Source organism: Lissotriton helveticus, chromosome 12, assembly GCF_964261635.1.
Source record: "Lissotriton helveticus chromosome 12, aLisHel1.1, whole genome shotgun sequence".
Lineage (NCBI taxonomy): Eukaryota > Metazoa > Chordata > Amphibia > Caudata > Salamandridae > Lissotriton > Lissotriton helveticus.
In genome coordinates this window covers 166,690,373-166,834,551 of record NC_136073.1, presented here as the reverse complement: position 1 = coordinate 166,834,551, position 144,179 = coordinate 166,690,373, and the positions used below count along the sequence as shown (strand labels likewise).

The following is a 144,179-nucleotide window of genomic DNA, read 5'->3' as shown; positions in this document are numbered from 1 at the left end:
TAGTACAAAATTACCCCCAATATCGAAGTGCTACCATTTTTCTAGTGTGCCCGCACACTATAGTTACTCACGCTTCTGCTGTGTGTTACTTCCAATATGTCTCCAAAAGGATTTTGTCATGGATTACCTCTGGTTTGCTAGAGTCTGCGTTTGCCACGGGCACCCACCTCAAATACTCATGTGTCAAGAACTACCTCCATTATGTTGGAAACTGTAGTTTACCAATGATGCCCACCCAATGCAATGGAATCTATAGCCTATGACCCTAGAATAATCTAAAGTATGCCAAACCAAGGAGCACACTCACAAGCATAACGCATTCACAAACTCCCCATGCACTCACATATTCACAAGCACACTCTCTCACACACTTACACTCGCTTGAATGTTTGCTCTCACACTCACTGTCACGCAAACACTCTGTCACCCACATTTCCAATTTTGCAATTTCCAATACTATCTTCCTATTTGGTGATTCTAAAATCATTAAAACATTTCCTCTACACCGTTTACAAAGGTCAAAATAAAAGGGACTGTCAATGCTTGTTGTCATGTTTGATTTGAATGAAGTAGTGTACTTTCTCAACAATATGCAATTTACAGGTAGAGCCCAGATTTGTCATGTTTCCTCCCAGTGTTTTTGGAAACTAAAAGCTCTGCGAAGATTCCTTCATTTCCTCCCAATGGATTGTAGGAAAACGGAAGTCCACGCACTGGTCACATTACAAATGGACTATGCTAATAGTTTGTACTTGGGTCTTCCTGACTACCTGATCAGGAAACTGCAGATTATCCAAGATGAGGCAGGTAGGCTAAACAGAAATGTGCCGCTTCGTTATCACATCTCCCCCCATCTTCGGAGCCTTCATTGGCTCCCGGTAAGGAAAATAATAGAATTTAAGGCACTGACTTTAGCCTACAGAGCGATGGAAGAGAATGGCCCAAAATACTTGAAAAAGAGACTACAGAAATATTCCCAGAAAGGGGCCTAAGATCTAACCAACAGGAACTGCTGGTGATTCCACGATTCAAAAAGGCTAGAATCAGTGGGCGTTTGTTATCAGTAAAAACTGCTTTTTTATGGAATTCTATGCCTGTACATATCAGGAAGGCCAAGTCGGAATGACTATTTAGAAAAACACTGAAAACTTGGCTCTTCAGCCTCCCCTGAATCCCTTCACTAGGCCTTGAATCCTGGCTGTTGTTACCATTGCTAGCGCCAGGACGCCCACGTTGGAGGTAGCCGTGCGCTCTATAAATTGTAACAATAATAATAATATGAACCGAGTAACATATTTGATTGTATGTATTGATCAAGCAGTAACATGGACTACTACACTTTGTGAAATATAAAAAACATAGAGTTCAAGTGATGTATGTAGTTATGTACTATACAGGGTCAAAGACAAGCATAAAGTCAACAAGGGATTGGAGAGGTAGCTGGGTTGTGGACAGTTAATACATTGTGATGTCCCTTTCATTAAACAGGTAAGGCTTCAACTCTTTCCTAAATTGGAGAAGAATTGTGGCAGTCCTGATGTATACATGAATGCTGTTCCAGGTCCTAGGTGCATTGATGGAAAAGTCCCTCCACCTTTTCTTTAATTTTTACACTCTTTATGTATCCTGACTGCAGATGAATGAGAACCACCAAGATGGTGAGCTTGTCTGCAAAATAAGCTGGGATTCTGGTTATGATGGCTTTGTAAATGATGCAGCTGGTTTTGCAATTGGTGTGGGCCAGCAAGACGAGCCAGTGGAGTTCCATCAGGATGGGTGAGAAGTGAGCATATTTGCTCATGTCCTGGATGAGACATGCTGTGGCATGCAAGATGCCCTTAAGGGGTTTTAGCGTGAATTCTGGGAGGTCCTGCATCAGGGTGTTACCACCATCCAGATGCAAGAGTACGAGGGCTGAAACAGCAGTTCTGAAGTTGCTTTCCGGAAGAAAGATTTTCAGTTTCTTTAGGAGAGAGAGCTGGTACCAGGCAATCTTAGTTGTTTGGCAATGTGTTTGGTGAAAGTTGGGGTTCGAAGCTGCCAAAGTTCATGTCACTTAGTCAGGTTTCTACTATTTCTTGGTTGTTGCTTTTTAGTATATAATAAGAATAAAGTCTTGGTTTGGCTGACCTTCAGACAGGCACGAGAAATCCAGGTCTGGATGATGTGCAGGAAGTGTTTGAGGCTTTTGATGTCTGAAACAGAGAAGACTTTCAACTAGAGTGTTGTATCATTGGCAGAATAGCAAATCTTGATGCTGCAATATGATCTCATCTTATGTCAAGCTTGCTGCTTTAAAATCAGAAACACCTGGATCAAGACCCTCTGGTTGTAGGGGCTCCACATTGCTGGCCCTGTTCTTTACACCCGCTAGGGTGCGGTGAGTGGGTTAATGTTCATCCATTAAATGACTGCCATCCTTGCCTCCCCACCCTGTACCTGATAATGCCATCCCCTCTTTATGAAGTTCCGTCTAGAACATTGGATTTAGTAATTTTCGCACTGGTCTCCCCTCAGTGCTCCGCTCAACTATCAGTGTAGTTACGACGCATAGCTCCATGGGTATTCAGCAATTCTAGCCAATCCCATGCTCGTTGTGGTTCCATCAAAGATGTGACCATGCAGTATCTTTACCGGCAATGGGAAAAATATCATATATTTCAGATTTAGGTCTCTGCACCTTTTTCTCATGCTCTCAAAGGCGAAACATTCTTTTTGCATCTATATCATTTAGTAGGGGGAACTACACCACTGGAGCATTGCCAAAGCATATGTCTTTGCTGTGTCATGCTTCCAGCAAAAGGACATCCCACGCTCTTTAGTTGAGAAGCCTAAGTATGAAGTTCCTAGGTGGTGCTCCCGCAGGTGGCCGCGTCACCAGCAGCCTCTGCACCTGTTTAGTTGAAAAAAATCTGGATAGTCCCAAAAGTTTCAGTTCTGTAGTAATCCATTGCTCCAGGTAGAGCTCCAGGCACCCTCCTTCTGCCCTCTCCAGCAGACCCATCAGGCATATATTGTTCCTGCATAAACCCACTTTGGAATCTTCTGCTCAAGCCTCCGGTGCTTCCGTCCATCAGAGTAGTTATTCCACATCCTTGCTCAGGTATATCACCTCTTGATTCATCTCCTCTGCTTGTCCATTACCTATTGTAAATCTGCGCGTACCAGGCTTAGATTCACCGCCACTCTGCCCACCTTAGATTCCAGTGAATTCCATGTCTCCTGAATTGCCCTCATAATATCCTGCAGTGTCAGCACCTGGGGTTGTGAGCCCGCTGCTTGTGCATCCATCGCTGATAATGCCACCACTCTGGCATATATGTCCACACTGGTTTGTGTAGCGATCAAATTGGAAGGTTTTACCATTGTGAGGGTTATGATGTTAAATGTTTCTTTGCTGCTAAACTTGTACTCTTATATATATGAGCACACCACTCTCCCCACTGATGAATGCTAGTGCTCCCAGTGTGGCTCCCAATCACCTCTTTATTGCGGGGATGTGCTGTGCTCCTCTCGTTTCCCTGCATAAGGGCAGCCAGTCCGTCGGCCCCGCCCGTTCTCACCCGCTGTTGTGAAGGGCCGCTCGGGAGGGCTGTCTCTCCTCACCCCTTTATACGTGTTACATCAGCTTTCCGCTATCTGAGCCGCTGGGCGTGGACCCACAGCACCCCCTCCAGGGTTGGGCTGCATCCTGCCTCAGTCCCCGCCCTCCTCTGCCCTACTGCAGAGCCCTGCTTATCCTCCCCAGCACACACCGACCCTGACCTGGCGGTAGGAGAGGCCCGCCAGGCTTGGATTGGTAAGGCGGGCATGGCCGGGGGGCCGGTACCTGAGTTCCAGCTGTGGCCTGCTTTTTTGGGCAGCCTGGGGGCTGATTTGGGTGGTGTCTGTGTTGTTCGTATGCTGCCAGCAGCCCAGTGGGTGCCTGAGTGGCCTTTTTGGAGGCAGATGGGCGTCCATTACCTCCCTTTTATCAACGGCAGAGGTGTCACTCCTTTCTCTTGCTGGGCTGGTCCATTAATATATGCATATTGAGGAGAGGCAGGGGGTCTGAGCAAAAGTGGCCTCACTTGTTTTCAGGTGTGTTTTACCAGTGTGAACTAATCTTTTCATTAAAAAAAAATCTAAGTTAAGTTTAGAAAATATGCCTCTGTCAGAGATGCCCCCACCCCCTTTCTCTTTATAAAACTTCCCCGGAGCAGTGTTTTGCAGAAAAGAAATATGCAAATGTGCGTTCGGGACGATTTTAAATCCCAATCCAACCCTGAGGCCCACTCCACTTACGGGTCCCAGTGTGCTCACCAGTCAGCTGCAGGCATAGCGTCTTAGCTGCTCCGAGCACTCGATCTGCTTGGGCGCCATCTTGCACACTGGCATCGCATTCCGCTCAGGAGGATGGATTGTAAAAGATGTGCTTTGGATGCCGCTTTGTCGTGCAGGCAGTCATACCTACAGAAACAGAATATGCATGGATACAGATGTGAGGGTATGATGCAGATTGCTGTATGGATTTTTGGGCAACGGGGTCAGCGCTCCTGGCTGCATGTCTTCTTAGCATCATAGCCAGCCACCACCACCCCACTCTGTCAACTTATTGGCAAGGGACTTACTCTACAAAATGAATTGTGTAATTTACTGTACACTGTATGGTCTTGCAATGGAAACACAAGTTGAGTATTCAGTTTTTAAACTTAGTTCAGAAAACTCAAGAATTCAATTGTTTCTAGTTTTGACAAAAGATGATTTGCCCCTGGATACGAGACATACTGTCAATATTAAGGTATGGGATTTCACATGAAAAGAAGTTGGATTGATTAATGTAATGTAAGAGACATTTATATCGCGCAACTTTCACTCCAAGGAGTATCTTGGCGCTCACGCAACTCAGATGGAAGAGTTGGAGGGAAAAAGGGATGTCCTGCATTCTACACCACAATTACACCAAGGTCCTACACATGGCATCGGGCAAAGAAAAGATCCAAGTTTTTAATGCCTTCCTGAAAGGGGTTTCTTGGGAAAATGAACGTAGAGAGGGGGGAAGCTTATTCCAGGGCTTGGCGCCCAATACAAAAAGGGATTTACCACCTTTTGTAGCCAGCTTGAAACGGGGAAGAGTAAGTAAATTCTGACTGGCAGACCTCAGGCAACGCGTCGGGTGATATCTTTTGAACCCGTTGCATATGTAAAGTTGGTCCTCGTTGGTAGAATGCCCTAAAGGTAATTAAAAGAATTTTAAACAAAATTCTTTTATCTATTGGCAGCCAATGAAGAGTGTTGAGTGCTGCTGAGGCTGAAGACCTACGAGGCCAACGCAGTACGAGGTGGGCCGCCGCATTTTGGACCATTTGTAGTTTGTGGAGAACGGTTTTATTGACTCCAGCATATAATCCGTTACAATAGTCCAGCCTAGAACTTATTAAGGCCACTGCGACTGTTTTCCTCGCCGATAACGGAAGCAGATCAAAAAACTTCCTCAGTGCTTTTATGATCTGAAAGCACATACCTGCTACTGCCACAGCTTGGGGTTTAAAAGATAATTGATTGTCGAATTTGATGCCCAAATTGCGGGCAGATGTAATTGTGTTGGGAGGAGCTTCTGCCTCCGCTGGCCAACACATTTTTGGGGAGAACAAATTATGATTCCCGACTGGTAAAATTTCTGTTTTTCCGGCGTTACACTTAAAGTGGTTGTTGGTCATCCATTTAAAAGTTGCTGCTAAACATTCCTTTAGATCTTCCTCGGCACCTGGCCGCTCCCTATCCAGCACCAGTATGAGTTGAGTATCGTCAGCGTATGAGATGGAACTGATCTGGAATGAAGCGATCAGTTTCACTAGGGGTACCATGTACAAGTTAAAAACTACGGGACTCAGACTTGAGCCCTGAGGGACCCCTGAGCTGACGTTTTTAACCTCAGACTGATATTGGCCCAGCACTGTGACTTGGCGTCTGTTGCTAAGAAAATGTCCTCCTACCCCTGCGGCAGCCAACCGGTCCACTAAGATGTTATGTGAGACCGTATCGAAGGCTGCCGACAGGTCAAGTAGGATAAGGACAGCCTTCTTTCCTTGGTCCATTGCCGCCCGTAGGGTCTCTGTGGTAAAAAGCAGAGCCGTCTCGGTAGAATGTTCTGACCGGAATCCTGACTGATTAGGCTGGAGAATGTTATTCTTCTCCAAAAAGTTAGTCAGTTGACTGTTGACGAACTTTTCAGTCAGTTTAAACAAGTTTAAAAGAGCAAAGTCAGCCAAAATGAGGTTAAACCTGATGCTACATTCCCGAGAACTAAACAATAAATACTCATCAAACAGGCAGAAGAGAGAATGAAGCCAGCAATTGAAAACAATGATTGAATATGGAATCCTCAGGAAGGTACTTGGTAGTCCTTGTAACTCTCCTGTGATGGGGTTTAAAAGCCTGAATGGCAGGTAACGTATTGCGCAAAACCTTAAAAAGATTAACATGAAAGTGATTGCATGTTGTACAGTGGCATCAATTCCTTCAGTGATTTTGTTTCTAATTACATCTAAAGCCAATGACATACAGTCATTGACTAATGCTAAGCATTCTTTTCACTTCCTTTGCACGAGGAGTCACGGTTATTCTTTGCATTTTAATTTTTTAAATAACCTTCTTGTGTGGTGTAGGATCCCTAAAGAGTATGTTCAAAGTCCTTCAATATTCTCGCAAACACTGAAGAAAGATATAGAGACTTTGTGGTTTCCATGTAATTTAGTATTGCTCTAATATATTGATGATCTAGTGATCGTATCCAAGACAAGAAAGGACTGTAACCAAGATACGACTGCCTTGTGAAATCATTTGGCTGAGGATAGACATAAAGGGCCCCATTAGGATGGCGGGTGGACCGCCCCCGCCGGGCTGGCAATAGTCACCACCGGCCTGGCGCGGGCGATCCGCCCGCCATCCTTGCAGCAAAGTTCCCCCGCCATATTACAATGGCTGGGGGGTCCGCGACGGACGGAAAGACAGTCCGCCACTTTTCCGCCCGGTCGACAAATCGACCGGGTGGAAAAGAGTTCAATATGGTGGCTGTGTCTGTAAGATATGTTAGAATGTGGGCGGGAACATGCCTTTCCATGTCGGCATTGCTGCCACGGAAAGGCATGCGGAGTCTGCTTGCAGGGGCCTGTTGCAGATCTGCTTCTTTGGTATTGCGGTGGGCGGTGCTCTCTGCACCGCCCGCCGCAATGTTGCAGATGCTCCATGTGCCCGCCAGTGTGGCGGGTGCATACTAATCGGGAGTGCGGGACCACTGCACCCTCAGCGGGCGGTCCTGTTTCCCGAGGGTATGGCGGGCAGACAAAGTCCGCTCGCCATACTAATGGGGGGCCCAAAGTGTCCCCAACTCGAATGCAATACTGTCAAAAGGAAGTTGTTTAAGTCTGACATCATATTGAAAAAGCTGTGAGGAAAATGTAAAAAGAACACATCGCTGCAATTCAGAAATTGAGTCTTCTGATTCTCTAGAGCAGGGGTCTTCAAACTGGGGGCGGGCCTCCCAAAGGGGGCCTCAAGTGATCCAAGGGGATGGGAGGGCGCACAAGGCTCTGGCCAAAAGTTGCATTGTGCTGATAACTGTGCTTTGTTTTAAGCTGAAAAAAATGAGCATCACCAAGCCGCTCTGTAATAGGCCATCACTAACGTTTTGTCATTTCTATCCTAGCTGGAAGAAGGTGTCAAAAGGGAAGGGAATCTAAATATTCTTCAAACACCCCACCCTCACAACTAATAGTCAATCTGTGTATACTAGTATACGTTAGTAAGGCGCCTGCATGGCCAGAATACTGTCTGGCAATTATGTATTTGATTGCATTTTTAAAACAGTAACAGAATGTAACTGCAATGTTCAAATATGTATAGATATATTTAAACATTGCCAATTTAATAAAATAATTGTGATAAATTCTGAGGGGGGACACAATGTTTTTTTTTTCCACTGGGCGGGCACAGCATAAAAAAGTTTGAAGACCACTGCTCTAGAGAGTCGTTCAGATGTTTCATTGAATGGTTGGCTACTGTCATCAGTAGATTCCAAATTTTTCCTTGTAACACTTTATGAAGAATGTCGTGATGCATTTGAAAAAACTGAAAGAGAGCTTGTGTCACGTGCCATCACTCGGGATTCCAGATTACATTTTGACATTTTTCCTGTTTTGTCATGAGAGAGGTGGATGTGCACCTTCAGTACTCACTCAAAGGCATGGAAATTTGATGTGCCAAGTGGTTTATTTGTCAGCTGTGTTGGGGATAGTAGCTGTCAGCCTTCTAGGGTGTTTTAAATCGGTGTCAGCAGTTTGTGTAACCATTTAACAGAGAGAGGGTATTTGTGATGGGCCATACTTTATTTTTATATGTTCCTTATTCAATTGATTTTTTTTACAAGAACAAGAAGTCAGCATTTAATGAATAGTTGACTGTAAGTCATTATGAGCAAGTAATACTTACAGCTGAGAACATTTCTATTTAGAGAAGTAACATTCTAAATCCTTCAACACTGCCACCTATTTCAGACAGATATCATGAAGGCAAGGAAGATGATGAAGTGGATGATGAACCAGATCATGACTGTCTGAAGGTGACTGAGTAATACACAAAGCCAAGGTCCGATATAAAATAAACTCAACTTTAAATGGCTGACCTGATATTATTTGTTGATGGTTGTAGTTCACCAGACCAATATGGTGTATTGAGAGCAGCCTATGCAGTATTCACTGTTTTCAAGACTTTGGAAGTATCTTCTTTGCCGAATAATCCTTCAGCCCAAGTGGCAGAGTTGGTTGCATTGTCGAGAGCTTGTTGCTTGTCAGAAAATATGGATATGACAATTTATACAGACATACAGTATGGATTTGGAGCTGCAAATGACCTTGGCTAGCTGTGGTCACAGAGGGGTTTTATGACATCTTCAGGCGACCCTATTACAAATAGTGTATATATTCTGGATTTGTTGTAAGCAATAATTAAAACAAAAAGATTGCTGAGGTCATGTGTGTTGCCCATCAATCTGGAAAAGATTAGGTGACACTTGGCAATAGCTATGCAGATTAAATGACAAAAGATTGTGCTATTCAAGATGAAACCACTGTGCAAGAGAATAAGATTGATCAATATGTGAGAGTGAATTTTGTGCAAAATACAGAGAATGTGATCTGTTTCTTTATGAATTCAATTCAGTCTTCATTAAGTAAGCTGAGACATTTGCAGGATTTTTTATTTTTGACTCCATTACACAATTTCTGTCTCATTCTGAAGATGGGAAACTGCAGATTTTGTCAATTTGAGGGACTATAATGCAATTAACATTATTATTAGTTTTAGTTGAACTGTTGGTGTGTTTAATATTTTCAGAAGGATAGGTTTTCAAAGACTGACAAAATAACAAATGATCAGGGTATATATATATAAATAATAGAATGAACATAAATAATTTAGTAGTAGTGGTTTTCACGAGAATAGCTATGTCAGGATGATGAGATAGTACATAGATATTACAAAAATTAATAACTGCTATTTATGTACTTTGCATTCTACCTCGGTTGGGAAATGCATAACTCACAGCCAATTGCCTGTATCCTATTCTTTGTAGGGTAGTGTGAGTATAACTATATTTAATGAATGACACACTTTTTCTTAACCTGGCGGATTTGAGTGTATCTATTGAGTTTGTTCTAAATAATTTTGAGAAACCTGATATTTTATATGGTAAGTATAGTAGAAGGATTATACAAATTAAGCATGCAACTAACAAGAATAATGGAGAGTATGTGTGCAAACTTAATAAGGATGATTTAAAGTTTACTAATGGATAAAATGAGGGATTAAAATTGTGAGGAATGCATAGGAAGGGACAATTGCAGATGAACAAATGAAAGAAGAAGAATTTAGAAGGTCAAATGTCCATCCTAAATTGAGAATGGATCAAGAGTGAGTTGTCTTTGATACAAAATGGAAAAGTGGAGATAACGTGGAAAAAGTAGACGAGTGTGTGTTTGAACAAAATTATAAAATATAGAGTGATTTTTTTATCTGAATAGCCAATTTTAAGGGGAATGTATTATGTTTGTGAAAAGAATGCTTATTATAATTTGTCTAAAAATTTGGGATGGTGCTTGCTTTGTGGCTTTAGTGTTTCTTAGGATGTATCAGGTGTAAGAACTTGATGATGCAATTGGCTTTACTAGAACAAAAATAAGCTTTGGTTCAGTAGATTTAAATATAATAGGAGCTATTATTCCTTAAACAAGAGCTGCTATAAATTATGGGAAGATTAGGCGTCTTTCACCTTTGGTGGACAGAAAGGCAGTAGATACATCAGAAGCTTTTACAAAGGTTAATGCAGAAATGCTTGCAATGAGAGCAAAGGTTATGCAAAATCGTCTAGCATTAGATATTATCCTGGTGAAGGAAGGAACGGTCTGCAAGGTAACAAAGGCAAATAATTATTGTGAATCTGTGCCAGATAATATTAGAGTAATTGAAACTTATATCACTCATTTTAGTTGTATTTCCAATGTGAATAATGAACGTGTAGAACTTGGGTTATTGGAAAGTGTAGGTTCTTGGGTTAGTATTTTGTCAAAGAGTTTTGAAAAAGCTAGTGAATGGTTGGGTGAAATAGGAGGTAATACTTTTATAATCATACTAACTCCTGTAATAGTAGTAATAATAATAAAAATAATAATAATAATAATAATAATTTGTTTCACAATTCTCTTTCTTTTGATTAATTTTAATATGTGTATAATTAAAATAAGTCATGGTAATAGGTTGAAAAAGAGAAAGAATCAATGGAGCTGGAATGTGAATGTCTACAATCAGATAAAGATGGCAGAAGAAAATTCTTGAAAATAGCAGATGATGATGACTTCAGACTAATGGCTTATTAATAAAGATTTATTTGTGTGTTCTGATTTTGGGCTATTCAGGAGTACTGTAGACATTTTTTAATGTGCAATTTATTTTGAGTGAAAAAATATTTTTGAAACCAATGATTTTTATGAATAATGAATACTACTAGTCACCATAACTGATGAATTGATAATAATGCACTTGAAATCTAACACCTGGTACAAAGTGAGGCTCTCGATTAAACTAGGTTATCATTCTAGTAGAGCTCCAATATGGGATTTACCTGCGCCCCCAGCCTGGACGGGAGATGCATTAGCATTACCACTCAATGAGAATGCAATTACATCTTGGGGCAACCTGTTTATCGACGGATCTTTACTTCCATGGAACTACTTGGTCAACAAAGTTGGGCCAAGACTTTCAAGATTTAAATACTTACAAATCTCAAGTTGGGCTCAGGCACCTCATATACAGTCTACGCGGAACAGCAGCTTGCCTTTAGGGGGAGAAAGCGAATTAGAGGGGTGTCTGGTGGATAAACCCCCTATAAAGAAAGAGATCTCGCTTTGGTATAACATGATCTTAGAGGAAGTTGATGGCAAATTTTGTCTTCCAACGTTATTGTGGGGTGAGTTGATGCCAGGAAAAGACGTGGAAGAACTCTGGACAACTTCATGTAGGGTGCTGTGGGACTTGGTTAAACCCGCCTGGCTCCGAAGGAACCATTTATTCACAATGCATAGGGCCTACTATTCCCCGCAGAGGCTGTCTAAATTTTCTTTGACAGGTCCGGTCGCTTGTGCAAGATGTGGCCTGGAGACAGCGTCCGATATACATATGTTTTTCGAATGCCCGCAAATTACCTCCTTCTGGGACTCCATAAGCAACAAACTGTCCTCGATATTGGATTTTCCTTTCTCCATAGATCTGGGTCTTGTCATCTTTGGCCTGAGTGGGAAATCCCGTAGCGCAGCCTTGAACCTGGTGTTTTATTCCATTCTGGCGGCTCGCAGGGAAATTTGCAGACATTGGAAGGATGCCTTGCCACCTACTTTCTTTGAATGGCGTTCCTCTATCCTCCAAATATCGAAACTCGACCTGACAAGGGGAGGGAATCAGGAAAAGAGAGCCTTTTGGTATCAGCTGGATGAGTCACATTGAATCTGGGTTTGTTTGTTTTTTTTCCCCAGGTCCTATGATTACGCAGACATGGTTCACCTTCAGGTTCTGCTGCAGCATGTAGAAATACTTTTGGGGCCCCGGTGGGTCGGGCGCTATCGATCAACAAAATAGCCCGCTTGTCAGAGGTTTCTGGCTCGCCAACAGTTACTGTTGGGATTTTGTTGCCATCCTCACTACGTTATCCCTGCCAGCCTATGCTGAGACAGTACAGTGGCATGCCTGCTTTTCTGCTCTGTGGCAGTTTTGTTTTGATAGATTGGAGCCATGCACGCGAATGAGGATAAAAAAAAGAAAAAAAAAAGAAAATAATGCACTCGAAACGATATTTCTTACTTATATAGAAGTGTGTTTATTAACATGTTTTAGGTATTTCACATGTCCCTATTTAGAAATCATTTCAGTAAAATGGGTATTTATTTTGTATACTGCCAAAATGCAAACCTGCTTCTGCTCATTTGCCCTTCCAATCATACCCCCTGGATTGTTTTCTCACCTCATGGTTTCTCATGGTTTCTGCAGACTTTGCAGAGTGCACTGGAAAATGTGACATAATTGGTAACTTTTCTCGAGCTCATGTACTGTGAGTGAAACTTTTCTCTGAGCTTAGAAGTATTTTTTTGTGAAGGTTTTTCCATTTATAGCTCTTTGATGCTCCCTAGTTGAAAATGTTTATTGTTTAGTAAATGCAATATAATGTATAGTGCATCTCCGGACAGCAACAGGAGCTGATGGGGTCTCACACATAAAAAGCGGTGAAAGGTTTTTTACTTAATTCTGTGACATGTTCATTCGTAATTGGTTGATGTTGTGATATCTGTGATAATGTCATGTTGAATCTGCTGTTTCTTTTCATTTGTAATGTTGAAAATGTATATAAAAACACATGGTATTGGGGTGAGCTATGAGCATTTCAGAGTTCCACCAGGGACTCACTCTGAATTTGATGAGACTTGTCCTTTTTGTTAGGTCGAGCTGGCGTTGGAGCGCGAAGCGCTCCCGCCAGCGAGACTATAGTCACCTTCCTCCCTGTCAAGGGAGTAACAGCTGTGAACGAGCCCGATACAGACCTGGGTACGAGCCGACCCAGGTCTGTGAACGCGCTTCAAGGTTGAGCAGCTTGTGCACGTTTGTTGGACGTCAGGCGCTGCAAGCCCGCCAGACCAATTATCCCAGCATGAAACTCTACTTCCTGAGGCGCCACAAGACCAATTATCCCAGCAGGAGTCTCCACTTCCTCAGGCACCGCAACAATTATCACAGCATGAGACCCACTTATCACAGCATGTCAACAGGCGCCACAGGCTGCTGGAGCACTCAACTATAATTAATGTGCAGTTGAGTGCTCCAGCAGCGTGGGGCGGCTCTCTGCATGCTGTGATTATTATCACTTTGGGGCCTCATGCTGTGATAATTAGGGCGGCATGCTCTATTTGCAGCACTGAACATTTTCAAAGAAGGCGAAGCAGTGACATTCATTGGAGACACTCACCCTCACGCCCTCACCCCCTCACCCCTCACACACCTCCTCACCCTCACACACCTCCTCACCCTCACACCCTCACCCTCACACCCTCACCTTCACACCCCCTCACACACACCCTCACATACCCTTACCAGCACCGCAAAACACAACACAACACAGCACAGCAAAACACAGCACAGCACAACAAAACACAACACAGCACAGCACAACACAACACAACACAGCACAGCAAAGCACAGCACAGCAAAACACAACACAGCGCAGCAAAACACAACACAGCACAGCACAGCACAACACAGCACAGCACAGCACAACACAGCACAACACAGCAAAACACAGCACAGCACAGCAAAACACAACACAACACAGCAAAACACAGCACAGCACAGCAAAACACAACACAACACAGCACAGCAAAACACAGCACAGCACAGCACAACACAACACACAGCACAGCAAAACACAGCACAGCACAACACAGCACAGCAAAACACAGCACAGCAAAACACAGCACAGCAAAACACAGCACAGCAAAGCAAAACACAACACAGCACAGCACAGCAAAACACAACACAGCACAGCACAGCAAAACACAACACAGCACAGCACAGCAAAACACAGCACAGCAAAACACAGCACAGCACAGCAAAACACAGCACAACACAACACAGCACAGCAAAACAAAACAGCACAGCAAAACAAAACACAGCACAGCACAGCAAAACACAGCACAGCACAGCAAAACACTGCAAAACACAGCACAGCACAGCACAGCAAAACACAGCACAGCACAGCAAAACACAGCACAGCAAAACACAGCACAACACAGCACAGCACAGCACAGCACAGCACAGCACAACACAGCACAGCACAGCACAACACAGCACAGCACAGCAAAACACAGCACAGGACAGCACAGCACAGCAAAACACAGCAAAACACAGCAAAACACAGCAAAGCACAGCACAGCACAGCAAAACACAGCACAGCACAGCAAAACACAGCACAGCACAGCAAAACACAGCACAGCACAACACAACACAGCACAGCAAAGCACAGCAAAACACAGCACAGCACAACACAGCAAAACACAGCACAGCACAGCACAGCAAAACACAGCACAGCACAGCACAGCAAAACACAGCACAGCATATCAAAACACAGCAAAGCACAGCACAGCAAAACACAGCACAGCACAGCAAAACACAGCAAAGCACAGCAAAGCACAGCACGGCAAAACACAGCACGGCAAAACACAGCACAGCAAAACACAGCACAGCAAAACACAGCACAGCAAAACACAGCACAGCAAAACACAGCACAGCAAAACACAGCACAGCAAAACACAGCACAGCAAAACACAGCACAGCAAAACACAGCACAGCAAAACAGCACAGCAAAACACAGCACAGCAAAACACAGCACAGCAAAACACAGCACAGCAAAACACAGCACAGCAAAGCACAGCACAGCACAGCAAAACACAGCACAGCAAAACACAGCACAGCAAAACACAGCACAGCAAAACACAGCACAGCAAAACACAGCACAGCACAGCAAAACACAGCACAGCAAAGCACAGCACAGCAAAACACAGCACAGCAAAACACAGCAAAACACAGCACAGCAAAACACAGCACAGCAAAACACAGCACAGCAAAACACAGCACAGCACAGCAAAACACAGCACAGCAAAACACAGCACAGCAAAACACAGCACAGCACAGCACAGCAAAACACAGCACAGCAAAACACAACACAGCAAAGCACAGCAAAACACAGCACAGCACAGCAAAACACAGCACAACACAGCACAGCAAAACACAGCACAGCACAACCAAGCACAGCACAACCAAGCACAGCACAACCAAGCACAGCACAACCAAGCACAGCACAACCAAGCATAGCGTAATAAAGCACAACAAAACATAGCATAACAAAAAATAGCATAACAAAACACAACAAAACATAGCATAACAAAACACAGCATAGCATAACAAAACACAACATAGCATAGCATAACAAAACACAACATAGCATAGCATAGCAAAACAAAACATAGCCTAACAAAACATGGCATAACAAAACATGGCATAACAAAACATGGCATAACAAAACATGGCATAGCAAAACATATAATAGCATAGCAAAACATAGCATATCAAACACAACAAAACATAGCATATCAAAACAAAGCATAACAAAGCATAGCATAACAAAACATAGCATAGCATAACAAAACATAGCATAACAAAACATAGCATAGCAAAACAAAGCATAGCATAACAAACACAACAAACCATTGCATAGCATAACAAAACAAAGCATAGGATAGCAAAAAACATAGCATAGCATAACAAAACAAAGCATAGAATAGCAAAACAAAACATTGCATAGCATAACAAAACATTGCATAGCATAACAAAACATAGCATAACATAACAAAAATTAGCATAGCATAACAAAACAAAGCATATCATAGCCTAACAAAACATAGCATACCAAACACAACAAAACATAGCATAACAAAACATAGAAAAACAAAGCATAACACACACAACCACACACAACCACGCACACATAACCACAACCACACACACAACCACAACCACACACAACTATCTATCTATCTAATCGCCCTCACTCTGTCTATCTATCGCCCTCACTCTATCTATCTTATCGCCCTCACTCTATCTATCTTATCGCCCTCACTCTATCTATCTTATCGCCTTCACTCTATCTTATCGCCTTCACTCTATCTTATCGCCTTCACTCTATCGCCCTCACTCTATCGCCCTCACTCTATCGCCCTCACTCTATCGCCCTCACTCTATCGCCCTCACTCTATCGCCCTCACTCTATCGCCCTCACTCTATCGCCCTCACTCTATCGCCCTCACTCTATCTATCGCCCTCACTCTATCTATCGCCCTCACTCTATCTATCGCCCTCACTCTATCTATCGCCCTCACTCTATCTAATCGCCCTCACTCTATCTATCTATCAATCTATCTATCGCCCTCACTCTATCTATCTATCAATCTATCTATCGCCCTCACTCTATCTATCTATCAATCTATCTATCGCCCTCACTCTATCTATCTATCAATCTATCTATCTATGTATCGCCCTCACGCTATCTACCTATCGCCCTCACTCTATCTACCTATCGCCCTGACTCTATCTATCTATCGCCAGCACTCTATCTATCTATCGCCAGCACTCTATCTATCTGTCTAGCTATCTATCGCCCTCACTCCTATCTATCTATCTATCTATCTATCTCGCTCACTCAATCTCTCTATCGCCCTCTATCGCCCTCCCTCTATCTATCTATCGCCCTCCCTCTATCTATCTATCTATCCCACTCACTCTATCTATTGCATCACCACAGCATCACTAAGGGGCACAACAACATCACTATGCGCTACCACAGGATCATTGAATGCCACAGCATCACTAGTCGCCACCACAACATCTCTCAGCCCCACCACAGCATCAATCTGTGCAACCATTTACCAACAACTGGGTCAAATATGATCTCTCAATGTTTCAAGCTTTATTACAAATGTCACAAAAAGAGGTTAGTATTTCACTTCTGTTCTTGGATTTTCGTCACAATAAAATACACTGAACATATTCTTCACAAAAGTTATTTACAAAAGTTTAAGCTATTGCCATTATAAATTACAATAACTTTTATTTAAGTATTAATTATTAAAAAAATTCAAAGCCATTGTTATTTGTAATATCAATACATCTAAGTCACGTGAATACAACACATATTGCATAACAAATGCTATAGGTGTCACAAGTTATAACTATTGGCATTGTAAATGACAAAGCTATTATTTTTGCTATTTTCAAAACCAACGCATATATAAAAAATGTGTCATTTAAAATACCAATAGCTCAAACTTTCCTAATGCGAGACCTTATGCATTGCAAATGCTTGTCTTGAGATGCTGTCAGTGTTCCTTGTGATCATAACAGAGATTTCCTTTAGACTTTAGAGTCTTTTACTTATTATTGATTGTTGTTTTTATTAATTTGCTGTATTGATGGATTTAGAATCATATTGATTTCTGATTATGTACTTTGCATTTATGTATTCAAGGAATGTATCTATTTTCCTGTACTGCTTGCTTAATGACATTCTGTAATAAAAATCCTTTAACATTCCCTTGGACCGGAACACAGTTAATGAGTGGTCCTAATTGTCCTATTTACAAACGATTTTAATGACATTGATGGTGAGAAGAGTGGTGTCTCTTAAGGCTAGATCTGTGGTGCTGGAGCGGAACTCCTGAGGTAAATCTTGGATGTTCTGAATTTTGGGGTGCAACAAAATTATAGGTTTTGCTCCCACACTTTAGATGTTATGTTAACATGTGTAGTGTATGTTGGAGAAAGTGATTGGATTGAGGTTTATGAATGGCAAAAAGACGAATGGTTGTGTAACATTAAAAAGTATCTTATGAGTGCATGGCCACCAGTTAAAAATGTAGAGATCTATGTTTTCATTTCAGGTCCATACATTCTATTACTACAGAACATGAAATATCTGATTACTAACTATTCTAAATGGGTATGCTATGATTTTGTTGGTATTCCTAACACTGATAAAATGAGATTACATTTTTGTAAGAATTTGCTTTCAAGAGAAGGATTACCTGATGAGTTAGTATCAGACAATGGCACTTAGTTTGTGTCTAAAAATGTTTTAATGTTTTGGAAATTTTATGGAATTAAACATGAAAAGCCACTTCTTTATTTTCAAGCTGCTAACAGATTGATGGAAAGGTGTAATACATTTCTCAAACAGGGAATAAATACATCTATGTTTTTTATGGATGAGAGAAATGGATGAGCTTGGAATTATTTGAATACTCATCATTCTGATACAAGGTTTACACTTAATCCAGAACAAGGTTGACTCCTAAGTGGGTCACCTTTGATCTAAAAAAGGAAGCTGTTTTTAAAGTGATTAGAGAGTGTGAGGAAATGAAGCAGGATGTTACATAGCAATATTTGCATTTGGTAGACAAAATGTAAAGGTATGGATTTGGAAGTCATGGCTGAGTGTAGGTGTAGAAACCTTGCAAAGTTCAAAAGAAAATCCAAGATTTTCAGAACTTGTTTTGGAGATCAATGTGAGTTGCAGTGGTGTGTTGTTTAAAGATAATGGATGGTATAATAAAGGTTCTGTGGTTAAAATTAAACCTTTTCAAAAAGAAATCAGAGATAAAAATGAAGTTTTAATTGATGACATTGACATTGAAAATAATGATATTTGTGTGGGTTTTGAACCTATAAAATCATCAAAGTCTATACATAATACCTTTGGGCAATAATTCATCCTCTGATCATTACGAACCTGAAGTAATTCTGAACAAGCGTCATGCATCGGATGGCACTGGTGCTGGAGTTGCTTTACATACTGAGAGCACCAAAAGAGTAATCAAATCGCCAGGAAAATGTAGTGATTACTTGCTATAATTTTTTGTTTTATTTGTAAAGGCAAGTACCTTGTGCATATGTATTCTGTCACCTCCTGACGGTTGGACGGTTGTCCAAGATTCTACTGTTGTCATGACTTGAATCATTGTTCATTCAACTCACCTGGACAGTGCTTGGAAACTCCTGCTCTCTTACGCAGTCTTGTAGGCCTTTGATGTTACTAGGTTACCAATGAATTATTCCAGAAGATTTCCTTCCTTGTCAGTGTCTTTCATCGTTACTAGACACAACAGTTTTGTATGGCATAGGGTCGTCACTGGCCGTTTTTTTACTAGCATGGCCAGTATTTTAATGTCCTGGTCAGCATGAAAATGAGACAAATCATTTGCAGCCAGTTTTTTTCTCCTCATTGCTACACACTTTGAACAGTAAAATATATGAAGAAAGAACTTTAAAATATGTTCTATAGCTGCCTTAATGACCCTTGTTTAATAATTGAAGAAACACAAAAAGGGAGTTATTTGTTGCCTTTTGCATGTATCAGAAACTGAGTTTCAGCTAACATGAGCTGTGTTTACACTGTCCTCCATCTTGAATCACTGTCTAAATACACCACACATTGGCAATTATTGTTGTGTTGTGATAACCCAGATCGAATTGTGATCGATGACCAAACAGCAAATCTTGCTGGTGAGTGAGATCTTTCCCCAATACCTAGACCCTATATGTCAGCCTGGAGGTCCCAAAGCCTGGCATGCCACAGAATTCCTCTAGTCCAATGTAGACACAGGGAGGGATTTCCAATTTCCAACTAAATAACAAAATAGCCAACAACCTGGTGATGTCTCAAAATGGGCCAGTCCCTATGATGTTTGAGACTTCCACAAATTTGATCAAGATCAATGACGGTGCCCCGGGGGGAAGGAGGATGCATGCTTGGTGCAGTCCTGGACATTAACCAGAGTGGACCGTATGTGGATGGAGAGGTTAACGGACATTCTGTATCTTTCCTAATAGACACAGGGGCCAATTGCTCAGCAGTTAGAACAGTTGAGGTCTCTTACCTATCTCTCTTAGGAAAAGAAGTCCAAGTTAATGGGATCACCATTGAGCAAAATACCAACCAAATTACTGACCCTATCCCAGTAAAAATACGAGATATCAGAGAACAAGACCAGTTTGTGGTTTGTGATTCAAGATGAGTAATCTTGCTAGGAAGGCATCTGCTTTATAAACGCAACTGCTTCATTTACTGCACAGAGGATGGAGTTGGAATTAAGACCCAAGCAACTGATGCTGAATTCAAGCTACAAATGCCAGAATCCTTTGTCAGATTGTATCTGGTCATTTCTAAGGAGGACCTACTGGTCTATTTGAGAGCGACAGTTAGAGAGGATGTCTGAGATTTCAAGGGAAGGGGAGAGAAAGTGGATTGATCAAAGGTGCTGTGGTGTCTCCTGTATGTCATTCTAATCTTATCGTACAATTAGGAATAAACTTTTTTTATTTTAACCCCTTCCATGCTCATGACGGAACGGTTCCGTCATCAGCGTCGGTGCTCCGGTGCTGATGACGGAACATTTCCGTCATGAGCCAATATGATTTATGACCCTTCAGCACTGCAGCGAAATTCGCGCAGCACTGAAGAGGTTAACCTTGTTTTTATTGTATTTTATACATTTTACATAACACCTAATACATTCGAAACGTCGTCGACCACAATACACTATATACTCATAATTACAAATGTATGATTTGAAGCAATAGTGTACTCATTGTATTTCTGTCTATCTATTCCTTAGATCCGCAGACCCTGTTCCCCTTGCCTCTAACCCTTTCCCTCCTGTTTGAATTTTCTTAAAGTGTGGTAGTTGGACACCGGTGGTGTCCCACTTGAATCTGCACCACAATTACTGTGATAATTCTGTTATGTTACATTAAATACTGTCCGGCTGGACAAAGAATATAGTAACTATTTAGTCCGGAAAACTGCAAAGTACTGCAAAGCTATTAGAAATCACATCACAGCCAGTTATATTATGTTCTAGTCCGGTACACGTTCAACTGACATAAAGTCTTGGCAGTCAGAGTTTAATTTATAACCAACATAACAATAACATACTATAACGCTTATCTTGCCCCCTTGGATTCTCCATATTTTGTTTGTACACCACCACCATCATCATACTTGATGTTATTCCACGTCTTCGGGTGGCCCCGACCGCCCAACCGCCCAACCTTGTTTGTGTATATTATGCAATAAATAAAAAAATTAAAAAATCATGCGCCTATCTCTGTCTGGGTTCCTTTTCTACATGTTTTCTCTCTGGGGCCTAAGTATGCGCTGGATCTCCTGCTATGTGTTCCTCATCGCTCTCAGGCGCATCCGCTAGCGCCCCTGGGAGCCTCAGCCAGGCCGTACATTAGTCTGATAAGATTGTGTCCCATGCTGCCGCCAAAGGTTGCTTCCTCAGTCCCATTGCATCCTCACGGCGGAGCACTATGCCTCCCGCTTGTGCCCAGCATAATAATGATTGGTACCAGTTCTTTGCCACAGGTGGAACGGGGAACTTCCAGCAATGTGTGGGTGACCATTAGCCACTATCAGGCCCAGATCTATGTACCTAGACGTCACTTTGTACTTTTTGGGTCTCTGGTACAGTCCTAGTATGCATGTCTCCCAGGTCCAGTCTAAAGTACGTTCTGTGCACTTGGATAGGCACTCAAGTGACCTTTCCCCAATATGTTTTAATGGCTGTGCAGGATCATAGCATGTGCAGCAGGTTTGCCCCTGCCACACCGCATTTCGCGCATTTGGCCTCTGCGTGAGCAAAATATTTATTTATTTTGCTGGCGTCATGTAGGCTCTATGTATTATATAGTATTGGATAAGTCGGAACCTGCCATATCGGGGAATCCATGTGGGGCTTTCAAGTATTTGTGCACACTCCCAGTACGTGGCAGACCTCTGTAGGTCTGTGTCCCAGTGAGCATGCAAGGAGAGCTGCTGTGGTGTTGTGTGGGTTCTGAGGGATTTTGCAAACCATTTAGTAAGATGGCGGCCTGTGACTAGTTCATGTAAATAATGTATGGTTAAATGAGTGGCTTGCTCCTGCATCATGTTCCCCCATGTCACACTCAGTGTATGAGTCACTGCAGCGTGAAGTAGAAACTGCCCTTGCGGCAGGTCCGAGCTAGCAGCTAGGTGTGCAAACTGAATGAGCTTACCATCACTATATATATCAACCAATGTTAATGTATCTGCCTCCTCCCAGTACACCAGCTCGGCATTAGTTATTGCTTGGCGTCTCCTGGGCGTGCCCAGCATAGGGAAAGATGGTGCATATGGTGGTACCAGATGTGTGATGCAGAGGCAGCGACTGTAGCACTGATGCGCCACTCGCACCAATAGCTGTGTGGGCGTGTTACACTTTCTACTGGGGTGAAACAGAGCCACTATCTGAGGTTGAGTAAGCCCAGGCATCTGTGTTGCTGTGACATCAAGATGGCACACGCTCAACCAACATGCCACCCATTGAAGCTGTGCCGCTAGAAAGTATTGTTCCATGTTAGGCAGTGATAGACCTCCCTGAGTGGTCGATCGGTTGATTTTAGCAATCGCTGTTTTGTGACCCATGCCAGATGAACTGCTGCATGTCTGACTCTAAATCCTTAAACAGTGGTGGCCTGATATGGAGTGGCAGGTTCGTGAAGTGATACAATAAGCGCAGAAGAACCACCATTTTTAACACCGCTATCCTATCCATGACATCTAGAGGCAGGGTGTTCCAGAAGGCCATTTGTGCCTGCATTGCTGTGATGGCATGCCCCAGGTTACCCTCCAGTAAGTCCTGCAGGTCTTGATATATATGGATCGTGAGGTATCAGAAAGCTGCTAACTGCCAGGGCACCGGCCTGCCGCAGATGGTTGGTCGCAGGTCTGGGGTAGATGCCACAAAGGAGTACTAGCATGACTTGTCCCAATTCACTTTCAGTCCGGACATTGAGGCGAATTTCGACAGTGTAGTCTCGATCGACACATACGGCCACCCAACATCCCTAATGTATATCAATAGGTCATCCGCATACAGCGAGACCGCATGTGTGCCATCTCCCAGCAAATTCCCCATTTGTCTTGGGTACCTCGTAGCGCCTCTGCCAGTGGCTCCACAGCCAGCGTGAACAGCAACGGGGAGAGTGGGCATCCCTGCCTCGTGCCACGCTCAATAGGGATCTGTTCCGATAGATAATGAGCCGTCTTAATTTTGGCTACTGGGCACCATACAATAGTTTAATAAGGTTTAGGAACAGGTCCTCTAGGTCATATTTTTGCAGCATTGCAAATAAGAACCCCCACTCCAGGGTGTCAAACGCCTTCTCCAAGTCTAAAACCAGGCACCCAGTGTGTCCTCAGCTGTCCTTAGAGAGTGTGCCACTCAGAAGAACCAACGTAAGTTTAGTGACGTGCTGCTAGCTGTTACGAATCCGTTCTGATCCGTGTGTACTAGCTGCGGCACCAATAGGGCCAGTCTAGTCGCTAAGATTTTAGCTACTACTTTATAATCTGTGTTGAGCAGTGCTAGTGGTCAAAATGACCCGATCAGCTCTGCATCTCTGTTAGGTTTGGGCAGTCGCTCTAATACCTCGGCATGCTGACATCGCCACATTTCTATATCCGGCTGAACACTGCTTCCCTGCGCCAGCTCTGTCTCAAGCCGGGTCAGGTTGTCTTCAATACGCTTCACTTTACTATCTAGTTGTTTTCTGATACACCAGGTCAACCCCATGCATTGTCCCCTGATTACTGCCTTGCTTGCATCCCATAGAACACGCATGTCTGTGACCGACCTCTCGTTGTTTTCAAAATATGTTTCTATTGCTGCATCTATTGCTGCTCTGTACGGGGGTCCTCTAATGCTAGAGGTTGAAGCCACCAGATGTGGCTGACAGGACCCTCGACCTCTCCCTGTACCAACATAATATGTGGATTATGGTCTGAGTGCAGTTTTTCAAGACAATCCGCGCGGAGGCATTTCGTTAACAGTGGCATGTTGAGAACAAAGCGATCGATACTGACATGTAGTCCATGTGGGTGGGAGTAGTACGAGTATAGGCGTGCCTGAGGATTGAGGGCCCTCCACACATCTACAAAGTCCCAGCTGCTCAGCATCTCGCCCAAGTGTCTAGCGTTGGATGTTGCTATAGTTTGCAGTAGCGGTGGGAACGATCTGTCTATTGTTGTATCTAGGAACAAACTGAAATCGCCCCCCAGTAACCAACGAACTTCACTCCAGCACAAAAGGAGGTCTGTCAGTGTGTGCTAAAATGTGCCTTGTTCTGTGTTGGGGGCGTATATAGAGCCCAACACAAGGTGGTGCCCATTAAGATGGCCTTTTGTGAGGACATATCCGCAGTGTGTGTCTATCTCAACCTCTTCCGATTCAAACTGGGTACCTGGTCGAATCCATATTAGCGCCCCTCTAGCGTGGGCCGAATAGCAGTGGCTAGTATTTGGCTCCTCCATCTTTGTTGCAATCTATGGATTTCTGGCTGTGAAATGTGTGTTTCTTGTAGGAACGCTACGTGTGCTGCATGGTGTTTAAAGTATGCATATATTTCATACCTACGGGCTGGTGTATGGATCCTCCTGACATTCCAGGTCACTACATTTGTACGTGGCATGTAATATGGTTAGAGGACAGTGTGTCGCATGGACGACTTATAACACAAATGATTAGGTGGCGACTTGGCGAGTATTGTGAGCTTACGGAAGTTAATTTCCAGATCCATGGGTGTGCGTGTGTAGTGGCATTAACTAGGGGTGAGGGTAAATAATTTGTGTGACACAACTAGGAAAGAGCAGAGAGACAACGTGCGTCTGCCCAAACATGTAACACTGCCATTTGGCAACTCACGACTGTAGTCGCTGCTTAAAGTCAACTATGGGGGGTGAAAAGCGTGAGATATGAGCTGGGAACCCGTCTTGTACATGTACGTGTGTGCTTTATGCCCTGCCTTGTGCCATACGCTAGCAGCCTGTGTTGTAGTATATGTGTGCATCGCTTTCAGCCCCCCCCCCACATGGCGCGAGCCCAAGCATGCATGGGATATGTGGCCCATAAACAGTGACTTGTGCAGCCTGATACTTGCGTGTCCATTGGGTACAGAGGTCTGCTACATTAAGTCGTCCGCAGCCTGGGGTGTCATCACCAGAAGTGATTGTGAGTCCTCATGCACCGGCCATATAGCCTGTGAATTGTCATTGCTTAGCGACTGTTCAGAGGAGGCATCCGCGTCTCTGCTATTCTGCCGCTCTCGTATGTCCACCACCCTTTGTAGTCCGTTTCTGCTTCTTGCATTACTTGCTCCCAGTTGGGGGTGGCAGTCAACTTCTGTGGCGAGTCCGCCACTCGCGTCCTGCACCTGCTGTGTTGACTCCTTTGGGTGTCTGTCTGTGATTCCATGGTGTTGTTACGCCGGTCTGGTGAGGTATGATGCCTTGAGTTTCAAGCCATCTTCTGCTTTATTAAAGAAGTGTGTGGCCCCACCCACGACCACTTGCAGTCGGGCTGGGAAGATGAGGGAGTATTTCAGGTTCAGAACGCGCATTTGTCTTTTGACTGCGAGAAATGCGCTCTGCTGCTTTTGTACACCCAGGGCGTAGTCTGGGAAGAAGAGAACTTGCACATTTTCTACCTTGATCACTTCCATTTTCCTGGCCTCTCGGAGTATCGTGTCTCTGTCTTTAAAATTAGTGAGGCGGAATAGGAAAGGCTGTGGTCCTGTTTCTGGTGGCGGGCGTTTTGAGGGTACCCTGTGCACTCTTTCTACAGCAAAGAAAGTAGAGAGTGCACCCGCCAGTATTAAAGCTTGTAGCCAGGGTTCGGCGTATGCCACTGCGTTCCTGCCTTCCGTGCCCTCTGGTAGTCTCACTACTTGCACATTGTTCCTGCGGGATCGACCTTTCGCAACGTTCATCCTGTGCTCCAGAAATTGCAACCGGTAGGCGAGATTATGAACCTCCGTAGACATTTCCTTGGTTACTGGAGCGATCTCCTTCAGCTGTGTAGTTAGGTCATTGACTCTCCCTTGCAGTTGTTTGTGGTCAGCATGTAGGAGTGTATAGTCGGCAGTGACCTCATCTATCTGGCCTTCGAGAGATGTGCAGGTTTGTGTCAGCGCCTCACTGATTTGTGTAACTGCAAGGAGCACAGAATCTAGTTTGGATTCCAAAGTGAAAGCTCTGGAGGCGCCCGACATTTCAGACTCCTGATCCGACTGAGTTGGGCCCATCGCTGACCGTTTGGCCGCTGCACCTGTGCCCGTGCGCTGCCATGTGATTCTGCCATCTGCACATCGCTTCAGTCATTCATGCGCCTCACTTCAGCTCACGTAGGGCGTCTTTGTAGGCACTACGCAGCTCGGCTCAGCTTCACGCCTCTTCACGAAGTCTCCTCCATCACATTGGTGCAATTGGGTCTGGGCAGCGGCCCTCAGAGTCACAGCCCGCTTAGCAGCGGCTTACGGTGTGTTCCCCTAGTCCAGGTGAGGTGACACCAGCATCGTCTCTCGCAGTCCATCGTGTCACCCTCAGCCTCTCGCGGGACCCCAGGTGGGAAGGTATGTTCATTTAATTAATGTTGTGCGTGGCAATGAGGCTCCCAGTGCTCGTCCAGGCCCAGGGGGGAAGGGGAAGCAGAGTGGTGAATATAGAGAGAAAGAGGGATAGAGACAACACTGCTCCCCCCTCTGTTTCAGTCACAATCAGCCACCCACCTTGGGTACCACTGTAATGAACTCAGTTTCGCCCACCACGACCGGGGGGGTGTTCTCTGCAGCTCGCCCTGCGTGCGGTCGGGCCGATGACGCAGCACTTCTTCCGCGGCCGGGTACTGGACAAATCCTTATCAAGGCACCTTCGGGTCTCAGCTCAGATCAGTTGGCTCACACACCGGTGCTGTGATGCACTCTGCGGGATTATAGCCCTGGCGCTCTCTTGCCTCGCGACATTGCCCAATTGCAGGCTCAGTGCAATGGCATCTTCACTGTGCAGGCAGTCGCCTCACAGGCCATGTAGCTCTAAATTAGTTGCACTTAATCATTCCTCACCTCAGCTCACCTGGGGCATATTCGCAGGTGCTACGCAGCTCAGCTTCATGCCACCTTACAAAGCCTACTCCATCAAGTTGGTGTGCTTGGTTCCGGGCAGCAGACCTCAGTGTCATAGCCCTCTTAGCGGGATCTTGCATTAGGTTTCCTAGTCTGGGCGAGGTTGCACCAGCAATGGCTCTCGCAGCCCATTGTGTCTCCCGCAGCCTCTCGTGGGACCTCAAGTGGGAAGGTATGTTCATGCGTCCCCTTAATTTATGTTGTGCGCAGCGATGGGACTCCCAGTGCTTGTCCAGCCCTGTGGGTAGGGGAAGCAGAGTGGTGGATATAGAGAGAGGGGGGAAGGAGACAAAACTGCTCCCCCCTGTGGTTCAGACACAAGCAGCTGTCCACCTCGGGTACCTCCGTAATGGGCCCAGTTTCGCCCACTCCACCACCCAGGGGTGTTTGTTCCATCCCGTCTCCGCTGCTCACCGTGGCGTGCTGACGGGCTGATGACACAGCATCGCTTCCGTGGCCGAAGACTGGACAGATCCTTATACAGGCACCTTTGGGCCTTAGCTCAAATCAATTGGCTCACACTCTGCTGCTGTGAGGCACTCTGCGTGATTATAGCCGTGGCGCTTAGTGCCAATATCGGCACACTCCCCAGCCCTCCCACAGCAGTAAATGTAATAAATAGACACAACCCATTTTGGTGGAGAAAATTGCTGCAGGTTTATTTGCATAACAATATGCACAGGGTGGGTTAACTTACGGGCATTCCCAGGGCAGGCCACCCCTCGCCGCCTGCCCACCTGATGAGCCATAAAACCCGCTAGCCCTAACCAACCAGTGTTGTCATTTTTGGGGGAGGAGATAGCCCATCCCTCCGGGAGAGACCGCCAGTCAACCCCTTACTCACGCTCCTCCCCGCTACGGGGGCAGAGAGTTGCAGGCAACCCCGGTTGCTCAGGTCCACAACCACCCGTAGAACTAACGGGGTGCCGTCGCTCCTCCAGAATCCCACGCGAGGACGTCCCTGGGGATAATTGGCTTTAGCACCCTTACTGTGCTCCTGTAGAGGGTACCCTTCCGTACCTTACAGCCTTTGGGTCGCACTGTAACTCAACAACAGCCCTGGGTGTGGCCCCCGCCACACCAAGGCCCCCCACCATATAGCCCTATTCACTTACACCCTGCTGTTTCCAAGGCCTCCCCCAGATCCAGCAAAAATAAGTCCATACCCACTTTTGACAGGTGTATCCCATCTGCATCGAAACACCCTATGCTCCTAACGTGTAGCAAGCCGGATAAATCCAAAACCCCTTTGCTCAGTGAATTTACGCATTGCGCTGTTCACCCTCCTGCGCGAGGTCTCCATGGCTTCCCCTGAACGCGCGCCCTGCCATACCTGCCTAGGCGTAATTTCTGACCACCATAATTCGCAGGTCCCCAGCATGTTGCTCAACTCGCACTTAGTAGCCCTCATCTCGTGAAGCAGATCCCTTCTCCCCAGGGGAACAAGATCATTCCCTCCTAGGTGTACTACTAATACATTGGGCAGAGAGTCCCCCCCCAGTCTCTGTAGGACTTTCTTCAAGCTATTCCAACGCATGTCTGAAGTCCCAATCCAAATTATCCTTGTGGTCGGGAACCCGTGCCTTCATTTTCTGCTATCCGCCCACTGAGATACCCTCTGGACTCCAGAATGGCCCATCACCCAGACCGTCTTTCCTGGCAAATGAAGATGTAGAAGTTTGAAACATGATTTATTAAACATAACACAACAACCACATTTTTTCACTTGTACGCAATAACATCAAACAGATACACCAACTTCAAATGTCGCAACCCTTGTTTACGCAACTACATCTCTTCCCTGCTCTGTATTTGCTCGGTGTCCCTCATGATCGGATGTACTTTTTATAACAGTTGGACTCCCAACGCCCCACCTGTTTGATGCTTTCTTCCGGCAAGCCTGCCAGGAAAGCCGTGGTTGCTACCCCTATTCTGAAAGAGTGGCTGCAGAAACGTTTGCCCTGGATCTTGTTACCTGACAGCTCTGAACACACCTCCATTATGCGTTGTACCTGATACTTGGTCAAGGGTGTACTGTCTGCGTGCATAAGCAGGTAGCCTTCTGTTACGGGGCGCAGCGCCAGGTAAGACGAGACCAGGCGCACTGGACAATACTTTACGATCTCTAGTTTGTTCAGCACGATCACCCTCCCTAACCCTGTCTGGTCCGTTTTAGATCTACGTAGCCTTACGGTGAGGGTCTCGCCTGTCAACACTGCATCCTGTTTGCTCAATGCCACCCCAGATGTGTCCTGCTTTGATTTCACTACCAGTTCCCATATCCTAAATGCCCTGAAGAAGGCAAGGCTAAAAGTTGCTGAGAAGAGGGCCGCCTCAAAGGCAGAGTGAGTCACCCTGTCCACCCAATCCAGCATCCCCTGTAGTGTCTCGAAATCTATGGCTGACCTGTTGTCAGGTGCTCATGGCTCACTCCTGGCACAGCCTTTGAGTGCCGACCGGATCAAGAATGACTTAGTGGGATCTGCCTGCCACCTTAATCTAGCATGGTGGCTGATCGCTGACAAGTGTCCCGCAATCCACGGTTGACTCTTCCCCTGGTCCTTTGCCCACAAAATGAAGTCCTGAGTCCTGCTTTCCAGGGATGGCCTCCCTTCTTCCCAAGCACCGGGTACTGTGCAGAACTTTTCCACACACGCTCTGTACCGCTTGATGGTCCTGGGTGCTAAGGCCAGCTCGCCCAGCCCCCTCAAGCGCCTTTCAGATTAAGTAGGAACCATAGGTGTGCTGGAAAAGGGGTCATCTCCTCCCTCGCTCTCTGCCTCGTCTCCCGAAACCTGTGCCACTGAAAGCGAGAAAGAGCATCAGCTGCTGTGTTCTGCACCCCTTGGATATGACGCGCCCTACACTCAATGTTGTTAACTAGGCAGACCCTCACCAGCTCCCTCAGTAGGCACAAGACAAGCGGGCAGAACGCAGACTGCGAATTGATGGCCTGCACTACCGCCAGGTTGTCGGACCAGAAAAGGACCCTTTGTGCTGACAGAACTGAGGGCCAAAGGTGAAAAGCCACCACTATTGGGAAAAATTCCAAGACCGTAATGTTGGCCGTGATCTTCTTCCTAGGCCATCTCTGCGCGCACCACTCTGTGTCAAGGATGACCCCGAAGCCCTCTATGCCAGACGCATCCGTGAACAAGGCGAGTTCAGGAGTCCCTGCCCAAGGCGCCTTCCATAAAACAGAGCCATTGAAGCTTTGCAAGAAGCTCGCCCACATGCTCAGGTCTTCCTTCATCCCCTTGCTAAGCCTAACTAGGTGATGCTTCCTGTTGACCTTCGCCGTTGCCCTGGCAATCCTACGTGCAAAGACCCTCCCAGCTGGTATTATTCTGGCGGCGAAGTTTAGCTTGCCCAAGAGGCTCTGCAAGAAACCCAGTGTGACCTTCTCCTGACCTATGGCTGCACAGATATGTTGTGCAAGGTCCTGAACCTTGTCCGCTGAGAGCCAGGATTCCCCTTTTATGGTGTCAAGGTCGATCCCTAAAAAAGTTAAGGGCATTGCTGCATTCCTGTGACCCAGCTCTCCTAATGAATAGGAAATCGTCCAGGTAGTGCGACTCCATAGCTTGTCTGAAGAGCCCACTGAAGGAAGCTGCTGAATGCCTCAAAGTAAGCACATGACACTGCGCAACCCATGGGCATGCACCGGTCGTAAAAGTAACTGCCTTCTAGCTTGAAACCTAGCAGGTGTTGACTGCTTGGATACACTGGTAGTAAGCAAAACGCTGATTCAATGTCTGCTTTGGCTAACCAGGCACCCCTGCCCGCCCTCCTGACTAAGTCCAAAGCCACGTCCAGTGTACAATATATGACAGAACAAGCGCCTTCCTCCAGCCCATGTTGACCGAGCCCCCTTCCGGGTAAGAGAGGTTGTGGATTAAGCGGAAAGCCCCAGACTCCTTCTTGGGCACTACCCCCAGAGGAGAAACCACAAAATGTTCTAGGGGCAGTCGCAGGAAAGGGCCCTCCACTCTCCCCAGTGCCCTTTCTTTTTCTACCTTGGCACTAACAACCTCTGGCTGTTCCTTGGCTGATCTGAGGTTATTGGCCTCCCTGGCCCCTTCGGGTCCCACATAAGGGATTTTGAAACCCTCGATAAATCCTGCCAGTAGCATCAGATTGTCCTGTGTGAGCGGGTACTGTCTGAGGAGAGGCAAAAGGTTTGACAAACTGACTGGTGAAGGGCCCTTAACTGCACCCCCACAAACGTGAGGCTGGCCTGCGGTGGGAACTGAGAGGGTTGTGTGTTGGATAACTTGTGGGGACCTCAACGTTGCTAAATCAGGTCGGGGGAGGGGGGTAGAAGAACCCAGGTCACCCCAACTAACTTGCATAGTCCTGTTTACCTTAGGTGGTGACCCCTTGCTGTGAGTGACAAGAAACCGCTGGGTGGGGCCCCCACATTTGTTGCAAGGGTGCAAAAATGTACATGTTTTACCCCATAAGCAAGATCCCGTGTTGAACAAACGACAGGTCCCTGGGGGCGACCTTCTGAATCCCCTTCTATTGCTCCTTCTCCCCCTATAACCCCCGAAAGGACATATGTGTCTCAGTGTAGAACGTACTACTGTTTGCTTCCTTGTTCCCTTGACTCTTCGGCTGTGCCCCTGCGCCTTGCAGCGTGCGTGATACCATGTGATCTAGCCATAGCTGTACTTCCTTCTGGTCCCAACGCATTTCAGGACACAAGGACATCCTCTTCCTAAACTCCCTGTCATAGTTCACCCAGCCCTGTCCACCCTACTTCATCGCCTCATTGCGAATTAGCGCGCCATATTGCAAGAGCCCCTGACCCTGCTCAGGATGTTTCTCCAGGATGACTGCGGACAGAATAGCAAATGCGTCTAGCCAGTTCTCGATGGTCTTTTCTGGCCACGGCTGGTACTTAACATTTTTGTCATCCTCCTTCACCCCCGCTTTTCTGGCATCCACCCCATCCTGACCCAACAAGAGCAGAGAAAAGATATCTATTAGCTCTCGCCTCCAGATAACCTCCTTGGCCACTAAAGGTACCTGCCAGGGCAAGGAGCAGTGACCTGACAGCAAAGGTGCCGCTGCAACTGTCTGTAACGGCGCGGGGGGAGCTATCTGCTGGACAGGGAGAACCTCATTCGGCGGGCAGGTGGCCGGCAGTGATGGTGTTATAGGTACGGCTAGACTACTGCTTGCTGGGATGCTAACAAGCAAACTGGCGGATGGGGAGGAAATGACTGGCGCAGCGGCCGTTGCGTCTGCCGCCTCCCGAAGGCTAGGAGGTGCTGGCAGGATGGCGGGGGTCGCCGAGAGTGAAACCTGCTCAGCTCCCTCCACCGGTACAAAAGGGGGTGGTGATGGGCGGAGCATCTGAACAAATCAAACACTCACACCCAGTCAACAGATCTGGGTCTAATCCATCACCGTTCTTTAGCCCACTCTGCCACCCCAGTTCAGACATGGCCATATGCAAATCAGTCTGACCCTGTGCCTCATGGGAACAGTCCAGCCCGAACTGCCAAGCCATGCCTTCCCTGGACAGGAAACAAGCTTCCGAGGACCGGTTTCTGGCATTTCGGCTGTCTTCAGCCCGGCTTGCTTGAATCCAGTGGCAAAGTGAGCAAGGGACTCACGTCTGAGCATACCCTGCCAACTTATGGCGAGCAAAGCGATACAAAAGGGGGTGGTGATGGACGGAGCATCTGAACCAATCAAACACTCACACCCACTCAACATATCTGGGTTTAATCCATCACCGTTCTTTAGCCCACTCTGCCAACCCAGTTCAGACATGGCCATATGCAAGTCAGTCTGACCCTGTGCCTCATGGGAACAGTCCAGCCCGAACTGCCAAGCCATGCCTTTCCTGGACCGGAAACAAGCTTCCTAGGACCGGTTTCTGGCATTCCAGCCGTCTTCAGCCATGCTTGCTTGAATCCAGTGGCGCCACACAATCACTCCCTCCGATAGCAAGACGGACGCGCTGATTCATGCAGCGCCCACCAGGCATGGCTGACTAACGCGGCCGGCTCGAACGCTGAGGTGTTTCAGTACAACCTCATTAAACTCGGCTGAGTTACAGGCACGGCCCACGCTTTGAAATCGACAGCGAGCCTCATCCCGCCTCTTCAAGCGACCCGATCCTTAGTGATCCTCTGGTTTTTCAAGTCGTACCTCCCTGTTGGTTACAAGTACTCCAATTTGCAAGGATTCTTCAAGCACTATTCAATTCAGACAACCAGTCCTGATGATGATCCGAAATGGTCCGGATCGAAACGCCGTCGACCCAGCAGCCTAATTAATAGGCGCACTTCTTCTTAGTGGCTCCAAATCTATTAAATTAATTGTGCCCTTTGTGATATCACTATGTCACACGCGCCGTTTTTAGCCACTCACTGTAGATAATTTGCACCTTAAACACAGTGCGCCGACTACGCTGTTCTCTGTTCTCCTTTCACTTGCGTCGCCACTTGCACTATTTATTCACGTTTGTTGCACCAAGTTTCATGTGGTTGTCATTACATTCTATGCAGTGCTGTTCTTAACTGTGTACTTCCAACCATGAAATGAATGCTATAACATAAAGATGAATAACTATCTTTTGATTAAAAAAAATGAGTAATCTCCTTCTTGTCCACTGCAGTGATGCTATGCGCATGCTATTTATAACTGTCTACTGACTTTTACCTTTCAGGACACTGTGTGATAATTGTACCCCATGTGAGTAGGGCAGTTTTTCAGCGCGGCTCCTGCATTGAGACATAAAACATCCATTAGAAGCCCTGCCCCCCCTAATATACAAATATGGATTCTCTGCAATGGGACAGGGTCCATAAATGTCCCCACGCTGCCAATCACAGGCCATGAAAAGAGGTGTTGCCCGCTCCCCCTGCCTGTCCCCCACGCCCCTGAACCTCCTCCCACTTCTGCAATGCCTGGTAAAGAACTTGAACACCCCCCCTCCCCCTGTAGGCCAGCCCGGCATTTCCACTGTGTGGTTTTAAATTTAAAAAATGTTTAAAAAGGGGGGGTGAAAGAGGCCGAGGGAAGACGAAAGGAAGAGGCCGGGATCATTCAAAGCACGGACGTACGTCTGACAAATGGGGGAGCACAAGCGCGGTTGCGAAGGAAGAGCGGCAGGTAATGGAGCACACCCCGCCTCGCTGAGGAAGGGGGCGGGGGACGCACGCTAAGCCTGGTACGCTGCAGAGAGAAACCAAACCCCTCCCACCGCCCTCACAGTAAACAAGCCCCGGGCCCACCCCTGGAGCTTGGAGGAGTGGGAGGGTGCCTGCCGCGTGAGATCCCCACACTGGGAACCGAAACACATCCAAAGATCCCCGCCTGGTCCTGCCTGCGCCGACCGGAAGGGGAGACGACATAGCCCCAGGCGCTGCCATGGGGAGCGGGCCCCAACAACAGGAGCCGCAGCCCGCCCCACCCCGGGGTGGAGAGGACACCATCGAGGCCCTGCACATTATGCATTGAAAAACCGATACCACTGACACAAGACCAAATGGCATCCTCCTGAATTTAAAAGCACCAAAAGGTGTTATGAATGCCATAAGATCCTTTGACCTACCATTGCATTCCACCTAATGGTAGGCCGACGCCAAGTCCAATGTAGTGAAGATCTTCGCTCCCTCCAACGTCAACATTATTTCTTCGATGTTGGGAAGAGGGAACTTGTCCACCATAACCTCTCTATTCAGGGCTCTGATGTCCACCCATAGCCTGATGTCCCCAATGTCCTTCTTTGCTACCACAATTGGGTCCAACCACTCCATTTCTTCTATCTCCTCTATTACTCCTGCAGCCTGTTCCTTCATGGTTAGATGTCTGTCAAATGTGTTTCCCAGTGATTTAATACAGTCCGGGATTGGTAGTTTGTAATTTAGTGCAGTGAGATTGTTGAGACAGTTTGTTATGGGAAAGAGTTTGTCTTTGAGTTGGATGAGGAGTTCTGTTTTGTTAGGGCTGAGTTGGAGGTTGTTTCTGGCTAGCCAGGATTGAACTTCATATAGAGTGTTGTTTAGGTGTTGGATGTCACTGAGTGATAAGATTTCATGTAGAGTTGGGTGTCGTCCTCATAGAGGTGCTAGGCAGTTCTAGCTTGCTTCAGGATTGTTGTAAGAGGTTCCATATAGAGGTTAAATAAAGCAGGAGACAGGATTAATCCTTGTGAGACACCTAGTGAGACTGTTGATGCTCAGAGGTTTCATTATTCAATTTGATTAGATGCATGCACATACTTAGGAAAGTGGTGAACCATTGGAGGACAGTTCCTTTCATGTCTACTAGCTTCGCGAGGGTGTTTAGGATGATGTTCTGGTTGACAGTGCCAAAAGCAGATGATATGTCCAGGAGGACCAGGAGGCATGCCTGTCCATTGTCGAGTGCTCTCTGGAGATCTTCTACGATGTTAAGAATGGCTGTTTCTGTACTGTACTGACTGGAAAGTGTGAAATAAGATGTATTTTTCAATGTGGGTGTTGTGTTGAGTGAATACACAAATTTTTATGGCTTTGGCGAGGAGAGGGAGGTTAGTTATAGGTCTGCATTTGTTCAGGTCATTTGAATGAGTGTCAGTTTTTTAGATGACAGGGTTTACTTGGCCGAGTTTGAGGGGAGCCGGCATGTAGCAGCTCGATAGGGAGGAATTGATGATTGTGATCGATACGGGGGAGATGATGTGACTGATCTTTTTACAATAGTCGCCGGGAGAGAATCTGAGATGTAAGATCTCGACTTCAACTTCTCAAGTATTTCTGGACTTCTTCTTCACAGACAGGGTTGAATTCAGACCAGGTTGCATTGTTTTTTAGTTGCAAGGAATTGGGGCTAGAGAGCTGTATTGGAGTGGGGGCTATGTTGATGGGGGGCAGCTAGTCTTGGGCGGAGAGTCATTTTCACATGAGGCATCATTGATGCAAGCTAGAGACGTGAGAGTCTCTAGAAAGAGTTCAATACTAGAAACTTTTTCAGAGAAGAATGATGCAAATTCTTCACATTTTTTGTCGAATTGCAGTCCTCATTTGCTCCGCCCATCAGAAATATTTCCAATTTCAGTGGAAAGAGCTATGGTTCAGTTATCTGTCCCTCCCCTTCGGCCGTTCCTCAGCACCATGGATTTTTACCAAACTGCTGAAGCCAGTGTCCACTCGCCTTCGAGAGATGGGCGTCTGCATGATCCTTTATCTCAATGACATGCTTCTCCTGGCACAAGAACTTACACTGTTGTGCACTCACAATGGACAATCTCTCTGTTACATCAGTTGGATTTTGTGATCCACACCAAGAAATCCATGACTACCCCGTCCCAAAAAGTAAAATTTCTAGGTTTTCAAATCAACTCTGTGAATGCGCAGCTGCTTCTCCCGGCGCGCAAGATCAAATCTACAAAAAGAGAAATTCGAACGACTCTGTCAAAGCAGATGGTCTCTTTAAGGTCCCTGGTGAGGATTGTGGGTCTTCTGGCGTCCTCGATTCAGACCATCTTCCCAGGACCTCTCCATTAAAGGGTGCTACAACGCCTCAAGATCCATTACCTTCAGAAAAAATTCTCTTACGATCATCTGATCGCTCTGTCTCTAGACACGCAAGAGGATCTGCAATGGTGGCAATTCACATGGAAGACTGGAATGGCATGGCCATTTTCGGAGCCACTCCAGACGTAGTTTTCGAGTCAGATGCCAGTCGATAGGGCTGGGGCACAAGATGCAGGGATTATGCCACTGGAGGTCGGTGGTCCCCAGAAGAGTTAAAATTAGACATCAGCTGTCTAGAGTTGTTAGCCAGATCGTTTGCCATCAGATCAATCTCCCCACTGAAGAGCAATTGTTGCATCCTCCTGCGGATAGACAATGTCTCGGCTGTAGGCTACATAAATCACCAAGGAAGAACAAAATCTCATCCTTTGGCCAATATCGCAAGGGAGTTTTGGCTCTTCTGCCTGGCACACAAGATCAGGATTGTGGCAGAATACATTCCCGGCAAGAGAAATCAGGTGGCAGATTGGAACTCCAGGTTTCTGAGGGACTTCAGCGACAGGAGACTCCACACTTCTGTGTTTCTAGAGATCATGGGTATTCGAGGCCCATGCTTGATAGACCTTTTTGCTTCTTGCCTCAATACTCATCTTCCCCGCTTATACAGCTGGAGACCGGATCCGATGGAGCTGGGAACTGACGCATTCCTCCATCACTGGGGTTCCCAGAGGAATTATGCCTTTCCCCCTTCGCATTGATTACGAGAGTAGCAGCTCAGGTCCAGCGACAGACAACATCATTAGTATTAGTCACACCGTTATGGAAGACACAATTGTGGTTTCCGACTCTATTGGAATTGTCAGTGGACCTGCCATTCCAACTGCCGGTATTCCCGATGCTGCTCCAGAACACAGAGGGCTCCCCACATCCTCTGGTCCGCCAGAATCTGTTAACCCTCATGGTTTGGACTCTCTCAGCAGACATGAACGAATTGGGCCTTTCATCTGCGGCTGCCGAGTTTATACAACAGGCTTGCGCTCCATCCACCGGCAAGCGATATTCTGCATCCTGGAAGTGATGGATGGGTTGGTGCCGTCAACGACAGGTGGATCCAGTGTGATCTGATTTGAAGGAAATACTATATTTTTTGCCTGAATCTGCGGAATCAGGTCTGTCTTATAGGTCTGTAAATAATTTCAGGTCAGGCCAGACATAATCACATTGATGGAAAACCAGTGGGAATGCACCCGTTGGTGTGTAAGTTGTTGAAAGGCATCAGAGTCGCCCATCTGCCACGACCCAGATACACCACATTATGGGAGGTTTCTAAAGTTCTTTCTTTGTTAGAATCATGGCCAGACTATAAAGACTTATCTTTAAAGCAATTATCTGCTAAACTCACTATGTTGTTGTGTCTTATTTCCTGTCAAAGAGTATCTGAAGTTCATGCTTTAGACTTGGCAGTAGGGTATTTTCTCCCCAAGGTGTTTCTTTCAACATCTCAAGGAGAACGAAGACAATGTCTCTTTCAGTTGAGTATCCCGGTTACCCTCATAATGAGAAATTATGTGTTTTGAAATACTTAAAAATGTATGAAGAATGTACTTTAGCTCACAGATCGGGACCTCTGGGTCAGTTACTCTTGGCAATCCAGAAATCTTTCCGCCCAGTCTCAGCGGCCACTCTGGCACGTTGGGTTAGGTGGGTGATGGCTGAATCTGGTATTGATATTTCTGTGTATTGTGCGCACTCCACTAGAGGCGCTATGGCCTTGAAGGCTTTTGTTATGGGTTCTCGTTTAGAAGATTTTTTAAAAGCTGCAGATTGGTCTTCGGACTCAATGTTTAAAATATTTTACTACAAGCTTATTGCTCATGTTTCTTCTGTTGTTGTTGATCAGCTTTAAACAAGCATAATCTGAGCCTACGGTCCTGCTATAGAATACAAAGATTTCCAGCTATCTCAACAAGAATTTTAGATTCTATTAAGGACACAGAGGTGAGGATTATCCCGCTCGTTGGGACAAGTACATTTACACCTGTCATGTTGTTTATGATACATTAAATGGTTGATGTATTTTGCCCTACCCTGATATCATATTGATGGTTCCATGTTTTCAAACGTGTTTCTATTTTCAGGAACGGATTCCAAACAGAGTTGAATCTGCTTTTCCTCGTGACAAGGATGCGGGCATCCCTGGTGGATGGTTGTCTCGTCCGAGACGAGTTTGAAGTTGCTCTTCGTTGAAGGTCAGAACTGTTGCTTATTTTGTTTACTGAACTTTTGAGACTGCTTATTGCAAAGAAAGAGACAGTCAAGATGGTGCCTCGCTATGTTGTGTATTCAGGACACGTTTGATTGGTTGATTATGGAGGCGTGGTTCAAAGCCTCTTGGGATATGCAGTGTTTTACATATTTACTGTGTTTTATTGGCTGCTGGTTCATAGCTGCCAATGTTTCAAATTGCTATTTGTGGCATTTTCATAATCTCACTGTAATTATGAGTGACATTTCAAAGATTATGAGTGACACTTTCTCATGACCAAAAACAAGGTGAGGGAATATCTGAAATTACACACATTTGGGCAACGAGAAACTCTAAAAAGATCTTAAAACGGCAGAAAGGTACCAGAAAAGAAAGGGCACTAACCTGGTGCCCTTGTAACCTGATTGTACTGTTAAACAAATGTGTAACCATGATAATAACCAAGATAACCAAGTCTTTCAGAGGCAGTACTTTATTAAAGTTCTGTGCACATGGAAAGGGCTTAAAAACGGAACTCCTCTCATTATCAGGTCAGACTGAATTGACCTTCGCGCGCCGAGGCATTTGCTGATTTACTTTGCCTTTTTAAAAATAACCTTTTAAATATTTGTGGTCTATTGCGCGCTCGCGCTGCTTAATCTAGCGCTAGGCGCATTTTTTCGTCCCTGCCTGTTCTGGGGGGTTACTCCTAGCACAGCACTTACTTGCATTTTAATTGTGTCCCCATCCCCATTTGAGGGAATTAGAGTGCTTCAGGGGCTTCAAGGGCTCTGTGGGAGGTCGCGCTGCGGTGTTTGGAGCCGCCATTTTGGGTGAGGGAACCAGGGTGTGCCGAATAGCAGGCGCCATCTTGGTTGGGGGGCTTGTGGCTGGACTGCAGGACTCGTGTGCCTGGAAAGGGCTTAAAAACGGAACTCCTCTCATTATCAGGTCAGACTGAATTGACCTTCGCGCGCTGAGGCATTTGCTGATTTACTTTGCCTTTTTAAAAATAACCTTTTAAATATTTGTGGTCTATTGCACGCTCGCGCTGCTTAATCTAGCGCTAGGCGCATTTTTTCGTCCCTGCCTGTTCTGGGGGGTTACTCCTAGCATAGCACTTACTTGCATTTTAATTGTGTCCCCATCCCCATTTGAGGGAATTAGACTGCTTCAGGGGCTTCAAGGGCTCTGTGGGAAGTCGCGCTGCGGTGTTTGGAGCCGCCATTTTGGGTGAGGGAACCAGGGTGTGCCGAATAGCAGGCACCATCTTGGTTGGGGGGCTAGTGGCTGGACTGCAGGACTCGTGTGCTTACGGCTATTTAAGATGCTAAACTCTAAGGCGCGCAGCGTGGGCTCGCCGGCGGATCGCCGGAGGTTCGCCAGAGGTAAGCCCGTTTGCGCCCGTTCGCGCACAGGACGTGCCGGGCGCCGGCAACTCTGCCTCTCAGGAACACGCTGCCCCAATTTACTCCCGTGACGATCTTATCCGCCTGAACACCGGCACTCCCTCAAAATGTAGGTATAGATCCACTGGCAGGCACCCGGATTCCATAACCTGCGGCCTGTTGAACGTCAGATCGCTCATTAAGCACTGCGATGAGATTGCGCTTCTCATAGACACCTACGATCTAGACGCACTCTTTATGACTGAGACTTGCACCACATCGGCTAGTGCGGTGGAATTGGGCACAGCCTGCCCCCCGGGTTTTAAAATAATACATAACCCCAGAGTAGGGGCTAGAGGAGGCGGAACTGGAGTAATCTTTAGAGAGACACTCAACTTCTCCCAGCTTACCATCAAGGCCATCAATGGATGTGAGCTGCTCGGCCTCTCCATTAAGGGTATAGGAGGTGTGTTATACACGGGACTGCTATGCTACCGACCCCCAGCGGGGACGCTATCAGCTGTGCCTGAGCTTATAGATCTGATCTATGATCTATCCCACTCCCATACTAGGCTGATGGTGTTAGGGGATTTTAATCTCTGGCCTAATGGACCTACTAACTCCGCTTTTGTAGAGCTGGTCCAAGCCTGCCGTAATATTGAGCTTCCACAGCTAGTACTCTCGCAAACCCACTCCAAGGGTCATATTCTTGACCTGATTTTTGCTGACGCAGGTCAAGTGTTTGTGCGGGATGTTATACCTCAGGGCTGGACTGACCATGCTCTTGTCCTTCTCTCCCTCTCTTGTCCAGTTGCCACGGCGGCGAAGGGTGGTGTGGGTGGTACTAGAATGGGTAGACAATGGTCTAGACTTCTTGCGTTGCCCGCACCCCCTAGTTTGTTACCGGAAGGCTTCGTATTGGGAGATACGGTGGACAGGAGCTATGAGACGCTTTGCCAGCAAATCTCGGCCTCCCTAGACTCTTTGGCGCCGATGCCTAAAATCAGAGCCAGGACCAATCTGGCTATGCCATGGTACTCAGAGGAACTCCGGCAGCTCAAGCTTCAGTGCAAACAGGCTGAGCGTGCTTGGAGGAAACAGTATCTGGAACCATGTAGAGCTCGTTTTAAACAAGCTCTGGCGACCTATAAGGCCCAGATAAAGCTGGCCAAGGCCAGACACCTGGAAGAACTATTGCTGGCAGCGGCAAATAAGTCTCAGACCCTATTTAAAGTCGTAAAAGATCTGGCCCACCCAGCTTGTACCAAAAACAACATACCTGCCTCCCAAGCTCTCTGTGACTCGCTGGCACAGGCCTTTGAGGATAAGATTGTTACCATCTTAAATAATCTTGCCTCGTCATCTGGCCATACTGCGCATTATCCCAACTGCGCTGAGAGGGTGGAGGAGGGCGCCAAGCTAGCGGAAATGAACATCTTGCCCTTACCATCGTACGAAGACTTCTGTGCATTGGCCGATGGTATATCTTCAGGCTCACCGTCTGACCCGCTCCCACCAAAATTTTGGAAGCTGTGCCGGGAAGAGCTTTTTCCACCTCTTTTCTCCATCTGCTGCCAGTCCCTCAGCTCGGCGCGGGTCCCAGACAGCTGGAAATTGGCGGTTGTCTCTCCATTACTCAAGAAGGAAAATGTGGACCCCGCCTGTCCAGCCAACTACAGACCCATCTCTCTGTTGCCATTTCCTATCAAGATTCTGGAGAAATGGGCCACTAAACATCTCTCCAACTTTCTTGAGGTCAACAACTGTTTGGATGTGGCCCAGTTTGGCTTCAGACCAGCGCATGGGACAGAAGCGGCTTTGGTGACCGTTCTCGATGACCTGCGAACGCGGGCCGACCAGGGTCGGGCAGCCTTTTTAGTGCTGCTCGACATGTCGGCCGCGTTCGACACGGTCAGCCATACAATATTGATCAGGAGACTGGCGGAGGTTGGAGTATCTGGGCTGGCCCTTGAATGGCTGATGTCATATCTTGATCATAGACACCAGCTAGTGGCCATACCACCCTTTAAATCAAACATCAGAAGGGTTGGTCAGGACGTACCTCAAGGGTCAGCCATCAGTCCCATTCTTTTCAATCTCTACCTCCGCCCCCTGATCATGTTGATCAAATCCTTTGGCATTACGGTTACCAATTACGCTGACGACACCCAGCTCATCTTTTCCCTTAAGGGTAAGGATGGGGTGTCCCAGGAGGCCTTTCATCGCTGTATGAACATCACGGCTGAATGGCTGGGTAACAACTCCCTGCAGTTCAACAGCGCAAAAACTGAGGTGCTGCATTGCTCCCTGGACCGTATCCCCAGACCACTACCGCCGGATTCCTGGCCTCCCAATTTCCAGGGCGCTAGCTCACCCGCGGATTCGGTCCGTAATTTGGGGGTAGTATTCAGCGCTAGCCTGCAGCTTGATGCATCAGTGAATCGAACGGTGGCTACTTGCATGGCATTGCTTAGCTCGCTGCGCAAGATCTTGCCCCTGCTCCCGTCACAGGTAAGACCAGAGGTAGTGCGGAGCATAATTCTAAGTCGCATTGACTACTGCAACGCACTACTTTTGGGAGCCCCGGCTAACTTAGTCGGTAAATTACAGCGGGTGCAGAATTTTGCCGCTAAACTGGCCCTCTCACGCCGTCGCCTGGACTCCTCAGCTAAGGCACTTAGGGACCTTCACTGGTTGCCAGTCTCCCAGCGGATTCATTTTAAAGCATTATGCTTGGTGTTTAGGGCCTTACATGGGCAGGGCCCGCCCCCTTTGCAGGACCTTTTTTCATGGTACACCCCGTCCAGACTGCTACGTTCAGCCTCTTCTCATCTGGTGGTTGTACCTAAGATTCTGAGGTCCCGGACTGGTGGTCGGTCTTTTAGATTTGCGGCTGCAAGATTGTGGAACTCCCTTCCTTTAGGTCTGAGAGGTCTGGAAAATGTTAACTCTTTTAAAAAAGCCTTGAAAACTCACCTGTTCCCCTGGGCAATGTAAATGCATCTGTTGCTGGAAAACATCATGTATGTGTAGGTGTCAGGACAGTCTAAGCGCCAGGATGCCCGTTGGGTGACAGAAATCGCCCTATACAAGAATATCTATACATACATACATACATATGCAGACACGTGCAGTTAAATACAAGATATAATACTAACTGGATGCAACAGATTGTTATCTGCCTTATAAAATAGACACTATACTTTTAAAGTCCATATGTTTGGGGGAGAGGGTTGGGGACTGATGGTAGCCACACATGCCTAAAAATCTCCCCAGACGCCTAAAATGTCCCCAGATGCTTCTCGGCAACTATGAGAAATTACTAAACAGCTCACTGGCCTTAGTTTCCATAAGTGGCACGAAATCACACTTTCTTCCGTGATTTTAGTGAGAAACTCATAAGTAAAGAAGAAATTGTAAAATATATTTTTTTCAATATACTTCTGCTTCACCCAGAGAAATAGTCTCTGTCTCCTACATTGTACAGAGAGGGTGTCCACAGCAAGAAGAGGGTTGAGCACTTGCTGGAGTGGTGAGTATGCCATGAACTGGCCTTCTGGGCTACTTCCCCCAGTCTGGCCTGCTAACGTAGACAGGTGTTTGTGGCTGCACTTAAGTAACGTGGCTTCAGCAGCAGCGTTATACTCTGGGGATACGTGGCTTGTGTGTCATCAGTCACAGAACAGGACATTCAAAACAAACAACACAGGCATTTAAAATCCAAACTGAGTTAAGACACAAAAAAGCAATGCTTGTTCATTCTTCCAGAGCATCTTACTGATCTGCAGATTATCAAGCAAAGGGATAAAAGGTAGCTGAATTATAAACCAAAAATATATAATTACTGCACACACGGGTCACATCCAGGGATACTGTTTTATAGCTACAAGTGTGACATAGGTTACATTTTTGGAGATTATTAATACACCCGCAGGGGTGGGGCTGAGGTGACATGTCTCTTTTTGTGACCCTTTTACTGCACACATGGACCAACTGGTGGCGTAGGTTAGGTAAGTACTGTGTGTTTGACTGCACACAGGACACCTACAGGAGGAGAAGGGGTCTGCTTAACTGGGATCACTGCCTCAAGAAGACCACAGAAGCAGTGTGTCGCCGCAGGCAGACCACAGGCTGTAACACTCATGTTTGCAGCCATCAGTAAATCTACACCTGAGACTGCCACTATGCATTATGCATGACAATGCATTTCAGTGCGGTGATGCGGAGCACCACACTGAAATGCGTTAATGTCACATCTGATGCGTGATACTTGGCATGACTGCTGGTAGAATAGTAAAGAAATTGAGAAGCATAATCCTCGCCCCGTGTCCTTAACCTTTTCGATGCGTCGGAAGGCCAGTGGCCGTCCGACATCACAGTGGGCGTGTGTGGAGGACAGACACCAGCCGTCCAAACAGCGCACAAGTGCTTTTTTTCTGCGGCGGAATGTCCCCCGCAGCGAAGCAGTTAATAGAATCTAAAATTCCTGTTGTGATAACTGAAAAATTATGTAGTGTCTATAAAGTTGTTGAAGTATTATAACAAGGCCTTTGAATAAACTTTAAGTCAACAAATAGCCAGTATTTTTCTCTGGGAAACAACACGACAGGCGGCAACTATACATGCGTCGTTGGTTCACTACAACACATTCACTAGCTCTCTGACCATCACCGACGACCTAAAAATACCAGAGGAGCTGCTTTATTTCAGCGCTTTCCTGTTTAAAAGGTCAAAACAAGTTATTACTTTGTCCCGATTTTTACCTTTATGTCTCTCTACTCGTTAGCATCACAAAAGGATAGAAAATCGGCATTCTATAAAGTAGCCTAAGATAAAAACTGAACGTCATCAAACAACGACTTCCTTTACCCACAATTCAATTCCAACACTTCATATTGGGAGCGACACGGCAGATTCGGTGGAGTGGGGAGATAGTCATCTTAGGGTCAGGCTAAACGCAACTTGTTTACAGACATCGCGACCTTTAGAAAGACCTAATTGAATGGCCTGCCTGATCTTAATGTGGATGTCGCTAGCTCACGGAGTTCGTAAGCTAAACGCCGCTGAACCCCTGTGACGCACATCGCTGACACTGCGCATGCTGGGCTTTCAGAGCGGCTCCGGTCCTCTGCGGGAAGAGGTGGCCATCTTGGAATGGAGACGTCTAGCGGGACAGTTAAGCAGGAGGAGCGGGGGGGAGGCCGGGTGGGCGTGAGGCCTCAGAGGACCCTTAGCGACTGGGAGAGGCAGGTTAGTGAAAGGGAGAGGGTGGTCACGGCAAATGAGAGGTTTGTTATCAATCGAGAGAAGGGGGTCAGCAAGACGGATATGAGAGTTACACTGAGGGAAGGATGGGTCTCCGAGATGGAGAGACTAGTCGGGGAGAGGGAGCGATGGGTCAACGCGGGAGGGCATGTTGGAGTCTGGGCACCACTGGGACCACTCTGTGGTGGCCCAGGTGGAGGACCCTTCGGGAGCCGGGGAGGCCCAGGGGGTCCCTGGAGGGGAAACAATGAAAGGGACAGGAGACACGCAAGAGACAGTTGGGAGGTTAGTGAGAGAGAGAGGTGGCTCAGAGTGGGACAGAAAGACCGCCCTAAAGAAGATAAAGGTGTCCCTGAGAAAGGCTGGGGTGTCACTGAGAGGGAGAGGTGGCTCAGTGACATTGGAGTGGGAGTCTCCGGCGATGTGAGGTGGGAGAAGAGGAGCTGGGAAAAATGGGTGGGTGAAAGTGGGGGGTCAGACGGGGCTCACAGGCGGGAAGATGGCCCATCTGGCCAAGAGAACGAAGTCCCTGATGCAGAGAGTCTTTTTATGGAAAGAGAAAGAGTGATCAGTGACCGCGAGAGAGTAATTGGTGACAGGGAGCGAGTGGTCGCCGATAGGGAATGGCTGACGAGAAACAGGGAAAAGACGGTCACTGACAGAGAGAAGCTAGTTCCTGCGAGAGAAAGGGTGATTCCAGAGAAACGACGAGTTGTCAGTGGGAGGGAGAGGTCAGATGCCGAAAGGCAGCGGGGACTTGATGAAAGAAAAAAAGTGGCTGCCAAGAGAGAGGCTGTCATTGTTAACAGAAAGACAGCAGTCAGCAAGAGGGAATTGGTGGTCACTCAGAGGAGTAGGGTGGTCACTCTGAGAGAAAGGTTGGTCACTGACAGGGAAAGGCTAATTGACAAAGGAAGGATGGTATCTGGGACAGATGGAGTCGGTGTAGAGAGAGAACAGTGGCTGGGCGTACGAGAGAGCGCAGTCTGTGAGAGGGAATGGGCTGTCAACCAGAGAGAGAGGGAGGTCAGCGAGAAAGAACATTGGGTCAACGAGAGGGAGTGGTTTGTTTGTGAGGGAGAGTGCAGAGTCACTGACATAGAAATGAGAATAGCTGGCAGTAGTGGGGGTCACTGACGGGGGTCAAAAGGGGGGAGGGAGGGTAAATGCCTTATGAATTGAACTTTTTTGTTTGTAGCTGCAGCTATGGACAAAGTATTCGGTTCATAGTGCAACTGTACAGTCTAGTTTTGCCTTATATAAGTAGCTATAAGCTGAGTCTTCAGCTCGTAAGCTCAGCTAAGAGATCTATTGTTTATATCTTGTGATCACTGCTATAACTGCGCCTTTAGCTTGTACGTGCAGTTAGGAGCTGGGCCATCGGCTTGTAAATAGGCAGCTCTGAAAAGAGCCTTTCACTTGTTAGAGCAGCTCTGAGCGGAGCCTTCATACCTTGAGCTTTATAGTGTTGCTCAAAGCTGTGCTTTCCGAGTTGAGATGTAGCTACACCAAGTTTTCAACTCTAAGAAAATGCAGAGCTTCCCCCATGGAAGGTGCAGGTGAAAGCAAATCACTGGCCTAGGACTTGCAGGTAAGAGCCGCTCCTTCGTTTTGAAGGTGCAGCTCAGAGTTGAGCGTTCGGAATTTATATGCTGCAGCATTGCCAGCTACCGACCCTCACTGCTGCACTCACTCCTACTACAATTTGTCAGACTTCGATTTTCGTTGAATGTGTGCTCCACACTTTCTGCATTCTATCTGTACTATATTTTACACAATCACTTGTCCTGCGACTCGATGTTCTTATTTGGCACTCAAATTGCTCCTCATCCTGTATTGTCACTGGCCCTGTTGCATACCCTTTGCTTTTTGCATGTTCACATTTTCCTCCCACCACTTCCATTGCACAATACATGTTGCTTTTTTTACAATTAGTGTTTCTCTTGCTGTCCCTTCTAAAGACTCCTTTCTCCTCCATTCACTCCTGACATCCCACAAAGTCGTGAGTCCCTGCAACGTCCAGGCCCTTGTTAGACTCCGCGTTCGTATTGTTTCCCTAAAATTATCCTGCTGCTGGTGTGCTGATGGATGCTTCTTGTAGCTAAGCTCCTTTCCAAGATGGCCGCCGCCCTCAGTAAGAAGTCTCTGCTGTTTCGCTGACTCGTTTCCGTCGCTGGTGAGCGTGCGCGGTGCACCTTTGGTTCCTGATGCGGAGGGCCTGTCGGATTCACGCCTGCGCAGCTCATCTCGATCTCCAAGCGTTCCTGGATCCGGAAATACGAGCGGCCGCGGAACCATGGTAAGGGGTACTGTATGTACTGCGCGTTGACGTCATCCTAAAACTCTGGGGGAGAGCTTGCCTATCGACATTTTTACCTTTACCTGTGTTCTTTCTTGTTTCCACCAGTTGTCTTTACATTTCCTTCCCCAGGTGCGTCTACCTGTTTTCTTTCAGAGCTGCATACCCGTTCGCCCTCCAGGTGCGAAGCCGCTCCCAGTGTTACCTTCCAGCTCCCTAGGCTGGGACACTTGTCCTCCCTGTACGAAGTTCGACACAGGTGACATGGAGGTGCCCTGGGATTAAGATGATGTCCGTTTGCATCTTTCATGGGAATATATCTGCATGTGAATGATTCGGAAAATTACTTTTTAGATTAAGTTATGGGGACAGTAGTTGGTCCCTTTAAATGGGATCTTATTGTGAGCTATGCAAAACGTGTTTAATGGTTAATATATCATGCCTGCTTTTTCTTAATGCCACCTGTTTTTACCCCAGGTTTGTTAACACGGTCCCTTCGCATTTCCCTTAGTGTGAATAACTGTCTCTCTGATAGATATGGTTACTCATATGTTACCAGTGGCGCCTTCCAAATTTACTATCCTGTCCCCTTATGAAGTACTGACCTGTGCTGACCCCAACACTCTGGTATGGTGACCCATATTATCCAGAACACTGGTGTGGCGATTTGCGGACAGCTGCCCTTCTTATCCGATTATCTACTCCCCTGCTGGTTTGGTGCGAGGTAATCCCACAGTGGCTCACCTTCCCAGCTAATTTCTTTCGCCACTTCCTAATGGTGACCTCTTGGCTCCTGGTTCCCGCCCTTGTTTTCTGATGGTAGCTGCCTGCACTTGTTATCCCAACCAACTTTGCCATGTGCTCGATTGCAAACGTGTACTGGGAGCAGAGGTACGGGCAAAGGTACAGCCAATGACAGGCGCACACTAGGCGTTGGCAATCCGGTTTAGTGCAGAAAGGAGCATTTTGACCACAGGGCTTTTCTGGCTTGCATGTGTCAGGAATTAGTGAGTGGAACTTTACCATAGATAACCCATTTCAGTTGAACATCAATATTTAGTTAGGTTTTATATCCTAGTTTGGTAGTGTTTTTCAGTTCTAATTTCACAATGATGAAATCATGCCCATGAATTATTTATATTGTAGAGTTCAGACCATATACTTTCTCGGAAATACAGATTTAAACCAGTGCAAAGGCTAGAAACTAGTGTGTAGTACTCCTTTCTTTACGAATAGTCCCATTTAAACTAGTAAAAATAAAATTCTCATATAAAATACACAAGTAACTTTATAGGGCTTGGTGACACAATCCAGTCTTGTTTAGAGTTGATCATCATTTGACTAGAACCTTACATTGACATTTTTGTACATAGTTGCTCTTTATTCATCTGGTCTATAAGAAAACAACGGTTCTTGTTGAATTCAAGTAAAATTACACTTTTCTTAAGGAATTGTGAATCCATTTTTGCTTATAACTCTTGCAATCATTAGCTAATGTTTACCACATTTCAGATACTGTCTCTCAACAGGTTTTCTAAAGTTTTGTATCGCAGTGATCAGTTGTTTTAGCACCATTCTTACATTAAGCCCCCTTAAAGCGCTCATTTCTCAATCCCTCCCTTTCATCTTATTGGTACCAGCTTACTAACCAAATAAAGCAATAAGCAACTGAAAGATGAGCAGTTAACCTTTGCGTAGGGCCTTCCTCTGAGAGGGAATACTTCGCCATGGTTTTAGTAAGTTTTGATGTGTTTGAGCTAATAATAGATCTTTTTGTTAAAATCTGCAGATTATACAGTTTATAATGGAATGTGTGGCAAATCCATAATTGTGTAGAAAACACAGCTCCGGCAGAATCACGTAATTCCACTGGCCCTGGTTTTGTCAAGTTTTTGGCCAGACCGTGAGCAAACACTGGAGGTGTCGTTCCCTTACAGTTTACCTATGCCCATAAAGTATGAACATTTTAAGGGCGTATTTGAAAACATGTTTAATTTTATGTGCATACATTTAAATCAGTACATCTGCAAACAGGTTGGTTTTCTCTTAAAAAGCATTTTTCTGAGTAATAACCAATGTTACACGGTAAGACTCCTACCTTTTGTTGTTGTTGTTAATTGAGTGATGGTTCTGTTGTGGGTTGTTTCTATTTAAACTGCTTACCCGATGTGTTCCAGTACTTTTGAAACTTGTCTACTGGTATGCCTTCGCACCAGACAGCTTTAGCTATCTGTAGAAGGAGTTGTCTCTCTGCAAGCCTACTGTTTTGGTTGCCCCTCCCCCTTGCTCATGATTGGATGGTTTTTTTCTCTGACTCAGTAGTTCAATGACATTCCTCCCTAGTTTTGTGTTTATCCTGTCCAGAAACACTTCTGACTGAATGAGTTGTAGCATGTCACTGCTAAATGCATGGTTTCTTTTTTGTTATTTACAATTAAATACTCCATGGGAGTTGTTTTTTTGCTCGCCCCTATTCCCATATTTGTTTTCCTGTCCTCCGCATACATTGTTTTTGCGTTCGTGCTCTGATCCCTATTTTCAATATTTCATTATTTATTATTCTACCATATCCCGCTAGCTGTAAAGGCCTGCCATAAAGTGTGATTCCTTTTTTTGTGCTGAGGCACAATTTATCTTTTCCTTTTTAAATTTTAATTTACCATTCTAACATGGCTGCCTGTGCATCATGACTGCATTGGCAGCCAACTTGAAGTAGGTTTTTGATGGAATTTGCACTTTCGGCTAAGTCACCCTGGATATTGTTGCCTTTTTGCTGATCATTATTTTTGTTGGCCGTAGAACCCTGCATGATTTACTCATGCTAACCAGTAGTAAAATGCTTGCGGGGGTTGTTAAGCATGTTATAATTGGTAAACAGCAGATTGGGATATTTAACTTGCCTAGAAGTCCCTAGCATATGATATGGAATGCACCAAGGTCGTGTATATCGAATGTCATTCATGGGCTGCAGCAGACATTGTGCCGCCCATTGCAGTGACCCAGCAAACCTGTCTCCAGGCCTGCCATTTTTGCCTAACTGTACAATTTTAAACTGCCAATCTGGTGTGTCAAAATAAATCCACTTTGAAAGGTAAAAACCTTCCTTTTGAATATTAATAAGTTAACCGCAAGTAGGCATTATTGCCCGTAAGGCAGGGTGCATGGTAATTAAAAGCAGAACAAGCAATTTGCACTGTCGCAAGGCTGGCTGCTCCATGGGAAAACACTGCGTTACGTTTAATATATATAATAATGCTCATTTCAGCTTGTAAACAGCTAGAATAATTATTCAAGGACCTTTTTTAATAGTTATTCAAAATCCAATTCATGGTAAAATCACATTTTGTATAATTATTAACAAAAGGGTACTCTTTTTGGAACTTACCTTTGCCCTACCTGAAGTTTCTGGAAGCTAAGCTGCATTTTTCTTTCCCATTTTTGCCAGCCAGTAATTGGCATTTGAATAGGTGTGAACTCGCTCCCAGTAGATGGACAACAGGACTTGGGTGTGGGAAGGGAGATCAATCAATATCTTTTTTCGATCTTTTTTTTGTGGCTTTCAAGGGACTTTATTTATTCTGACAACTCCATTGGAAGACAGAGTCCCTGTTTTTTTGCAGGGCACAGTATACAATAAACATGAAAAAAAGAATTATACAACTTGCAAGATAACATATGATCATAAAGAAGAATACAAAAAAAAGAAGAAATGAGGGGGTTATAAAAGCATTAGGTAACCTACATACATACTTGTTTCCTACCTTTACTTCCAATTTTTAAAGGGTTCCGATATTTGAAGTCCTAATCTTTTTCCCCTTTTACCCTTCCTTGCATATATCCCCGTCTCAAGGTTATAGACAGAAAGAAATCCAGCCAGCCATTGATGGAATGTAGGCGGTATTTGGTCAACCCATGCTGAGGCGACGCATAATCGTAACACTACCATCGCCAAAAATATAAAATAACCTGCTCAATTAGCTATACCCTCCCCATCTACTCCTAACACGATCCATGACAGTGTAAGGGTAGTCTCAGTTCCAAGTGATTTCCCAAAAAAGGATTCTATAGCCTTCAACAATGGCTGTAGATGTAAACAGCTAGCAAAGATATGCACTATCCCCGCATCTGTGCTGTTGCAACGAGGACAAGTGATACCAGCTGTGCTCCCCATTGCGCAATCCTAGCAGGCGTATACTATGAGAATATTGTTTTATAATGCTGTGCCTCGAGTGCAGCAGAACAAAGAATATTCATTGCCAGTTCTAATGAGAGGTGGAAGCTCTCCTGTCCTACCCCAAGTTTCTCAACCCATTTACTTTCATATTTTCCTAGGTCGTCCTCTCTACTTGCAATCAATTCTGCGTATAATATTTTAATCATACAGCTTTCCCTACCTTCTATAACTTCCATAATTGCATTTTTTCCAAACCCAACTGGACCACCTTTTTTAGACCTAAAAAAACTCCAGACTTGTAGATATTTATAAAAACTCTTTGTGTCAACTCCATACAACTGCTGGACATAAGGGAACTGGCACATTCCATTCGTGCTCAACAGATCCCCAACTTTAAACACCCCACGCCGCCCCCAATCTGTGAATACAGAGTCTGCAAAAATTTCCACAGGGAGGGAATAGTTTCCATACAGCCGAATATATGCATTAAATCTCCCTAAGCTGCTCTTTTTCCTGAATGATGACCATATCTTATATGCGGCCATCAAGGTCTTAAACTTGGTTCTCTTAAAATAGCTAATATTTCAGAAAGTTATTTACTGCATCCCCCCATACAATATTGAGTATATAGAAATAGAACCTAAAGTGTCCTCCGTCTCTGCTATACCTCCCCCCATGACACCAGACATCTACTGCAGAGCTGCTGCCCAATGGTACATTTTAAAATCAGGGACAGCCCAGCCGCCTCGGTCTCAAGGGAGTGCCATGTATTGTAAGGCCCTTCTCGTCTTGCCATGTGCCCATATAAATCTGTCAGCTGCTCTAGGATACCAAACCATCTTGCCTCAAATACAAGTGGGATTGCCCTGAATAGATGTACAAACTTTAGTAAAAGGATCATTTTAATGACAGTCCGCCCTACTATAGAAAGATGGAGGTTATGGAGTCTATCAAGATCTTTTTTTGCCTTATTAATTATGGGTTCTATGTTGCTAGCCACCACCTTGTCCAGATCCGCCGAAATACTAATCCCCAGGTATACTCCAGATTCCACTACTCGACTGTTAGAGAAAACCACCTTGCTATTTTTAATTATTTGTGTTTTGGGACCATTAAGGGCATATCCAGATACTCTGCCAAACTCCACAGCCTCAATCTCAACCTTCCTTATAGCCTCTGTAGGTGCTGGAGTGACAACTGCCACATTATCGGCGTATGCGAGTATTTTACACTCCCCACCAATGGTCTTTATAGGCGGGATCCTCTCATTCGCTTCAAATCTACGAAGCTGGAGGGTCTATATACAGCGCGAAGAGCAGTGGGGAACACGGACACCCCTGCCTTGTACCGCACTTGTTTTCTAGAGTCTTCGTGTATTCAGCATTCACCCGAACCCATGCTGTGGGGGCTGAATATAACGCCTGACTAGCCTGTATGTAGCTCTCCCCAATACCCGCCCATCTTAAAGATGACCAGAGCTAGTCCCAGGAGACCCGATCAAATGCTTTCTCAGCATCCAGCAGCATAACAGACATCGGGTCTCTTGGAAATTCAGTGGCATCAAATAAGGTGATGACTAAGAATGTGTTGGGTTGTCCCTCTTCCTGGAATAAATCCGTGTTGTGATGCGCTAACCAATGTACCTACCCTTTTGAGAGCCTAACGGCCAAAGCTTTGGAGAAGATCTTTGCATTGGCGTTCATCAATGTTATTGGTCTATAAGACCCAGGGTCTGCCGGAGGCTTCCCTTTTTTAAGGATAATTACAATATCTGCTCCCACCCACGTTTTCGGGACAGAGCTCCCCACCTGGGCCTGTTGCAATGTGTCAATCAGGTCCATAGAAATTGCATCCTGAAAAGTTTGATAAAACTCAATGGGTATCTGGTCCGGACCTGCGGCCTTACTCGACGGTAAACCAGCCAGGGCGGCCATAATCTCTTCCGCCTCCAGAGGTGAGTCAAGCCCTTCTCTATTCTCCTGCGAAAGATATGGGGGGGCGGAATATCCGTGAGATAAGATTGGATTTCTGAGAGATCTTTTGGTTGTTCTTCGTCATATAATTTGGTATAAAACTGTCTGAACACCTCACAAATCCCTCTCGAATCCGTAAGCATATGTCCGGAGCTGCCATAATCCCTTTGATCTCACCTATAGCTGCTTTTTGCCTTGTTCGAACTGCTAAAGTGTGGCCCACCTGTTCTCTAAATTCGTAGCAGTGCTCTTTCTTTGCTAGATAAGTGGCAGCCAGCTTGCAAGAAATATTTTCCTCAGCCTCAGCCTTTGCCCTCGCCACCTTGATAAGTACCTCTTCTAAGGGTGCCCCTATTGTTGAGAGCCCAACCAGCTCCTCAGCCTCCACTAAGGTCTTAGTCAGTTCTATAGCCCTTGCCTGCTCCTGTCTTTGTTTAAATAAACTAAAACTTAGTTTCATCGCGGACACCTGCCTTAAAGGCATCCCAGGTGAATCCTGAGACGGTACTACCCCTATTAATGTCCCAATATCCTTTAATCCTGTCCTTCATGTGCTGCACTTAACTATTGTCTTTTAATAACCCACGCTCAAAAGTCCACGTGCGCTCAGGCCTAGTTCTCGTTGCGTTGTCCAAGGAGAAAACTAAAGGATTGTCATCTGAAACAATCCGGGGCAGTTTTTCGATCTGGGAGTTTACCGTCAAACTGTTAGAAGCCATAAAATATTCGAACCTAACACAAACTTTGTGAGGAGCAGAATAGCAGAACACCAACACAAATCCCACACTAGACTACGTTATGGCCTCCCTCCTCCAGCTCAAAGAAGACATCCACATCATCAAACAACTACTCTGCTCGCATTCCAGTCACTCCTCACCCACCACCCTCCTCAAGCTCAAGCAAAACATCCACATCATCAAACAATTACTCTCCACACATCCCAGACACCCCTCACCCGCCTTCACCAGCACCACCTTGCCTAACAGGACCTCCACTTGGGCGACTGACTCTCGCATTCAACGCCCCCCGCCCTGGACCTCAATCCCTGTTCGCAATCGGGAAAACCGTCCCCATCGCACCTGCAACACACTATCGGACCTCGATACAATCTTCCTCCTCCGCTCCTACGGCCCAGCTCCCCTTAACAACATACCCTCCACCCTCCGCACCATTCCAACGATTCATCCAAATTCCCTTAGACCCCCCACGCAAAACAACAGAATCTCTATCCTTAGTAACCTGAGAAAAGTCCCCCTCTCTCTCGAAGCCCCTTCCACCCACGACACACCCCGTCTCAAATGCACCCTCCTCAACTGCAGATCGGCCTCTAGACACTCCTCTGCAATCGCTGATCTCATCTTATCACTGGACATTGACCTCATCGTCATGACTGAAACCTGGCTAAATGAATCTTCTACACCCATATTGGACATACTGGTTCCCCCCAACTACCACATCACCAGATTAGACAGGGTTGATCAAAAAGGTGGGGGAATAGCTTGTATACACAGAAGTAACCTCTCTGTCACGAAAGTAATTTCTCCCTCCCTACCCTCCCCAACCTCCTATGAATACATGTGCCTTGATATTATCAGTGAAGGCAAACCGATTTGCTCTCTCCACTGCATTTACCACCCACCTGGGGACAACTTCACCTTCTCGCAACCAATTCAGGGCGACAACTCACACAAATATACCTTGGTGACTTCAACCTCCACTGGAACGATCAGAATGACGCGGTGGTAAACAGTCTTCTTCCTCGACGCCCTTGACCTCACCCAAATATGCAACAGCCCGACCCACGAGAAAGGCTCTATCATCGACCTTATCATCTCCAAAGAAGACTCTATCCAACTCGAATCTATCAAACCCTGTGACTGGTCAGATCATCACATTGTCACGTTCTTCATCAATGAAAAAGTCAAAGCTAACCCGGCTCAATCCGTCAAGCCCAAAGTCTGGAAAAGAGACCTGAAAAAACACAACCCAAACTCTCTACCCCCCAACAGCTGCAATATATTACTTCCTCCCACTGGCATGACGGATGTCCAATCCTTGACGGATCACTATCTCAACGCTATGACCGCCTTAGTTAATGAAGCTGCATGACTGCAGCTAAAAAGAGCATCCACAAAAATATCAAATCCTTGGTACAACGGGAGTCTCAATGATGATAGACGGGCCATGAGAATGGCAGAGCGCACCTGGAGATCTGCTCCCTCTGCACTGCACTTAAAAACGCTGAAGAAAAAGAGAAATGCCTACTTCAGGAAAATAAAACGCTCAAAATCAGACTTCTTCAGCTGTCAGCTCGACCATGCCAAAAATCGGCCGAGAAAGCTGTTTGAGCTAATCAGAACACAATCCAAGGAACAACCCCAACCACTCAGTACTCTGGGCGATGCACCCTCCTGTGAAGACTTCGCTTCCTTCTTTATCCAAAAAACAGACAACATAAAGAACGATCTCCTCATTGACGTAAGTCTCTACCCCAAACCCCTCTGCACAGCACCCACTGAACCAAAAAACAATGCTACGTGGTCATCCTTTGCCACCTACTCGGAAGAAGAAATTGGTAGACTGCTCAGTACTGTGAAACCAGCCAACCACCCCACGGACCCCCTTCCTGCCAACGCTGTCAAAGACCTTACCCCGTCGCTCCTCCCACTTTGGACTAAAATTATCAACAGCTCACTTCAACAAGGGACCATCCCCGACTCCTTGAAAGTTGGACAAGTCACACCTCTACTAAAGAAACCTACTGCCGACCCCTCTGATCTAAATAATTACCGTCCCATTACCAACATTCCGACTCTTGCCAAATTGCTCGAAAAATGCGCACAAACTCAATTGGCTAGACACATTAATCAGTTTGATCTACTCAACACCCATCAATCAGGCTTCAGAGCGGACCACAGTACAGAAACTGCTATGATACACATAATTGACAACGCCCTTCAAATCCTAGATCAAAACGATACCTGCCTCCTGAACCTTCTCGATCTCTCCTCTGCATTCGACACCGTCAAACATGAGAACTTACTTGACCTATTAAACTCAAGAATGGGTATATCTGGAACTGTGCTCAAGTGGTTCACGTCCTTTCTACACAACAGAACGCAGAAATTCAAGAGTAACAACTTGATGTCTTCTCCAATACCGGTAACGCTAGGCGTCCCACAAGGATCCTCCCTATCCCCAACTTTGTTTAACCTAGTTATGGAACCTCTCACCACCTTGCTACAAGCATCCAATGTCCAATTCCACATGTACGCCGATGACACTCAACTTTATCTCAAAGTACAATCACCCAAAGACATTATGCTCTTGAACTCAACGATCAGAAGCACCCAATCATGGTTGGCTGCTAATCACCTCAAGCTCAATGCTCTTAAAACAGAGTTCCTCTTGATGTTACCTCCTGCGAAGATCACTAGCACTCAAATCTGGCTTAAACACCTAACCGCACTCAATGTTCAGCCCATCATTGTGGACTCAGCAAAATCTCTAGGAATAACACTTGACACCAACCTCAACATGCAGGTACACATCAACAAAGCGAGTTGGCCTAACGGCTAAGGCGCTCGACCTCGGACCTGGGGATCTGGGTTCGAGGCTCGGTAACGACGCCAAAACCTCCTGTGATTCTGGGCAAATCACTTAATCTCCCCGTGCCTAAAAAAAAACATGAAAGTGTGTGTCCTCATGTAAAAACGTAACTTGTGCAATGTAAAGCGCTCTGATAACTGATTCGGTTCGGTTCTAGTTCGCGCTATATAAAACTCAAAAAAAAAACAAAAAAACTAAAGGGGCGAACTATCAGATCAATACCCTAAGGAAACTCAAACCCTTCCTTCCAGCCAAAGATTTCCAAACTGCGGTACAAGCTCTAGTCATCCCTCGAATAGATTACGGCAGCATCGCCCTCTGCGGTCTCCCCCTAACTACCACGGCACCCATAAGAGCTTCTCTAAACGCTGCAGCGAGACTCATCACCGGTTCAAGAAAACACTCACACATTTCCCCTGACCTGAGAGCCCTGAACTGGCTGCCTTTTGAAGCCAGAATTCATCTGAAAATCGCCTGCATCACGCACAAGGCTGTCCACCTGAGCTCACCCGGATACCTCGCCCAAAAGCTGACGATTTCCGGAGGCTCTAGGAACACCAGAGGCACAAACAACCTTCTGCTAAAGCCCCAAAGATTCCGCAAGGAAAAAACGTATAAACGCTCCTTCTCCGGAATGGCACCCAGGATCTGGAACTCACTCCCCCCTGAAATCAGACTCCTCTCCTCTACCATGCTTTTTAAGAGAGAAGTAAAGGCTATCCTCATGGCTAAATACACTTGAATTATTACTGGGGATGATATTCACAGACGGTGCACCATTCAGTTTTACTAATCTTTTTTGCATTTTTGTATGACGCATGTTATTGACCTGCCTGAGTGTTTACGCTATCAATTATATTGCACTTGTATCATTATTGATGTATCTGGCTGACTATGCTCCCACTTATATCTTCCCCACCCCAATTGCTAGTTTACTCACACGCTGTTCCCTTCGTCTGTAAAGCGCTCTGATATCTGCAAAGATCTTGTTCGCGCTATATAAAACTTTCAAAATAAAAAAAAAAAAAAAAAAAAATAGTAGGTGGTCCCAACATCGCGGGGTTTTAGTTTAGTCCATACATCTACTCGTGCGTTATTTCTTGCTAGACTTAAAATTGCCCGGCATACTTTCTTCTTCCGCCCCTGGTATTTCTCTGTTGGCTCTAGACCAAGACCTCCTACGCCATTTATATTAAAGTCTCCACAGAGAATCACATGTGGGGCCCATGCTGCTAACTCTAAATCTAAAAAGGAAAATATCTCCGGGTCATCATCAGTAGAGCCGTAAATTGATCCCAGTGACCCAATCCCAATTAATCATACATTCTTTTAAAACCCACCTTCCCCATTGGTCCTCAAGCTTCTTCCTAACTAGGACATCCTTATATTTGGACAATATTGCCACTCCTCTAGTTTTAGTCCCCTGCTTTGAACGAGCCAGTACCTAATGCCCTAATTGCTCCAGTAAGAACCCCTTATTACCTTCAATGTGTGTCTCCTGTAAGCAAATAAAGTCCGCCCATGAGGCTCTTAATATTGCTGAAACTCGATGCCTCTTAAGCTGATCATTCAAACAACACACGTTAATTGTAGCTATTCGTGTATGCTTTAAAATACATCTGGTGCCTGTCCTAACCAATCATCCAGTCCAATAGTAATCCAATTTCTGCTATTCTATTCAAGCCCTTCAGAGTCACTCGCTACCTATTTGTTTTGTGCATTCCTTGATATTCCATGCCTATGTTCCCAAAAGTGTCCTATTGTGCTGTGCCCTGCCTCACTCGCCCTCCCCACTCCCCCATTCCCCCTCCCTCAGAGCCTCCCCCCCCCCCCTCTTTATGGGCAAATAGGTCAGACATGACCTATGTGTGGCAGCTGTGTGCCCGCAGGAGGTCGCACAACCCGCTCCCCCCCCCTCCCTTTATTTTCCAACCTGGTGTCATTATGCTGATGCCCTAGTCTCAAACTCTGTACCATAATCGACCAAATCCATATATAAGTAATTTTCAGAATCCATTATTGCGTTCCATCAGTAGCGCCCCTTTGAGCCTTCTTTTCTTTTAACTCCGCCAGGTATGCTTGGGCCTTTTATCTCTGAAAAGAACATCCTAACTTGACCATTCACCAGCACTTTCAGGCGAGACGGAAATAATTAAAAAACCTTGTTGCCCAGAGACTGAAAGGCCGGGATCATTTGCCTTAAACGCCACCTCCTCTCCACAGTAGCGTGGCAGAAATCTGGACGGGCGAAGAATGTTGTACCCCCAAAAGACCGCCTTGCCTTAGGTCTAGCCTTGTCCATAACCTCCTGCCTAAGAAGGTAATTCCCTAAGTAGACAAGAATAGCTCCGGGTTTGTCATTCGGGGCTGCTCATATCCTTTCCTCTGGGTCAAAGGGAATCGATGTGCCCGTTGGACCTCGTTCTTCCAGTTCCATGCTGACAGCTCAGGGAAAGCACCCCTTAATAAAGTGACGACAAATGCACGGATATCTTGCCCCTCTACCCCTTCCGCCACTCCCAACAGTCTGATCTTGCTCCGCCTTTGGCGATTCTCGAAATCTTCGACCTTCCATTGCAAGTCTGCTGTCATTTTTTCCTGAGTCTCCTTGATCTCATGCTATTTAGAAACATCATCCTCAAGTTTCCCAGTCCGTTCTTCCACATGAGTGACTCTGCCTGCCATATCCATGTACATTTTATTCATTTTCCTTAGCGAGCCTTGTTTTTCTTTAGTTGCTTGCTTGGCCCTTCGTGTCTCTGCCCTGCCCCCCCCGCATTTGTTTAAGAGTCCTATACAACAAGTCTATGGTAGGGGCTGCAGTATAGGGGCGGTATGTTGCTGTGCGTCTACTCCTCCGCTTTCATGGTTCAGTTGAGATGTTGCCGAATAGTCCCAATCGAGCTTTTTCACTACCTCCACCTGTGTTGGGCTCCCTATAGATTTTAGTTTGGCCCGGGACCTTTCCTTCTGCTGTCTTGCCCTCTGGGTACCTGATGCGCTCTGAACTGAGATACCTTCCTCAGTGGAAGGGTCAGAGTCAGAGCTACCTGTCAGGTTTTCCCCGCTAGATAATGAGGAGCCTGTGTCATCGTTAAGAGAAAAAAAGCAGTCATCACTAGGAGAGCCAGGCACTGAATCTGGGAGAACTACCTTCTGCAGCTGTTTAGAGGTAACAAATCCCGCCGTTGCTGATGGTGCCAGGGATGCCTTGTTCCCTTCTCCTCTGGTGCATTTTATACCTTTTTCCCCTCCTTTTCCCATATCTGGCCCTGGAGTAGTTGCTCCTAGTCCCGATTGAGCATTCTGTGTAATGAGGCTGCCACCATGAATGCCTAAGGCAAAGTAATCTATAACTTGTACCACCATTTGCATCCGTACATGTACTGCCGGGTCTACTGTGTATGGTGAAGCAGGGACCTGTTGCCCTGTGTCAGCTTCCGCGTCCTCCTCCCGGTCTGGTTCAGGGTAAACTGCCTCCTCCTGATGACTGCCTGTGCGGTCCCCTGCAGATGCTGCCTCGGTTACCTGCAGGTAACCCTGGAGATTTCCTTCTCGCAGTCCATTTCGGCATCAGTACCGCTATCCGGCACCCTCTGGATAGATCCTCCGATCTCTGCCTCTGGAACCTGCGAGGTAACAGCCTCCGTCCCGCCATCCGCCTTCTCCACACTTCTTTACCCACATCTCTTCTTTCGCTTAATTTAGTTCAGAGGGCCCAACTTCTCAGTAGTCAGGCGCTTGTACAGGCATGTGATCGCTTTAAACTTCCCCGCTGCAGTTACTGCATATTGACATCCCAACTAAACCCTAGGTACCGCCTGGCCCTCTTTCCAATGCGCACGAATAGCTGCAGTAAGCGGTGCATTGAGCAAAAATCCCCTCTCAAATCAAAATGCTCCTGTAAAGTACAAAAAGTTAGTATGATCCCGTCCTATAAATCCCCAATGGTAGTCAGCCCCCTCTCGTCCCAATCACTTAGTTCCTGCCAAGAACCTCGGTGAGGAAGTGCCTCACACATTGAAAGTGGTATATCAGGGGCATACAGCACTTTCAAGCCCGCCCTCTTGCGACTGCGCCTTCAGCATTGCCGTGCTGTTCTAAGTTCTTCAGAGAGAGAGAGCACCCAACCGAAGAGGAAGGTCCAACACTATTTGAGAGAGCTGCTGCAGTTCAGGAGTACCCTCTCCTTCCTCTTCTGTACCTCGCAGCCTCACTGCCACTCTGTGTCAACCATTGCAATTGAGCAGCCCGATAATAGGTTTCTAAGTCATTTACCGCCCAACCTTATTCTGACCGTGGACGCATCATCACTTTCAGGGCAACCCGACGACTCCCAGTACCCGATAGAAACCCAGTTATCATAGATATAAGTTGCTTAATTATCCTCGCTGATTTCCAAATCGGTAGGGTTCCGAAATATTACAACAATCAGGGTAGAGCCACCATTTTAAGTAAAGACACCTGCCCAGCAACCGATAACGGCAGCGTTCCCCAAAAATCAAAACTGCCCGCTAGGCCCCGTACCTCTCTACCGATGTTGCCCTCCAGTATATCCGATCTGTAATGATATATCTGGACACCCAGATTGGGGATGCACCTGCATTCTCACCGCACTCCAGATACATCCTGTAGGTCTTGCCTATGTCCGTCTATGGGGAACAAGCAGGATTTAGCCCAATTAACTCTAAGGCCAGGCAGCTCTCCTAACTCATGCAATACTGCCTTCGCTCCCAGTAATTCCCTCTCTGTGTCTCCTAGGAACATAAGCAGGTCATCCGCATATAGGGCTATATGATGAATTTGACCCTGCACCTGCAGACCTCCCCGTACTAGCTTTCGCCACCAAGGGTTCCATGGCTAATGCAAACAAGAGGGGACAACGTACGTCCCTGTCTTGTTCCCCGGGTCACCTCGCAAGCTTCCGATATCACCCCTCCCGTCCGAACCTGCGCTGTAGAGGATTTATAAAGTAAAGCCGTCCATGCTATGAAGTAATCTCCCAGTCCAAACCGAGCCATGACGTGAAAGAGGTAAGGCCATTCCAAGCTGTCAAAGGCCTTTTCTATATCGACGGCAAATACCGCAGCAGTGTCCTTAGGGTAAGTGTCTGCCTCCAGTATACGCAGCAATCGTCTTACATTTAAGGTCGTTTTCCTAGTAGGAATGAAACCAGATTGATCGTGATGAATTAAGGTAGTCATGTAAGGCATCAGACGGGTGGCCAAGGTACAGCTTAATATCTTATAGTCCATGTTAAGCATGGACAGCACACGGTACGCCGTTCTGTCCCAAGCCGACTTACCAGGTTTCAAAAGCGGAATAATAACCGCCTCTCTTTTAGACATAGGAAGGTGTCCCAGGTGCCTCGCCCCTTTGGACAAATTCACTAACCGCAGCACTAACAGTTCAGGATAAGTGACATACAACTTAATCGGGAGGCTTTCTGTTCCGGCATTTTGTTTCGCGCCATGTGTTTAATAGCCACCCGCACTTCCCGTAATTCGATATCCCCACCCTGTGCCTCCGCTTGATCGACCTCTAGTTGCAGTATTTGTAGCTCGCGTGTGAATCCCTTAAACTCATCTCCGGTCTTGACTGTCCTGCTCCTGTATAATTCCTGATAATAATCACAAAACAACCCATTTATACCTTCCTGAGTGAAGCAAGCGTCTCCCCGGGTGTCACGAACCTCCAGTATCCGCGAGCCCCTGCGCGACTGGTTAGCCAGCCAGGCTAGCAAGGCCCCCGTCTTATCCCCTTCAACGTGAGTTTGTGCTATATACGCCTTGTGATCAAAGCATCGTAGGCGCTCCACCTGTCCTGCCACTGCCTCTCTTGCCTCTTCCAGGTCCTGCTGTTTATCCGGCTTGCCAGGGCGAGCCTACTCTATCGCACGTAAGCATTGCTCAGCCTCGTTTATCTCCTCCTATAGCACTTTACGCACCCCCATCAACTCTGCTATGGAGCGTCCCCGCAGCACCACCTTAAATGCGTCCCATTCTACATTTGGCGTGGAGGCAATTCCCACATTATCCTCAAAATATTGGGTGATAGCTGTGCCCACTGCTTCTCTAAACACCGAGTCTTCCAAAACCTCTGAGCGGAGCCGCCAAATAGATATCCGGGCCCAGGAACACAGCCAGCGCATCTAGAGCAATACTGGATAATAATTTGAGAGCGTTCTGGCAAGATATTCACTATGGTGCACCCCGGAGTGCACAATAACGCGTCCAAGCGCACGTGAAGATCGTGCAATGCAGAGAAATAGAAATAATCCCCGTCAGCCGGATGTTGGGCCCTCGAAGTATCCACCAGGCCCCATTGGGTTTGCCAATTTTGCCTGGTTTCTGCCATCTTATGAGTGGGAGCATTAGGGAGCGCGGGGTGGGAACGGTCCATAGTCACATCAGTTATGCAATTAAAATCCCCTCCCATCAACACCGACCCGGTAAAATAAGGTGCTAACTGCGTGGATAAATGCTTGAAAAAAGCTGGCTGCTCCGTGTTGGGTGCCTAGATACTGCCCAGGGTTATGTCCCGGCCATCCAGCTTCCCAATGACCACTACAAACCTGCCCTTTGGATTAATGATCATTTCTCTGCACTGGAAAGGCACTCCCGCTCGCACCCACACCAACACTCCTCGGGCAAAGGCAGAATAAACTGTATAATACAATTGCCAACATCGCTGTAATGCTGCCCCTTCCTGCGCCTGCAAGTGTGTTTCCTGTATCAATGCAATGTGAACTCCCCTTCGCACTAAATACGCATGTAACTTTTGTCTACGCCACATTGAGTGCATGTCCCTCACATTCCAGGATAAACATTTCAAATCACTGGTAGATCCCATCTTGACTGTATCTGGAATGCAGACCTGCTATCTAAAGTAGGGACATGCCTGGCCCTATGAACCCTTAAGACCAATCCCAACTCCCCCGCCCCAGGAAAGCTGGTATAGAACTAGTACCCATCCAAACCATGAAATGAACACACTCAAAGAAGCCTCTGACGAATTCAGAGGCACTGGGGACTGTAGCTGGCTCAAGAAACTCCTAATTAAACCCAACAGCCCCAAATTTTCTAAACCAGTCCAGATTTTTCAGCCAGTCTCTCGCCAGCAGCAATAGTTTGTGATTTTCAAGCTCGCTCCCATCCTGCATCTATCTTCTTCAAGCTATGTTATACGCTGTTTGCGGTGTCACCACAAGCATCTGCTCCTCACCAGTTAAAGATGAGTCCGAGTCCTGCCCGACCGAGCAATCAGTGGTAGTGCCCTTCTCTTCTTCAGTTGCAGGAGCACTGTTCTGCGCCAGCTCCACCACCACCTGCAGCGCCGCTGCTCGATCATGAGCCGTCTGAGTAAGCGTGGGCTTCTTCGGAGTTCTGTTGCGGATACGCCGTCTCGGTTGAACAGGTCTATTGGGCATTTGGTCTCGCACCTCTCGCGGCGGCCCATTCCTCGGGGTTTCCTTCTTGTAGTTCTACAGCCAGTTCCATGCTTCTTGGGTAGAATCCACATAGTGCATATTGCCATCCAGGATAATGTGCAATCAGGCTGGGAACATCAGGGAGTTTTGGAGTCCCTCCTCTTGCAAAGCTGTCTTGAATGCTATGTAAGAGGTGCGCCTCCTTTGTACCTCCATTGTATAGTCCGGGAATAGCGTGACCATGGCATTGTCTACTGAGAAGGGGCCATCCGCTCCTGCCTTCTGTAACAAGATTCCAGGATAGACACCATGTTTCCTCCTGCTCCCTCCGGCAGTCCCACGACTCTTGCGTTGTTCCTTCGATTGCGGCCCTCTGCATCCTCGGCCCTACGTTCCAGCGTCAACAGCCTATCTGTTAAGGCCTGCACTTGCTGCTCCACATCCTTATGCTCTGACGCTATTCCGCGATGTCTAGTTCTGCTTTCTCGACCCTCTCAGATAGTTTCTTGTGCTTGTCACACCATAGGCCAAGTCCCACTGCAACCTTGCTAATGTCCTGGTGTAGGGTCGCTTTCGTGTCGGGTATGAAGGCCAGGATCTGTTGCAGTTGCCACAGCACTGTGTCAACCGAGGCGCTTCTCGGAGGTTCCTGCGTTCCTTCTTCTTGTCCTGGGGAATCCCTGCTTGACGGCCTCTAGGCTTGCCCATGACTGGAAGAATATCTACCGCTACACTCCCCGCACTCTGCTGAGGGCCCTGCAGGACCGGCTTCAGTTCCCTCCGCCGTGCAACAAGGTCCGTTGTTCTGTCCAATGCAGCCGGGACCTGGGCGTGGTATACACAACCCCACGATGGGGGCTACAGAACGGGTCGCAAGTTGTATCTCTCTCCGATCCCTCCTCAGTCACAGTCCACTAGCCAGGGGGCACGATCCCTTTTGTGTCGCCCATTCAAGCCGCGCCATCAATTCTGGGGGACCTGCAGAACTTTTATCGTGCCTTTCAGTAGGGACCTCTGTTCCTCCCAGACACTCAAGCGCACTCCCAAGCAGCTAGTCGGTTAGCTCGCATCCAAACGTATGCAGGCATAACAGGGGACCACTCGGCCATGTGGTGCAACGCAACAGCTAAGTCTCAAGCCCTTCAGTGATCGCTGGACCCCATCATAGTGTCAAGCATTTACCCCCAGGTCCCTTCCAGTTGATACCGCAGTCTCTCCTCAGGGGGCCCACCAATAATCAGTCTCTGCCACAGCTCGGGCTCCCAGCAGGAAGTTCACTCAACGAAGTGGGGCTCCCCAGCGAGACCAGCCCACAGGTCCCGACCGCAGCCCAGGTCCAGGGTCAGGAGGTTCCCTGCACAGTCCCTCAGAGTGCCCCGCTCCGTGTACCCACAGGGAGCCGTCAGCTCGCGCTCTTCCGCCGGGCCGCCCCTGGAGGCACTGAGAACAGTCAACAGCCGACACCGCTATTAGGGACCCAGGAAGCTCCTGCATTCGTTTGGGCATCTGGCCGCCGTGCTGGTCTCGTTCCTCTCGCTGCCGTCAACCATCCGCATATAGCACTCCCCAGGTAGTAGGCAATCCTCTACGCCACGTTGGGGGAGGGGGGGTGAATCGGGACCCGGCCGCCCCCGCTCTTCAATGCCTCCTTCCCGTATCAGGATGACTGCCGCCTCCCGTATTCCGTAGCGCTCTCTGCGCTCACAGTCCAGTGCTCAAATCCCCTCGGTTGTCTCTGCCCTCAGTATCGCTGTCTCCGCCGCCATTTTGCGGATGCTTGGCATCACAGAGCCGCTTCTCACCCTCACTGGGTCCTGGCCGGGCAGCTCCTCCTGCACTCGTTTGGGCTTCTGGCTACCGTCCGTCCCGTTCCTCCTGCCACCTTCAGCTACCCGTATACCTCGCTCTCCAGGCAGCAGGCAGTCCTCCACTGCATGTCGGGAGGGGGGGGGGGGGTAGTCTGGACTCAGCTGCCCCTGCACTCAAGCATCACCTTCCCCTGTCAGGCCGATTGCTGCCACTCGCGCTGTGCCGCACCAGCACAGTCTCATCCGCAGGGCTCTACACACGCAGGAATCAGCGCTCAAATCCCCGCAGCTGCCTACTCGCTCAGCATCTTTGTCGTCTCAACTATTTTGTAGAATTCCGGCGTCTCAGCGCCACGGGCTGTCTCTCGTCAGATCTCGGCCGGGCAGCTCCCCTTGCCCCTTCCAAACCTTGCCTCTGGAGCCCAGCCCCTTCAGAGGGCTCGATGGCACAAAATTCGGCTCCGGCCAGTCATAAGCTCAGGATAATAGCGAGGCTGCTGTGGAGCACTCTGCTCACGCGTCCGTCAACGCTGCTGGCCAAGACATGCCTTCGCCCAATGCTGATGTGGCAAGTTTTAACGTTTTTATAGCAACAAACCAAAGTAAAAGTTTTAGTTAGTAGCACAGCATCATCTGCGTATAGGAGCGCAGAAACAGGTTATTAATTAACCATCAGAACCTCAGCCCCTGAATTTGTTAAAGCTGCTTCGTGTGTGTGTATGTGTAAGATATATATATATATATATATCTATCAGGATAGGTGTCATCATACAACCTTGACGTACCCCACGTTTGACTGCAAAAGAGTCCGAACACTCACCTCCATCCCCATTCCCCACAGAGGTAGCCAGGTTCAGTATGGAGGCACTGCAAGAATGTCACCGAACCCTCCTCCAAGCCCAGAGTACTTAAAATGTCCCAAAGCTTGTATCTATTAACGCAATCCAATGCACTTGAAAGATCCATGAATGCTAGGTGAATAGGGCTAGATTTAGCAAATGTATACTTGGAAACTAAAAGATGTAGGTTTAAAACTTGTTGAATAGTTCCAAGACCTTTTCTGAAGCTGTATTGGACCTGAGAAAGGATATTCTTTTCCATGGACCAGAGGAGCACCTGGTTTAAAACGTTCTGATAATGTTAATTGTAGAATCCAATAACGAGATTGGATGTTAGCACTTTGGGTCTTGCACATAACTCTTTTTGAAAACTGGCATAATAAAGCATGCCAGGAATTGATGACATTGGTTAGGAAAGTAGCACACTGCACTGGCTTTTCATTGTGTTTATCTATAGGCATCCCATCAGGGCTTGGAGCTTTTTTTATATGGACTGTTAGTTATAGTTTCCTATACCTCTTCATGGGAAATATTGGATGATATGGGGCAACTACTTACTCATCAAAGCCTCTTTCTGGAGTAGGATCAATTAAGTGGTAAATCCTGCTAAAGTGACATCCAGCCCTCCAGGCTTATATGGAAGGTGACTTTATTGGAAGTGAAACCTGGGGAGAGGCCGGAACGCAAAGCATTCCAGAAAGCCTGCGGATCTTTTGCTTGGCAGGCGTGTTGGCTTCCCATTCGTTGACTTTTAGGTCCGCTTTCGCTTCCTAGGAGCCTTGCTATAGGACTTTCTGTAAACACTTCACGGTTCAGGTTCACTAGGGGTGCATTTTAATTCCCTTCTCAGTCTATTATTGGCTTCTCTACATACCTTATCGAACCACGGTTTGTTGTAATTAATTTCATTTCCAATGGGCTTTATTAACCACTTAATGAGTAATTCAGCAAAACGAATTAGCCATGCGCAGTGACCTGCTTCCTCATCTAAACAGAGGTTATTTGTCCCCCTTACACTCCTCAACAGTTTTACTTGTGATCATCCTCATATTTGCAGAGCGCCATACAAATCTACTCCCTGCATCTTTTGTTAAAATAGGTAGCTTCCATTAGCTTCTTTCCTTCTCTCTGTCCCAGGAATATTTATTGAGATCATTATTGGGTTAGGACAGGCGCCGAAAATCAGAAAAATTTTAATAGACCTGCAGGTCGAGTAACTTCATTAATCTACTCGACCTAACTGTAATCTACATGACAAGTAAATGGTCTCAAATTGTGTGATCATTAGCAAATATTTTATAGAGTCTCCTTTTTCTTCATTATCACATATTAGTGCACCTTCACACGCGAGTTGTGCATTTCTGCTGTACAAAACAAAACTCTTTTGTTTGATTAAATAGACTAAATATTTGCTTCATGTATAATAAGAATCTAGCCCACATATAGGGTACACATGATCCCTGTCTTGCTTCTCAATTTACTAATAGCATTGCCATCAGGGCATTGGTGTTTCTCAGTTCATGTCTAATCACTCACTTTTAATAAATATATTACTAAAGCATGATGTGGTAGCTCACTGCCATTTATAGAGTTAATTTCCTAGAAATGGCCAAAAACCTTCCCATTACCGTGCAGCTTTACTGATAAAACTATATAGTGTTTTAACAATGTCTTTGAAAATTGGGTTTCAGAAAACCTATTTATAATTTGCACATCACCACGTATTCTGATTTGTTTTTCATTTTAGTTAAACATTATTTAATCACACAAGTACAAACAAGCATTTGCCATAAGTATCGCCTTTGGGACCTTATTAGGATTTAGTAATGCAGCATATTGTGCGGCCCTGGAGCGTTCATGTTGCAGTCACTGATGAGTAAGATTCTCACAAGCTGCTATTGCTCCATGTTTAAAGCACATTTCCAAACCTCATACACCTCCTATGTACAAGTCTTACCACAAGCAACACCATTTTCAGTCACGCACTCCAGAGGATGTCTTCCAAACACGGAAAACCAGAGAAGCTGAGATACTGTCAAGGGCATAAGTGTTAAATCTAAGTTACAATATATTAAAAAACTTCACAAAAGAACAGAATTGCTATAGTAACGAGGCATGTAGCTGTCTTTGCACCAGACTCCTAGACACAGCGAGGTAAGAGGGGTGCAAATGTATAACTCTGACTGCACAAAATAATTAAAATTTTCTTCATTATAACATATCAGAGCACCTTCAAATGTGCGAGTTCAGCATGTCTGCAGTACAAAAAATATTTAGTTTGATTTAATAAAATAAACTTTCTTTCTGTATAGAATACAAATCTAGCCACATATGGGATACACATGACCCCTGACTTGTCTCTTAGTTCATTAACTGCATTTTCATCAGGGCAAGCACGTTTCTCAAATCATGTTTGAAAACTATCACTTTTAATAAATAGAACTAAAGCATGAAGTGGTAACACACTGTCATTTGTAATCAATAGATTGTACATTGAAATGGCCTCAAATGTTCCCACTGACATGCAGCTTCACTGATAAAACTGTATAGTGTACAAACAATAATGCTTGGAAAACGAGTTTCTGCAAGTATGTGTTATTTGAACATCACCAAGTAAAGTGTTCTGGTTTGTTTTGCTCCCACTTAACTCTTTGCATCACACTTCTTATTTATAAAAAAATGTGCTTTTGTAATTCCTGCTATTTTGAAATATTTGTAATATTCATTTGCAGGCTATTTTATTTAAGTCTTATGTGTTCGAGAAAAAGAACTGACGTCTTCAGACAGCTCACTTGACACAAACCTCTAACTCGAGTAAGAGAGAGAAATAAACCTCCTTTTCCAAGCAGCAATTAGTTAAAGACAAACTGACGTTTGACCTCTTTCCTTGAACAGCAAAGGACTGCATATGTATCGAGATAAAAACAAGATTTAATGGCATCTTTATTGCTCATTCACTTTCTGAATGAACAGAACACCTGTTCCTTTCCTCCCTAAGTTTACTCCCCAGATTGGACTAGTAGGTACTAAAAATAGCTCAACCTGATAACATTTTACTTGCAATTGCGAGTGGGCAAGTAGATTTTTAATAGTACACCGCTGGGGCAAGTCTGCAGGCAGGGAAATAATGGGAACAGTTTCATAGATGGAATTGGCAGCGCACAAGTGGAACCATCAACGAACCATTACAAAGAAAGCAAATAAATAAAAAGGCATTCACTGAATATGTTGTAGTCTTCAAATATACCTAGAGAATTCAGTTGACTGTGACCACTACATATGTGCCAATGAGGGAAATCAAAAATTTGCTAGCGTTCGCGCCAAGAATTTTCAATTCTATTAAGGACACGGAGGCGAGGATTATGCTTCTCTTATCTTTACTGCGAAACACAGCAGCCAATGAAAACATACAATTAGTTTAAAACAACTACATTGCCCATGATGCACACTTATAAACCACGCCTCCATAGTCCATAAGAGCCTCCTGCATGGCGCCATCTTCCTCTTTCTTTGCAGAGAACGCAAGTCCAAACATCAACAATGAATAAGTCCATAACCTCCTCCAACGTGGAAGAATAACCATGAAGTCTTCAAGCACAAGCTCTTGCCGTCCTCCGTCGTCTTAGTCAGACTTCTTGTCTGATCCTGAAACAAAGGATATGAATAACCGTAACCACTGTGTAACCAAGTAATGCATAACATTAAACATGGGCGGGTAAGCTTTAATATCATTAATAAAGCCGGGTGGGATAACCCTCGCCTCCGTGTCCTTAATGGAATTGAAAATTCTTGGCGCGAATGCTAGCAAATTTTTGATTCTATTACATGACCGGAGGCTTCAATTATGCTAGTTTAACGCTTTCCAAATACTACAGAAGTAATATCACCCACCGGCTTATAATAAAACGTTTTGAAAGTAGATTCTGAAGACCAATCAGCACAGCGGATAATGTCTTGAATGCTGGAACCCAACAGATATGATTTGGAAGCCATAGCGCCTCTTACAGAATGCGCCCCCAAACCTTTGGAGGTCAATACCAGCTTCCTGCATGATAAATCTGAGGCATCTAGCAATAGTGGCAGCCGTCACTGGCTTATACGTTTTTTGCAAAGCAATCAGCAGCTGAGAACAACCTTGCGGCCTCAATGAACTTGTACATTCTTCATATACCTTTAAACATTGTACTACACATAATTTATCATTTTCCGGAAAAGCATTGTAGTCAATGTGACGAGATAGTGTCTTAGTACGTCCAGTAATAGTGAAAGAAACCCCTTCCAGGGTAAATACTCTACCTGTAACGTCGAGAGCTCTCACATCCGATGATCGTCTACATGCTGACAGGCACAGCAACATCACCAACTTGGCCGATAACTGTTTTCTAGAAAGCAGAGCGTTATTAGGCCAACGGTTGAACAAGGAGATAACTAGGGAAACATCCCACAGAGCCGTATATCTGGGTTTAGGAGGGTTAGCGACTCTGATTCCTTTAAGAAGTTTGCATACAACCGGATGCATGCCCAGAGGCTTGCCATCCACCAGTTCATTCCCTGCCGAAATGGCCGATCTAAAATTGTTGACCGAGCGATAAGCTAGGCCCCCCGAAACCTTATCCGAAAGAAAGTTTAACACTTGGGGTAGCTCCGCCCCCACGGGATCCAAATGTCGTTCCAAGCACCAATCCACCCAGTTTTTCCAGGCTGACGAATAACGTTGCCTTGTGGAAGGTGCCCATACTTGTTTGATAAATTCAGAAGCTGTGTCCGAAACTCCTGGCATGTGCCATTGTTGCCGGGAAGCCTCCATGCCATCAGCGTGAGGCGGCCCTCCAGAATCATGGGATGACGTTCCTGCAGAGGGCCCAGGAGCAAGGATGTCGACTCTGGGAGCAACCTGGGGAGGTCGCAGCTCCACTGTAGCAACTTCACAAACCAAGGCTGAGATGTCCACCACGGAGTTACAAGGACTATCTCCGCCCGTTGCCTGATCACCTGTGTCATCACCTTGGGGATCAGTAAGAATGGGGGAAACGCATACTGAATCGCGCCCGACCAATTCTGCAGAAAGGCATCGGTCGCCCGTGCCATCGGGTCCGGTCTCCAGCTGAAGAACTGAGGAATCTGATACGTCAGTCTGGAGGCGAATAGATCTGTCTGAAACGGACCCCAAATGGTCTGTAGCCATTGAAAGACCCTGGGAAGCAACTTCCAGTCGCTTTGATCCCTGAGGTGCCTGGAGTTCCAATCCGCTACCTGATTGGATTGGCCCGGGATGCACTCTGCAATCACCGAAATTTGATGCTTGAGACAATAGTGCCAAAAATCTCGACAAGAAGAGACGACCTCGTGCCTCCCAACTTGTTGATATACCTCACCGCGGACACATTGTCCACGTGGAGGAGGATGCAGCAAGAGGTCTGCTTCGGGGATAATGTTCGGATTGCAAAGGAACCTGCAAGAAGTTCTAGACAATTTATATGCAAAGACAATTCTTGTGGGGACCACCTTCCGCCTGTGTAGATGTCTCCGCAGCGTGCCCCTCAGCCCCAACGGCTGGTGTCTGATTCGATAACCACTTCTGGCTGGGAACCGAAGATTGCTCTGCCATTTCAGGCATCCACGTGACCCAGCCACCACTGAAGTTCGGTCCTGACCTCCTGGGACAATGGAATTGTGTCTGCGTAGGACAACCCTTTCTGAATATGTTGGATCTTGAGGCGTTGCAAGGCCCGATAGTGAAGAGGACCTGGAAAAAGGGCCTGAATCGAGGAGGCCAGAATTCCTACAACTCTGGCAATGGCTCTGAGCGAGACCATCTGTCTGCTCAGCAACGCTAGAATCTCCTTCTTGAGATCTCACAACTTCGCCTTGGGAAGGGACAGCTGGGACAGCTGTGCCGCCTGTGAGTCTTATCGTGAAACCGAGAAAGTCTATTAACTGCGTCAAGACCATCACCGACTTTGCGAGGTTGATCACAAACCCCAAGTTCTGCAGAAGAGCAGTCATGAGGTGCAGGTGCTGAAGAAGAGTGACCTGACTCTGGGCCATGATTAAGAGGTCGTCCAGATAGATGATTAATCTCACCCCTCGCTCTCGCAGATGTGCGACAACTGGCATCATCACTTTGGTGAAACACTACGGAGCTGATGAAGGCCCAAAAGGAAGGGCCAAATATTCGTACCATAGACCGTTCCACTGGAATTGTAGGAAGCGGCGATGTGGCGGAAAGATGGGAATGGAGAGATAGGCATCCTTGAGATCTAACCTGACCAGCCAATCTCCTTCCTGTAACAACTCTGCTAAAAGATGGATCTCTTCCATCTTGAAATGATTGTAGGTGAGAAACTGATTGATATCTTTCAGATTTAGGAAAAGTTTGTTTCCACCTCCCTTCTTCTGGACTAAGAAGATGTTGCTGCAAAAACCGTGAGGCTCCTCGTTGCACGGCGCTATCGCGTGTTTCTGCAGCAACTCCACAATTTCCTTGTCTATAAAACTGCACTCTTGTAGGGAAAAATGGAGATTCGCGGGGAGAGTGCTCTGAAACAGAGGGGAATAAAACTCCAAATGAAAACCCATGACGGTCTGCAATACCCATGCGTCCTGGGTCAGCCTCTGCCAATGCAGAAGGCAATGCCTGGTGCGACCTGACCTCCCCCCCCCCCCCCCCCCTCCAAGGAAAATGGGAATGCTCCGGGACACTCACCTGAAGATTGCTGGGCTTTTAAGTTCGCCCTGTTGCCGCTGTTCTGAAATCGTCCCCTGTTGAATCTGCGGTGTGACGGGTAGAAAGTACCTCCACATGTGGAGTCCCACTCCCCTCTGCCACGACCGAAGTCGCCTCTTTGGGAGCCATGCTGGAAACGGCGGCCTGATGAGCTGCCCCTGCCTCGTCCGGCCCGATTAAAAACACCTTGCTGAAAAACTCTTTTAATCCCAGTCTGTGCCTTATCTAGGGATGTAAAAGTGCCACCATATTTCGACACGTCCTTGACAAAGCGCTCTCAGAAGAGATGCCCACTAGCCAAGGGACCGGGTTCAGCCTCTGCCAGTTCGGTGAGGTTGCTGTCCATCCTGATGAGCAGTGATCTGCGTCTTTCAGCTGAGATCGCACAATTAGCGTTGCCGGGAAGGCATATGGCGCGCTGGGTCCATCCCGCGAGAATGTCAGGATCCACTGGAGCAGCGCCCTCCTTGGCCACAAGGGCCATCTCCAGAATTTTTGCTAAGGGACCCACAACGTCCAGTAACTTATCTTGGCAACCGCGCCAAGCGTGGTCAATGCCCCATTTGGGATCCTTGGAGAATTTCTTTAGGAATGTAAACAGACTCGCATCTATCTCTGGCGTCTCCGCCACCTTGTCAGGGACTTCCGGGCGTGGACATTCCGACCGAAGTCGGTTGCGCACTTTTCTAGGAAAGCTCTTTCTGAGAATCTCGTGTAAGTAATCAGAGACCTCCGCAGGGGGGGTCCAGTCCGAGGATTATATCTGTAGGGTCGAATGTAAAAGGAGTGTTGGGAAGTTCCGAAGTTGACGGGTGTGAGGGCCTCACCTTTTCTGGAGGAGGAGGCTCCTCTGAGGTATCGGTATCCATATCCGTGCCCGTCGTGGTGTTATCAGTATCCGTGTACACCCTCTGTTTAGACTTTGCCTGCCCCACTACTGGGCAGTGCCGACAGGGCTTGTGTGTGTGGCCAGTGCCGTCCTGAATCAGTACCCTCACCAGAAGCCGAAGCTTAAGACTTCCTCTTCTGCGACTCCTTGCCATAGCCCTGACGCTTGGCGAAACTTTCCAGCTGCTTTTTAATAGGTCGCAGGGCCGCAGCCAAAGCCTGGTGGACGGTCTGTGGAACCGTGCTCTCAATTGCTCTATTTACAGAAGACTGGACCGAGGCGTCCAAGGCTACCACCAGGTTATCCTCCAAGACAGTCTCCTGCTGTCCTTCGTAAGGCTCCTCCTCATCCTCATTGGGGTATCTAACCCAGTCATCCATGACCAAAGGTGGTGTGAAATATGCCTATGCTGTATATCAGTAACTATAGCCACAAGCCACCAGCAGGAGTAATTGGGGGGGGGGGGGGCAGCCCACCTGCACACCAGTTCAAAAAACACTCGGTAGAGTTTCAAAAACCCCCTCAGCAGAGCTGTAATTGCAGGTCAGTGGCCTAGGCCAGTTAAATTGCATACATGGAGCGTGTGCTCACTCCTATGGCCCCGATTTTACAACCAGCAAGGCGATCCACGACAGAGTGGCAAAACCGAACTTTTAAATGTGCCACTAATGTCAGGGAATCGCGCCCAAAATGAAGCCGAAAAACACCCCAAATGCGCGCGCGCGTCAGCCGAGAGCCACCCGGCGCGTACGGCGTAGGAGGACGATCAGGGAAGCCCAGACGCCGGCGCCCTGAAGCGCAAAACGGGAAATCAAGCTGGGATCAAGGCTCTGTGGTAAGCGGCTGCCGCACTGCCCGGTCAAGGACCGAATTGTACACGCGACTAGAGTGTCGCTTCACTATCAGAATGGGCACGAGTATCAGGCGCTAAAGAGCGGCATGAAGAAACAACGCTAATGGCCCATCTGAGACCGGGCAAAGCGCGAATGTCGGAGCGTACGCTCCTAATTAGCCAAATACCCTGCAAACGAGTTTGAAACAATAATACACCATAGTACTAATAATAATCCCAATGATAAATCACAAATATATACTTCAATCCCACATGCAAATAGCAGAGTGAGGAAGCATGAAATGGTGCACTTAACTCTTGCTGTGAGCAGCAAAGAAAGAGGAAGATGGCGCCACGCAGAAGGCTCTTATGGACTATTGAGGCGTGGTTTATAAGTGTGCATCATGGGCAATGCAGTTGTTTTAAACTAATTGTATGTTTTCATTGGCTGCTGTGTTTTGCAGTAAACATAAGAGAAGCATAAACTGAAGCCTCCGGTCCTGTAATAGAATTCCACTGAATGATATGCGGTTGCTAACCTCAGAACCAGGTTGCAGTCCCCTGACGTAAGAGAAGCACCTTTGAGGCCACACTAAACAAAAAAGAACAGCAATGTGATTCGAGCAACATTTGAGCTTGTAAATGACTCCACCTGGCAACATTTAAAGAACAGCAGAAGGGCATTCGATCAGAGCTGTTGACTCAGGAGTTTGTCTCTGCATCGGCTCCACATCTTGTGGTTTTGGGCAAATCACTTAAAATAAAAGCAGTGATCCTGTTGGGGATGTGGGGGCGGGGCAAAGGGGTTGGGAGAGATGGCACAGGGCGAGCAGGAAGCAAGACGCTATAGTAAAAAGGAAAGGATGGTGAAAATGAAAGCAGTGTCCTGTGATATTGGACCAATCACTTAAAATACAAGCAGCAATCTCGGAGGAGTGGTGGGTGCGGGGTGAAGGGTTAGAAAGACGGCACAGGGTGAGATGGAAAAAATTGTAATGGTTAAAGAAAAAGCTGTAAGGGGGTGGGCAGAGATGACATGCAATGCGACTTGAACAGCATTTGAGCTTATAAATTACTTCATCTGGTAACATTTGAAAATCTGCAATGAAACAGCATCAAACATGCTGTTAAGGGAGTGCGGTCAGAGCTACTTGATTTTGAGATCGTCCTTGGAGAGGTATTGGGGGCAGGGTGAAGGAAGAGACGGCATAGGGCTAGCAGGCTGCCACAAGCAGCAAACAAGACCCAATGGTGAAAAAGTGGGCACATCGGTAAAAGGTGCACGACCTCCAAAGTAAAAAAAATAATTAAACCCGCAATGCAAATGCTGACCGAACCATGGAGCACATCATCCGTGAAGCAAGCTCTGTGCTGATACACAAGCTGTGGCAAATAAGAAAAAATATTAGTGCGCACACCGGAACCTATATGAAAGAAAAAAAAAAAAGTAAGACCACGTGTAACAGGGTCAGTCTCCTGGGTGGTTTAGAAGCACTAAAAGGCAGGACTAATTAAGTATTCTGACTAACCAGAAGCATGCATTTATGAAGGGCACGAATGGAAAAGATGGGAGGCGCTTCAAGCCACAGTCTGGATTACAGCATGTCTTGCAGTGCATGTGCTGCCCAGGCTTGACCTAAAAATGGGCTTTCACAGCTACTGAAATATTTTAAAATGTTTGTTCAGTTCACTTATCAGCTATAAATGCGTGTTAGGAAAAACCTGATACCATGCAGCCTTTCATTTCACACTTCATACAGCAAGTCAGACAGTTCACTTTACAGAATCCTGGAACTCTGCTGTCAGAGAAGGAAATGTAATTGTAAACTGACTTCTGACCTCTATCTCTGAACACAGAGCAAGTGTGGCAAGATTAGAACAAGATTTCAAGTCATCATTATTTCATTATTGCCCCTTCACTTTCTTACTCAACATGACACCTGTTCTTTGTTAACCCACCAGATCAGGTGAGTATGTCCTAAATGTAGCTCGACCTGATAAAATCTGACTCTATAGCGAGTGGTCAAATAGATTTTTCTAGGCCTGTATGATCACTATATATAATGGACAGGACCTCGGCTGTGGGGAGGTATAGTGAGCCAACAAAGGGAGATGGACTGAGCGATGAAACTTTTCAGACACTTCCCCCCCCCCCCACCCACCACCACCACCACCACCACCACCACCCCCTCCTCCTCACCCCAATTCACAGATCTGGGTTTAATCCATCATCGTTCTTTAGCTCATTTAGCCACCCCTGTTCAGACCCAGCCATATGCAAATCAGTCTTGAACATGTTCCTCATGGGAACAGTCCAGCCCGAACTGACCAGAAACAAGCATCCTAGGACTGGTTTCTTGGTTTCATCCCTCATAAGCAAGGCTAGCTTGAATGTAGCTGCAAAGTGAGCAAGGGACCCATTTCTGGGTGATGGTGTGCCCTTAACAGATGGCATGTGTCCAGGAACTTGATTAACTTCAAGGAGGCCTACCCTGTCAAAAACAGATCTAGCTAACACGGGGGCCTGCACCCTTGTTCTCTCAGTCTCCCCCCCCCCCCCCCCCCCCCCCCCCCACCCCTCCTCCTCCTCTAGACAGGCCCCAATGGCAGTAAGCCTCTTGTATAAATCAGTGTGGAGTGCCATAGCCTGCTTCAGATGTCTTCTAGGGTTTTATGTGACACTTATGGTTCTTTTAAAATGAGGGAAGCAGAATGCCAAACCAATTCCTGTGTACCCACTGTCTGGTTGCTGTACACTCTGCTTTTGTTCTAAGCTTTAGTCTCTACAGTTGTGGGTACATGACCTGCATTAAACTGTTATTTAGTGTTTGGTGTGGAAAGACACTAGGATTATCATAGAACACTCACCAGGAGCGTGCACACAGCCCCCTAGAGTCCGTTTAGTGTGGACAATGTCTTTCACGATCTTCAAAATACCGAAAGTGGGTAGAGTTAGCCCCAGGAACCTGTACCCCATTGATTAGAGTGCCCCGGGGGTTAATCCCACCCAGGATGTTATCTGGGAAAGGTTATTTTCCTTGTCACAAGTTTGATCTCTTTTATTATACTATTATTATGAGAGGAACGTTGGCTCGGTCTACATGTTGAATGCTTGGAGTACAGCATTTGATTGGGTAGAAGTTGCATGCTTTTGCTGAAAAGAATGCTTGTAGTGCACTTTCTGCTTTGTAGTGAAGTTTATGGTCAATACAGCAGGGCTGGTGTGTTAATGGTGCAAATTCAGTGATCAAGGCTATTGCTTGAATTCATTTATTATTTAAAAGGCAGCAGTCTTGGCTTACTTATTGTGATAAGCGTTTGTTCAAGTAAATAAGCCCTCAGTGGTGAATATTTATTTCATTGTTAAAGGCTGTAGACCATTATTTTGTTACATGGATTCTCCCATCTTCCTCTAGTAGACAAGGTTTTGGTATTCGCAGCCCCACTGAAAACCCCTGGAGATAAAAGGTTTTTACTGTGATAATCCTTACTAACCCCTCTTATGAGGGTTTTATGTTTTCTGTAACTTTATTTTTGATTTTGACTGTGTACCTCATAATTCACTTGTGTGAAAGCTTGTACTCAAAATAGTGTTTCCGAGTTGTTTATGGTTACCAAACACTGATAAATACTGGAGGGATTTTTTGATCACTTGGAAATGTTATAACGAATACCATAGATCTCATATATTATGAAATGTAATAACAAATTCAGTGCACCTGATGAATTTAATGTGAAAAGTATTTGTTATAGCAAATAGATTTTTAAGCGTGGCTTGTTTTTGCACTGTTAACGGCAATAGATCGGTATTTTGGTATACAGACTCTAACAGATTACCATAGTTGGCGAGTATTTCGGTGAAGGTTACCATGTCTGACAAACCATGGTTGTAAACGATGTACACTGTGATGATTCTTGTTCAGCCCTCTTAGGACTTCTGTATTTTGTTTTTTCTGGCTCTAATTTTGTACATGTTTTTAATTTTATGACTATGCCTGATGGTTGCTTTGTGGCAAATCTTATGGGCCTTCAAACTGGAGAGGCCCTAACTGACCCCAGGGGTGGGCGCAAGGCTATAGTTAAAAGAAAGCATCATCCTGATAGCAGTGCTTAGTTTTCAACTGAAAACAAATGATCAGCAGTAAGCCACATTGTAATGGGCCTTTAATAAATAACACCCTTTGTCATTTTAATGTGGCTGGGAGTATGTGTCAACAGGGAAGGGACTCCAAATATCCTCCCAACCCCCCATTTCGGATAATCACACTGTGGATACTTTAACACGTTAGTAAGGCCTAGTTAACCAGAATAGAATGTTTGGATATCTTGTATTTGATTGCATTTTTAATGTTTTACATAACTGTAATGTTTAGACGTATTTAAACATTGCAAATGTAATGTAATAATTGTCAAAAAATCTTGGGGGTGGGGGTCCCGATTATTATTATTTTTTATACTGGGGTTGGAAAGTTAAAAAGTTTAAAGACCACTGTCTTGTGTACGGTGCCAAAGGGCTCATGTAGTTATGGTTGCCTCGCCATTTATAAAACGTAAAGGTCTCTGGTTCGCTGAGAAGTTATATCCAATGCCATGTGTCAGATCTGCTTATTGTGTACAGATATGACAAATACAGTAGACCTGACTCATTTATTGTGGAAGAAGTATGTTAGTCATTAGGACTTTAGGGTGATTTTTATTCTATTGTGTTATAGACAAGTATTTTGTCTCTATGGACCCTCACAGATTGCATAGTAGGTAATGGATTTAGTTTTGGCAGTCCCCACTTGTAAGGCTGGAATGGACAAAACTTTTTTACAGTGATAATCTTTTTTAATCCCTCTTACAATGGACTGTACATAGCTTTGCCAACTGTAATATTGTATATATTTTTAATTTTATGATTGTATGCCAAAAGGTTGGCTTGTTCAAATGCTTATTCTCTATGCAGTAGACCTAGATTGCTTGTGGTGATGAACAAATGATAAAAGTGAAAAGGCCTGATTGGTCACTGAGAAAAGATATGGTATATTTTATGTCTAACCTGCTTATTGTGAAAATGTATGACAAAGGCAGTAGGCCTAATTTATTTAATGTGAACAGACTGTGAAAGTCAATATGCCTGTACGGGTGGAATGGTAATATAGTATGTTAAAGACTGTAGACTGGTATTTTGTTATAGGTAAGGTTGTACTAATCCAGGATACCCGTGTTATTTCCACCCTTTAACACACCCTTGGAGTAGTAGAATATCATTATTAAAACCCATGTTGAGCCCGCCCACAAGTGGAATGAATGTATATTCGTTTGCCAGCTATACTTCTGAACAGATTTATCATTTTGGCTGTCTGATTACAAGCGTAAAAACTTTTCATTATGTGCTGCTCCAAGATTTCTGTGTTCACAAGCCATCATGCTTTTTTCTTTTTTTCTTTTTCCTGCTCTTGCTGCACAGCTTGGCAAAAAGCATTCATACAAAGGCATGGCTTAGTGATTTTGCCAGTGCTTGTTTTTTTTAAAACAAAGTGGTAGATATCGAACATAATCTTAAAGAGCTTTTTCTTAGAGGGTAGAAGCTTCCATGTAGGTTCAGCTATAGTTGCCTGTGATAATGGCTGAGATCTTATCTGCTATAATTGGACTTGTGCAATGTCCATCTTGCAAGCTCTTGTTTCAGTGGCTTCTTCCGCCATTTATAGCATTATCAAAATTTCCTGGATTCTGGTTATGTTTCATTTGTTGCCGAAGAGGGGTGATCGCTCCTTAAGGAAAAAGATCAGCCTGGATCCCACAATTCTGTGCTCAGTTCTGTACTCTGCTAGACATTTTGGCTAGATGAGACATCTGTGACCCATCCAGGTTTATGATCATTTAAATGATATATTCCCTATATTCTCGTGCGCCTGTTTAGCCTCTATTATTATCAATAAATAGACCACTGTGTGTCCAATAACCCTCGACTGGTATAACAGCCACTATCAAATGGTAGTAACCGCCCGTATCAAATGGTAGTAACCGCCCACATGATTCTTCCCAAGGATTTTGTAAGGCAAACAGATTGCAAAGTGTGTTGTTCATAGGTGCCATTAGTATTACATTTGGGAGTCAGTAGGGACAACGGAAGCCAATATGTTAAGAAAACCGAAGTACAAAAGTGTTCTTTATGACAAATTCTGTATAAAAACCATCCGTTAATATCTTAAAACAGAATACATAATGCAAAAACAATGTCCGCAAAACAAGGGTAATTATTATAAGCTCAAAGAGTCGATAGAACACGTCTGTCAGATGATCCTGTGCAACATTAAAATGGGTTATCCAAATCCTGTCCGACATGAGAGGTTTACTGGAGGCATTTAAAATGCATTGAAAGTCACTTTTTCCAGCCTAGGTATGCTACAAGTTAGCACACTACTGACCTCTTGCTGCCCTCTTTAGGAACTACAAAGTATCATAACATAATTTTCAAAAACCCTTTAGTGAGCCATAGAGTGAAACATATGTTCAAACTTGCTAGCCTCACACTTTTCCTTGCCTCTATGGATTAGTTTGGGGCTCAAGATGGAATTCTTGAAATTAAAGACTATGGCCAAAGAAAAAAGTTATTCTATGTCCTCATCTTAAAGCTATGCACTCATTTCCACAGGGGTCACCTGATGGAACTCGAATGGCTCCCTGGCCGGCTGACACCGTGTTTGAAACCAACTACAAAATTTACAAAGCCATGACTGACAACCACCACCCCTGCTTATCTTGTAGATAAGTTCACCACCTGTGGTAGTTCTCAGCCAGATAATCATTAACTGCAGACTAAAAAGTGTTTTTTTAAAAAAAGGAAAAAAACGAGACAGGCCTTTTTCATCTCTGCACCGAAGATCTGGAACAACATCCCCATATCCATCTGAAACGCCCCAAACCTGATCAATTTAGGAAAGATTTGAAGGCTCACCTGTTCAAAGAGCACTACATCACATGTATTCACTTTCCACAATCCAGCTACATTTCCTGTTACTCATAAACATGTTATGCTTGTGTTTAACCATATACAGCGCTCTGCTGCCTTTTGACCAGGTTTGTGCTATAGAAATATCATATACATACATATGTTGCCTTAAAGGAGTCCTCCTAGAAAATGTCCAGTTGGCTTACTTCCATACCTTTACCAGGTTGTATTGGATCTAATGTAGACCTCCATCCTTCCGGATATTTCTATGTTTTCGATCTACATTATAGGTTACTAGCTTAATATCGTCTCCCTTGTTGCCCTTCTGGTGGGTATAAGATTGTAGAGGTCAGCAGACTCCATTATTCCCCACTTAAATTTCTTAAATCGAGTGTATTTTGCTGGATCTTTGACATCTAGGGATCTCACTTCAGTTAACCACTTTTCTCAGTGACTTCTACATGCATTAGTGTCTGACTCCTTATGACTTCCCTGCCTCTTGACTAGATCTGGGAGGCTCTGTGTTTTCACTCCCTTCCCAGTCAGGTTGAGTGAGCAAAAAAAGTTTTCAGTGTCTTTTGCCCGTATCATATAGTCTCAGGCGGGGTGTTGCTGTTTTGCTCCAAACCGGCCTGTTGAACGAATGGCTGCTTCCTTTTAATTTTAGAATGGCTGTAAAGTAGAGCGATTTGAATTTTTTTTTTTTTTATTAAAACTCTGAAGAGGCCCCTCAATAAGAGACGAGTACTCTTAATCGCCCTTTCTTGTACCCTAAACTTGTTACAGAACGTTCAATATCGGCATGAGGTGTTATCATTCTAAAGGTAACCTAGGTGTTCTCACCATGGGCTTCAGCTATACCTCGTACAATGGGATGAACAATAACGCTGCACAAATGTATTCTTGAGGGGTCTGGAAAGCGCAACCTGATAAAACCCCAACATTGCCGTTCACATTGACCCATTCTGCGTAACACCGGCATCTTGAAATGCTGGTATTTAGTCATAAAGCTATCGGTAAATGATATTAGAACTGTCTGCAGTACAAATTGTCTTGTCATGTGCGAGGAGATGCTAGAACGGTGCTATCGTTTCTAAGATGTCTGATCGTTTATGTGCTCACAGTGGCCTTCAGGGCTGATTTTATTGTGTATGTCTCAGAAAGAGCTGGTCTTGCCTGCGAAGTTGCATAGACACAGATCTACTCTGGATAAGCAGGTGCATTCTGATGATTTGGGAATAGGAGTCATTCACTAGAAAACCTTCAAAAGACGGGCGACACCGTCTCTATTTATAGGCTTCCGATAAAAAAGCAAGGCCCTTCTCTGATCTGACGTTCCGGATACCTTACTTGTATGCTTATTAAGTTGAAATTGTGCAGAAGTCGTTTGTGTATAACGGTGACCAGAATAAACTCTTCTTCTAAACGCTTTCTTTGCAAAATGAAGCAGTCAATAAATGCGATGCCAATAACGCACCTATTTGCTTTCGTTCACACATCTTTATGCTGGTGCTGGAACGTAGTCTGGTGCATAGCTAACCAATACACCCTGTGAGTCCTGAGAGGAACTGTTTGGCCTGAAAGACCACGTCTGTCATTGCTCTCATCTCTGCCCTTCTCCAAGCAGTTAATTGCCTCTGCATTTGAGCAGCACCTAACTTTCCTTAAGCATTTCCTGCAGGGATTGTTTAGCTTCGCTCAAAATAAGTTTAGGGTTTGCAAAGCAACGTAAATATGTCGTCCAGAGAGTAAAACGCCCACTTGGCTCCTGATTTACTGGAGGTAGTTGGGCAATTCTCTGACGTCACGTAACAGTTCCTGCAGACATTTCTGCATGTGACCAACTGGATAGGCTCTTGCATTTCCTAAAACTGCTCTGTCACTAGGGTCTCCAACATTTTTTCAGGCCAGTTTTGCGGGTCCAGTTGGGCATTCTTAGTAACAAGGATTGTCCCTGTCCCATGAAATACACAACCCAGATAATGCTGCAAACTCGCTGAAATCGGAAAGGCCTCCTATTTAAGCTTTAACTTTCAGATACAGGTGGGTTGAACCATCAAGGCTTGCGCTTGGATGTTGGTGTGGGCACAAAGTCTAGTTAAGACAGCACAAGTGTCACCCGCGATAATTGTCCCTGCAGTGCTTTCCTTTATAGAAAAAAGGAATTACTTTATGTTAACTAAACGTACGTCGTAACCAAGATATTTTATGACGTTTAAATACTTTGGGATTGACAGTCTATGCAATTCTGCCACCTTCTAAGCTAACGGGAAGGGTCTTACATGGTTTAAGGGTTACAGTGATAAAAATGTAAATGATTTTACCACATACACAACCTACATTGAGAATTCAGGGACCCATGGAGCATTCAGAGTCTCTGCAGTGTTCGGAGTGACTCTTTTGGTAGAGGTGGGAAACCTCTATGGGGGACATGCAGTCTTGCAGTGATGTTGTTAAAGTCTATGCAGCAAGAGGTTGTTGCGGTGGAGTGAACGTACGCACACTTGTGCAGATCGGGTGGACCCAAACAGGGTTTCCAGACATCTTTGCATAGGAAGTCATGCAGAGGGTGAGGGCATCCATTTTTGCAGCTTGTGGTCGTCGCTCTTGGTGATACTGGCTCTATGATAACCCTTTGGTTCGGGTTGTGAAGGGGTCTCTCTCACAGGGTCAAACAGCAGCCTCTCGCCTGCTTGGTTTCTGCTCACAACTATGGCAGACCACCTCATGAGGTGCTCCTCGGCATGTCACATGATGATGTGAAATTAAATGAAATGAAATGAAGAATTATAAAGCGCGATGGTTACCCTGAGGCGTCCCAGCGCTACAGACTCTGCAAGCTGGCTGCAAGGAAGTTTAGTCAGGGTGGGAGAATAGTAAAGTTCTTAACTGTTTGCAGAAACGGAGTAGATTAGATTCTGAATGTAGGTTGAGGGGGAGGGAGTTCCAAAGTTTAGGGGCATTATAAGAAAAAGAACGGCCTCCACTTCTGGATTTTTTAATCCTAGGGACTGTGGCCAGTGAAGAGAAAGATGACCTGAGATGTCTTGCCGGTTTATGAGGGGTAATCAGAGGATGGTTTATGAGGGGACCAGTTTTCCAGTAGGCTTGGTGGGAAATGCAGAGGGCCTTGAACTCGATTCTGCGCCTTACTGGTAGCCAGTGTAAAGTACGCAAACCGGCCTTTATTGAAAGACGCCGGGGAATTTGAAGAAGAGTCCGGGCTGCAGCGTTCTGCGCCACCTGGAGAATGTTAAGGGTGAGTTGGGGGGCACCTAGGTACAGGGCATTTCCAAAATCCAATCTGGATAGGATTAGACCCTGAACCATTATTTTCCTTGCTTCAAAAGGTAGTAGGGGGAGGATCTTCCGGATTAACCTAAGAAGGCCAAAGCAGGTTGCCGAAAGTTTGGTGGCTTGGGCATTACAGCTCAGGGTTTTATCGAGCCATATGCCCAGACTCTTGATTTTTTTTCCCTAGGTAAGGGAGGCGCACCCAAAGAAGGGGGCCAGAACGAGCTAAGAGCCAATGGGGGGGATTGCCTAAAAACATTAACTCGGTTTTGTCACCGTTCAATTTCAGGTATGATTGTGTCATCCAGTTTGAGACTTCTTCCAAGCAGGTCCTAAGATTGTCCGGGTTTGTGTCAGGTTGGTTGAGGGAGACCACCAGCTGGGTGTCGTCCGCGTATGTTATGATTTTGATGCCAAATGGACGAACTACCTCAGCTAGTGGCCCCATGTAGACATTAAACAATGTGGGGCTCAAAGATGAGCCCTGAGGGACACCGCAAGGAAGAGATTTGCTTGGGGAGATGGAAGAGCCCTCAAACACCTGAAAGGAGCGGTCCGTGAGAAACGATTCAAGCCAAGAAATGGCCGTGCCCGCAATACCGATATCAGAAAGCCGTGAAATAAGTGTGCTGTGGTTGACAGTGTCGAAAGCGGCACTGAGGTCCAGGAGGATTATGGCCGCTGATCCTCCCTGGTCCAAGATCTTTCGTGCCTCCTCCGTCACTGCCAATAGCGCGGTTTCTGTTCCGTGCCTGGGACGAAAGCCAGTTTGGGAAACATCGAGTAGATGGTTGGATTCGATGAAATCTACCAAGGTGGCATTAGCGTGTTTCCAATACTTTGCTCATCCAAGGGAGCAAAGAAATGGGCCTATAGTTTTTTAGCTCGGACTGTTTGAGATTTGATTTTTTTAAAAGGGCCCTAACCATCGCACGTTTCCAGGGTGATGGAACCACACCTGAACCTAACGAGGAGTTCAGTAGGTTAAGCACTGTGGGGAGAATGATGTCATTGACCATTTGCAGTGAGCATGGGATAGCTGGGTCCTTGGGCAAGCCTGATTTGACCTGAAGTATTATATGGAGTTTAAGAGGCTGGGATTGAGTGGCGGGAAGGCTTGTATGGTGGCTGTATGATGAGTGACGGAGGTCAAGGTATTTGGGAGTTGGACGGTAGGGGAAGGGGACAGGAAAGCAGAGTAAATTATTTGAATTTTTTCCGAGAAGAATTCTGCTAAATCATTACAGCGGACTTGTGCATTGCCTGGGTCTAAAGACTGCTCTGGGCGCTCTAGAAGGGTTTTTGCTATCCTGTAGATTTCTTTAGGTTTAGATGCCGCTGTGTTGATTTTTTCAGCGAAAAAGGACGATTGAGCCATTTTAATCTCCTTTTTATTCGCTCTAAGCATGAGTCTGTAGTTGCTTTTGCTAACAAGGGAGAAATCTAATCTCCATTTCCTTTCAAGACGTTTGCACTTGTTTTTTAATTCCCGAAGTGCAGGGGAGTACCAGGGAGCCGTCTTGGCACTTCACTTAGGGTCCACGGTGCTCAAGGGAAGTACCATGTCTAAGGAATTGGAGATCCAGCAGTTAAAATCCTCATTGGCTGAGGTAGGGTCTGGGTTGTCAGGAGGTCTGGTGTTAACCAGGGTCAACATCCAGTCCTCCAACGGCAGTTTAGACCAATTCCTACGCTTAGCGGAGTGGGCTTGTGCAGGTGGAGGAGATTTAGGGACCCTCCAAGTGAAAGGGATCAGGTAATGGTCCGACCATGGGACTGGGGAGGGGGTATGGACAACTAGTTCCAAGCAGTTGCTAAAGATAGGATCAAGGAGGTGGCCTTTTAGGTGAGTTGGATTTGTCACTAATTGAGTTAACTGTAGCGCCGCAAGACTAGCCAGCAGGTGACCCGCAATAGTGTTAGTAGGGTCGTCGAAATGGATATTAAGATCACCCAACAGGGTGAAATTAGCTGGTGTGGTTGTAAGACAGGCGAGTATTGACGGGAGATTGGAGGTGAAATCCCCCAGGGGTCCCGGAGGGCGGTATACAAGTACTCCTGAAAACGTATTAATAGGGGAGAAATCCATCGCAAAAGAGACACTTCGCAGTCCGGAATAGGATGACAAGAACTGCAACACTGAAAGGTGTCCCGAAAAATAATAGCTAAACCCCCTCCCTTACCAGTTTCACGGTTCATTTACAAAGAAGGCACGTCAGCCGAGACAATCAATCCCAACCCTGCCTAACAATGGCATCCGAGGGAGAGCAAGGTTTAACAAAGGCATCAGAGGGGAGAGCAAGGCCTAACAAAGGCATCCGAGGGAACTTTCATGCACACCCCCGGCCCGGGCACCTGAGCAAGAGACCGCAGGTTACGCGCCTTGTGGTTATTTTGTAAACGTATGATTAAAAGGTTACAAGGCTTAGTCGGTACTAAAGAGAACGAGTTGTAATTTTTTTTTTAAACTTCCCCTTTCACCGCAAATTCACATTTCCTTCCCGTAAAAGGTGCCGTAGCAGTGGAAATGTGTCAGCGTGACCCAGCATGAGGAATGACATTTCCAACGTCAGGCAGGTCAGGCGGAGTTTGAGAATTTCACTCGGCGGCGCCCTTCACGTGCAGGTTTTGTTTGCATTCTATAATTAGTGGCTTTGGAAGACGCCTGATGCGGACAGCGGTGGATAGGACAACAAATGACGGAGGGGGCAGGGACAAGTGCGGGACAGCAGGTCCTGGCATGGCACGTCACAGGCCGGAAGTACACAGACTACTGAACTGAAGTACACAGACTACTGAACGTGGACACTGTGATGGAAAGCTTGGAAGATATGGGAGGGGAAACGAGGCAGAGAGAGAGATACTACGACGCCCATTCATTAAAATGCCAGGGGGAGCAGAACTGATAGCTTTTCATGCAGCATTTCACAGCCTGCTGACATCACAGTATTTACCCTCTCTCGACCCAGCTTTAGGCACTTCACATTGACGGACTCAATGGCATGGAGTAGCAGGAGCGCGCTCGGAAGTACGGAGGACCATTGGACAAAACAAATAAATATTCTGGAAAGTCAGTTTTAAAAAACCTGGAGCACATAGATGAAAGATGAAACTAAGAACGGTCGTCCTTCTTTGCAGATGGAAGGAACACGACTGGTCAGAAGGTGGTACCCACACCTGCCACAAATGGCACAGGGCTTTACAACGGGACGCATCTCCCAGATGCGTCACATTGTAAGTACCCCACACCATGGCGCATCTTTTGCGCTGCCGCTGCGTCACAAAAGTGATGCAACGGTGGTGTAAAAGGGGCGCAAGGGGCTTGTAAATCTGCCCCAAAGTGTGTACATTGTAATTAAAGCAAATATATATAGCTTCATGTTGTTAATTAACTCAAAAAACAAAGTTATCTGTATTTGTTGTAGAAAAAATGGCCAAATAAAATGCCGCAAAATTGCCGCTAAATCTCCATATTTGTGCCGCTAAATTTCCATTTTTGTGCCGCTAAATTTGCTAATCCATGCCGCTATATCCTGGGGGTCTGATTTACCTCATCACGTTGCTTTAGTACATTTTTGTGGTGTTGGCCACCAGGTGGTGCTAGTCTCTCATATAACGAATTCGTCGTGATAAAAAGTGAAGCATGCGGCAAGTTACTGTAGTAGATGCGTAACTTTTCTCTAGCCCACGTTTTTTCCTCCCACGTACTCTAATATCTGCTATTCTCCCTTCCGCGGCCCTGTGATTTCATGCAGTCTGTGCCCACGACTAAGAGTGCTGGTTTGTCGGTGACCCGGAACTGTCCTCCTGTCCCTATTGCGCCTAACTGTTTGCCCTCTGCAGTGACCCCGATCTCAGTCTGTGTGCCCCTCGTCCCCTCTAGATGCGCTTCATGCTGCTGTTCAGCCGCCAAGGCAAGCTGCGGCTGCAGAAGTGGTACGTGGCCATCTCGGACCGGGAGAAGAAGAAGCTGGTGCGGGAGCTCATGCAGGTGGTGCTGGCGCGCAAACCCAAGATGTGCAGCTTCCTGGAGTGGCGGGACCTGAAGATCGTGTACAAGAGGTGAGCTGATACTACAGAGGGGGTTTGGTGCTCCTAGTGCACGTCTGTGTACCCGTCCCTGGCGCTGGACTTGTTCATACAGAGCTGCACGCCTGTGTGGCCCTGGGCCATTCCTCACAAGTACACAGTGTTGCCTTTTCCGCACTGGAGGCGGGGCTGTCCTTTCTCATTATGAGTTACTGTGTATTTACTCGCATTGACTGACTAGAAAGCACAGGGAGGACGAGACTTCCCTTTGTTCATAAAACGTGCACTGGCCTTGAACATTTCTAGGAAAGAAACAAATCTCACTACCTATTCTGAACCGAGAGATGCCTGTGTGTTTGTCATGGGCTGGTTTGCAGGAAGTTTGCTTTGATTGAGCAGCACATTTGTATTTATTCTGGAATTCGTGTCTGTGTATTTGACTCTGTTTCCTTTGGTGTCCGGTGAGCGTGCCGTGTTCATAAACCACTGTCCACCTATTCAGCATGGACAGATGATGTAACTGTTCTTTTTTCAGAAACTGCTGTCTGTCCTCCACATTATTACAGCACAAAACAAGGCGAGGACTAGATTCAATGCACATGGCCTGGTCATTGACCACGAAGCACTGGGGCATCTTTTAATAATATCATATGCAGTAGAGTTGGCTTATTTTGTTTAGAGGTGCAGACAACTCGACAACAGAGGAGACAAGGTGGAAGTCCAGCCTTTTAGAGAACCCCTAATGAGGATGACGCCATAGAATGTTAGAGCTATGGGATGCACGCTGTACTGCGTATGGAGGCACCAGCAGGGACGTTTGGAGCTTTAGATTAGAAGATTCATGAATTAGAGGGGACATCCCCAGCCTAGTGTGACCCCTAAAGGCTGCCCATGTCTGTTGAGAGCCCAGAATGAGGTGTAAGAGGGAGAAAACTACCTTAGTACTCAAGTTACAGAAATGCATCCAATATGAATAGCCTCTTTTAGTAGTGTATGAATCCTAAGGGCCACAGTGTGGAGCACCCAGTAAAGATAGCCCTGTAATGGTGAGCCCAGGGTCAAAGAAACTAAGGAACATCCAGTAAACAATTACCTTTAAGTGTAGAGGGGACAGACTGTAAGGTTTGTTACCCGTTGCATTCCTCTGTTGATCCTCACTCAGTGTCCATTGAAAGACCATTAGTATTCTGACAGAAGTCTGCACCACCTGAATGAGATGGCAGTTCCAAGCACTTCTTATTCACCTTTTCAAGTAGAAGGCACAGGCACAAGGCCGTTCTGCATGCACTGGGGTGAAAGGCTACCAGCCACGGAGAACCCTACAAACTTCGACATAAATGGAGGATGCTGGCCTTAGGCAACTCGGCATTTTTTTGCGGTGAATATAGGGCCCCATCCATCCATACTCATCTCTTTATCCACAAAGGATGAAGAATGTAGTGCCCTAGATGTTTGTGCTGACTCGGGAGAGGTTGTAGAAGGAGGTAGGCTAGCGCAATACTCAATCTCTTACAGTGAAGGAGAGCTGTAAATATGAGGATTGTCTTAACTGGGCTGGCACCATACTTCTCCAGGCACCTTTTAATGCCCCTAACAGCTACCTCTGTTCAGTGCCTCTTCGTATTTCCCCACCCTCTTAACAGACTTCTTTATTAAATGGATTGCTGCCACGGAATCTCTAATTTGCACTCATTGTTGCTCTTTTACTGTTCTCTTATGTCTTTTCCTGCAGGTACGCCAGTTTATATTTCTGCTGTGCAGTTGAGGGCCAGGATAATGAGCTTATCACTTTGGAAGTCATTCATCGATACGTGGAGCTACTTGACAAGTATTTTGGAAGTGTGAGTATGTGTTTAGTGGTGGAAGCACTGATCCCACCCTTCATTTTAGTTAATGCTTGTAGTTGGGACTCCAGGCCTAAAATACAAACACTGACATCTTCTAATCGTGCATCAATTAATTAATTCAGAGAGTATAGATCTCATGAATATGTTAATACTTAGTATTTTGGAAAGCAGCCTGGTCAACCAACCTGATCTGTCTGAAATGAAGTGGAACACCCACCCCGTCACCATAATGCCTGAAAAGTGTGCACATGTATTGCTGTCTGCGGCTTAGGGGCCATACCTAGTGTGATTAGTGCAGGACTTTCCGAGCCCTCGGGTGGTTAGAGCTCTTTCACTGTTCACTTGGGAGAATGAGACAGCTGTTTCCAGCAGCAAACAACCAGCGAGTCTCTTATGAGGTAGTTTAGGCCAATGTCTCCAGGGAGTTAGATGCTGTCCTTGTCCATTGGGAAATATGGCAACATTAGCAAAGGTTTATGTAAGGGAGAAGCACACCTCCTTTTCTCAATGTTTAAACTTTTTTAACTTTTTATATCTTTTCTTTATAAGCGTGCTACAGTGGTAGCACGTTTCTCCTACTACCGTGCCTGCCTATAGAACCTTCTTAACTCGAGTGAAATCACACTCGACCACTGTGCACTGTTGCTGGAAAAGTAATGCTAAATATGTTCATACTTCTGTGTACACCGTGTTTATGTAAACATTTAATGATCAAATAAAGCTTTCCAAACAAACTGTAAAAATCAATACAAATATTTTTCAAAAAACAAAACACTTTCCAAATTTATTTTTAAACCAAAAAAACGTATTTTTTTCTTTTCTGTTTTTAAACAAAAGTTTCATACGAAAATTCAAATTAAGAAACTTTCCAATGTCAAATGTGTACTTTACATTGATACATTATTTAGTCATGAATCATTGTACAATAAAGTTGAGATCACACAGTGTTTAAATTTACAATTATGAACATTAAATCCAGATTCCATTAAGTGCCCAATGCATTTCGAGCAGTGAATGGCCCTTCTTCAGGGGCCTGAAATTTAAACAAAATGAAAGTAAAGTGTGAACATTGATTCAATATTTGTCAGCACTTACAAACATGCATGGGGCCGTCTATTTCTTGTTGCATTTTCATGCATTTATATACACCTCCTTTTCTAATGGGTGGAAACTTATATGTAAAAAAATTATAAATGAAAACTGTGCTTAAGACACCACCACCAAGCCAAAGATGTCCATTTTCAATGACTAACAAGGCTTACCCTATTCTCTGTGGATTCTGAAAACACTCCGATCTAAAAAATACATAATACACTGCTTTCATATTTTTGCTACTACTATGGGATCCACTGTAAACATCCACAAAACCTGTATGAGGTACTCACCTCCATATCAACCTCAATCTCAGGGAAGCTCTATGATTGTCACTGCTCGTCTTTCTGTTCTAAACATGGAAATAAGTGGAAAACGTATCACTCGATACAACCCGATTATGAACCACCACTGTTTTCAAATAAAATTTCTAAAGAGCCTTTCAACATACCTCTTAAATCTCTTGTAGCTGTTCTTCAATAACCCGGTTACACCTCCACGACACGGCTCCAAGGAAGCCACTCCGAAAAATGCTCAAATTCCAAACGCGTGCCGCCATCTTTACGTACTCAACGCTCGCCCACAGCCAATCGCTGCCTACCCTGAATCTTCCCTGAATCTTCCCACGTGACACCAAGAGCTGGAGCGCGAATTCGCGTTCCTCGGCTCACTTCCAAATACTTTCCTGGAATTAAGTAGAACGCCATGTTCATCCTCCGATGACATCCAGCCCAACACGGCCGTCTTCACCTACAACCAAATATCCATGTGAGCTGGAGCGCAAACTCGCGTCTCTCAGCTCAACTTCCTCACTCCTTCCCCAAACTACTATGAACATAAGAAACAGACTATGACCTTCTGAAAACATAAGCCGTGAACCACGAAAAAGTGCCCAAACGAAAAAAGTCAAAGGAAATTTCTTTGGAAATAAATGCAAATAAATAAATATAATAAAAAATACATAATTTCATTGTCCTAGACATTGGTGCAAATTACTAAACCAATACTTATTGTATTTTCTTCTTTAACCAGAACCACACATATCACAGCTCAGGTGAAGAATCACATTATCAGTATTTTATAGAAAACATGAAAAATCTATTTTTTCGTTTAAGCCCTTTGGATACTGGGTTTCTAGCCTCTTAATCCAATAAGTTTCTATTTGAAGTAGGGATCTAGTAAGATCCATTCCTTTATGTTGCCTGATTTTTTCCAGAACTGAGAACTGCAATTGGGATATGCTGTGTTTAGCCTCCATCCAATGTACTGCTAGTGTACTCTTGATGTTTTGGTTTCTTATCGTGCTTTTATGTTCCGAAATTCTTATTTTTAATTTCCGTTCTGTTTTCCCTGCATATAGTTTCCCGCACGGGCACTTTATTTAGTAAATCAGAACGCTGGAGTTACAATCTGTGTCATGAAAAAGTTCTATGGTTTTCCCTGTTTGTGGGTGGCGAAGAATAGACCCAACAATCACATTGTTACAGTGGACGAAATTAGTGCATTTCTTCATGCCTTTGTACACTTTTTCTTGATCCTGTTTGGGTTGGGTCTTAAGGATTTCTTTCAGATTCTTCGATCTTGTGTATGCAAAAATTGTTTTCAGTGCGTAAATTCCATGAAAATCACCTTTATTCTGGAGTAATTCCCAATGGCGGTTGACTGTGAGCTGGTGGAAAAGTTAGAGACAAATACATGTCTTTCAATCACCTTTTTCGGCTTTTGTTTCAATAGATTCTCCCGGTCATACGCTCTGATGCGATTCCTTGCTTTATCGAGAATTTCACTGGGATAACCTCTTTCTGTGTACTTTTTCTGTTGAATGTCCAAATGATTATCTAGGTCTTCTGTGTCGGAACAGATCCTTTTAATCCTCATTAATTGGGGAAAAAGGTACATTTTTCTTTAAGTATTGGGGATGAAAACCCTTAAACAGAGCGTTGTTAACATCTTTGTCTTTACTGAAAAGTTCTGTCTTTATTCCTGTTGCTTCTATTTGTTTTGCTACATCCAAAAAGAAAATCTGTGTTTCACTGATATTATGAGTGAATTGAATGTGTTCATCATATTGGTTAAGTATTTCTAACTGTTTTTCCAATGTTTGTCTGTCTGATGTCCAAAGGACAAAAATGTCATCGATAAACCTGCAGTATAAAGCTGCATTCTCTGTCCACACTTGATCAGTGTATATATGGTCGGACTCAAATTTTGCCATAAAAGTGTTGGGGTACGCAGGGGCCCCTGCGAATCCCATCGATGTACCATTTTGTTGCAAGAAAAACTTCTCTTCCCATTGGAAATAGCTGTGATATAGACAGAAGTGCATTATTTCTAAGATGAAAACTATCGGCTCTGATGGTAGGTTGACACAACAAAGCCCATTCCACAGCTTCCAGACTGGACTGATGGGGTATGGAAGTGTACAAAGATTTTACGTCTATTGTACATAACAACAAGTTTCTGTTTGTGGAAATAGTTTGAGGTTTCAATAAAAAATAATTGGTGTCCTTCACGTATGATGGCCACTGTTGTACAAAGGGTTGAAGAAACTGGTCTATGTAGTGCCCAAGGGGTTCAAAGATGGTTCCGCACCCAGTCACTATTGGTTTCATGGGTGGGTCATGTAAATTCTTGTGAATTTTGGGGAGCATGTAGAGACGTGGTCTCCTCGGATGTTCTACTGTCAGAAATTGTTTAGTTGCTGACGAAATATGTCCAAATTCAAAAGAGTTTTCCAGAATACTTTTAAGGGTTGTTTTAAGATCTTCTGTTGGGTCCCTGTCTAGAAGTAAATATGTAGTAATATCTGTCACGTGTTCCTCCACTTTTTCCGTGTAGAACCTCCTGTTCATCACAACAATAGCTCCTCCTTTTTCTGCTTTCTGAATTAAAATGTCCTTTTTTTCTTGTAATGTTTTGAGTGTTTCTGTCTTGCAACTAAACAATTTCTGACAGTAGAACATCCGAGGAGACCACGTCTCTATATGCTCCCCAAAATTCACAAGAATTTACGTGACCCACCCATGAGACCAATAGTGACGGGGTGCGGAACCATCTTTGAACCTCTTGGGCACTACATAGACCAGTTTCTTCAACCCTTTGTACAACAGTGGCCATCGTACAATGATTTTTTATTGAAACTTCAAACTATTTCCACGAACAGAAACTTGTTGTTATGTACAATAGACGTACAATCTTTGGACACTTCCATACCCCATCAGTCAGGTCTGGAAGCTGTGGAATGGGCTTTATTGTGTCAACCTACCATCAGAGCCGATAAAGTTTTCATCTTAGAAATACTGCACTTCTGTCTATATCACAGCTATTTCCAATGGGAAGAGAAGTTTTTCTTGCAACAAAATGGTACATCGCTGGGATTCGCAGGGGCCCCTGCGTACGCCAACACTTTGATGGCAAAATTTGAGTTCGACCATATATACACTGATCAAGTGTGAACAGAGAATGCAGCTTTATACTGCAGGTCTATTGATGATATTTTTGTCCTTTGGACATCAGACAGACAAACATTGGAAAAACAGTTAGAAATACTTAACCAATATGATGAACACATTCAATTCACTCATAATATCAGTGAAACACGGATTTCCTATTTGGGTGTAGCAAAACAAATAGAAGCAACAGGAATAAAGACAGAAGTTTTCCGTAAAGACACAGATGTTAACAACGCTCTGTTTCAGAGTTTTCATCCCCAAAACTTAAAGAAAAATTTACCTTTTTCCCAATTTGAGGATTAAAAGGATCTGTTCCGACACAGAAGACCTGGATAAACATTTGGACATTCAACAGAAAAAGTACACAGAAAGAGGTTAGCCCAGTGAAATTTTCGATAAAGCAAGGAATCGCATCAGAGCATATGACCGGGAGAATCTATTGAAACAAAAGCCGAAAAAGGTGATTGATTGAAAGACATGTATTTATCTCTAAATTTTCCACCAGCTACAAAAAATTAAGAATATAGTCAACCGCCATTGGGAATTACTCCAGAATGAAGGTGATTTTCATGGAAATTACGCACTGAAACCAATTTTTGCATACACAAGATCGAAGAATCTGAAAGAAATCCTTAAGACCCAACCCAACCAGGATCAAGAAAAAGTGTACAAAGGCATGAAGAAATGCGCTAATTGCGTCCACTGTAACAATGTGATTGTTGGGTCTATTCTTCACCATCCACAAACAGGGAAAACCATAGAACTTTTTCATGACACAGATTGTAACTCCAGCGTTCTGATTTACTAAATAAAGTGCCTGTGCGGGAAACTATATGTAGGGAAAACAGAACGGAAATTAAAAATAAGAATTTCGGAACATAAAAGCACGATAAGAAACCGAAACATCAAGAGTACACTAGCAGTACATTGGATGGAGGCTAAACACAGCATATCCCAATTGCAGTTCTCAGTTTGTGGAAAAAATCAGGCAACATAAAGGAATGGATCTTACTAGATCCCTCCTTCAAAGAGAAACTTATTGGATTAAGAGGCTAGAAACCCAGTACCCAAAGGGCTTAAACGAAAAAATAGATGTTTCATGTTTTCTATAAAAATACTGATAATGTGATTCTTCACCTGAGCTGTGATATGTGTGGTTCTGGTTAAAGAAGAAAATACAATAATTATTGGTTTAGTAATTTGCACCAATGTCTAGGACAATGGAATTATTTATTTTTTATTTTATTTTTTTATTATTTTTATTTTTGATTTGCATTTATTTCCAAAGAAATTTCCTTTGACTTTTTTCGTTTGGGCACTTTTTCGTGGTTCACGGCTTATGTTTTCAGAAGGTCATAGTCTGTTTCTTATGTTCATAGTAGTTTGGGGAAGGAGTGAGGAAGTTGAGCTGAGAGACGCGAGTTCGCGCTCCAGCTCACATGGATATTTGGTTGTAAGTGAAGACGGCCGTGTTAGGCTGGATGTCATCGGAGGATGAACATGGCGTTCTACTTAATTCCAGGAAAGTATTTGGAAGCGAGCCGAGGAACGCGAGTTCACGCTCCAGCTCTTGGTGTCACGTGGGAAGATTCAGGGTAGGCAGCGATTGGCTGTGGGCGAGCGTTGAGTACGTAAAGATGGCGGCACACGTTTGGAATTTGAGCGTTTTTCGGAGTAGCTTCCTTGGAGCCTTGTCGTGGAGGTGTAACTGGGTTATTGAAGAACAGCTACAAGAGATTTAAGAGGTATGTTGAAAGGCTCTTTAGAAATGTTATTTGAAAACAGTGGTGGTTCATAATCTGGTTGTATCGAGTGTGGAACGTTTTCCACTTATTTCCATGTTTAGAACAGAGAGACGAGCAGTGACAATCATAGAGCTTCCCTGAGATTGAGGTTGAGATGGAGGTGAGTACCTAATACAGGTTTTGTGGAGGTTTACAGTGGATCCCATAGTAGTAGCAAAAATATGAAAGCAGTGTATTATGTATTTTGTAGATCGGAGTGTTTTCAGAATCCACAGAGAATAGGGTAAGCCTTGTTTGTCATTGAACACGGAAATCTTTGGCTTGGTGGTGGTGTCTTAAGCACAGTTTTCATTTATAATTTTTTTACATATAAGTTTCCACCCATTAGAAACTGAGGTGTATATAAATGCATGAAAATGCAACAAGAAATAGACGGCCCATGCATGTTTGTAAGTGCTGACATAAATATTAAATCAATGTTCACACTTTACTTTCATTTTGTTTAAATGTCAGGCCCCTGAAGAAGGGCCCTTCATGGCTCGAAATGCATTGGGCACTTAATGGAATCTGGATTTAATGTTCATGATTGTAAATGTAAACACTGTGTGATCTCAACTTTATTGTACAATGATTCATGACTAAATAATGTATCAATGTAAAGTACACATTTGAAATTGGAAAGGTTCTTAATTTGAATTTTCGTATGAAAGTTTTGTTTAAAAAAAGAAAAGAAAAAATTAAGTTTTTTTTTTTATTTAAAAATAAAATTGGAAAGTGTTTCCAGCAACAGTGCACAGCGGTAGAATGTGATTTCACTCGAGTTAAGAAGGAACATTAGCAAAGGCCCATGGACTGCACCTTCCAACAGTTAAAAGCCTTGTCGACGTGGAGCTAGTGTCCTCTCTGTAAGAGTCAATCTGTAGTTATCATAGAGGTGGGCAGCATCCAGTTAGAGAAAGATAGTCGTATGTGAACATTCTCGAGTGTATCATCTTGACTGGTTCAGGATTCCGCCAGATAATGGTTTGGATTGGTAGGTTAGAGCCATCACTCAAAAATGTAGGCCAACATAGAGCAGCTCGTTGGAGAAACCTGTGGCCCTCCATTCCTCCTCTGCTCACTTCTGAGGTGCATCTTTTCCCAACGTGCCCAAATTAACACTTTTTAAAAAATGTTTAATTTTCTTGTAATCGCTTGAACTACCTGTATTTTTTTTCTTTCTCTATTGTCGAAGTTTTACTTGTCTTAATGTATTTAGGGATCTATGGATGACGTTTTGGTTTTCCATTCTGTTCCTATACTTAGACCACTCCTATTATGTGTGCTTGACCTTGACTTACAACATTGATCACTTTAAATTTCCCGGTCCAGATTTATTGCCCTGAACTGAAGACAGTGAATGAAAACAAGCATTTACAATGCAATGGTTTCGCCTTTGGAAAAGTTTGAGCTATTGGCATTGTAAATGACAAAATTTGTATTTATGTGTTGGTTTTGAAAACAGATAAATAAATGGGCATTGTCATTTACATTGCCATTAGCTTAACCTTGCCCAGGAGGAACGCAGGATTAGGAACTAGAATATCACTGACCCATCCACCAATTAGCACCTTTGATGTCCAAAGCCTCGATTTACTCCTCAGTCCAGAATCAGGGGACCAGCTGCATAATGGAAAAACCTCTCATTGAAACTGCACGTGCAAAGAAAAATAAAACCATTAAATTAACAGAAAGAAAGCAGCGCACACGGACGCCTAAAGTAAGCAAAGGATGTAAGTGACTTTATTCATTTCACTTTGTTGCATTAGCAGCAGCTGCCGCGCTGTCGCTGTAATGTGAACCTCAAAGGAAACGACGTGTATCTAATCACCTCCTGTTCGGCCATGTCAATGAGAGTGGTCGAAACACTGAACGAGCAAGGAATGAAACCACATACATGCCAACATTTTAGAAGAGGAAAAGCGTAGTAAGAAACGCAATAATCGGGAGAATGTATTTTCCTTATTGACTTGTATGGAAGCAGCAGCAATCTGAGGAGGGAGACACCAAAATACAGACGTTTGGCTTCAAAAATCGGTCGTATCCCTCCCGACTCGGGTTAAATAGCATGTTTGCAACCATGATATAAAATGTGTGATCATATATACATCCGCTGCCGAGGGTCCCCAACGCTCGATCAATCGTTCTTCATACACATAATTCTCCATTTGTAAAGCTACGGCATAGTGCGTGCTCAGGGCGTGGTATGTGCGATAAGAAAAAACAGGGGGGGGGGTGCACTGCAGCACACGCCACTATCTGGCACATATGTGTGCTTATACGGGACTTGAGTGTGTTGCAAAATGAAATGCACCTCGACCGCTGCCTAGTATTGCTTAAAATACAACAAAAATGCAGACGCATGCCGCACTCTCCTTGAAACGCAATCAGGACCAGCCCACACGAAGGGCGCTATTCCCAGGCTGCTGGCAGGCAGCGGCACCTTCCCTGGGGAGGGATGAGAGGGGGCGAGGGGAAGGTTTAGCACAATAAGCAATCCACGGAAGGACAGATGGGCCAGCTGCACGGTGTCAGCTATGTGTTTTTTTTCCCTTCATGGGGTTTGTTTTCGTTAAAGCTCTTTCCTGGCCCCACCTCTCCCCTCCCTTTGTCTCACAGAATGAGGCCATGGCAGGGCGGGGTGAATAGGGAGGGGGCCGGGGGAAGAGAGAAATCCGTAGTCACGGTTACAGGAAATCAGGTGATATGGTCAGCGAATCAGAGCCGGCTGACGTCACTGCAGTCAAGCGCGAAGGAAAAACAAATATACATCTTAAGAAACACGAACCATACAAATATCACGAATATGCATGATAAAAAGTACACAGGCCCAGCACTTCATAAGATGTCAATTTTGCACCAGAATGTCGACATTTAATGCAAACACGTCTCTTCCATCTTCCTCTAACGTGTGTGCCCTCTCTCCTATTGGACTAGCTCGAGGAAAGTCTGCCGATTTCCTGCGGCCTTTGTACATTCTGCAATCATTCATTCATCAACATGTTTTCTAAACCGCACCAGCATTTCAACGATGGGTGTCTTCGTAGGCACTAAAGAACAAGCACCTACGAGGACACGGGGCGGGAGAGGACACGGGCGGCGGGAGGAGGGCGGGAGAGGACACGAACGGCGGGAGGGGGGCGGGAGAGGACACGGACGGCGGGAGGGGGGCGGGAGAGGACACGGACGGCGGGAGGGGGCGGGAGAGGACACGGACGGCGGGAAACGTGCACAGGACAGCGAGGGGGGCGGAAAGGCACACGGAGGGGGGGGAATGGACAGCGCATCTGAATTCACTTTCAGTGAAAGGGGAGGGAACGGGAAAAAACGTAACTCCGCCCTGGGAAAAAATCTCGGGAACGCCCCCGAATCTGGTCCGGCCTTGACGGACAGATCCGGCACCCAATGGCTAGCCTCCATTTATGGAGCTAGCCAATGAGAGCCGTGGGACGTTCCCGAACTGCTTAGTGTCGACATAGGATTTCACCTGCGCTGAAAGGCTGCGCAGAGCGCAGCCTTTCGGCAGGCGAAACCCAAACAGCAATTTCAGAGGAAAATTCATGTTGCTACACTGAAACACATTCAGAATATTTTCTGCTTGTGTTGGAAGAACGCGCATCTTTCAGGTGCATCTGTTATTTAGAGCAATTAGAAGAGTCAGATGCATGATATGCAGTACTGCATGAAAACAAATCTGTTTGCCATATTAAGAACCTTTTAGTTATTGATGATTTGCTCTTTTCGTTGCGTTGGGACGCTTCGTCAAAGGGTGCATATGTTTATAGCAAGCACCCTAAAATAAGACCTTCTTCGAAAGGCTTAGCAGGAGCAGCGATGAAGACATTACCAGTTCTTAGAAATTACTTCATTAGCCTAGTACTTCTGGTAGCTTGGTCCTTCTCCCATTTTCCTTTTATCTGAATTGGCACCCTATACTTTGGAGATTGGTGCGCAGAAATAGCTTTGATTGTTTTGATAAGTTTGTGAACTTTCAGTTGGAATAGTAACTAGAGACCAATTTATTTTAAAGTTGCGAGCATGAAAACACACCAGACCGATTGTAGCATCTGTCATTTGCATAAACGTCGACGCTCTGGAATGTCCCCAAGTGCCCAACTCTAAGTCCCGTTGCTACTTGCTGTCTGTGGCTTTAGACACACTGATAAGAGGTAGCTGAACCTTATGCTGTAAGCTGGGATATGCCTGCTGAGCAGTTTTTTAAATCGGTATACCATCTCTTCAAGGATTCGTCCCTCCCACTCAACTCACCAGTTCTGCAGTCAGTGCATTGTTGTTTATTTTTTGAAGGATTAAAACTAGTATAACCGTTACTGCACGCATATCCTGCTTGAAGTCGATCGTGACCTTCCTAATGCAATCTCTGGGTGACTCTATCCATATATAATTCCTCAAACGTATTGGCCCAAAGTGAATTCATTAGCTGTCCTTCATTACAAATAATGAATGAAATCCAAGCACTTGTTATCATGCAGCCACATCAACATGCATTGATAAGGGTGGATGTATGTACTTATCCAGCAGAGGTTTTGCTTTTTCATATTAATCATATAGTTGCATTACCATTCTTTCTTGAACCTCAATCAGCAACAGTACACTTTGCAGATTTTGAAGGGCACTTCTGTTTAATTGATTTGCCTAAACCCTGACATGAATCACACCAACTCTCTCATGCTGTATAGATGTTGAAACCTGTTGCAGACTGAACCGTTCCACAAGGACTTCTGGAGTCCATTCAGTTAGGCTCTTCTTTGGGCTGTCAGAAAGGTATTTTGTATGCCTAGAGTGAATTCTTCAAGGAACAAAACAATTTAAATTGCTTTTCTTAGAAATATTTCCTTGTCAGACGCATGCAGAGTTGCAAATGTATAGTTTGCCCGCATGTTAATTGAACATTAGAGCGTAGATGTTTAATGAAGTCACGGTGGAGAAGGTAATACTAAAATGAATTTGTTCCTTCAAGCCCATCACCACAAGGGGTATTGTTTTACAGTCGATGCACAGCATGTGAACAGGGAATAGATGCACTGTATCTGAAAGCATGGCCTCTGCTTAAAAATATCTCAGATTTTCATCCGGTTCCCTACCCCCTCCCCCGGGAGGCGCGTTGGCACATGGTTCTTTTTCTTGAACTCGACTACACTTTTCTGTGAGAAAACAATAAATCTGAAAACTGGCAGATGAATTGTTGGCTTTGTCTATGTTCTCATGAGTGCCACTGACTACGTATTGTTTCTCAGAAATCTTTGATTTTTGGACAACTGAGTGTTGTTATCAAAACAAACACTAGTTGGCGGAATAATGCACACTGAATCTAGAGTAGTCTGAAGTTGAAAGTATTGCTAGAGATACCAATTTCTTGATTTTTAAGACTGAGGCAGCCATTTTACGCAACTGAGCCCTGGCTGTCAAATGGACAGTGAGGGTTACGGTAGAGAGTAGGTTGTGACTTTTGTTTGCATTTATGTTATGTTTTTGTGTTGATAAGGGTGCATGATAGACCATGTGTTTAAGTGCTGGAAGATTTTGTTCTGACTAATTTGTCTCTTTACATGCATTAAGGATTCTGATAGGAAGTCATTACTGGGTTCAAAATTGAGGGGCTGATTTATGGTTTGCAGATGGAGCACACGTCTCTCAGGGTGGGGAAGGACATTACTTCTGCCACCCTGATGACCACCATTTGCCAAATTTAGAGATGACTGCCAGCCCAGCCTTCTCTGTACATTGAAAGGAACCACAGTCACTGCGATTCCTTTCACTGTACAAAAAATCTGTTGGACAGCTGTAGTCTGTCTTAACTGCCATCCATTAACCTTTTTCAGGATCTTTGTTTTTCAGAAAGCAATTCCCAAAGCAGGAGTTTGTTACTATAAAAAAAAGTGTTCTTCATTTTTATTTCTGTACCTCATCACCAGGTTTTTCCCTGGCGGTCACAGGCAAAAGACTTTACCCCATCCATGCTAAATTGCGGCCGCCGACAGCCAGTTCAGGTTGCATTGACGGAATGCTTTTGGTCCACCCATCTCTAAAGGAGGCAGGAGGACCTAAAGTTTGGTGTGCAGGGTACTCTGTCACTTTTGCTCTAAATCAGGCTCCGTTTTGTCACGGCAGGGCCTAAAGCAAGCATTTAAACGTGATTTTGTGGGATGGAATCTATGCTAAATTTACATTTTGTTCATTCTGCAGTTTAGATTATGGGCTGAAAACCTATGCTTTTATAAATATAATTGTACTTTGGATGTCGACCATAGGAGGAGCCTTATGTGCTATAAATAAAGTTTTCTATAATCCCATATGTCACTGCTTGGGTTCAACACTGAATACATTTTGAAATCAATCTTTGCAAATTTACCAAGGTTGTGTGGCCCTTGCTTTGATCCAGAGTGTTAGTGGTCAGGCTCCGTGTTTAATGTGTGTTATGTTATGGGTTTTTATAACACGCACAGCTACTCCTGGGAGTATCCCGGCACGAGCCAATGAGGTGCCAGTTAAGAAGAAATTAAAACATAAAAGTTTTTAGCTGTTTCTTAAATTGCCCCAGCTCCCGGATGCAGCGCAACAAAAAGGGCAAGGAATTCCAAGAAGTGGCTGCCCTCACGGCAAAGGATCTGCCCCCCATTCTTTGAAGACGCACACAAGGAACCTGTGCAAGCAGCTTAGATGATGATCTCAAATGTCTGGCAGGCGTGTAGAAAGCAAAGCGCTTCCTGAGGTATGTGGGTCCTCCAGCATACAAAGCACGATGTGCTATGACCAGGTCCTTGAACTTAACGCGCTTCATAACCGATAGCCAGTGCAGCATACGCAGATGAGGCTTGACGCTCTTCCTAATGGGAATGTTGAGCACCAGCCTAGCCGCTGCGTTCTGGACCACCTGCAATTTTAGTCCGAAAGGCCCAGATACAGCCCATTGGCATAGTCTACACGAGAAAGGATCAGTGCCCGAGTCACTGTTTCCTTCGCTGTCCTTGGTAGCAGTGGAAGGAATTTCTTGAGGGACTTTAATATCCCAAAGCAACTCCCAGCCAATTTTTTAATCTGAGTCGAGAAGGACAACTGCTCGTCGAACCAGATGCCCAGATTTTTAACTGGTAGTCCAGAAGAAGACGGCATAGGATAGTCAGACGGCCAGAGAGATTCCCTGAACCGGGGGGGAAATTTTCCATAAAGAAGGATTTCGGACTTATCCTCATTACATTTGAGTTGGGCAGCTCAGAGCCATTGGAAAACAACTGTCAGACACTCTTTCGCCTTCAAGGTAGAAAACTTCCGATTTACCCCAGGTAAACAGAAGTTGGGTGTCATTGGCGTAAGCAACGATCTTGGCACCCCGCTCTTCCGCTAATTGGACCAGAGGAGTGACCTAGATATTAAAGAGCAGGGGGCTCAAAGAGGACCCCTGCGGCACTCCCGTGGTCACAGATTGGGGTGGAGATGAGAAACACGGGAGCCTGACCTGTTGCGAACGCCCCTCAATGAAGGATTTCAGCCACCTCCAGGCCAGCCCAGAGATACCTATGTCTGCCAACAGAGCCAAAATGCAGTGCATGGGGAACGATATTGAATGCCACCAACAAATCCAGCATTATGAGAGCTGCACTTCCACCAGAGTCCAAACAGTCTCAAATAGCTTCAGAGACTTCGACTAAGGCGGACTCAGTACTGTAGGCAGCTCTAAAACCAGATTTTGATGGATGGAGTTGGCTGGCATCCTCAACAAAACTGCCTTCTCACAGATTTTCGCCATGCAGGGGAGCAGAGAAATAGGGCGATAATTCCCTGGGTCCCCAGGATCAAGCGATGGTTTTTTTAGAAGCGGAAGGGTCTTCTCCTGTTTCCACTCCACTGGGACAACTTCCTCTTGGAGGGAAAGATTGACGAGTGTATTGACCTCAAGATTGACCAATTCTGCGACGGAGGCCAGGAGCCTAGCCGCGCAAGGGTCTGATGGCGACCCGGATTTCATGGATTTAAAAACTTTAAGGGACTCTGACAAGTAAATGGAGGAGAAGGCGGTCAGCATGTAAGCAGGAGCTGGTGCCACAACCAAAGACGCAACGTCCAGCCTTGGCAAGCTCTGGCTGGCGAATGTTGCCTGGATGGCCCAAATCTTCAGAATAAAAAAATGAGACCGCTTTTCCCACCAGGCATCTGATGTAGGGAGTTTGGTGTTCACAGCCTTAGGAGCCATGAAACTGGACAATGGAAAATATTTCCCTTGAATTGTTGCTGGTAGACTCAATCCGCTCAGCATAATATGAACCTTTAGCCTTTCTAAGGGCCATATAGTATCTTTTCTGGGCTTTTCCGAGTGTTCCCTGGATTAGCCTTGATTTTAGCAATGGAAAGAACACCACTTGGGTTTTTGAACATGGTGTAGCTCGAGGTGTCTTAATGACCAGCATATGTCTGCCGTTGGATCGGAATATATCTGGGTGCAAGCAGTTTGCAGTTTTCACACCTGGGCCCAGAACACAATGGTATCAAAATCTGATCCGCCAGAAGTGCAGCTCACTGAGGACACCTGCTTTCACCCAGGCAATGATGGCTCAAATCTGTAGAACACTAAGCTGGCTGAAACAGAGCATTTCTTTGGCTCGGCACATGAAGGGAAAGCGGAAATTGTTAGTCTATCGTCTTCAGTGCAACAAGTGCTGGTGTTGGGTTCCTAACTGCCCCCTCCCCCGCCCCCCTCAAATCCAGCAACAGCTCAACAAAAACCTGATCAATACCCAAAGGCTCTGAAATTCTGCTGGCACAACCAGCAGTCAACTAAGCACATGTTATAATACCTATTTCGCAGCTTCTATCAAGAGTCTAACGTGAGGTGCAGGCACATGTCATATATACACCCTAAGATTGTAAATATTTGTTTGGAAAACCAGTAGTTTGGTCACATGCTGGAACAAATTAATAAAGGTGATGGCACAACAACAGCTGTTGGTGCCTTACAAAGCATCCCTCCAGGCATAAAACATCAACCCTGACACGACCAATGTGTAAGTAACTACTCAAAACCAAGAGTATTGCCAGCAGCAATTTGCATAAGACAACTGTCGTCATCCCCGCGGCAGCAAGATTTACTTGCACAGCAGCTATTTCATGCTAGAGGAAGAGAAAAGGGACTGAAACCTAAAGGTTCTGCATCCACCAAAGTGACCATTTATTCACTTCCCAGTCACACCAGCACAGACGATGCACATCTGAGGGTTGTGTTTTATGTCCCAAGCATAATGGGCAAATATAATCCTTGAAGATGATGCATGGTAAAGATAACATTCCACTGCTGTTGCAAGCCATAGTAGAGCAAGAGTATATGTGATGCCATGCCTAGAGTGAGATCAGCGGGTGGATTCACAAGTTACTGATTTGTAAAAGAAGTGAGCCTTTCAGACACATTTCTAATCTGTCAGGGCAACGCTGCAAGACGCCAGAGGTATCCTTCACATACACAACTCCATGGCAACATTAGACTTGATGGATGCTTCTTTTCACATGCCAGTGCATTTGAAGCACAAAGTAACTCTGGTTTGTGGTGAAGGGCAGCCATTCTTTCATCAGAGTCCTTCCTTCCAGCGGAAGATCGGCACCCAAAGTGTTTGCCTAATGTCTTACATATTGTAGCAGCATCTTTAAGGAGAAGGGGAATGTATATGCATCTTAATCTCAATGTCTGATTATTGGGGGTTTAAGGTAAATATTCAAATCCTACCAATTCCTTCTCAAATGACGGCCTTCCTCACACCAGCAGCTCGTTCTCTTTTACCTGTTCTCTCAGTCTCAGAGAGTGGGGACAGGCGTGAGACAGTTGGGGATGATGGCATCATGCATTAATTGGCTTCTATGTACCCACAAGCACATCAGACCAATTCATGAATTGTTCGGAAGTCACTGGTTATAAGTCAGTAAGAATTCAGAAGGTCTAATTGGTTGTGAATCACAAAATGGGGAGTCGCAGAAGGTGATTGAATCCATACAAATGAACAAAGGCTGGAGCAGTCACATAACTAATCACCACGGTAACGATCCCTCCGATAAATACCTACATATCAGACGTGAATGGTACCAGAAGAAAGCAGTTCCGTTCATCAATATGTTAGAACCAAAGGTCATGGAAGCTTTTCAGTGCAACTATCGGACTCATCCGTGCAATTGTGCGACAACGTCACTGCAATAATTTAGCTTAAAGTAGGGAATGAGGCCATACACCACAACATTCAGATGATGGGATATGATGTCAAAGGAGATCAAAACACGCTTGAAGAAAAATTTAATAAAAAAAAAAAAACAGGGTGTCCGTCGAGAAATTGCATAAACCATTCATAACGCACCTTTCCTTAAGGTGAGGAGAACCATCAATAGATATTTTTGCCGCACGTGAAAATACAAAATGTCAAAAATGTGCATCCAGGTTTCCACACTCCCAGTCAAGGGGATATGCACTGTCCATGAATTGGTCAGGTATCTTTTCATGTACTGCAGCAGGCCATCAACAAATTAAAACGTTCTAGTAGGTGTTTTGTGGCTGAGGCAGCCATGACGTTTAACATCTCATGAGCATGGCCATAGGTCCACATCACAAGAGCAGACCCATTCCAAACCAAATTAAAATGTAGTGATTGAAGAAAACTCACACAGAGCTGACCCGCTAAGGTTGGGTCTAGAAATCTTTGAGCTTGGTTACCTTACCCTATGGCCTGGTTGTGTACGGGCGTTAGGGGGTGCTTGAACCCTACTACTTAAAAATGTTACACAGCAAAGTGGAAATGTTTCATGATATGGTGTCCGGCAGATTCTTTTTTCAACATGGACCAGAGGTAGAGCAATTTCTAGTATAGCTTTTGCACTTGCTTGATAGTGGATTAATTTAGACGTCTTTAAGAGTACATTTGGTAGTACTTGTTAGGTCTCGCGACCTATCGATGCGCGCATGCGCATCGAGCGGAGCGAGAATTCAAGTGGCGAAAACATCATGAAACCACCAGCTTTTTGCTGGCGTTTTCATGCAGTTCATGTGAACCACGTGTTCAAACATGAACGCGCATCAGCCTCCCTCCATTTGCCGCACAGCACATCAAAGGGCTTCGCCCAGCGTGCGCTCTGCGGCTTCTCGGCTTCTCCTCCCCTAATTACGCCGCACACAGCCTTCCTTGCATTTCTCCTCCCCCTCCCCAGCCAGCTTCCCCCAGGCCGTGTTCCCTCATCCCTCGCACCCCCTCCTGTTTTTTTTTCTTTACTTGTGAGTCCATTTTGGTTTTCCGTGTATTTTGTTTGGTTTCCCTTGGTATTCTCGTCTCAGCTGTGTCCCGCGCGCACCACTTTTGGGCTCCTCTCCTGCTCCCTACCTCATCTCCATGGCAATGCTTGTTTGTTTCGTCCTACACATGCTCACGAGTTTGATTTTCTTCCTTATGTGCCGCGTCTCCTCTTTGCTCCCCTAATTACTCATTTTCGCCGCCAGCTCCTGTCGCTTCCTCCCCCCACCTCTCCCTCGAGCACGTTTTCGACAGTGCGCACGGACCTTATGCAGGGACTACAACACAAAGGTCACGCATAGATGTAAAGAGAACTCGCGCAGAGATGTGCGGAGCTCGTGCACACACCACACGGTGCTCACGCAGGGACCACCCGGTATTCTGCATAAGCTCCGGCGGGGGTTATGTAGAAACTACACTTAGTTTGTACAGGGACCGAACAAGCCAATGGAGGCACTGCACGGGGTCAGACAGGGACAACACAGAGCTCAGACAAGCATTACATGGGGTTCATGCAGAAACTTCACAACTCATGCGTGCACTGCTTGGGGGTCAGGCAGGGATGACGCAGCTCGTGCAGGCACCACCCAGGGCTCCACGGAGACTGCACGGAATTTGCGCAGAGACAGCTCAGAGGCTGCAGGGATATTTTACATTGCACGACATAAGTCCCGGCTTAACCACGGGGGTGAGGCAGGCCCTCCAGTGAGATCCCGAAGACACCCAGTGCAGCTGGTTAGCGAACCCGGCGAGCACTGTACGTCCCCACTGAGCTCCTACAGATGCAGTATTGGCTACAAGTGCTGCCGAGCACACAGCACCTCCATTTCTTCACCCTATACTAACGTTCTCAGTTCTCTTACCATTTACATACCGCCTGCCATCGTTTCACGTAGTATCACTTCTCTGCGGCGGTCTCCCCCTCTTCCCTCATGATGTGTCCAAGTATATTTCCCAGAATAATTTTTTTTCATTCTCTCCTCAAAATCTCTCAGCCCTTTCCCCTTCATTTTATATCTCTTCAGTTTTGTTTCTCAATCTGCCCCTCCCCCCTGTTAAATTGGGTTATAATCCGAGTCACTGGAACCGTAAGGCAGGGGAAGGCCAAATTATGCGACAGGGTTGTCTAATTTATGCAGCAATAAAAGGCAAATTATGTGACCTGACACAGCCGCCCATTCTGTGATAATATTACTGCAAAATGTTCTCTTTTTTCACATATTAACACTGTCTGGTCAAAGGTTTTACCTTAGAAATAACAGTTTAACATCCAAACAGAGTAATAGGCAACTTGAGGATGACCGGTCAATCTTTGCATAGGGCCTTCCACTGCGTGGCAACATGGGTTGCCACTAGTTTGGCAAATTGTGATCCGTATGACATAGAAACACAATATTTTTGCAGATTATGCAGCAGATGGGTTATGTGGCAGATGCAGAAAATCCATATTTATGCAGAAAACTGTCACTGTTTTTCTATCTTTCTCGTCTTCCCCCCCTTTGTGCTTTTCTCTCTTGTGCTCTTGGTCAAAGTCTGATTAGAAACAAGCATTGGCATTGCCAATAGGTCTCGCTTGTGGGACCTTATAAGTATTTAGTTTTTGCAGCACAATATCCGATTATGCAACAAGGATATTGTGCTGCAAAACTAAATACTTATAAGGTCCCACAAGCGAGACCTATTGGCAATGCCAATGCTTGTTTTTGAATGGGTGACGAGTCTGTATCCGCCAAAGTACACACCATCCTATCGTGGCAGTTAAGCCGGGTTTTGCAGCGTGAATCTTTCTGGATTCACTATGCTGTGCATTATTCCGCGGTCTTGTGGTTGGGTCCGGATTCGTAGTCTTTTCTTTGTTTTTTGTTTTTTTTCTTAGCCCAGGTGGGCGTCGGCGTCACACCCCCTTGGGTGTATTTCCGGTGACGTCGGCATGCTTCCTGCGGAAGCTCCCACTCTTGGGCGCCATCTTCAGATTCTTTTTTTCCGTGGTCGGGTCTGGATCGTTCCCGTTTGGGCTCCAGACATTTTTGGAGAAAGAAGAAAGAAAATACAGAAAAGACGAGGAGAAGTCATCTGAAGACTCCAGGGGACTTCACCGACGAAATACAAGCAAGGATAAGGCGTTTTCCATCGAGATCTTCGACGAACACGCGACCAGAGAGGCCCTGGACGCTCGAGGATGGACAACACGCCGTTCAAGTTCTGCCGTAACTGCCACCACAAGTACGCGCAGAAGGACCAGCACCCGGTATGCAACCTTTGCCTACCGGTGGACCACGAAAGCGGAGACTGCAACGCCTGTTCCGCCTTCACCCCGAAGACCCTTCGTGTGAGAGAGAGGCAGAGGGTAGCACACGCCGCCCTGCAGGGGAAGGCCCCGACTCCGTCCCTCTACGAGCTGGGGATGTCCTCCGAGGAAGAAGACAACGCTGCCGCCGAAGACGACAGCTACACGGTCGTAGAGACCGATTACACGAAGACTTCTGACAAGGTAGGAGACTCTTCGGTCCCCAAGAACCCGAGAGACTCTGAGTCTAGAAAAATCGAGGGCAAGACCCCGAAAGCGCCGACGCCAAAAAAGGCGGTGTCCGCGACTACTCCCAGGCCCAGCGGATCCTCCGAGAAGGAGTCCCCGGCGCCGAGAGCTGCTGATCAGCAGAAAACGTCGAAAATCGTCCCCGAAAAGGATCGATCGACGAGGGAGAAAGACCCGAAACTGACGACGACCAGAGACCCGAAATCCGGTTCGACGTCGAAAACTTCGACTCCGAGAGGCACGGCGACGAGCCATCCGTCGAAGAGAGCGGCCGACCCATCCGACGCGGAACACGCGGCCGAGATGGAAAAGAAAAGAAGGCGCCTCGAGGCAGAAATGGAGAACATCATGCAGCGGAAGAAAGATTTCGACGCAAAGATGAAAGCCTTCACGATCCCTCACAAGACCAAGCCACCAGTGATGGAGGTGGTCGAGGAGGAAGAAGAGATCTCCGAAGTCACCGAGCAAGACCAGGACGTCGAGGTGATCGACGACCAGGAGGAGTACGAGAATCCCTACGAAAGTTACAGCTATGGGGAGGAAGATGAGGGCAGGACAGACACTGAGTCGGCACCCTCTGACCTTCAGGAGGTAGATTACATCGATGTCGACACCGACAGCCCGGAGGAGGTGGTCGACACCTACCCCTCGAGGCCCTCGCCGCCGGACGACATCGGGGCCTACAACTCGGTGATACAATCTGCCGCAGCAGCTTTCAAGCTCAAGCTCGACGAAGAGAAGCAGAAAGCAGACTTCCTTCTAGAAACATTACTCCCAACACAAACGAGGAGCCAGTTCCTTCCAATGCTCGAGAGCGTCTTGGCTCAGGGGAAGGAAGCTTTCAGGGAGCCTGCAACATGCAAGGCAGTAACTCCCAGAACTGAGAAGAAGTACAAGCATGCCACAAAGGACCCGGCCTACATTCAGGGCACGGTCTCCGCAGACTCCATTATCACGGCCACAGCAAGGAGGAGGGCTAACGTACCCACTACCTCGGGCCCACCACCGGATAAGGAGAGCAAAAGGATGGATCTGGTGGGCAGAAGGATCGAACGGAATGCCGCGACCCACTGGCGCATGGCTAATTCCAACGCCCTGATAAACAGGCACATGTACCAAATCATGGAGGGACTGGGGCAGTTGGTGAAGGACTTGCCCCAGGATGCCAGGCAGAAAGCCGAAAAGCTGATTGAAGAGGGGAAGAATGCGGCAAATTCTTGCCTTAAGACGGCCCTGGATGGGGCAGACACCGCCAGCAGGCTCATGATGATGGGCGTCACGGAAAGGAGGCACGCCTGGCTCAGGATATCCGGTTTCAAACCGGAGGTGCAACACAGCATCCTGAACACACCGTTCAACGGCAGCACGCTTTTCGGACCAACAGTTGATGAACAACTCAGCCAACTGAAGAAAGATAACGAAACAGCAAGATCCATGGGGGCATTGCAGTTCAGAGGGAACAAGAGGGGCACCCCGTCACGGAGGCCCGGCGGGAGAGGCGGAAACCAGCCAGGTACATCACACCAGGCTTTCCAGCAAACGCACCAGGCAGACTCGCAGACTCAGCAGGGTCATCAGAAGCAGCCCTGGCAGTACCAACAAAGAGGCCAGTCCTTTCGAGGGAGAAATGGACGGGGGCAAAATAGAAGAGGGGGCCAGCAGCCCACCTCCAAGTGACTTCAAAAAACTCCGTGTCCCCGCCCGCAAAAAAGAACCCAGGGGGCAGCACGTACAGATGGGTCAAGACAAACTAGACACCTACGACCACAGGACACCAGTGGGAGGAAGATTAAGATACCACCTCCAGGAGTGGAGAGAAATCACATCAGACAAATGGATCCTCAACATTATCCAATTCGGATACTGCATAGAAATGGAGGGGAGGCCAACAAGCAAAAAACCAAAAAGAAAGCCACTAGCAGGCAAACAGCTACAGTGCCTTCAGGAAGAAGCAAAAGAACTCCTGCAGAAGCAGGCCATAGAACGGGTACCCTTCAAGGAAAGAAACACAGGAGTATACTCAACGTACTTCCTGGTACCAAAAGTAGACGAGACAATGAGACCCATTCTCGATTTAAGGTTCATGAACAAATTCATAAGAACGCAGAAATTCAAAATGACCTCCCTGCAAGAGGTGCTCCCACAATTGCAGATCGGGGACTTCATGGTCACTATAGACCTCAAAGACGCATACCTGCACATCCCAATGAACAGAAAGCACAAACACATGCTCAGGTTCACCGTCGGAGAAAGCCACTACCAGTTCACGACACTGGCCTTCGGTCTAAAATCGGCACCAAGAGTTTTCACAAAGTGCCTCGCAGCAGTCGCAGCGCACCTAAGAAGGCAAGGGATACACGTATACCCTTACCTGGACGACTGGCTGGTGAAAGCAAACTCATACCAGAAATGCAAGCTGCACGCACATACAGTGACCAGCACGCTCATAAACCTGGGGTTCTCCATCCATTGGAAGAAATCATCAATGGAGCCAGAACAAGTGAAGATCTTCCTGGGAGCACAGATCAACACCTTACAGGGCAAGGTGTTCCCCAGCGAGAAGAGGGCGAGGGCGCTGGTGAAGGAAACTCGCCTCTACCGGAGGGGACAAGCTCGGACAGTGAGGACTGCGAGCAAGATCATGGGGATGATGGCATCATGCATCCACCTGGTACCGAATGTACGACTCCACATGAGACCCATTCAAGAATGGCTACAGGAGCAATGGTCACAAGCTACAGGCAGTTGGGAGGATCTAGTGGTTGTAACGCACGAAGTGCAGAAGGAGATGACATGGTGGACCATGGAGAACATAGCAAGGGGAAAGCCTCTAACGCCCCCAACGCCAACAGTGACCATCACCACAGACGCATCCCTGAAGGGATGGGGCGCTCACATGGAGGAGCTCAAGGTGAGAGGACTGTGGACACCGACGGATGCCACAAAACACATCAATTACTTAGAGTTGAAGACAATCTTCCTTGCACTGAAAGCCTTCCAGACAAGACTGTACAATCACAAGGTGTTGATACAAACAGACAATACCACTGCGATGTTCTACATCAACAAGCAGGGGGGCACCCAGTCAGCCCCGCTTTCAACGCTAGCACAGGAGATATGGAGGTGGGCAATCCCTCTCAAGATAGACCTGCTGGCCATACACCTGCCAGGGAAGGACAACATACAAGCAGATTGGCTCAGCAGGCAGACTTCAGCATCCCACGAGTGGGAGCTCAATGCTCAGGAGACAAGGCACCTATTCGACAGATGGGGAACTCCATCGGTGGACCTGTTTGCCACACGCCAGAATGCAAAATGCCGAAACTTCGCATCCAGGCAGCCCGAGGAGGGGTCACTGGGGAATGCCCTATGGATAGATTGGTCAGGGACATTTGCCTACGCCTTTCCACCGATACCACTGATGCACAGAGTACTGAGCAAGTGCAGAGCGAGCAACATGACACTGATACTGGTCGCACCACAGTGGGCGAGGCAGACATGGTACTCGCAGATCATGGAGATGACACAGTGTGCACCCCACAGATTCAGCAGGAGGAAAGACTTACTCTCCATGCAGAACGGAGAGGTGCTGCACCCAGAGCCAGAGAGCATGAGCCTAGTAGCGTGGCTCCTGAGGACATAGAGTTCGCACATTTAAGGTTGCCAGAAAGTACACTGAAGGTCCTGCGGGAGGCAAGAAGGCCTAGCACTCGGAAGTGCTATGTGGCGAAATGGAAGAGGTTCACAATATGGTGTAGACAAGAAAGACTTCACAATAAAATGAAGAGGGACTCCACAGTGCTAAAGTACCTGACGCACTTGCTAGAGAAGAACCTTAGCTCATCCTCCTTGAGGGTTCACTTAGCAGCAATAGTCGCCTACACAAGGGGTGAAACGTGCAGGAGTTTCTTCACATCACAGGTGGTGAAGAGATTCCTAGAAGGGGCGAAAAGGATCGCACCGCCCAAGCGGGTGCCGCCACCGGCATGGAACTTGAACATAGTCCTAACGGAACTCATGAAAGAGCCCTTTGAACCGCTCCACAAGGCGTCCTTAAAGATGCTAACTATGAAAACAGCTTTCCTGGTTGCAATAACGTCCCTACGCAGAGTAAGCGAGCTTCAGGCTCTGACGCTACAAGAACCCTACATACAAATACATAATGACAGGGTTGTGATGAGGACTGACCCAAACTTCATGCCGAAGGTGGTATCTAAATTTCACATGAACCAGTCTATACAGATACCGAGTTTTTTCCAAAAACCAACAACTGCGGCAGAGCGAGCTCTGCACACCCTGGACGCCAGAAGGGCAGTCATGCACTACATCGAAAGGACGAAGGGACACAGGAAGACAAAACAGTTCTTTGTGTCATTCGCCAACAGTTACATGGGAAAAGCAGTAACCAAAAAGACCATTGCACGATTGATCGCACAGACAATCCAACTCTGCCACAAGCGGGCAGGACAAGAGCTAGCAGAGGGGACACGTGCCCACTCCACTAGGAAAAAGGGCGCTACAATAGCCTTCCTGGCTAACACACCCATACAAGACATATGCCTGGCGGCAACATGGGCTTCGGTGCACACGTTCACGAAGCACTACTGTGTGGACATACAGATGAACAAGGAAGCTCAAGTTGGACAGAAGGTGCTACAGCACATATTCAATACCCAACGCTCATCTTCCACCCAACCGCCACAGAAATGAGAAACCGCTACAAAATCTATGCACAGCATAGTGAATCCAGAAAGATTCACGCTGCAAAACGAATAGTTTTCTTACCTGTCGGTGTAGTTTTGCAGCTTGAAGATCTTTCTGGATTCACTAGCGAACCCACCCACCTCCGCCAGAAAGATGAGGCTGGAGAGAGAAGAGGTGGTTAACATAAGAAAGGATATTTAAAAAGTACAGAGCGGTAAAATACCAACTAATTAGAACATTGCCATTACTTCGGAAAACGAAAGAAACACGGAAAAAAAGAACCCGAAGATGGCGCCCAAGAGTGGGAGCTTCCGCAGGAAGCATGCCGACGTCACCGGAAATACACCCAAGGGGGTGTGACGCCGACGCCCACCTGGGCTAAGAGAAAAAAAAAAAACAAAGAAAAGACTACGAATCTGGACCCAACCACAAGACCGCGGAATAATGCACAGCATAGTGAATCCAGAAAGATCTTCAAGCTGCAAAACTACACCGACAGGTAAGAAAACTATTCGTTCTTGGTACATTGATTTATCACCCTTTGAACGTATTCATAAAGGATTAAAAAAAAAAAAAATACTGTTGACACATGTTCCGATACATCTCAAGTCTCGACCCCTGCACACACTTAGTGTTCTTCATGAGTAGCATATTTCTCGCCATTGAGTGTGAGGAGGGGTCATGATGTAAGTCTCCTCCCTCCATCAATGATGGTAATACATAGATTATTATACTCCTTGCCTCTGCATATGTGATTTACACCATGGTATTTATGTATAATTGTTTCTACAAAAGGTATTTAACCAAACGAGGATACACAGGGTAAAATTTAAACAATACATTAAAAAAACATTGAAGAGATATTGACTATTAGTTATTATTATTTTTTGTTATACGCAATCTGTAAGCCAGTAAAAAGTGTTTTTGTCCTGACAGTTTTGGTGCACTGTGGTAATAAATTCGAATTGCTCCTTTTGTATTGTAGTAATAAATGTGAATGTACAATTATTAGTACAGTTGCTATAAACAGTGTTCATATTTATTTCACTGCCATGGCATAAATGGGTGTGTGTGTGTGTGTATATATATATATATATATATATATATATATATATATATGTATGTGTATGTGTGTGTGTATATATGTGTATATATATATATATATATATATATATATATATGTGTGTGTGTGTGTGTGTATGTGTATATATATGTATATATATATGTGTGTGTGTGTGTATGTGTGTATACATTTTTTTTTTTTTGACCCGTGATCAAGGTGTTTTCATGTACCTGTGTGTGGAACCGAAATAAAATAAAAACACCACCTTGGCTAGTACAGTTCGAGTGAGTAATGTGCCACCTGAAGTGGAGTGCATCGGCACAGTCTTTACTGTGCTTTGTGAACCGATATATATATTTATTTATTTCCGGTTTTCCCAAAGGGAAGTTTTTTCTTTGTGCACTCCCAAGCATGGAAGGAAGAAAATGATGAGGCTGTGGGCAAAACCGTAGCCTGGTTGAGATACATTGACGATTTGTTAATAATATGGGACGGCTCAAAAGAAGAATTCGAACAGTATTTTAACAAATTGAATGACTCCAACTTTGGTTTAAAATTCACTTATGAACTCAGCGAATCGAAAGTGATATTTTTGGACTCCGTAATATTCATTGAAAACAATCCGATACACACCACACTACACCGCAAAAGTACAGCGACAAATGCGGTATTGCATGCCCAAAGATTTCATCAATCTAGCCTGATCAGAAACAATCCTTACGGAGAACTCCTAAGGATAAAAAGGATATGTTCTCGAGAGGAAGATTGGAATATGAACAAAAGACAAGCCTCTTTGAGATTCGAAAAACGCAAATACAATCCAGGCATTGTCAAATCTGCTCTGAATCGATCCTCCAGACGAAACCGAACTGAGTTATTAAAGGAAAAATTGCCAATCAGCTTGGAAGAGAGAGAATAAAATCAGATTTATTACAACCCACTCAACAGCAAATCAATCCATAATAAAGATCTCGCAAAAAAAACTGGCACATACTACACATGGACCCTAAAATAGCTGAAATCGTGGGAGATCATCCAAATATTACCTACAAAAGAGCAACAAACTTAAAAGATCGATTGATTCATAGTCATTTTGTTGATCAACAAAAACCAGAAGTATGGCCAAAATCAAAAGGATTTTATAAATGCTCAGGGTGCAAAGTCTGTTGCATTGGTAAAAACACGAAAGAAATCATCATGGCTAACAATCAAAAATGGAAAATCCAACAATTGATCAACTGTAACATACAATTTGTTATTTATGTGTTGGAATGTCCCTGCGCATTAAATATGTGGGCAGCACCAAGAAAAAAGTAAAAGAACGAACACTTGAACATGTCAGAGCCACAACTAATAATGACAGAAGCAATACAGTGGCGAAACATATGGAAAGGGAACATGGCAGTAACTGGAAAGAGCTTAAATTTTATGGCATTGAGAGTGTGGAATCACACACGAGAGGAGGGGGTCGTGAACTAATGATGAGACAAAGAGAATCAAAACATATAATAAACTTTAGAACCATGAGCCCGTACGGATTGAATCAGGACGAGGAATTACACTGCCATCTTTGAACTGCCTATGAACTATATATATAAACTGAATGAACAAATGCACGAAAAATTACCTTCCTTGAAGTTTTTAAGCTTTTTCACTTTTACATTTTCATTTTATATTTTTTGATTAATAAATTGACTAATTGTTGTAGTAATTGACAATTCTGGGCACCATGTATAATTTATGCATTGACAATTTGGGGTTGCTTCATGGTTGTTGGGGGGACCAAATTGTATGAATACGTCAATACCCACTGGAGGGTTCTATAAAAGATTAAATTACAACGCAGTATTAATAATGCTAATATCGAAATGCCCTAGGCCCACTGGAGGGCAGAATAGTAACTTGAAGTATGCAAACACAAGGGTGGTTTAAACTGGATTGTTTTGCGCAAAACACAGAAAAACTACATGTCCCAGAAATCCCTGTGAACTGAACAGGAAGTGATGTAAGGTATTGAATGTGTAAGCACTTTATTTAAAAAAGGAAAAAAAAGCATGGTGATGATTTCTTGTGAGCAAGGTCTCCGTAGAGACCGAAACGCGTAAGGTGTTGCTGGCTTGCTGTGAAATTAAAGAGAAATTACTATTGAAAAGCGTGTGGAGGAAATATTTTTTGAAGCTTGGGAGTGCACAAAGAAAAAAACTTCCTTTGGGAAAACCGGAAAGGAATACAATCGCGGCTGGGTCCTGCCGGGCTTTGAGTGCACCGCCTGAGAGCACCCGGATGCTTGAAATTTGGATCGATTTTGGTATTTATTCATATATATATATATATATATATATATATATATATATATATATATATATATATATATATATATGTATGTATAACGCCGCCGCACACAGCAACTTCAGTTCACAGATTTATTTCGGTGCCCAGTCTATATATAGTGTTCCAAGGTTGCCCTGTGCTTTAGAAAACGCACTCCACCAAAGATAAGTTCACCGAACATTTATTTTGCCAACAGCATTCCAAGCAGTTATTTCAAAGGATCCCGGACTCGTTTCGAGGCATCATGCCTCTTAATCATAGGGAAAAAGCTGTCAGTGCGCGCCTGCGCATTACAACCCTTTTTAAATTTACGGTCTGCATGCTGCTCATAGGTGAGTAATTTTAACAGCATGCTGGGAGTTGTAGTGCTGTATATCCCTCCAGTGGGTAATTGTCATGCCTCCAGTGTCTCACGAGCACTGACTTCATTGTTGCTTTATCAGTCTTAATTTCAAACCCTCCAGTGGGCTCCTGTTTGGAAGGCTGGTGTTAATTAAAGATGATCATAGTGCCGCATCTCTGCCAGCATGATTCCGGTGTGCAGACCCGCCCTTCCTTCATGCGGGCGGTGCATTCTCTCACGGCCAGGCTGCCATGTTGTAAACAAGTTCCAAGGTTGCCCTGTGCTTTAGAAAACGCACTCCTCCAAAGATAAGTTCACAGAACATTTATTTTGCCAACAGCATGCCAAGCAGAGTTATTTCAAAGGATCCCTGATGCGTTTTGAGGCATCATGCCTCTTAATCATAGGGAAAAAGCAGTCAAGGCGCGCCTGCGCATTACAACCCTTTTTAAATTGATAGTCTGCATGCTGCTCACAGGCGAGTACTTTTAACAGGATCTCGGGAGTTGTAGTGCTGTAAATCCCTCCAGTGGGGTAATGTGTGTGTCTGTATATGTATATGTGTGTATGTATGTATGTATGTGTATGTATATACTGGCGGACTGGTGCTGGGCTTAAAAACCAAATAAATTAATATTGCACCACTTTGGGTCTTGCTGGTTCGTGTGGTTGTACTGCTGTGCCTACGGACCTTTTGGAGCTTGACATACCTCATATAGCGTGAACAAGGGCATCTTGGCCCGAAACGCGTCGCTGGTTCTGTGGGTGATGTAGTAATAAAAAATTACATCTTGCTGACTTGTTGGTCCGGTCCTCTACTTGCTGGCGTGGAAGCGTGGGCTGCGAGCGCAGAGCGTGCAGAGGAGGAGCGGTGTTTTTCATATATATATATATATATATATATATATATATATGTGTGTGTGTGTGTGTCTATGTGTGTGTGTGTGTGTGTGTGTATATATGTGTCGGGAGTGGTAAAAGTCTTTTGTCATTTTCCTGCTCGCTTGGATGGCACTGTGCTAATCCTATGCTTGACGACTTTGCTGTAGAAATGGTAAAATACTTTCTCCCTTTCTATCCCGGCATGGATGGCACTGTGCTAATCCTGTGCGTAAAAACTTTGATAGAAAAGCAGACATTTGAGGTGAGCAAATTCAGTGTCGCTGGTGTTGTGGGGTGCTCTATACAGGAGCTGCTCTCCACCTAAACTTGGGAACTACCCAGAGTTCTCTGTTTTTTTTTTTGTATATGTGTGCGTGTGTATATGTATGTATATATATATGTATGTATATATGTATATATGTATATATATATATATATATGTATATATGTATATATATATATATATATATATATATATATATATATATATATATATATATATATATGGTTGTTTTTAGATTATGGTGATGATCTCGGGAGCACATGGACTTCTGCAGTCAATACCGTATGATGTGTGTATGTATATATAATGAAACCGCCTCTTGATGCTGCAATAATGCACATCATGTACTTTGTTCGTCACCCCAAGCTGCAATACTATTGTTCTGGGTGATTGACTTGTTTCTTTTATTTGTGGGGGTCCAGAAGCTCCGATATTAGGTGGCACCCTACATTAACTAGAGACTGGAAGGCAACGTGTTTAATTGTAGAGTGGTTTGATGGTGGGTGGGGGTGGGTGTGACTCCGGAGGATATGCAGTGCCACTAGCAGGAGTAAATGCACACTGTGTTACTTAGGTGAAATGGAAACGTGGGATTTCTGTTATGCAGAGATTGTAAAGTGCATGTGAACGTGGAATATCCTCAGAGTGAGAACTAGAGCAACTGAAGTGAACCTTCATTCACACAGCAGGAACAAAATCCGTTCCCTGGCATTGTTCTGTATCTAATATGCCTCCGGCGAGGAGAGCAGTTCTAAACTGAGAGATCTAATTAGGTTTACAAGGGATCAGGCTTCCAGTTCCTAATCTGCTTAGTCTGTAGGGCTCCTCCCAGATTTCCATCACACTGAGCCACTGAGTTCTACAAGGAAACGTACTCTAGTAGTTCAGCTCCAGAAAATAAAGAGAATCGCAGCAATGGGGGAGGAGGAGCTAGAAAGAGGAACTGGTGTCCTAGTCAAAGAGTGGAAAAGGGCAAGGAATTCGTCCATCTGAAATAAGCATAGCACCAGCATGAAACAGCCCAACTGACCGACAAGACTGCAGGTTTTCCAGCTCAGTGACAGTAGCCTCCCAGGCACCGTGGCAGAGTTCCATATTTCAAGAAAATTAACTGGCTTCTCTCACCTCACACACGCAAAACAACGAGCAGCCCACTCCTACCTCCCTAGTAAACCCAACAGAGAGAATACTAGGTCTGCAAACTCGCCAACAATAGGGCCTTTATTTCTTTTTTCTCCCTCCTCTAGAATCCTTCTGGACTGTGAATCCTTAGTTTTAATTGAACATCGACATGGCATGTTTTCCTACACTTGCCCATAATGACAAGTTCCAATCACTTTGTCTCGTCATAGCATTATTTGTGGTGCTAACCTTCCCCGAAATCTCACATCACCTTCAGAAAATCTGTCTCCTCTCTCGGCTTCCCCATCTTGAATTAATTTAAAGCCCACCACTCTGTACCTGTGATCATTTCCTAGAAACTTTTACTTTATTGAAAATACATTTAGAGCAGTTTGCCCAAAGTTCATCATTCCTTACCCACTGCTAATCCAAACTGCTGTCACAAGCCAAGCAGATGTTGTTCAAGCTGCCAATTAAACACGTCCTACTAGGTATGTGCAAAGCAGTGAGATGGTGCTCAGTGGCTTGCACATTAAGGAACTCTGGTGTAAGCTACACAATGAGCTGCACAACATTATCATTGAATATTTAGTTACTCAAGTTTCAAGTTTATTTTATTATGATAAGGAACTCTTTATGAGGTCCACATAAAACAACATATACATACAAAACAAGAAATACTTAAAATATTATTCCATCACAATTACAAAAAAAAAAAAAAAAAACTCTTAATACAGGTCCAAAAAACATTTGAAAAAGTTGTACAGTTTAAAAGCAAACATTTCATTAGGTGGGTTAATCAAGGCAGCCTTAAACGAAGAAGCAGATATGTTGAGTTGTAAGCAAATTGGTCTTAACCATCTACGCCTGCAAGGCATCAGTGTAGGACAAACAAACATGACGTGATCTAAGTCCTGATCATACAATTGACAAAGATCACAGCATGCTGAATGACCAAACCAGCTGGCATGTAGAACTTTCAGCGGAAGCAAATTATGTCTTAATAAATACACAAGTCGCCTGGCGCCATGGGAAATGTTCCAATACATATACGGTTGAGCTTTCCGCAGGGTATAAGATTCAATAACAGGCGTACAACCTTTTTTCGCTAGACAGAGGTCTCTATCCTGACAAAACCCCAATTCCCAGGAGGCTGACTTCAGAATTGTTTTTAATTGATGAGAGGACAATAAAAATAAGGTCTCCTCATCCAATTTCAATTGTAACACGGCAAATCTGAAGTTTTTTACAATCAGTGAGAAGTCATTAAAAGATCCTAATAATTCATTTTTTATAAGATCTCTTAAGGTATTAGCTTCACCTTTAGATAAAGCTACAACCCAACGTATAATACTCGCCGCTCCACAAGGCGTCCTTAAAGATGCTAACTATGAAAACAGCTTTCCTGGTTGCAATAACGTCCCTACGCAGAGTAAGCGAGCTTCAGGCTCTGACGCTACAAGAACCCTACATACAAATACATAATGACAGGGTTGTGATGAGGACTGACCCAAACTTCATGCCGAAGGTGGTATCTAAATTTCACATGAACCAGTCTATACAGATACCGAGTTTTTTCCAAAAACCAACAACTGCGGCAGAGCGAGCTCTGCACACCCTGGACGCCAGAAGGGCAGTCATGCACTACATCGAAAGGACGAAGGGACACAGGAAGACAAAACAGTTCTTTGTGTCATTCGCCAACAGTTACATGGGAAAAGCAGTAACCAAAAAGACCATTGCACGATTGATCGCACAGACAATCCAACTCTGCCACAAGCGGGCAGGACAAGAGCTAGCAGAGGGGACACGTGCCCACTCCACTAGGAAAAAGGGCGCTACAATAGCCTTCCTGGCTAACACACCCATACAAGACATATGCCTGGCGGCAACATGGGCTTCGGTGCACACGTTCACGAAGCACTACTGTGTGGACATACAGATGAACAAGGAAGCTCAAGTTGGACAGAAGGTGCTACAGCACATATTCAATACCCAACGCTCATCTTCCACCCAACCGCCACAGAAATGAGAAACCGCTACAAAATCTATGCACAGCATAGTGAATCCAGAAAGATTCACGCTGCAAAACGAATAGTTTTCTTACCTGTCGGTGTAGTTTTGCAGCTTGAAGATCTTTCTGGATTCACTAGCGAACCCACCCACCTCCGCCAGAAAGATGAGGCTGGAGAGAGAAGAGGTGGTTAACATAAGAAAGGATATTTAAAAAGTACAGAGCGGTAAAATACCAACTAATTAGAACATTGCCATTACTTCGGAAAACGAAAGAAACACGGAAAAAAAGAACCCGAAGATGGCGCCCAAGAGTGGGAGCTTCCGCAGGAAGCATGCCGACGTCACCGGAAATACACCCAAGGGGGTGTGACGCCGACGCCCACCTGGGCTAAGAGAAAAAAAAAAAACAAAGAAAAGACTACGAATCTGGACCCAACCACAAGACCGCGGAATAATGCACAGCATAGTGAATCCAGAAAGATCTTCAAGCTGCAAAACTACACCGACAGGTAAGAAAACTATTCGTTCTTGGTACATTGATTTATCACCCTTTGAACGTATTCATAAAGGATTAAAAAAAAAAAAAATACTGTTGACACATGTTCCGATACATCTCAAGTCTCGACCCCTGCACACACTTAGTGTTCTTCATGAGTAGCATATTTCTCGCCATTGAGTGTGAGGAGGGGTCATGATGTAAGTCTCCTCCCTCCATCAATGATGGTAATACATAGATTATTATACTCCTTGCCTCTGCATATGTGATTTACACCATGGTATTTATGTATAATTGTTTCTACAAAAGGTATTTAACCAAACGAGGATACACAGGGTAAAATTTAAACAATACATTAAAAAAACATTGAAGAGATATTGACTATTAGTTATTATTATTTTTTGTTATACGCAATCTGTAAGCCAGTAAAAAGTGTTTTTGTCCTGACAGTTTTGGTGCACTGTGGTAATAAATTCGAATTGCTCCTTTTGTATTGTAGTAATAAATGTGAATGTACAATTATTAGTACAGTTGCTATAAACAGTGTTCATATTTATTTCACTGCCATGGCATAAATGGGTGTGTGTGTGTGTGTATATATATATATATATATATATATATATATATATATATGTATGTGTATGTGTGTGTGTATATATGTGTATATATATATATATATATATATATATATATATGTGTGTGTGTGTGTGTGTATGTGTATATATATGTATATATATATGTGTGTGTGTGTGTATGTGTGTATACATTTTTTTTTTTTTGACCCGTGATCAAGGTGTTTTCATGTACCTGTGTGTGGAACCGAAATAAAATAAAAACACCACCTTGGCTAGTACAGTTCGAGTGAGTAATGTGCCACCTGAAGTGGAGTGCATCGGCACAGTCTTTACTGTGCTTTGTGAACCGATATATATATTTATTTATTTCCGGTTTTCCCAAAGGGAAGTTTTTTCTTTGTGCACTCCCAAGCATGGAAGGAAGAAAATGATGAGGCTGTGGGCAAAACCGTAGCCTGGTTGAGATACATTGACGATTTGTTAATAATATGGGACGGCTCAAAAGAAGAATTCGAACAGTATTTTAACAAATTGAATGACTCCAACTTTGGTTTAAAATTCACTTATGAACTCAGCGAATCGAAAGTGATATTTTTGGACTCCGTAATATTCATTGAAAACAATCCGATACACACCACACTACACCGCAAAAGTACAGCGACAAATGCGGTATTGCATGCCCAAAGATTTCATCAATCTAGCCTGATCAGAAACAATCCTTACGGAGAACTCCTAAGGATAAAAAGGATATGTTCTCGAGAGGAAGATTGGAATATGAACAAAAGACAAGCCTCTTTGAGATTCGAAAAACGCAAATACAATCCAGGCATTGTCAAATCTGCTCTGAATCGATCCTCCAGACGAAACCGAACTGAGTTATTAAAGGAAAAATTGCCAATCAGCTTGGAAGAGAGAGAATAAAATCAGATTTATTACAACCCACTCAACAGCAAATCAATCCATAATAAAGATCTCGCAAAAAAAACTGGCACATACTACACATGGACCCTAAAATAGCTGAAATCGTGGGAGATCATCCAAATATTACCTACAAAAGAGCAACAAACTTAAAAGATCGATTGATTCATAGTCATTTTGTTGATCAACAAAAACCAGAAGTATGGCCAAAATCAAAAGGATTTTATAAATGCTCAGGGTGCAAAGTCTGTTGCATTGGTAAAAACACGAAAGAAATCATCATGGCTAACAATCAAAAATGGAAAATCCAACAATTGATCAACTGTAACATACAATTTGTTATTTATGTGTTGGAATGTCCCTGCGCATTAAATATGTGGGCAGCACCAAGAAAAAAGTAAAAGAACGAACACTTGAACATGTCAGAGCCACAACTAATAATGACAGAAGCAATACAGTGGCGAAACATATGGAAAGGGAACATGGCAGTAACTGGAAAGAGCTTAAATTTTATGGCATTGAGAGTGTGGAATCACACACGAGAGGAGGGGGTCGTGAACTAATGATGAGACAAAGAGAATCAAAACATATAATAAACTTTAGAACCATGAGCCCGTACGGATTGAATCAGGACGAGGAATTACACTGCCATCTTTGAACTGCCTATGAACTATATATATAAACTGAATGAACAAATGCACGAAAAATTACCTTCCTTGAAGTTTTTAAGCTTTTTCACTTTTACATTTTCATTTTATATTTTTTGATTAATAAATTGACTAATTGTTGTAGTAATTGACAATTCTGGGCACCATGTATAATTTATGCATTGACAATTTGGGGTTGCTTCATGGTTGTTGGGGGGACCAAATTGTATGAATACGTCAATACCCACTGGAGGGTTCTATAAAAGATTAAATTACAACGCAGTATTAATAATGCTAATATCGAAATGCCCTAGGCCCACTGGAGGGCAGAATAGTAACTTGAAGTATGCAAACACAAGGGTGGTTTAAACTGGATTGTTTTGCGCAAAACACAGAAAAACTACATGTCCCAGAAATCCCTGTGAACTGAACAGGAAGTGATGTAAGGTATTGAATGTGTAAGCACTTTATTTAAAAAAGGAAAAAAAAGCATGGTGATGATTTCTTGTGAGCAAGGTCTCCGTAGAGACCGAAACGCGTAAGGTGTTGCTGGCTTGCTGTGAAATTAAAGAGAAATTACTATTGAAAAGCGTGTGGAGGAAATATTTTTTGAAGCTTGGGAGTGCACAAAGAAAAAAACTTCCTTTGGGAAAACCGGAAAGGAATACAATCGCGGCTGGGTCCTGCCGGGCTTTGAGTGCACCGCCTGAGAGCACCCGGATGCTTGAAATTTGGATCGATTTTGGTATTTATTCATATATATATATATATATATATATATATATATATATATATATATATATATATATATATATATATATATATATATATATATATGTATGTATAACGCCGCCGCACACAGCAACTTCAGTTCACAGATTTATTTCGGTGCCCAGTCTATATATAGTGTTCCAAGGTTGCCCTGTGCTTTAGAAAACGCACTCCACCAAAGATAAGTTCACCGAACATTTATTTTGCCAACAGCATTCCAAGCAGTTATTTCAAAGGATCCCGGACTCGTTTCGAGGCATCATGCCTCTTAATCATAGGGAAAAAGCTGTCAGTGCGCGCCTGCGCATTACAACCCTTTTTAAATTTACGGTCTGCATGCTGCTCATAGGTGAGTAATTTTAACAGCATGCTGGGAGTTGTAGTGCTGTATATCCCTCCAGTGGGTAATTGTCATGCCTCCAGTGTCTCACGAGCACTGACTTCATTGTTGCTTTATCAGTCTTAATTTCAAACCCTCCAGTGGGCTCCTGTTTGGAAGGCTGGTGTTAATTAAAGATGATCATAGTGCCGCATCTCTGCCAGCATGATTCCGGTGTGCAGACCCGCCCTTCCTTCATGCGGGCGGTGCATTCTCTCACGGCCAGGCTGCCATGTTGTAAACAAGTTCCAAGGTTGCCCTGTGCTTTAGAAAACGCACTCCTCCAAAGATAAGTTCACAGAACATTTATTTTGCCAACAGCATGCCAAGCAGAGTTATTTCAAAGGATCCCTGATGCGTTTTGAGGCATCATGCCTCTTAATCATAGGGAAAAAGCAGTCAAGGCGCGCCTGCGCATTACAACCCTTTTTAAATTGATAGTCTGCATGCTGCTCACAGGCGAGTACTTTTAACAGGATCTCGGGAGTTGTAGTGCTGTAAATCCCTCCAGTGGGGTAATGTGTGTGTCTGTATATGTATATGTGTGTATGTATGTATGTATGTGTATGTATATACTGGCGGACTGGTGCTGGGCTTAAAAACCAAATAAATTAATATTGCACCACTTTGGGTCTTGCTGGTTCGTGTGGTTGTACTGCTGTGCCTACGGACCTTTTGGAGCTTGACATACCTCATATAGCGTGAACAAGGGCATCTTGGCCCGAAACGCGTCGCTGGTTCTGTGGGTGATGTAGTAATAAAAAATTACATCTTGCTGACTTGTTGGTCCGGTCCTCTACTTGCTGGCGTGGAAGCGTGGGCTGCGAGCGCAGAGCGTGCAGAGGAGGAGCGGTGTTTTTCATATATATATATATATATATATATATATATATATATATGTGTGTGTGTGTGTGTCTATGTGTGTGTGTGTGTGTGTGTGTATATATGTGTCGGGAGTGGTAAAAGTCTTTTGTCATTTTCCTGCTCGCTTGGATGGCACTGTGCTAATCCTATGCTTGACGACTTTGCTGTAGAAATGGTAAAATACTTTCTCCCTTTCTATCCCGGCATGGATGGCACTGTGCTAATCCTGTGCGTAAAAACTTTGATAGAAAAGCAGACATTTGAGGTGAGCAAATTCAGTGTCGCTGGTGTTGTGGGGTGCTCTATACAGGAGCTGCTCTCCACCTAAACTTGGGAACTACCCAGAGTTCTCTGTTTTTTTTTTTGTATATGTGTGCGTGTGTATATGTATGTATATATATATGTATGTATATATGTATATATGTATATATATGTATATATATGTATATATGTATATATATATATATATATATATATATATATGTATATATGTATATATATATATATATATATATATATATATATATATATATATAATATGGTTGTTTTTAGATTATGGTGATGATCTCGGGAGCACATGGACTTCTGCAGTCAATACCGTATGATGTGTGTATGTATATATAATGAAACCGCCTCTTGATGCTGCAATAATGCACATCATGTACTTTGTTCGTCACCCCAAGCTGCAATACTATTGTTCTGGGTGATTGACTTGTTTCTTTTATTTGTGGGGGTCCAGAAGCTCCGATATTAGGTGGCACCCTACATTAACTAGAGACTGGAAGGCAACGTGTTTAATTGTAGAGTGGTTTGATGGTGGGTGGGGTGGGTGTGACTCCGGAGGATATGCAGTGCCACTAGCAGGAGTAAATGCACACTGTGTTACTTAGGTGAAATGGAAACGTGGGATTTCTGTTATGCAGAGATTGTAAAGTGCATGTGAACGTGGAATATCCTCAGAGTGAGAACTAGAGCAACTGAAGTGAACCTTCATTCACACAGCAGGAACAAAATCCGTTCCCTGGCATTGTTCTGTATCTAATATGCCTCCGGCGAGGAGAGAAGTTCTAAACTGAGAGATCTAATTAGGTTTACAAGGGATCAGGCTTCCAGTTCCTAATCTGCTTAGTCTGTAGGGCTCCTCCCAGATTTCCATCACACTGAGCCACTGAGTTCTACAAGGAAACGTACTCTAGTAGTTCAGCTCCAGAAAATAAAGAGAATCGCAGCAATGGGGGAGGAGGAGCTAGAAAGAGGAACTGGTGTCCTAGTCAAAGAGTGGAAAAGGGCAAGGAATTCGTCCATCTGAAATAAGCATAGCACCAGCATGAAACAGCCCAACTGACCGACAAGACTGCAGGTTTTCCAGCTCAGTGACAGTAGCCTCCCAGGCACCGTGGCAGAGTTCCATATTTCAAGAAAATTAACTGGCTTCTCTCACCTCACACACGCAAAACAACGAGCAGCCCACTCCTACCTCCCTAGTAAACCCAACAGAGAGAATACTAGGTCTGCAAACTCGCCAACAATAGGGCCTTTATTTCTTTTTTCTCCCTCCTCTAGAATCCTTCTGGACTGTGAATCCTTAGTTTTAATTGAACATCGACATGGCATGTTTTCCTACACTTGCCCATAATGACAAGTTCCAATCACTTTGTCTCGTCATAGCATTATTTGTGGTGCTAACCTTCCCCGAAATCTCACATCACCTTCAGAAAATCTGTCTCCTCTCTCGGCTTCCCCATCTTGAATTAATTTAAAGCCCACCACTCTGTACCTGTGATCATTTCCTAGAAACTTTTACTTTATTGAAAATACATTTAGAGCAGTTTGCCCAAAGTTCATCATTCCTTACCCACTGCTAATCCAAACTGCTGTCACAAGCCAAGCAGATGTTGTTCAAGCTGCCAATTAAACACGTCCTACTAGGTATGTGCAAAGCAGTGAGATGGTGCTCAGTGGCTTGCACATTAAGGAACTCTGGTGTAAGCTACACAATGAGCTGCACAACATTATCATTGAATATTTAGTTACTCAAGTTTCAAGTTTATTTTATTATGATAAGGAACTCTTTATGAGGTCCACATAAAACAACATATACATACAAAACAAGAAATACTTAAAATATTATTCCATCACAATTACAAAAAAAAAAAAAAAAACTCTTAATACAGGTCCAAAAAACATTTGAAAAAGTTGTACAGTTTAAAAGCAAACATTTCATTAGGTGGGTTAATCAAGGCAGCCTTAAACGAAGAAGCAGATATGTTGAGTTGTAAGCAAATTGGTCTTAACCATCTACGCCTGCAAGGCATCAGTGTAGGACAAACAAACATGACGTGATCTAAGTCCTGATCATACAATTGACAAAGATCACAGCATGCTGAATGACCAAACCAGCTGGCATGTAGAACTTTCAGCGGAAGCAAATTATGTCTTAATAAATACACAAGTCGCCTGGCGCCATGGGAAATGTTCCAATACATATACGGTTGAGCTTTCCGCAGGGTATAAGATTCAATAACAGGCGTACAACCTTTTTTCGCTAGACAGAGGTCTCTATCCTGACAAAACCCCAATTCCCAGGAGGCTGACTTCAGAATTGTTTTTAATTGATGAGAGGACAATAAAAATAAGGTCTCCTCATCCAATTTCAATTGTAACACGGCAAATCTGAAGTTTTTTACAATCAGTGAGAAGTCATTAAAAGATCCTAATAATTCATTTTTTATAAGATCTCTTAAGGTATTAGCTTCACCTTTAGATAAAGCTACAACCCAACGTATAATACTTGCCAGACCTTGAACCCAGCTGCTACGTAAACCCAGTTCCTGTCTCAAGGAGGCAGTTGAATTTGCAGTACCTACAGACATTAAACTACGTAAAATTTTCCCTTCCGCAGAGTTTAAAAAACTCCACTTTTTTAGATCAACTAACTCAATTCCGTATAACAGGGAGGCCGGAACTTTCGCTCTGAAAACATCTAAAAGAATGGAAAAATGCCTTCTACCTGTGGCTTTATACAGGGAAACTAAACTCTTTCCCTGCGAAATAGCCTTCCAAGAGTTATTGTCAATGTGTTGTTTGTCACTTAAATTATAGGTGACAATTTTACCTAGGAATGTGTAGGATTTCACGCATTCCAGTTTTTTCCCCCCCACAACCCATGGATAGTTAAGGCATTTAGACTTCTTTCTGCCGGAGAAACAAATCACCTTGCTTTTTGCCGTGTTTATAGATAAAAAATGGCTTTCAGCATATTCAGACAGTGCATGCAGCCGATTGTTCAGGCCCTTTGGGGTGAGATCCAAAATCAGGATGTCGTCTACATACATAAGGCATGCAATTGGAACTCCACCCAAATACGGGGCAATACCGGCGCAAGCTGAGAGAGTGACGGGTAAATCAACTGTATATAAGGAAAATAGCAATGGAGCCAAAAGGCAACCTTGCTTCAACCCATTGGAAGTGGGAATTAATTTAGATACACCACGTTCACCTCCGAGTAGAACTCTGCACCAAGTGTCAGAATACAGGGCGCGAATTAACTTAATAAGGAATGAAGGCATACCTAAGTTAAATAACTTTCTCCATAGCAAAGTTCTATCTACCTTATCAAAGGCGGTGGAGAAGTCAATAAAGGCGCCATATACCTGACCACCACGGACTTTCACATATTTTTCATTGATAACTTGTAATGCAGTCAGGTTATCTAAAGTTCCATGATTTTGTCTGAAACCTGTTTGCTCCATGGGAAGGATATTATGTTCAGATACCCATTGATTCATTAAAGTAAGCACACATTTTGCAAAGACCTTACCACTGGCGTCAAGCAAGGCAATTTGACGATAATTTTGTGGTAGATCTCTTGCCCCTTTTTTATATAAAGGGACAATAATACTTCCTTTCCAGGAGGGGGGGACTGTTCCGCTAGAGAAACAAAATTTAAACACTGGAAAGAGTATTTTACTCCAAAGTTCACTCTGGTTTTTTAATACTGAGATAGGGATTTTATCAGGACCCATCGCACCAGAGGAGCGCATATTCTTAATGGCACATTCAATTTCCTTTTCCGTAGGACAGTCAGGTATACGTGAGACAATATCCGATTCAACATTAAAAACATGAGAATTATTGTTACTGTACAACATCTCGATATAATGAACCCACACCTGTTCCTCAATGGCAATAGGCGTAGGACTGGCTCTGGTACCACAACCTTTGCCAATTAAGGACCAGAATGTCTTGGCTTGGCCATTATAAGAAGCTTCCCTCAGTTGGATCCAGAGTGCATCTTCCTTAGAACGTTTTAAGCGGGCCTTAAGCCTAACTCTCCTTCTTTTTAAAATAAACAACTTTGACTTAGCTTCTTGGGTAAAGAATAAAAATTGCCCCCTTACAACTTTGTTTATTTCTCTATTTAAAGCCCTTAGAGGATGAGGGACTACAAGGGATTGTTTCAGACCTGGTTTCTTTTTTGCACTAGCAGTTACAGAATCTAAAAAATTATTAAAACACAACAGCACTCTCCCTTCCCAGAGGGGTAAATTCTCGACAGTAAAATACAAAAGAGGCACCAGATTTCCAACAGTGCAAGGGTTCCAAAAACATTTCCCTGAGCTGGAGTCAAAATTCACAGAATATTTAGTTACTCTTATTTATACCACTATATCACTCTCTCTCTACTGACCTTAATATCAAACCCTAATTCACCTTTCTGGAATTCTTTCTTTCTTCAAGTGCGCACCTCCGCTTTTTCCATTACATTTCTCGCACAAGGATTCCTAGAACAAGTTTGATTTTCATAACTGATGTCCACATCATGTGCACTTTGTAGCTTGTGGCACATGTACTGCAAACTGTATACCATCTTTGTTAGTATTAGGCCCACCCTCACTGAGCCATGCGCTAACGGCTTTCAGTATGACCATGCAAGGTTAAGTTTATTATTTTGTTTTTAAAACCAACTGGTGCTTTATTACGCTTCTTCCTTGTTACTCCTTGAAGAGCTATTGACAGCTCATTTCTAATGTAAGTAAATTCTTGTGCTTTCCTTGCTCTGTAAGGGTCGCCCATTGATAATGACATTGCAGAGATAATGCTTACTGTCTTCTTCCCACTTCTTTCTGTTTGCTTTTTCTCACACCACAACTGCTACTCTACTCCCTTCTCCCTTTCAAAAAAGGTTAAATCTCCCTTACAAGTTGGCCGTCATGCAGTTTTTGTCACCAGTGAAGGCATGAAGACTCCCAAGTGAAGCATATGTGAAGTGGGGAAAAAACAATAACAGCGAAGTACAGCTTTGCACAAACGATCTCACTGCCAACTGTCTTCCATTAACAACCGCATTCTCGACCCAGAGAATATTACATCACATACATTGACACGATCCCCACCTGTTTTGAAAAGAGCCGTGTTGCTGAGAAACCGTGTTGAGTACTGCGAGAGGAGCATGTAAAAGATGTATGGATTCCTGGCAAAAAGCTCATGGATGAGGCTAGGCTGAGACCCTCCATTTTGAGAAGAGGGCAAGTTATTAGATGAGTCAATGCTGGTTCGACTCACTATCTGCTGGCTAAACTGTCTATTCTCATGTTTGACAATAAATGGGGTATTAATTTATAAAGGGAACCCCCACGAATATGTGTAGCCCCCATTTGTTTGTAGCCTGTGTTGAGTCCCATTTTTGTGCACCAAGAATTTGTGAAGAGGCTGTCTATAGATTGTGTGGATATAGTGGAGTCTCCTTTTGAGTTTGGTTGTGGACTCTCGGCTTTGTAATCTTCATTTGTTTGTTTGTAGTGTAGACGGGATCCAAAACAGTATTGGTGGTTGTAGGATGGTGTTACTTAATTTAATGCATAGAGTCTGTATTTGATAGTTGTTTGTGGTGTGTAGCGAAAATAATTTACTCTCACTTCCTTCGTATAAGCCTGACCTTGTAATCCTCCTGTTTCCCAGTCTGATGACTTATTTCACCGTTGGGTTGCCTTGTATAATGCTTGAGCCATGCTTCCTCGAAGTGCGAGTATCATAATTTATCTCTACTCTTGATTCCTCTGTGTACTAACTCAGATCTGGTCTCCTCTCCTGCAGGTTTGCGAACTAGATATCATCTTCAATTTTGAGAAAGCTTATTTCATCCTGGACGAGTTCTTAATGGGAGGAGAAATCCAAGATACGTCAAAGAAGAGTGTGCTCAAGGCCATTGAGCATGCAGACATGTTGCAGGAAGTATGTCATCAGTTTCTTTTGTATGTCCTACTTCACATTCTTCCTTAATGCACAGACACTCCTAAGATGTTCATGTATGGTGGCAGTGGTTTGCTTCATTACTCGCACACACTGACTTATTTCCAAATGTCACATATGTTGGAGTCAGAGGCACGAACGCACAGCTATGTATACTCGTATGTTCTCTTTTGCTTGACTGTCCTTTGGGACATTGTAGTATTTGTAGGTTTGATGGTTTCTAGAATGATACCTTGGGAATTGCACTTCATCAACATGTGAGATTGTCAGAGTAGCCCATATTCTACATAAAATCTATGTTCATGGTTCTGTTACAGCTGAGCATGGAGGATGCACATTGACATACTGATGTATTCTTTTAGTCCCACACAGGGTGTTCTCTAAGCTGATTTGTGTTTTTTACTCCATACTGGCAATTACCCATTTTACTCCTTTGAACAGCTGAGAAAGTCAGCTAATTCAGCCCACTGTCTGCTCATAAACTGTAGTTGTAATACTAATTATTATGTCTCCCTCCACTCTAATGGGCCATGGAAATAAGAGACTGAAGTTGGAACCTTAATGCAGTGCTGAAGCAGAGTGACTGTCTGCCACCAGCAACATTCCTTTCACTCCCATTATTGAGCAAAAACCTTAAGTAACTTGATGTCCTAACTGCCCCATTGAAAAATAATGGACGCATCCGCAATTTTTTTTTACAAAAGGAGGGGTGAGGTAGAAATTCCAGCAACAAAAAAGAAACCTGGGTGTGGGGGGCACAAAGCACCAGCTTGCAAACAATTAGTCACAGAAAGAAATGCAGACAGTAATTCAGTGACGGAAATGCGAGGATGGGAGAAGATGGACATAAGCAGTGTGGAAGAATATGAGGAGCAAGAGACTGAGCGGAGGAAAAACTCTAGATATCAGGAAGATGACAGAGACAACAAGTTTTGTATTAGACTGGTGCAGGATGTAGAAAGAAGGTATCAGATTAGGCCGCCTAACAGATGGTTTGATAGCCTTTCTGTAATGGGGCTAGTTTGTGGGACCTCTGTTGCCAGTTTTGAGGGATGATTTGATACAGAGGCTTCACAGGTGGAGCATCTGGCTATGGGGAGTGTAATGATGAGTATAATAGATGGACTGGTACTGGGAGTGTTAAGGTAGGTGGGCTGGTGCTGTAAATGTCATGGCACGGAGTGTGGTGGTGGGAACTGTGGCACATGTAATGTTGTAGCAGGAGCTCCAGTATAGGGAGTGCTGCGGCCGTAGCACTGGTACATGGACAATTGTAGAAGTAGTTCTGATAATGATTTCACAGGAAGTCTGATCCTGGGGCGACAACAGGGAGTGGCGTGCGTCGGTGCCCTAACTATATTTATGGTTGCTCTCTTGGGCTAACTGTTCTATCAAGCTCTGACAGAGGGTGTTCTGAGCTTCTCCATTGGATGCTCTCTCGGGCTTTGATAGATAATCTTGTTGAGCTCCATTAAAGGAAGCCCTGTGGGATTGTGAGCTGGCTGGATCCTTGTCCAGCATGACTGCTTTGTCTTGTTTGCTCGACTCTCCTCTGGTGCAGGGATGAGTCATTGCGCCCTCGCTGCCTCCTCATTAAGAGCGCGCATCTCCAGCAGTGCCAGGGTGGGCCTGTTATTCTGCTGCATGGATGAAGAGCTACAGGAGCCCTTGTTCTCTTAGCAACACTAAATGGATGAAAGGGAAGGGAAGGCTCTGTGAACTTTCTTCGTATCTCTAAACCAATCTCCAGATCCTAGAAACGTATATGCAGAATGTGTACCTGGAGGAATATATTGTTCGAATATGCATGCGGTGCATGTACATGAACCTACTAAGAATGGACATTTTCCTAGCAATCATAAATACGAATTTCCAAATCTATAAAGGTCATGGAGGTGAGGATTATGCACTCCCCCTCCATTATTGCAGCAACAGCAGCTGTAATCCAGTTCAAGAACCATCAAACAAAAATTAAACTGCAATGTCCATAATGCTCTGAGCACAAAACTACAGCTCCAAAATAGAATGAAATCAGTAGCCAGTCAGCGTCCATTTAGCCGTATAAATGTTATTGAGTGCCTTGTGATGGCCTGTTCCTGCTGTGAGGCTGTAAACCGGTCGTACTCAAGTTGTCAAAGCTTTGTCTGCATTTAAACATAACATGTACTAAATGACCATTCCAAGATAGGTGTGATACAGTGTCAGGGGGGCTGATCACTTTATTTTCAAGTTATTGAACATCAGCTTATAACACTCAATGGCAATTAATGCTACAGAATTTGATAGTGAGTTAATCTTCACCTCTTTGTCCGCAACAGAATTGAAAATTCCTAGTCACGATTGCTTTAAAACTTTTGCTTTCTGTGACGGAACTAGGTGTTTTTTATGTAAATTCACAGCTTCTTATCAACAGGAGAAAAATAAGAACTGACTTATAATAAAACAGTTTGAACAGTGTATCTGAAGTTCAGTCAGTTGAACATATTATGTCTTCAAGCCTTGATCCTAACTTTTAAGACTTTGATGCCATGGCAGCTCCAAACTAATGAGCCCAGAAAATTGAAATATCAGTGGCCACCTCCAGCATTAACTACCTAACCCACCAAGGTGCAAGAGGAAACAGGAAAGAAGGATGCACAAAGAAACCTAAGAGATGACAATTAGGAGAGGTTCTGAGCATGCCCGGGCGTAACTTTAATTACGCTGGAGTAATTGGAGTGATTTTGGTAATTATGAGTTACTCTTTAAAGCGTAATTTGGGGGAGGGGTGAACTCCAACCGTAAGAGCACATCTAGCTAGCTAGCGAGCGAGCAACCTTTGAATCCTCTGTCCCTGAAGAGTGTGAAAATTCTGCTTCTTTTTATAATTCTGCTTCTTTTTATTAGTTAGTGCAACCCCCTTGCTAGTGTGACCTTCGTCTGAAGGGAGGTTCAGATTTCGTAAGGCCAGGGACGCACATGTTACTCTCCCAACTTTGCAAAAAGCTTTGGTTGAGTACTTACCAAAGCACAGCATGTGCCTTATCCAGAGAGGAGAATGTATTGATGGATTTGCCTATCTTTTTGACAAAGTGATCACTAAGAGGAGGCCTCTTGCTGACGGACCCGTCTTGTTAGTGGTAAATTTGTACAATAGTGGTTCAGAGTGTAGATGAATAGATCTGCATCTGTCTGCTGATATGGTGCAGTTGGAGTTTCCCAAAATTAATATAGCCCTCTGGGTCTAGCCTGCCACCATTTCTGTGTCAGTAAAAAAAATCTAGGAATTTAGCTTGGAAAGCTTTCCAAGATCTATTGATTCTATGTTTGGATCCTTGATAAATTACCCCAAAATGATAATTAAAGTAGGTCAATATCAGGAGTATTGGCACATTGGCCCTTAGGAGAAAGTCTGGGGAATTCCTTCCTTGGACAATCTCTTAACCTCTATTGTGAGAGGCTTGCATAAACTGTACTGAACATATACTGCCATTGTGGCTTATGATGTCCAGTCTGAAGACCAAGGGTGGCAAATCTCTTAAGGATCAAAAATCTCTTAAAAGAGCCGAGGGGGAAAAAGACTGAGTCAATAGTCCCTTCTCTTCACCCAGATCTTTTCTTTATTTTTTCTCACTTAAACCGAGTTCACCAGGGCCAATGCGTGTCTTGATCAGAGGCATTAGAATCAGAATTAGGTCCAGCAGCACACTGGCAGATTGCTCAGCGCCAGAGGTTTAGTTGTCTTATCCAAATTCTTATCTACTCACACTTGCCCAGAGAGTTTGTTGGTTCGTGCCTCTTTGGCAAAACTGAACCCTGTACTTTTCCTTCGACACCCTCCGACGGTGAGTCCAAAAGGCTTATTCCATGGAGCCCAAAGATTTTGATTCAGTCAGTGTAGCTTTGTGCCCTGCAAACATCACACGTCTGCTTATGTGTTACATCCACGCTTTGTGGGAAATGGCATAGCCTTACAAATCACAAGGCCATTCTCCGAATTATTGAAGGGTGGCCTAGATGATGCTAAACAGATTCTGAAATGTAGCCTATGTTCTGCTGACTGAGACAAAAGCAGTACCACTCAATTCCCTCTTGATTAACCCCTAAACCCCCACCCCAAATCCCCGGTTCAGCTTCAGGTCAGAAGAATGTCAAATTTTTTGGACCGGTTGTGTAGTTTACCCAGATGGTTCGCTTGTGTTCTCCTAGTTAATTTCCATATATTATTCAGTATCTTTCTTTACTCCTGTGGATCACCTGAACTTTGTCGGGTAGTGTCCTCTAGACCTTGTGTTCTTTCCTTGCTGCAAAAACAGAGGCCTTAAAAGTGGGGCCCTGTGAAAAGAGGGATACACCATTCTACTCATTGTACTTCTTGAGCCCCAGAAGATGGGAAGTGGGCTCTTTCTGGATCTGAGGCTCCAGAATCTTTGTTCATCAGAACAAATTCATAGTGCTGGCCCTGTGTGTGGTGGCCAGGCCCTGAATGCTCAAAATTGGATGGTGTCTTTGGACCTCCAGGACATGTGCCAAAGTACACTTTTGTAATGACATGTGGTTTGATTGTAACTTATTTCACTTTGTTTTTTTTTACCTGAGTACACCTTTCATGTAAAACTCTCACAAGTTGCTAGCAGAGACTGGTTCGAGAAGAAAATGTCTCTTGGCAAGAAATTTGTGTGCGAATCAATCATGCACTGGTATCATGCAAGGATTTTTTTAATGCATTTATTTTTTTCATAAGTTGTGTACCCAGGGGACAAATAGTAAAATCATGTAATGCAAAATTTCACGTAGTTCACGTGAAACGTAGAAATGACGGTAAAAACCTATCTTCCACGTCTGTGGTATTTATATAGACTTCTCTGCGCACTTCCTGCCCACCTCCGACCTGTGTAGTCCTTCATCTTCCACTTGGCCTTAGTTGTTTCTTTTCTTCACGGGCACCTGGCATCCTGCTTCCTCTTTCTAGGGCTTTTGAAGGACAGTCAAGTGTTTCTTCGATGCCCTATGGAGCACTAACAACTCTTGTGCCTCTCCGATGCTATAATTTAGCAAGGATCTCTATCCTGATGGTGGAGAATGGTTAAAACTTGTGGATTGATGTACCTGCAGGTGAGTAACATTTTCTTCTTGCCGCCTCTAAGACTTATGGGTTCGCTTTTATCTGTTGTCATTTGTCACACACATCATGTTTGGTCATTATTTTCACATTGTTAATAAAAAAGCTAATCTGTTTTCTCTGTGGTGGCTCATTTGCACTTGTTACTTGGAAATCGGCAACGTCCTCAACCATGTAGTCCTATGCTCACTTAATCTGTTATTTATTTTGGTTGTTTTTCTCTGTCTCTTCTCCAGGCCTAACGATCCATGTCCCTTTGACTTCTCTCTGTTTGTTAGCATCTCATTTTTATCGCACAACATCCTTCTGTTTCATGGGTTACAGTTATTCCCAGTGTTTGGTCCATGACACCTTTGTTACTTTGGGTCTAGCACTTTCCTTGTCACTTGTGGCCCAGCTTCCCTCCTTTACTTCTGTTGCCACATGTTAATTGGGGTTTAGTTCCTCCTCTCTCGTGCATTTTGCCTCATTTTGCTTTTTTGTTGCTTTTTAACTTCAGTGACCACTGAGTAAAGGGACTCACTTTGTCCCAGATTCCTTTCTTCACTGGATCAGTTGGCAATATCCTGTCAGTGATGATAAAGGTCGTTTTATGTTAATCATCTCTGCCAGTTCTTTGAAATTACATGTATGGCTGTGCTCCCAAACCTGAGGCTGCTCCCTTCTTTCCCGACTGTTACACACTGTGTCCGTTGTAGTGAAGCAGAGCTAAAAGTACTGTCAATTCTTCCCACCAGGAGCTCTCTAACTGCTTCACTGCTGCATACTAGGCCATGGCGTTCTTTTTTAGATGATTGTATTCCAGAAGTTTCTCATAGCTTTAGGAGGTGGAAGCGCAGGAAGGCATGTCTAATCTGCGAGTTGTTTGCGAATGTGTTTGTGTATATGTGTATGGTGGGGGTGCTGCAGATCCTGTGTTAATGTCCCTCAAATCCCTCCTTTGCCTTATCTTTCTGCTGCAGGAGGATGAGTCACCCCGCAGTGTGTTGGAGGAAATGGGACTTGCATAGCAACTGTTTCCAGCAGGCCGCCTTCATCACCACGTCAGCAATCTCGGTCTCTCTCCCTCTACTCAGCACCTTTCCCTCCACTCGTTGGGACCAGCAAGTGTGCCTCTTCGCCATCCGGCCGTCACTGCTTGAGTTTTGTCGCTTTTCGGACCACAAGAGACCTGGCTGTGTACACCAACAGTGACCATGCATGTGACTTGGAAATAATTCTGTTTGGGAAAGTCATTTCCTGACTAAGAAACAAATGTGTGCCCGAGTCAAGGGATTAGGGAGGTCATTGAGCAAGGATACAGTAATAATTTAGGGAGAGCTTGGAAAGACTAAAAGGACCAATATTTTCCACAATACTGAATGGTAGGGCGAGAGTCAAGCTTATGCATATTATTCTGGGAGCAAAAGGGAATTGTGAACTTTACAAGTGAGTATCAGGGATTTGAGCAGCAGCAGTAGTAGATACATGACATGGGAACATGCCAGGAGCAGAGATGATAGGGGGCTTAGATCGAGGGATTTCTCACTTCTGATTGGGCTCAGCAAGTCACAAGTGATGTACACGTAAATCTGAGAGCAGGAAAACGGATCTTCGTTCCCTCGGTGTGTGCATCCACTGCCGCATTCTGTAGCTTCACAATCTTTGAGCAGGTCACAAAATTAACTTTCATCCTATGCAGGTTTGGAAGTTGAATGGGATGCATTATACCCCCTTCCCCCTCATCCCCGAATCCCCCTGCAGCATTGCTTCCTTTCAGAGGTGGCCCCAGAGAGGTCACAGGATCGGCTTCCGTATGCGTACCTTTATATGGTCCCTTTGACCAGGTAGTCTGATCATTTATAACTAAGTCAATGCTTAGACATTGCTTAAAAGCATGTAACATGAAACTCTCCTTCCTCTTTCACCGCATACACACGTTTACTTGGGGCTTGAGGAGTGTGTCCAGTTTATTTCTAGAAGCCTCTTGGGTTTTCTGTCTGTACGAAGTCAAGCTGACCAGTACAGTTGGATGATATCCCATCCTGTTTGTCGCTCTTCCCTTACATTTATCAAACACTTTCCCTTTCTGCAGTGCTGCCCCGGTTTGTTTTGTCCTAGCACCCTTTCTGTTGCAGTGATTAGAATGGTTCAATAACTGCAGCTGAGTGCAGGAGTGAGAATCTTCGTGCTGGAAAACTATGAAGGGCTTGGCTTACTTCATTTGTTCTTTCACCCTTTTGTTCCAAGGGTTGATCTGCCCTTGATGCAATTGAAAATGGTTTGTAAAGACAGGTAGATTTTTATATGTAGTGTGTGTTCTGTATTTTGACGAGAACTTTGCTGTGTTGGAAAATTGGGGATCCTCTTTATTCATTAATAAAATGTATTTGGAAATGTTGTCCCTTTCTTATATACTGTTTCATGGGCCTGCGATTCCACATTGGGCATAGAATGTCCTGCAAGGCATTCTTCATTGGGTACATGATATTGCTAAATGCTTATTATCACAGGGCAGTGGGCATGTTTTTGTGAAACTGTGAGGTTGCTAAAGAGCAATTCTCATGGGACAGTGTGATTGTTGACAACACGATCTCATATGGCTATGCTAATGTATAGTTGGCTGCTTGTCTTGAGCAATACTGAGACTAAGTGAGGTGCTCCTGGGGCAGTTGTATTCATCGTGAGGGGCCCTGCCTGCCAGTCTTGGTGCTGAACATGCAAGGTAGTATTGCTCAAGAGAAATCCAAGTGCATTGGCATTGCTGAAGAATAGCCATCACGGGTCCGTGAGTTTTCAGAAGAAGGATCGTTTTGGGGCACTGGGGTTGCTTAAGAAGACTTTTCACGAGGAAGTGGGACTCCCGAATTGCTGTCCTCATTCGTGAATGAGATTGCTATTAAGTGTTCCATTGGGGCATTGATGGGGGTCGAGCGATTCCTCGTACCCTTGTGATGCTGAATATGTAGCCTGGAATTGCTGTATTTTATCATCACTGTGGCATTCTGGAATCATGGATTGCTAAACAAGATTCATTATACTGCAGTGGGGTTTCTAATATTTGATTCTAATCTAGTCGGCA

At 45.0% G+C, this 144,179-nt stretch overlaps 1 protein-coding gene across 5 annotated transcripts; it reads left to right on the top strand.

The window, feature by feature from the left end:
• The first annotated feature begins 45,381 nt into the window (after positions 1-45,381).
• AP1S1 (adaptor related protein complex 1 subunit sigma 1) lies at positions 45,382-143,498 on the top strand. Of its 5 annotated transcripts, XM_078668550.1 has the most exons (7): positions 45,986-47,133; positions 47,543-47,841; positions 47,974-48,111; positions 90,239-90,417; positions 92,117-92,225; positions 135,862-135,999; positions 142,081-143,498. In XM_078668550.1, exons 2-7 carry the CDS (start codon positions 47,839-47,841, stop codon positions 142,126-142,128), a joined length of 615 nt encoding a protein of 204 aa, XP_078524676.1. In that variant the 5' UTR covers positions 45,986-47,133; positions 47,543-47,838; the 3' UTR covers positions 142,129-143,498. The 5 variants fall into 5 exon arrangements, with proteins under 5 accessions (XP_078524677.1, XP_078524678.1, XP_078524676.1 ...); XM_078668552.1 differs by lacking the exons at positions 45,986-47,133; positions 47,974-48,111 and adding an exon at positions 45,429-45,527; XM_078668553.1 differs by having other exon boundaries at positions 46,702-47,841; positions 47,974-48,100.
• The last annotated feature ends 681 nt before the right edge of the window (positions 143,499-144,179 follow it).

What these genes read in the sequence shown, in the direction of transcription:
- AP1S1 (XM_078668550.1), top strand. An exon ending in CTGAAGATCGTGTACAAGAG is followed by an intron (nt 90,418 to 92,116) that starts GTGAGCTGATAC and finishes CTTTTCCTGCAG; the next exon opens with GTACGCCAGTTTATATTTCT. An exon ending in TTGACAAGTATTTTGGAAGT is followed by an intron (nt 92,226 to 135,861) that starts GTGAGTATGTGT and finishes CCTCTCCTGCAG; the next exon opens with GTTTGCGAACTAGATATCAT.